The 137,254-nt window shown below is 54.3% G+C and overlaps 7 protein-coding genes across 22 annotated transcripts in view; all 7 read left to right on the top strand.

Moving 5' to 3' along the window:
• Positions 1-16,040: 16,040 nt before the first annotated feature.
• On the top strand, positions 16,041-51,853 carry FAM102A (family with sequence similarity 102 member A). Of its 2 annotated transcripts, none has more exons than XM_040225204.1 (11): positions 16,041-16,680; positions 39,594-39,714; positions 39,907-39,936; positions 42,355-42,471; positions 44,154-44,200; positions 44,361-44,512; positions 46,555-46,659; positions 46,748-46,943; positions 47,385-47,506; positions 47,642-47,711; positions 49,073-51,853. In XM_040225204.1, exons 1-11 carry the CDS (start codon positions 16,535-16,537, stop codon positions 49,116-49,118), a joined length of 1,152 nt encoding a protein of 383 aa, XP_040081138.1. In that variant the 5' UTR covers positions 16,041-16,534; the 3' UTR covers positions 49,119-51,853. The 2 variants fall into 2 exon arrangements, with proteins under 2 accessions (XP_040081138.1, XP_040081137.1); XM_040225203.1 differs by having other exon boundaries at positions 46,745-46,943.
• Positions 51,854-54,758: 2,905 nt separating this feature from the next.
• On the top strand, positions 54,759-59,673 carry DPM2 (dolichyl-phosphate mannosyltransferase subunit 2, regulatory). The gene is made up of 4 exons (XM_040225233.1): positions 54,759-55,053; positions 55,341-55,430; positions 56,218-56,320; positions 57,321-59,673. The coding sequence occupies exons 1-4, from the start codon at positions 55,051-55,053 to the stop codon at positions 57,377-57,379; spliced, it is 255 nt and encodes an 84-aa protein (XP_040081167.1). The 5' UTR covers positions 54,759-55,050; the 3' UTR covers positions 57,380-59,673.
• A 930-nt stretch (positions 59,674-60,603) lies between these two features.
• Positions 60,604-69,230, top strand: PIP5KL1 (phosphatidylinositol-4-phosphate 5-kinase like 1). Its single transcript, XM_040225201.1, has 9 exons — positions 60,604-61,657; positions 62,879-62,929; positions 63,131-63,285; positions 63,501-63,625; positions 64,337-64,371; positions 64,462-64,517; positions 65,438-65,550; positions 65,847-66,000; positions 68,636-69,230. The coding sequence occupies exons 1-9, from the start codon at positions 61,373-61,375 to the stop codon at positions 68,901-68,903; spliced, it is 1,242 nt and encodes a 413-aa protein (XP_040081135.1). The 5' UTR covers positions 60,604-61,372; the 3' UTR covers positions 68,904-69,230.
• A 7,440-nt stretch (positions 69,231-76,670) lies between these two features.
• On the top strand, positions 76,671-85,859 carry ST6GALNAC4 (ST6 N-acetylgalactosaminide alpha-2,6-sialyltransferase 4). Of its 7 annotated transcripts, XM_040225212.1 has the most exons (7): positions 76,700-76,843; positions 77,269-77,354; positions 78,910-79,095; positions 81,420-81,832; positions 83,906-84,013; positions 84,852-84,948; positions 85,157-85,676. In XM_040225212.1, the coding sequence occupies exons 2-6, from the start codon at positions 77,343-77,345 to the stop codon at positions 84,922-84,924; spliced, it is 792 nt and encodes a 263-aa protein (XP_040081146.1). In that variant the 5' UTR covers positions 76,700-76,843; positions 77,269-77,342; the 3' UTR covers positions 84,925-84,948; positions 85,157-85,676. The 7 variants fall into 7 exon arrangements, with proteins under 7 accessions (XP_040081141.1, XP_040081146.1, XP_040081147.1 ...); XM_040225207.1 differs by lacking the exon at positions 84,852-84,948 and having other exon boundaries at positions 76,671-76,843; XM_040225209.1 differs by lacking the exons at positions 76,700-76,843; positions 77,269-77,354; positions 84,852-84,948 and adding exons at positions 78,358-78,482; positions 84,189-84,327 and having other exon boundaries at positions 85,157-85,235.
• A 1,765-nt stretch (positions 85,860-87,624) lies between these two features.
• On the top strand, positions 87,625-103,573 carry ST6GALNAC6 (ST6 N-acetylgalactosaminide alpha-2,6-sialyltransferase 6). Of its 9 annotated transcripts, none has more exons than XM_040225215.1 (7): positions 87,627-87,725; positions 92,520-92,574; positions 94,165-94,252; positions 96,220-96,399; positions 98,872-99,278; positions 102,031-102,138; positions 102,937-103,570. In XM_040225215.1, exons 2-7 carry the CDS (start codon positions 92,549-92,551, stop codon positions 103,124-103,126), a joined length of 999 nt encoding a protein of 332 aa, XP_040081149.1. In that variant the 5' UTR covers positions 87,627-87,725; positions 92,520-92,548; the 3' UTR covers positions 103,127-103,570. The 9 variants fall into 9 exon arrangements, with proteins under 9 accessions (XP_040081154.1, XP_040081149.1, XP_040081148.1 ...); XM_040225214.1 differs by lacking the exon at positions 87,627-87,725 and adding an exon at positions 91,196-91,355; XM_040225216.1 differs by lacking the exon at positions 87,627-87,725 and adding an exon at positions 91,202-91,355 and having other exon boundaries at positions 92,520-92,705.
• Positions 103,574-109,716: 6,143 nt separating this feature from the next.
• On the top strand, positions 109,717-122,772 carry AK1 (adenylate kinase 1). The gene is made up of 7 exons (XM_040225232.1): positions 109,717-109,961; positions 113,163-113,201; positions 114,725-114,760; positions 114,945-115,108; positions 115,901-116,017; positions 122,088-122,279; positions 122,534-122,772. The coding sequence occupies exons 2-7, from the start codon at positions 113,195-113,197 to the stop codon at positions 122,600-122,602; spliced, it is 585 nt and encodes a 194-aa protein (XP_040081166.1). The 5' UTR covers positions 109,717-109,961; positions 113,163-113,194; the 3' UTR covers positions 122,603-122,772.
• Positions 122,773-133,168: 10,396 nt separating this feature from the next.
• Positions 133,169-137,254, top strand: part of ENG (endoglin) — a 30,577-nt gene continuing 26,491 nt past the window's right edge. The window contains exon 1 of the mRNA XM_040225182.1: positions 133,169-133,588. Coding sequence (XP_040081116.1) covers positions 133,522-133,588 — 67 coding nt within the window. The 5' untranslated portion in view covers positions 133,169-133,521. The remainder of the gene's footprint in view (positions 133,589-137,254) is intronic.

The following is a 137,254-nucleotide window of genomic DNA, read 5'->3' as shown; positions in this document are numbered from 1 at the left end:
CCTGGGCCACCAGGGAAGTCCTAGATCTTTCTTTTTTAATGTAAGAATTGACTACTGTAACTTTCTCTCTTAGTACTGCTTTCATTGCATGCCATCCCATAAATTTTGGTATGGTGTTTTTGTTTTCATTTGTTCTCAAGATATTTTCTCGTCTCCCTTGAGGTTTCTTCTTTGACTCATTGAGTGCTTAAGAGTGTGTTGTTTAATTTCCACCTACTTGTGAATTTTCTAGTTTTCCTTCTGCCATTGATTTCTTGTTTCAATCTGTTGCAGAGCATGTGCTACATTTGAAATCAGCAGAACAGTGATTAAAAGAGAAAGAGAAAGTTTGGATAGCACAGTGGTGAAGACCTGAGGCCCAGGGTCCAGACTGCCTGGATTTGAAGTCAGCCCCATCATTGATTATCCATGTGACCCTGGGCATAACGTTACCTATCTGTGCCTCAGTTTCTTCACCTGTGAAATGGGACATACCTCATGGGATTGTGAAGATTGAGAGAGTTCATATGCTGAAGATCTTAGATCAGTGCTTGGGGCACGTACTAAGGTTTGGGGAAGTTTCAGCTGTGATGATGTGGAGGAGGAGGCCAGTGTCAGAGGCACCGTCTAGAGGATGTTCCTGCTGAGCCCTGTATGGTGACCACAAGCACATATGATGGAGTTCCCCGCAAAAGGGCCCCTGAGCCCTGTTGTGATGCTTGCCCCTGAAAGCATTACTGTCAATAGTGGCCTTTTTTTCATATCTATTTTTATTTATTTACTTCTCTGACTGCACCAGGTCTTAGTTGCAGCACACGCGATCTTTAGTTGCAGTGCTCGACTTCTTAGTTGCAGTATGTGGGATCTAGTTCCCTGACCAGGGATGGAACCCAGGGCCCCTGCGTTGGGAGTGCAGAGTCTTAGCCATTGGACCACCTGGGAAGGCCCTTTCTTTCCTTCGACACTGATTCACTTGCCTCCTGTTATGTGCTTGGCCCAGGAGAGAGAATGGACGGAAACTCTTTCCTGAAATGGGAATAATGACTGTTTGTTCTTATTGTTCTAACAAAATATCACAGACTGGGTGTTTTACAAGCAACAGAAATGTATTTCTCACAGTTCTGAAGGCAGGAAAGTCCAAGATCAAGGTACTGGCAGATTCTGTGTCTGTTGAGGGCCTGTCTTCTCGTTGTGTCCTCACATAGTGTGGATGGGGTAGGGGAGCTCTCTAGGGTCTCTTGTATAAGGGCACTAATTCTTTTTATGGGGACTCCACCCTCATGACCCAATTACTTCCAAAAGCCCCACTGTCAAATACCATCATGCTGGGGGTTAGGGTTTCAACACATTAATTTAGGTGTGGGGATAGGAGCTAAATTAGGTGCTCCTAAACTGGCTTAGGAGCACAGGGCTTAGCCCCAGGCATGTTCCCCCAGGGTGAGGTCAATACCTAGAAGCTGTTATTTAGACAAAGAGAAACGACAGCATCAGAGTATCAGGGCCTCCTTGAAAGCCAACCCCCTTGCCAGAGACGGGTCAACACTGCCCTGCCTTGGGGCTGTGTCACTGGGGATACATCACCGCGTTGATTTCAACCCTCCCTGCCAACAAAACCGCGCTGAGATCATGACTCTTGTCTGATTGTTCGCACTTGTGCTTACATCAGTGAATGGCACAGGACACTCGGTTTTTGATCTGGTTGAACAGGCACTATTCTAAGTACTTTACAAAAATCTACTCATTCATTACTAATAACATCCCTGGTAAATAAATAGATAATTTATTTCCATTTTAGAGGTCAGGAAACAGACGCATACAGAGGTTACATAACTTGACTAAGGTTACATAGCCAACTAGTGACAGAGTTGGAATTTGAACCCTGGGAGGTATTTATTGAAGGAAGGAAGGAAGGGAAAGGTGAGGGGTGGGGCCTGGGGGCTGTAGTTCTGAAACGCAGAATTAGAGAACAGGGTCTACCCCACTCCCCTGTTGTTCTACAAGTGGGAAGTGGGGACCAAGGTCTGGGAGGGTGGGGCCCTACATCCAACCAGGAGAAAAAACTCAGGATTCCCAGTTCTCAGTTAGAAGTTTGGGATGCATTAGAAAATTCTAAGCATTGAATTCCTCACTATCCCTGGAAAGACTTTCACAGTAAGTTGAGTAGAAGGGACAGGTTACAAAATGGTGTGATGTTCATATTTGGTGATATTTCATAACATCTTACAAAAACTCAAGAACTTTTTGGCCAGTCTAATAGCTAATATTTGACTAGAGTGTCCCTTCTGCCAGGTAATTTGTGTACATTACTATCTTGTAGAATCCTTAAAAAAATTTCCTGAGGTTTAAGTATGGTTGCTGAACCCATTTCACAGCTGTAAAAGCTGAGGTTCAGAATTTTCAAGCAACTGGCTCCAGGTCACCGAGCTATTGACTGAAGGAGTCTGGAACTCACACCATGGTCCCTACTGCAGCCCCTGTCCCTCTCTGATCCCCCTAGTGCCTCATCCTTAAATGACGTGACTGATGACCTTCCCATTTAAAAGGAATAGATAGTAGTGGGAACCTGCTGTATAGCACAGGGAGCTCAGTTCGGTGCTCTGTCCTGACCTAGATGGGTGGGACAGAGGTGGGGTGGAAGGGAGGTCCAAGAGGGAGGCTGCTGCTGCTAAGTCGCTTCAGTCGTGTCCGACTCTGTGCGACCCCATAGACGGCAGCCCACCAGGCTCCCCCATCCCTGGGATTCTCCAGGCAAGAACACTGGAGTGGGTTGCCATTTCCTTCTCCAATGCATGAAAGTGAAAAGTGAAAGTGAAGTTGCTCAGCCGTGTCCGACTCTTAGCGACCCCATGGACTGCAACCTACCAGGCTCCTCCGTCCATGGGATTTTCCAGGCAAGAGTACTGGAGTGGGGTGCCATTGCCTTCTCCTTTATATATATACATATAGCTAATTTACTTTGCTGTACAGCAGAAACTAACAAGACATTGTAAAGAAATTATACTCCAATAAAAAAAAATAATAGCTATCATTATGTATTGAATGGATAAATAACAAAGTCCCACTGTATAGCACAGGGAACTATAGTCAGTTTCCTATGATAAACCATAATGGAGAAGAATATATAGAAAATAATCAGTTCAGTTCAATCGCTCAGTCGTGTCCGATTCTTTGCGACCCCATGGACTGCAGCATGGCAGGCTTCCCTGTCCATCAACAACTCCCAGAGCTTGCTCAAACTCATGTTCATCGAGTCGGTGATGCCATCCAACCATCTCATCCTCTGTCATCCCCTTCTCCCCCTGCCTTCAGTCTTTCCCAGCATCAGGGTCTTTTCCAAGGAGTCAATTCTTTGCATCTGGTGGCCAAAGTTTTGGAGTTTCAGCTTCAACATCAGTCCTTCCAATGAATATTCAGGACTGATTTCCTTGAGGGTTGACTGGCTGGATCGCCTTGCAGTCCAAGGGACTCTCAAGAGTTTTCTCCAACACCACAGTTCAAAAGCATCAATTCTTTGGCACTCAGCTTTCTTTATAGTCCAACTCTCACATCCATACCATAGCGTTGACTAGATGGACCTTTGTTGGCAAAGTAATATCTCTGCTTTTTAATATGTTGTCTAGGTTTGTCATAGCTTTTCTTCCAAGGAGCAAACATCTTTTAATTTCATGGCCACAGTCACCATCTGCAGTGATATTGGAGCCCAAAGAAATAAAGTCTGTCACTCTTTCCATTGTTTCCCCATCTATTTGCCATGAAGTGATGGGATTGGATACCGTGATCATAGTTTTTTGAATGTTGAGCTTTAAGCCAGCGCTTTCACTCTCCTCTTTCACTTTCACCAAGAGGCTCTTTAGTTCTTCATTTTCTTGCCATAAGGGTGGTGTCACCTGAGTATCTGAGTTTACTGATATTTCCCCTGGCAATCTGGATTCCAGCTTGTGCTTCATCCAGCCTGGCATTTCACATGATGTCCTCTGCATAGAAGTTAAATAAGCAGTGACAATATACAGGCTTGATGTACTCCTTTCCCAATTTGGAACCAATCTGTTGTTCCATGTCCACTTCTAACTCCTGCTTCTTGACCTGCATACAGATTTCTCAGGAGGTAGGTAAGGTGGTCTGGTATTCCCATCTCTTGAAGAATTTTCCACGGTTTGTTCTGATCTGCACAGTCAAAGGCTTCAATGTAATCAATGAAACAGAAGTAGATGTTTTTCTGTTATTCTCCTGCTTTTTCTATGATCCAGCAGATGTTGGCAATTTGATCTCTGGTTCCTCTGCCTTTTCTAAATCCAGCTTGAACATCAGGAAGTTCACAGTTCACTTGCTGTTGAAACCTGGCTTGAAGAATTTTGAGCATTACTTTGCTAGCATGTGAGATGAGTGCAATTGTGTGGTAGTTTGAACATTCTTTGGCATTGCCTTTCTTTGGGTTTGGAATGAAAACTGACCTTTTCCAGTCCTGTGGCCACTGCTGAGTTTTCCAAATTTACTGGCATATTGAGTGCAGCACTTTGACAGCATCATCTTTTAGGATTTGAAACAGCTCAACTGGAATTCCATCACCTCCACCAGCTTTGTTTGTAGTGATGCTCCCTAAGGTCCACTTGACTTCACGTTCCAGGATGTCTGGCTCTAGGTGAGTGATCACACCATTGTGGTTATCTGGGTCGTGAAGATCTTTTTTGTAGAGTTCTTCTGTATAGTCTTGCCAATTCTTCTTAATATCTTCTGCTTCTGTTAAGTCCATATCATTTCTGTCCTTTATTGGGCCCATCTTTGCATGAAATGTTTCCTTGGTATCTCTAATTTTCTTGAAGAGATCTCTAGATATTATTATATAGAAAAGAATATATGTATATATATATATGTATATATATATAACTGAATCAGTTTGCTGTACAGCAGAAATTAACACAACATTGTAAATCAACTATATTTTCATTTTTAAAAATAGTTGTTGGGCTTCTCTGGTGGCTCAGTGGTAAAGAATCTACCTGCCAATGTAGGAGACATGGGTTTCAGGGAAGATCCCGCATGCCCTGGAGCCAGTAAGCCCGAGAACTGCAACTAGTGAAGGCTGCGTGCCCTAGAGCCCGTGCTCCCCCAAAAGAGAAGCCACCACAAGGAGAAGCCCAGAGCACCCGAGCACTGCAACCAGAGAGTAGATTCTACTTGCCACAACTAGAGAAAACCCCACACGGCAATGAAGACCCAGCCCAGCCAAAAACAAATAATAAATAAAATTACATGAAAGTAAAAAATAGTTGTTGCTGACAGTAGCACCAAGCACTGTGACTAAGAAATCAGAAAAGAAGCAGAGCTCAGCAAGGGCTAAAGGGCTGTGCACATACCTAAGAGGCACCTAGGAGGACAGGGAAGTGACCTGGGAACACCTCTTCTCAGTAAACACGGCCCTGATCACCGGGTGAGAGGTGTTGTACTCTTGACCGGTTATGTAAGTCAGGATCCACCTGCTGATGCCTGGCCTGCTGGGTGTGGGTCTGAAAAGGCTCAGAAGACAATATCTAGCTCCAGAGTTCCCCTTTGAGGTCACCTCCACATGGTCAGGCTTCCTGAGAAAGGCCTCAGCAACACATCCCAGAAATGGGACTTCTGCCTGCCCTTCAGGAAACCCCCAGAGGCCCTGTCTGTGGCTTCGACTTGACTTTGCACAGAAGGAATTCAACTGGACTCCATTTCCAGGGTGGCTCTGTGCCATACACTTTCCCCTCATGGTTTGTGTAACTGTGCAAAGATGTCATTATCTTTGTTTTATGGGTGAGGACATTGAAAGAGGTTAATAACTTACTGGAAGCAATAGGGCTGGGATTTGAACCCAGGTCACTTAAAACAAAAGGAAGGCCCCAGGAACTGTGTGTTCATGACACATCTTGAGATACATGTGGCAGGCAGAGAAGGAAAAGTTAAAGAGGCTAAATTCCTTTCTTTCTTTCTTTTTTTTTTCCAGCTGTGCCCCTTGCAGGATCTTAGTTCCCCAACCAGGGACTGAATTCAGGCCTTTGGCAGTGAAAGCATGGAGTCCTAACACTGGACCACCAAGAAATTCCCCAAATTCCTGAATCTTACTGTCCACGTGGGGAACTGGCCTGGAATAATCACATCATCCTTTCTCTAAAACCTTCTAGGCTCCCCATTACCTTTAGCATAAAGCACAATACAACATCATCAACATGGCCTGCAAGGTCATCCTGCATACCTTTCTAGCCCTCCCCTGGCCTCTCATAGATCCTGGGTGCCTATCTCAGTTTACAATTTCCTCTCCACCAACTCTCCTCTGCTCTGGCTGACTTCTATCCATTGCTTGGACTCAGGCTTACATGCCACTTCCTTACGAAAGTCTGCCATGACCACACGCACCAGGTTGGGCCCCTCTGGGTTCTCACCACTCCCTCGACTCCTCCTGACCCCAGGTGTACCACAGCTCTCATCGCTTGGGCCACAGTCACAGAGCAGATGGCGTGATAAATATCTGTGAATGAAAAATGAGTCAATGAAGTGCTTGGCAGATCTTGGAAGACTGGGGCCAGGGGCAGACAGAGGGCAAAGGTGGCAAGGCTGCTAGCTTCACCTGCAGGTTGCATCAATGACATTACTGCAAGGGCAGGGCCAGTGCCCAGAGCTGGGAACATAGGCTGAAGTTTGGACTTTGTCCCATCAGCGATCTAGAATCCTGGGCTGAGGGCTGATGGGAGCCGAAGTCGTGGTTTAAGAATATAAGCCTGGTCTTGAAGCTGTAGGGGAAGATGGGCAGCTCTGGGGAAGACCACTCATGGGTCTCTGAACACAGTGGAAATGAGGCCCAGCTGCTGGGAAGGCTCTCATGTTTCAACCTGGGAATGTGGCCTGACTTTCCAGTGTCAGGTCAGTCATTGGGCCTTGGCCTTCACATACTCACTAATCAAATCTGCCCAAAAACCCCAGGAGGCAGGGACATCTCTGGCCCCACTGAACAGATGGGAAAACCGAGACTTAGAGATGTTGCGTGACCTGCCCCAAGTCACACAAGGACTCATCACTACTGCCTTAATTAAGCTGCTATATTACAGCTTCAGTTCAGTTCAGTCGCTCAGTCATGTCCAACTCTTTGTGACCCCATGGACTGCAGCATTCCAGGTGTTCCTGTTCATCACCAACTCCCAAAGCTTGCTAAAACTCATGTCCATCGAGTCGGTGATGCCATCCAGCCATATCATCCTCTGTCGTCCCCTTCTCCTCCTGCCTTCAGTCTTTCCCAGCATCAGAGTCTTTTCCAAGGAGTCAGTTCTTCGCATCAGGTGCCAAAGTATTGAAGTTTCAGCTTCAGCATTAGTCCTTCCAATGAATATTCAGGACTGATTTCCTTTAGGTTGGACTGGTTGGATCTCCTTGCAGTCCAAGGGTCTCTCAAGAGTCTTCTCCAACACCACAGTATTAGAGCTTACTCAGGGGCTTCCCCCATGGCTCAGATGGTAAAGAATCTGCCTGCAATGCAGGAGACCCAGGTTCAGTCCCTGGGTCGGGACGATCCCCTGGAGAAGGGAATGGCAGCCCGCTCCAAAATTCTTGCCTGGAGAATTCAATGGACAGAGGAGCCTGGCGGTCTGCAGTCCATGAGGTCACAAAGAGTTGGACACCACTAAGTGACTAACACACACACACAGCTTACTCAGAAGTGGGGGACCTAAACCATCCAGAATTGTACCGGGTAATACGGTAGTCACCAGCCACCTGTGGCTATTTAAATGTTTAACTTAAATAGAGTTTAAAACTCAATTTCTCAGTCACATTAGCCACATTTTTAAGTGCTCAGTAGCCACATGTGCCCAGTGGTTAGCATACTGAATAGAGACAGAACATTTTCATCACTGCAGAAAGTTCTATTAATAGTGCTTGTCGAGACCATGGAGGGGCTTCATAGGGGGCACAGTAGTAAAGAATCCATCTGTAATGCAGGAGATGCAAGAGATATGGGTTAGATCTCTGGGTGGGGAAGATCCCCTCGGGTAGGAAATGGCAGTCTGTTCTGGTATGCTTGCCTGGAAAGTTTCACAGACAGAGGAGCCTGGCAGGGTACAGTCCCTGGGGTTAGACATCACTGAGCCACTGAGCACGCACAGCACAGACTGTGGAGGTGGATGGATCTACAGAGACCACTTCAATCAAGGCTCTTATTTAGCAGATAGTGAAAGAGGGGTCAGGGACTCATTCAAAGTCATACAGTGCATCAGTGACAGACAGGGCACTCAAAACCCGGGCTCCTGGCTCCTAACTCAGTGCTCTCTCCACTGAAGTAGGTTGATTCTTATCTCTTAACTGGGATTTGGTAAGAGCTGCTGTGAGACAGATACCACAAAGTTCAATGACCACTGATGAAGTGGAAGTAATACTTTAACATATATAATAGAGGTTGATATCCATAATATGTAATAAGCTACTACAAATAAATAATGAAAAGATGACTCAAAATTTTTAAAATGAACAAAGGACATAGTCAGGCAATTTACAGAAATTCAAAGTGAAAAAAAAAAAAGGAAAAAATGCTAGTGAAAGAAAGGCAAGCACAGTAGTAGAGGGTTTTTTGTTTTGTTTTCCAAACAGATTGGTAAAGATGGAGAAAGTATGGAATGGGCACTGTCTTATACTACTGATGAGGGTATAAATGGGCCCAGCCTTTTTGGCAGTTTGACAGCATCTCTCAACAGCAAATATGCAAATACCATTTGACTCAGTAATCCTTGGGGTGGAACCCAGGGCCGCCTGACTCCAGATCTCATGTTCTGAACCATGACTACTCTCCGTGACTGATGGTCAGGCTTGGTTTGGGAAGGACAGAGTTGGCTGATCAACAGGGGGGACTTGTGGACTTGGACGTGGGAGGTTTAAGTAGGACAGATCACCATGGGTGACTTCTCTGGGGCCTTTATCTTTTTCTCTGACTGGCTCAGATATTATCAAGGAGCGTAACATGAATCGATACACCCCTGGTCAGCTGCTGGGGTGGCTCAGCTGCCATTCCAGTTCTGCAAATAATTGGATCCCAGTCACCGGTGAATCAGCACCGACTGCCCTTGGCAAGCAGCACTGGGAAAATGGCTTGGCGTGGCACTCCACGCCAGCTCTCAGGTGACCGAGAGAGCAAGCCAGCTGGGCAGATGCCCTCAGGGTGATTTGGGCAAGTGACATTTTCCACCCCAACCTCAGTTTCCCCTTTCTTTCTTCCTTTCATCTTCTCTTCTTTTTTTTTTTGCTCCTTACTTTTTTCCTTCTGCCCTCCTACCTCCCTTTCAATGAGTGCCAAGTAGGCACCAGTTGTTGTGATGGAAAACAGAAGACAGAGCCCTCATTTTCTCTGTATACAGGTTGGTAACTTGGGGGCACAGAGCAGGGATAGAGTACTGTGCCTGATGTGGGGGAATGGGGTGGGGGAGGAGGCTTGAGCTGAAACCTGACACTTACTAATAGTAGCTGTCACCAGTTGGGGAAGAGGACAAGGTCAGGAACTTTGGGCAGAGCTACAGGGGCCTGAGAGGGGCAGGCAGGGAAAGGCTGAGCAGTTGATTCCAGAGGGGCCTGAATGCCTGGCTAAGAAACTTTATTTTTTTCTAAGAACCTTTGACTTTATCCAGACCATGATGGAGAAACACGGAAGGCCTTCCGTTAATATCCTTATAAAAACTAATATCCTTTTAATTATACAGTATTAAATTATAAAATAAATCTATCCTATTACAAAAAAAAACAATATCCCAGAGTATTCATTAAAATAAACATTTTCCAAACACTCACCTTAGTTGGAAGCTTCTGATAACAATTCAGTGTATCCTTCGAGATTCTTTTCCATGCTGTGGTCAGTCGCTCAGTTGTGTCCGACTCTATGCGACACCGTGGACTATAGCCCACCAGGCTCCTCTGTCTATGGGATCCTCCAGGCAAGGATACTGGAGTGGGTTGCCATGCCCTCCTCCAGGGCATCTTCCCGACCCAGAGATTGAACCCTTGTCTCCTGGGTCACCTGTGTTGTAGGCAGATCCTTTACCTGCTGACTCATTGGGGAAGCCCCTTTCTCTTCTAGCACACATCAGAAACAAGGTGCGTGCTCAGTCATGTCCAACTCTTTCTGACCCCATGGACTATAGCCCACCAGGCTCCTCTGTCTGTGGAATTTTTCAGGCAAGAGTATTTAAGTTGGTTGTCATTTCCTACCCCAGGGGATCTTCCTGACCCAGGGATCGAACCCATTCTTTTGCATCTCCTGCATTGGCAGGTGGATTCTTTACCACTGCACCACCTGGAAAGCCCCATAAATATGTCCATTTTTCCTGACAAAAGTAAACTGATCCTCTGTGTTTGCTTTGCCACAATAGAGTGGGTATTTCCCCCTCGGCACACACATCTCCTTCTCAACAGCTGAGAGCATTTCATTGATGAGGCTTCCCTTCATTCCACAAATATGTATGTATTTAACCCTACTGGGTACCAGGCATTGTCCCAGAAGCTGAGGATGGAGCAAAGCACAGAATACATTACCTTCCCTCAAGGCCTCCCTCTTCCTACTGCCAGACATCAGGTTGCTTCCAATATTTTTGTGTAACATGTAAGGGTGCAAGCCCATCTTGCACATCTAACTGAAGGCATGTGTGAGTATTGCTTTGGGTAACTTTATTTTTTTAATATTTATTTTTATTTATTTATTTTACTGTGCTGGGTCTTAGTCATGGCACTTGGGATCTTTAGTTGCAGCATGTGGTATCTTATTTCCTGACGAGGGCTAGAACCCAGGCACCCTGCAATAGGAGCTTGGAGTCTTAGCCACTGGACCACCAAGGTAATCCCTGGGCAACTTACTGAAAATGGACTTGCGCACATTGAATTTTGATAGTTATTGACGACACTGAGGAGTTTAAAGTATGAGGTGACAAGGTTAAATCTTCAGTCATCCATCTACTCATCTATCCATGTAGCTATCCATTCATATATGGGGCTTCCTAGGTGGCTGGGTGGTAAAGAATCCACCTGCCAATGTAGGAGACTCAAGAGACATGGGTTTGATCCCTGGGTCGGGAAGATTCCCTGGAATAGGAAATCATTTTTGATTGTACTCACTCCAGTACTCTTGCCTGGAAAATCCCATGGACAGAGGAGCCTGGTGGGCTGCAGTCCATGGGGTCGAAAAAGAGTCAGACACAGCTGAGCAACTGAACACGCACATGCATTCACATATACACACGAACATCATATATACATGCATCTGTCTACGCATCAGTTCCTTGGGGTTTCGTTTGCAGCTCAGTTGGTAAAGAATCTGCCTGCAGTGCAGGAGACCCAGGTTCAATCCCTGGGTTAGGGAGATCCTTGGAGAAGGAAATGGCAACCCATCCTTAGGCAACCATTTACTGAGAGTCTATCACGTGACAGGCCATGAACTGGATGTGGGGACACCATGAGTGAGGTGTCTGACTCTGTGAGGCTCATGCTGTAATGAGAGAGAAGAAAAATACCATCACAAGAGTTTGTCCAGCATCAGATAAAGGTAGGGGTTCTCTAAGGGTACACCTCTTTCTCCAGCTGTGTTTCTGTTCTATAGGCCGATGCCCCAGGCAATTCCTCCCATTCCCCTGTATTCCTTCTTCACTCCTATCCCAGTGCTTATGCTCACCTGCTGTTGTTGTTTAGTCTATCAGTCATGTCTGATTCTTTTGCAACCCCATGCTGTAGCCCACCAGGCTCCTCTGTCTGTGGGATTTTGCAGGCAACAGTACTGGAGTGGGTTGCCATTTCCTATTCCAGGGGATCTTCCTGACCCAGAGATCAAACCTGCATCTCCTGTGTTACCTGTGTTGCCAGCAGATTCTTTACTTGCTGAGCCACTGGGGAAGCCCCGTTCTTTTCTATGCACACATTAAAAAAAAGATGCACGTTCAGTCATGTCTGACTCTTTGTGACCCCCCCGGACAGTAGCCCACCAGGCTGTTGTGTCCATGGAAATTTCCAGGCAAGAGTACTGGAGTGGGTTGTCATTTCCTACCCCCGGGGATCTTTCCGACCCAGGGATCAAACCTGCATCTCTTGCGTCTCCTGCATTGGCAGGCGGATTCTTTACTGCTCAGCCACCAGGGAAACGCATATGCTCACGTAACTCCTGCCTTAAAGAACCTGGTGGCATTCAGTCAAATTCAAAATCCTGGGAATATTAAAAAGTTCTAGTGAGTAACTTTTATCTCTGCTTCACAGGAGTTCCCTCTCTCTTCGCGTCGTTCTGGCTTCACCCTGGTCTGAGCCACCACTTTCCCGTTGGAATGGCTGTAACAGCCTCCTCACCTGCCTGCCTGCCTGCCTCTGTTCTTGCCTGCTGACGTTCAATCTGTTCTCCAAAAAATAGAAAAAACTGGCAAGAACTTTCAAAAAGGTATTTGGATCTTGTCACCCACCTGCTTATATCCTCCAATGGTATCCTTTCGGGCTTAGAATGGAGTCTGAGCTCCTTCCAGGCCCACAGGTCTCAAGTGAGCTGATTCCTGCCTGACTCCATACCTTTCCCTCCTCCCCTCCAGGCTCCTATGTCCATGGGATTCTCCAGGCAAGAATCCTGGAGTGGGTAGCCATTTTCTTCTCCAGGGCATCTTCCTGACCCAAGAATCGAACGTGGGTCTTCCACATTCCAGGCAGATTCTCTACCGTCTGAGCCACCAGGCCGAAGGCCTCCAGGCACAGAGTCCTGGAGGCATGCCAGCTCCGCCTCTGCTCCCAGAACGTCCTGTGCTTGGGGTCTGGGCTGAGATAACGCCTCACGGAGGCTTTCCTTGACCACTGCATCTAAATCAGGACAACTCCCAATCCGTGTATCCTCTCTCACAGTGCCCTGAGAGCCCTTCTCCAAACCACTTTTGTTTGTTTTAATGTTTATTTGTTTGTTTATTTTATTACTTTTGGCTGCTCTGTGTCTTCGTTGCCGTGTGGGCTTTCTCTACTTGCGGCCAGCGGGGACTACTTTTCATTGTGGTGGTTTCTCCTCTTGCAGAGCACAGGCTGTAGGCACGCGGTCTCAGTAGTTGTGGGTTCTCATCCACTGTACCACCAGGGAAGTCCTCCAGACCACTTACGTGTCTGAATTATCTTGTTAGCTACTGGTTTCCTTATATATCCGGTCAGGGCTTCAGGGAGGAAGTACAGGTTCTACCTGGGAATTTATGGGGCTGGAGAAGCGAGGAAGTGCCGGCCTGGAGCTCCCTGCTGACTGCTCACTCAGAGCCCCACATCCTTCCAGGCCTGAGCCTTTTGCAGGCACAGCCTCTTGAAGTCCTCACAACATTCTGGAAAGGTTGGTATTCTTATTCCCAGTTTATAGGTAAAGAAACTGTGGCTCAGAGTTGGGAAAGTTTAAAGTGTCTCCTTCAGGGTTCCTTCCTGTGTGCAGAAAACTACACCCAAAGTGTATGTGACACTGGGGTCAGTGTTGTGCCTGCCAGATTTCAGCCCCTGCTCTGTTGGCACCAGGGCAAGTGGTCCTAGCCAGACCATACTGAATCCCCTCTCTATGCAGAGCCCCTGAGCTCTGATGTCTGAAACCAAAGCCATAGTACTAACATGCATCAGGGCCAGGACCCTAACTCAGGTTTGTCTCACCCCAAATGCGGCATCCTGCCCTGGCGCCTAGCTCTGTCCCAGGACCCATCTGGGAAATGAGGGAAAGGAAACTTCCTGGGTTCCCAGCCTTGACGCAGCAGAGAGATAAATACCTTACCGGAGCTCAGTCTGGTAGCCAGACCCACCCCGCTTCCTGTTGAAGTCTGGGGTTACTCGCGGTCACAGCTGAGAAGTCAGCCAGGGACACCCTTCACTAGCTCTCTCCTCTGAAATCTCCTCCTGGGATCAGGTAGCCACAGGTCCTTCCCCTGTGAAAGGGGCCCAGCCAGGATTAGTGAAGAAACTCCCACCTTATCACAGGCAGCACAGTTTAGCACTCTAGAGCCTGTGCTCTGGGGTCAAGACCCAAGTCAAGTAATTTAAACTCTCCAGATCTCAACTTCCCTGGCTGTAAATGGGAGCACATAATAGTACTGGGAGCTGCTGTTATCATTTTTCTCCTATCTGGCTAGCAGTGTTTTTGAAATTACAGGACAAACTGGAAAAAAGTAGAGGCTGCCCACCATGCAATGCCTGGGAATCAGGAAGAAATCAGAAATCTGAGTCCTGAGATACATTTCCCAACCTAACTCATCCCCAAGTCCACTTGACTCTGTCTCTTGAATGCCTCTCAGACCCCAGTTTTCCCTCAGCGCTGTGGTTCATTGTCATCACCTCTTGCCTTAATCGCCACAACAAGCCCCTCATCCCTGTTTCCCATCATCTCTCTTCCACACTCTCTATAGTCAGAGCAAACTTCTTGCAACAAAAAGCAAATCTGTCTGGGTCACTTAAAACGTGTGTGTGGCTCCCCTCCTTACTCTGGTCTATAAGACTCTGCTAGATCCAGCCTCTACAGGCCTTCCCGCCCCACCTCTTGTCCCCTGCCTCCCTCAAAGAGCCACAGTGGAGCAGCATGCAGGTACCCACAGCTTTCTGCAGGCACTGCACTCTCTGGCTGCCAGGCCTCTTGAAGCTCCATCTGCCTGGACCCTGCCTGACTCAGGGAATGCATCCTGCCAGTGGCTAGGATAACTTTGTGAGACCTTCTCTCTGAGTCCCCTTCCTCTCCACTCCTGCCAGCACTGAGCTTCCCCAGTTCCCTCTATGTCCCCGATCACTGTCCTTATTCACCAGATTTGTCTCTGCCTGGGTCCCTGTCTGCTTCTCCATCTGATCTTGAGCTTGGGAAGGTTGGAGATGGCGGGTCCACCAGGCTCACTCCTAAATGCCAGCCTGGCACACAGCAGATTGCCCCTGAACATTTGGGGACTGAATCAATAAACTGCAGTGTGGAAGGCCTGGAACCTAAAAAGCTACCGAAGTGGTCTCTGCGTCCAGGGCAGTTAATGCAGTCTGGGAGATCAGCCATACTGGGTAAGATGCTAAGCAACAACAAAAGGCTTAGATAGTAGCTTGGGACGGGAGAAGCTGGTTCTATCACCAGTTGCGTGATGAACTGCTTCAATTCACCCCCTTGGCGAAGGCTTTGCAGGCACTTCCCTCCTCGGTGCTGAGAACCAGGGATGTGAAGCCAAAGAGCTGCTCATGGTCTAGTTCCGGCCACCTCTCTGGGTGTGTTTTCTGAAAAATGAGACTCTACCTTCCGGGCCTAATCTAGTGGTCAACGAATTCAAGTCTGGGAGGACACTGGAGGGCCACTTCAGTCCTGGGGCTCATTTTATTTCTCTTCATTGTTTCTCCTTTTCTATTTGCTCACGCCCTCCTCCTAGCTTGCATGCCTGTCCCGGCTTCCCGCCCCGCGACCTCCCACCGCCTTCCCAGGGCCCCTCTCCTAGTCCCTCCGCTCCGCCCTAATCGAGGAGGCGGGCCCAGATGGCCGACGGACCAATCCGAGCGCCACGATGTGCCTCGGCCTCCCGCGAGTCCCGCCCTACGCCGCCATCCGCCATTCACGCCCCGCAGCCGCCCCACCGGGCGGCCCAATCGTGGGCGGTCTGAGCCGCCGGCGCCCCGCCCCTCCCGCGCTCGGCGGAGGCTCCGCGGGCGGCCGCGCGGGGGTCTCGGCATTCTCCCAGCGGCCCCGCGCAGCGTCAGGCTCTGGAGGCGGCGTCGGGAGCGCGGGCGGCAGCGCTCCTGTTCGCGGGGTGCGGGCCAGAGGCGGCGGGTGAGGCGGGCGCCACCGGCCGGCCGGAAGGGCGCCTCAGCTCCGCCAGGGACCGCGGCGCGGGATCCAGGACCAAAGAGGAGGCGGCGCCCCTGCTGCCTGGAGCCCGGCCGGCTGCCCGCCGGGAGGGGACCGTGGCCGGACGTTCCCGGCCCGGAGCTCCCCGAAGCACCTCCCGGAGAGAGGGGGCCCCCCCGCCCCCCGCAGCGCTCTCGACCGCCCCCTGGGGGTGCCCTCGGCCTCCCCGGACTCACCTGCGCCGCTGCCTGGCACCCAGGTGCGGGGGCGTGGGCGCGGCGTGGGCGCCACCCTCGGCCGCTAGCGGGGCGGGGGCGGGGCCGCCCTCGGCCCTCAACCGGGCCGCCGGTCGCCTTCAGTCTCACCGGTCCGCCCGCCGCGCCTGGTCGCGCGGCGTGAGCTCTCCGGGTACCGCGGCTCTCGGGATGCTGTCCGCCAGCACGGCCGCTCGCGCGCCGCCCGCCACCCCTGCCCTTGACTCCTGGACCATGCCCCAATGTTTACATGGCCGGTGAAGCCCCCGGCCACTCGGAACCCGTCCAAGCCCCAGCTCCCTGAGGGTGAAGGCTGCCGGCCTGCGAACTGGACTGGTCGTTCGGACTCGGGGCTTCCGGACTCAGCTCCCCATCCGCTCTGCTGCCTCAGCCACCATCTGGGCGGGATCCGGCTCTGGTGTTTTGAGGAGGGGGTGTGGTGGTAGGAAAAAGAATCCTGGGGATTTCTGGCTCCCCCCGCTTTTTTTTTTTTTTGGCCTTCGGGGCTTCAGACTCAGGGAACTCGCTCATGGCTTTCTTGATGAAGAAGAAGAAATTCAAATTCCAAACCACTTTCACCCTGGAGGAGCTGACTGCAGTCCCTTTCGTGAATGGGGTTCTCTTCTGCAAGGTCCGGCTGCTGGATGGCGGGGACTTTGTCAGCTTGTCGTCCAGGTAGGAGCTCGGGCAGTCTTGCCTGCGTGCGGGGTGGGCGCAAAGAGGGGTGCAAAGCGGGGTTTGAGGAGCGAATTCTAGCCACTTGGCAGGTGTGGAAGTGCCCCTTGGGGCCCAGAGGAGTCCTGGAGATTATGCGTGTCTGGGGCAGGTTTGCACAAGGCAGGACTGAGTGATCTGGGAGGTCTGGGCCTGAGGGAAGCTGGCAGGGTGCGGGGCACCCACCTGCTGGTGACCAGATGGATACCTGGGGCGGGTGTCTGTTCTTTCAGCCCCTTCTCGAGGCCTTGCACACACACAGCCCACAGTAGGCCCATCCTGCAGACTTGCAGGCAGAGCCCAGCGGAGTTTGGCCTTGAAGGGCTGAGAGGAGGAGAGCATTTCAGGGCATCTTGCACCCAGCTGGCTGCTCAGGCTGTCATATGATCTAGAGCCCTTGCCAGCCACAGGTTCCCTGGCACTCCCTGACGCCCGGGAAGGTCCAGCTCCCGGGCACTCCGGGTCTGGCTGGAAGGTGGGGGCTGGATTTTGACCCGCCCAGCCCCCTCCGAGTGACCGTCCTCTTCTGGCCGGAGCTGGGCTGCTTTGCATTGCAAATGCCCTTGTCGCGGAGGCTGTTGCCCTCGGTGAAAGGCTCAGTCAAGCTTAGTTTTGTGTTCTTCCCCATCCTGCAGTCCCAGCCGCCCAGCTCGTTGCTGAGAGCGGCCTGAGTTCCCAAGCTGCGCCCACTGCCCAGCACCGCGCCCCTCCCTGGGTCACATCGTCCTGGAGTGTGACAGATGGGAGTTGGAGTCTCAGCTCGGCCACTTTCTGGGCCCAGTACTGGTCTCTCAGTCCCAGTTGTGGAGAAGTTTCAGCAGAGAGAGAGAACGCGGTCCAGGGCCTGACCTAGGGCCTGTGATTCATTGGCTGGGCTGCCCCCTCGCTGGGGTGCCCCTTGGCTCCTCAGGCCTCCTTGTGAGCCCAGTTAGCTGGGGCTGCCTCAAAGTTGTGAGATGGGGTTGCCTGTTAGAGGTGGAGAAACTGAGGCCCCAGAAAGAGGAAGTAAGTTGTCTGCCAGGGACCCCACAGGAGGCAGTTGTTGACTAAACTCGGCCTGTTTGGAGACCTATTGGATGAATCTGGTGGTCCAATGTTCCACTGGGAGGAGAGAGAGGAGGCCTATAGCCTAACCCAGATTTAGGAATCTCCGGTGTGGAACAGGGTGGAGCGTGCCTTCTCTGTGCACTTGGGCTCGCTCGCTTGGGCTGGGAGCTGCTTATCTGAGGAATTCAGACAAGGGCTGCCCTTTGCTGTGGGGGTGGGAGCCTGTGATCCCGCCGGCCACACACAGAGTAGCCCAACCTTTCTGGTAAAGGGCTATGATCAGAGCTAGGGCCTGGGGTGTCGGCCCCTCACTGGCTGGGTGATCTAGGGCAAGTTACCTAACCTTTCTGATTCCAGGAACCAGCAAGTTAAGTTATTGGTCCTTTGCACCCTGTTTTACTAGTACCTCTCACTTAACCCCTTGATTATGCCATGGAGCGGAGTGGAGGTTGGTGGGCGGGGGTGGGGGGGTGCCCTGTAAGATTATTCCCATTTTATAGAGGTGGAAACCGAGGCTCAGAGAAGGAGTAATTTGCCTGCATTATGGCAGCAGGGGCCAGATTCAAACTCAGGATGTGCTTTTAGCCACTACCGTGTTCTACCTTTGCGCCTTAAGTTTCTTTTTCTGTGAAATGGGAGGCCATACCCACTACTACAGTTGTGATGGGGAAAGGATAATGAATGTACCACGTCTGGCCAGGCAACTCGTTGCAGCCGCTGCGGTTACTATGGTAGAGGGGTCCAGGCCTCAGGCCCCTCCTAGATCTTGGGGGTACCAGCTGGAGTCAGCAGTGGGGGGGCTATCATCTGAGCTGAGGGTTGGGGGCAGGGTCTTGGATTCTACTGAGGAGTCAGTATTCAGCCCCAGGCTAAAGTCTCAGCTGGGCTTCCCAGGCCCTGGGGCCCCTGCCACCCTACCTGTCAGCCTTTCCATTGCCCTAAACCTGCCCCCTCATGCGGGAAAGTCTGAAAAGTTCCAGATCTCAGCCCACAGCATCTGGATTTCTCCTCTCTCTCCTCTTCTTCCCTCTTGGCCACGGGCCATGGGTTCCCTAAACCCGGCTGAGCCTCGACAGCCGTTGCCAACCCTCACCCTGGGTGAAAGCTGAGTGGGATGAGGAGGGAAGAGCTGGCACTGAACCCCACACAGCTAGGCACGAAGTGGGCTCTGGATACCTGTTTGCTGCTGGGCAAGTGTGGCTGGAGGGAACAGACATGTTGGGACCCGAGGCTGCTTAGAGGTGCTTTGGTGTTTTTCCAGGAGATGAGGGTTCCTAGGTTCTTACCCCATCCACTCCCCTTCCACTTGGTCTGCAGCCTGGGAGCCCCTCCTCACAGGGCCCCCCCACCTCACCCAGAGGGCCAAAGCCCCGTTGTTTGGAGTTGGGGTAGGGTCATTGGTATGAGACCTGCTTAGGTGATCGGCATACTGCCCCAGCCTCGGGGATCCCCGATGTGGTCCAGACAGCGGGGGTAGTGGCAGCATGGGAGGTGTCTGAGCGAAGCAGGCCCGAGGCCCCACTCCTGCAGCAACCACCCCCCTAGCTTAGCGTGTTTCCCTGTGTGTTGGGTGCCATGGCAACAGCTGGGTACACAGCTCCAGCCTGACCCAGTTTGAGCAGGTAGAACAGGTGGCTCGTCGCACTGTTTTGCCAGCCTCACCTCTCTGAGGCCTCCTTACGAACCGTGATCCTCACGATTACCAGGTTCTGTGCTGCGTGCCGGGTGCCACGCCGAGTGTTCCTGCACACGGAGTGTCTGTTCATCCTCTCGGCCATCCGGAGGGGTCACCTGGCTAGAAATGCAATTGCAAAAATAACCATTTTATCATTAGGGTTTAAGCTGCCTTCGATTGCGCTCTGTGAGACGTCAGGGACTCGCTAAACACCTAGAATGTGTGATCTGCTGAGTCCTTAAACCCCACCCCTGAGCTCATGAGGAAATTGGGGTCAGGAGACCTAAAGTGGTAGACCCGCATCACCTAGCAGGGGACTGGCAGAGCTGCGACTTAGACTTGGTGACTGAGGGCCAGAAGCAGCTGCAGGCCCGTGGGATGTCCCCAGACCTTGGAAGGAGGTTCTTTCCCGTGGGCTGGGTGCAACAGGGAAATCCAGATTGGGATCGCTTTGAGGCACTGGGCTCGATCCGGTGAGATCTGAGGAAAAGGGGCCTCGGGGCCGCAGGTGGGGCTGGGGCCGACATTGTTGCTGTGAACTCAGTGCCAGGCGCGGGCTGGCACTGGGGCACAGTGGCATTTGCCAAAGTCTCTGCCCAGAGGCCTTCTAAGCAGATGTATCCGAATGGCATCTGGGAGGCTTCCCCAGGGGTCCCAGGAGGGACGTGTCCCAGCCAAGTCTTGTGAGCCGGGAAGCCCTGGGCCAGGTTGTGGTCTTCCCAGGGCAGGCCAGGCACAGGCTTCCAGCCTTGAGCCAATCTGTCTTTCAGGCCAGAGGAATCCCAAACATCCTGAGAGGTCTCTGCGCCCGGCTGGCACTGGGCCTGCGGCCTGCCCTGTGCACGTGGCTGGGGGTGGGAGGGAACGAGAGTGAGGCGCGGATCTACCGGACAGCAAGGCCTCTGCGGAGGGGACAGGCAAAGCGAGCCTCCTGGGCCAGTGGATGGGGAAACTGAGGCTGGGGGCAGAGCAGTCACCCGTTCAGGGTCAACTTGTAGGAGGAGCTCACGGCACAGCTCTGGTTGGCCCTGACCTCTGCCCCGGGTGCCTCAGAGCCCCTCTTGCATGAAGGGGCAGGCTGGGCCAGGGAGAGACCAGGGGCTCTTCCTGCTCTGGACCTCGTGCCAGGCTGTCTAGAAACAGACACGTGACTTGGGCAGGCTCTCACCCTGTGCTTTCTTCTGTGACTGCTTTCAGTTTTCAATGATTTCTTCAGTGGGGTTTTCACTGGGGCAACCTTTTGAAAGGGGGCACGCCTGCTCACAAGATGGACACTGCCTTCCTTCCGTGGGCCTGGCCGTGAGCAGGCCAGGATGGGAGCCCTCTGAGGGTTGCTTGGGATTTGGAAGGGTCTGAAGAAGAGCCTCGGACAGGTCAGCTCTGCAGCTGGAGGCTGTGGGCCTGGGGAAGCCAAGTCTTTTACACACACACCTCGGGCTTGGCGGGGCCTCGCCCTCCCTCCTTGGAAAAGGCCACAGACACCTCTCGAACCTGCTGGCCCACACGGCGGCTCTCCCACACATCTTGGTCTGGAGATGGACTCACGGTTCTGTGTCTTGGGCCTGAGGGGACAGGGATGTGGGGGAGCAATGGGACCCCGAGGTAGGCGGGGCCACCACTTCCTTTCACAGACCGGGTGGGGAGGGCAGAGGAGGAGGCCGGCAGGCCCAGGTCCCTACTCCACGTTTACTGAGCACCCTCTTGGACCCGGGCTTCCAGAGGTGACCAGGAGCAGAGAGCCTGGCTCCCAGGGGGCTCCTCATGGCGGGGAGTCAGGGGCAGTGCGTCTGGGGGCCTCACAGAGACTTTGCAGCCAGGCACACCTGGGAAGGGTCCTCCCAGGACCAGCTCGGGAAGCCTTTCTGTTTGGTCATCTGTCTCCTTGACAGACGTTGACTGGGCACCCACCCCAGGCTGGACATGGTCCTTGCCCTCGTGGAGCTTATGCTAAAGTTTTGTTGCCCTATACAGGGGTCTAACAGATTTTGACAGCATAAAAAGGAAAAAAAAATCTTTAAAATCAGTGCATCTGGTGACAGGGTCACATGGCAGCATCTGGCCCAAGCTGCCTCTTCTGTGGGCTGCCTGCTCTGGGCTCCTCCTGACCCCTCCTCACGCCCTTGGATCCCTGGTGGTGATCTGCCTGGTCCCCAGGGCCTCTGTGGGAGGCCTTCCGTGGGCAAGCTGGGGCCTGAGGAGGTGGGCACTGGTAGCAAGATGTCTTGCTGGCAGCCAGGTCGTGGCATCAGGCCAGTTGTGGGCTCCCTTGGGGTCAGACTGCGGCTGGTGCGCTTGGTGAGGCCTGAAGCCGGCCAGCCTGTTGCCTGGCCTTGGTGTCTGCTCCTGGAGCCTGGCCCCTGCTGCCAGCTGGCCGCACCATTGGCAGGTGCCACCCTGGCAACCCCGGCCACATGCCTTCCTGCCAGCCTGGCAGTGGCAGAGCCCTGGCCTGAGGTGATTGGGCCCCGTGGAGCCAGGGCTGTTCCCCGAGGCCTGTTCCTCACGTTGAGCTCAGTTCTGGGAACCTCTCTGGCTCGGGATTCGCAGCAGCATCCACACCGTGCGTCTGAGGGCCTGGAGAGGCTTTAAACTCTGCTTGCTCAGTGCTTGGAAGTTCTGACTTGCGTTCTGGAAGCCCTGCCTGGGCTGCTGGCGTATCTGCCCATGGATCCTGGGAGCTTGGGGACTCGGTTTGTGCAGGCTGGTGACCCTGCTGCTGAAATGAGCAGTATATAACCCATGGCAACCAATATAGATTTATCCTCATCTCATCCCACAGCGCTGGAAAGTCTGAGCGGGGGAGAGACGTCAGATTCACTTAGAACGAGACCTGGAAGTGATGTGGGCCGCGGACAAGGGCTTTCACTCTTCATTATCCACCTGGCCTCGCAAGTGCTGGGGGTTCTGGGGACACCAGACCTGCCCCCAGGGCCTCAGTGTGCTCTGTGACCCCAGGGCTGTCCCCCCCACCCCCAGGCCTTCCGGCTCTCCATGAGGTCGCACACCGTGCCGTTGGTGGCCTTGGTGAGGCCTAAAGTCACCCAGCCCATGGCCTGGCCTTGGTGTCTGCTTGGGGCGGTCGTTGCAAACCCTCAGCCTCTGCTCTGAGCTGCTTTTGGTGCCCAGGCTTGGAATAGACAGTCAGATGCAGGCCTGGAACCATCTGCCCCCTCATCTGCCCAGATGTCAGTGGGGAGTGGCCAGCCCACAGTTGGGAGGAAGGAGCCCTGCTGGAGGACGCACTGCCTGTTTGGTCAGGCTGGAGGCTTGTCCCCCCCGCACACAGGCCTGGGGAGGACATACCCGTCTTCCTCTGCTTCTTGTCGCCCGTTCGACCTTGGGCACGGGCCTCAGCCCCCAGCCTCAGGAGCTGCTGGGGCCTGCCTGCAGTGTTCTTGGGAGGACGCGGTGAGATAATGCCCATCAGAGGCCCAGCTCGTCCCCAGCTGAGTCAAGGTGGTGGGCTGGATGGAGCCACCTTCAGTTGTCCCCCTGGCGGGGGAACTGCCCTAGGGGCCAGGTCTGACTGGGGTGCTGTCTCTGTCTCAGGATTCTAGGGGTGGTGTGGGGAGAAGTTCCTTCTGGAGGGCTGGGAGCAGGTGAGCTCCCGAGTGTCTAAGAAGCTAGGCCTCACGCTGGAACTCAGGGTCCCCATTGTGGGGTTTCTGCACTTTATTGCCTTTGCTGGCTTGAACCTGCTCTGTCTTGGGGGGCTTGGCTCCAAGCCGGGGAGAGCTGAAGTGCTCCCTTGGGTTGGGCTGGGCTATGGGGGTGTGGGGGCTTCTACACAGGAAGTGCAGAAGGAGGGAGGGGTCCTTCCGCACAGTCAGCTGTGGGACCCTCGCTGGGAGACAGAAGATTGCTCCCCGCCTGAGATAGAGGGCAGACTCTGCCAGGGCCAGGGCAGCGGGGGGCGGTGCCAAGGTCCCTGGGAGGGTGGGAGGCCCCCAGGGGGCCTGGCTTCACCCTGCCTGACTCCTCTAGCTGTTTGCTTCTGCAGCTGCCCTGTCCTCAGACTCTGTTTCCCCGCTTTACGTGGCCGAACTCCTGCTCAGCCCAAGAGCCCCGTCCCCTGCGAGGCCTTCCCTGGCCCCCCTTTTGGCCTTGTGCACCCCGGAGGGCCATGCCTCTTAGCTCCAGCCCCAGACTTGGCGTGGCCTCTGTTGCATCGTAGTCCTGGGGCCTTGTGCCAAGGGCAGGCACTGGTGTGGGCCTGGGACATTTCTCCCTTGGCCCTGAACCAGCGTGGGCGCTGATGGTGATGGACCAAGTGCCAGTCACCGCCAGCTGCCTGAGCCCAGGCCCTCCCCACCCTGGTGCCAGGGGTATCAGCATGTGTCAGGAGCAGCCCTCACTGCCTACTGGGCAGCTGGGCACTGCCTTGGGGCTCAGAGGCTGCGATTGAGAGGCAGCTGGGGGCACCGGTGGGTTGTGTTGGGTGTGGAGACAGGGGCTGCTCCTAGCGGGGTGGGGAGGAGGTGGACGCTCGTCCCTGCCCCGGCATCTGCCCTTGGACCTTGGCAACTACTCCCTGACTCTGTAACCACAGCCGACAGCCTTCTCTGCTCGGTCTGGGCTTCCTCCTCCATCCATCAGGGCAGGGGGTGCTCAGGAAGGGGGGAGGAGGGCTTCCTAGATCAGGGCTTACCTGTCCAGCACAGGGCCAGGCACGGGAGAGCTGAAACCAGACTAAACCTGCCAAGAGGGATGGCGATGCACGCCTGGCGCCTGGAAGGCCGCTGGGGAAGGCAGAAGTCTGGATCCTTCTCGCACGCAAAGCCGCCCTTACCTCCCACCACTTCCTCTGTGAGAGTGCCCCCACCCCCAGTCCCCTAGGACAAGTTCCTGAGCACCTTCTGGGTGTGTGTGGGGGGGCCTGTGCTGCCTCCTGGGGTTACTGCCCTGCCCCCCGCTGTGCCCCGCCCCAGGCAGATGCTGGGCTTGGGAGTTTGGGGAGCCATGGGCAAGGGGCCATGGAAAGACGTGAATCAGAGCTGTATTTTAGAACCCCCAGGGGCAGCCATGGGCTTGACCGCTTGGGACTCCAGGTGGCAGGAGGGGAGGCGCCATCAGCTGATAGGAGCAGTTTCCCACCTCTGTCATCATGGAATGATTAAACACCAAACTCCCAGCCGGCCACGCAGCAGCCGTTGCCACTCACAACAAGGATAGTGCGGCAAACAACACTGAGGGAAGGAAGCCAGACCCAAGAGCGTGCTGTGCCGGGCTGGTTATATAAAGTTCAAAAGCATTCTGATTAAAACCACCCATCCTGATAGGAGTCAGGATGATGCTGGCTTGGGTTGTGTAGGGGCGATCATGTCTGGAGGGGACTTCTGGGACCTGTGAGGTCCTGCCTCTTAGGTGGCTGGTTACGCAGGATTGCTGTGAGAGCCCGCCAGCCGTGCCCTGGCGTGTGCACATGTCTGTGTTGAGAAACGGCCTGGACATGCCCACCCTTTTGATCAGGCCGGGCACCTGTGAGCCTCGCGGGCCGGGGGGAAAGGGGGGAATCCTCTGGTCTTTCCAGGGTCTTTCTGGCTGAGCGGCCTGAACCATCCCTGCCCGAGCCTGATAAGCATCAGTTATGAGCCATAACTCCTCCTGGCAGCTGCCAACAGTCTTCTCTGACTGGGGATTTTTCCTTCCGCCTCTTGCAAACCCTGGCAGGGTCGGCTGGGTGTGGGCCTTGGCGGTTCAGATGGAGGGTGGGCTCCCAAGGCTGCCAGACCACCGGATCTCTCTGAGCCTTGGTTTCCTCTTCTGTGAAGTGGGGGTGATGAGCTCCTTCCTGGCGCTTGGATTAAGTGGGTCACCCACCCTCCCCTGTCCCCATTAGGTACCCGGCAGAAACCCCGGCACCGAGTCAGGGCCCTGGAAAGGCTGGCAGTGGTGGATGTCAGTCCAGGGCCGTTATTGGAGGGGATCCAGGGGTGGGAGCAGGAAGGAAGGGTTCACCTTGCTCCCTCTCTCCCCTTAATTGTTTCTTTCTCTCTTCCTGTGCTTCACCCCCTTCAGCAAACATTTGCGATTAGAGCCAGGCTCCTGCCCTGGGCACTGGGCCCAGCAGTGGCAGAGACAGCCATGGTCCCTGACCTGGTGCCCCTGAGTCAGGGGAGGACCACTGGATACATCAGCTCTCCAGGAAGTGCTGGGCATGGGGTGGGAGGGGCCGCATCAGCCACTCCCACCCGCTCTGGCCCTGACCCCTGTCTTCTCTGGGGGTGGGCCTTTGACTGGGTATTGCCCCTGAACGCAAGAGAAGGCCTGACCCAGGGACCAGGAGCAGTGGGGCCACCTGGGGGCAGATCCAGAGGTGGTGATGACCTCTCACCCCTCGATGACCACCGAAAGCTAGAGCGCATGTCCTGACCACAGCTGGAGGCCGCTTTCCTGGAGGTGGAAATCTCAGCGCAGGAAGGGTCTAGGGCTCCTTATTGGGAGCCGGACTGTGGACGTCACTGATGTAGTCATCAGAGACCTACTGAGTGCCTCCCTGTGCCAGGTCCCGTCCTTAGGACGTGAGAAGCATCAGTGAGTGCCTGCACTCTGGGATGTAGAAGCTTCCTTCCGTTTTTTCCTTTTTCCTTTGGTCACAGTGTGCAGCGTGTGGGATCTTAGCTCCCCGAGCAGGAGTTGGACCTGTGTCCCCTGCGCCGGAAGTGTAGGGTCTTGACCGCTGGGACTACCAGGGAAGTCCTTCCATTTTCACCATATGTAGACCCAGAAGGGGAAGTAATGTGTCTGCAGTAGTTGTGAGGAGGGTGCTTCCAGGAAAGGCTCTGGGGCTGGGTAGAGGCTCAGAGGACAGGGACATCCCTGTGATTCACTCGAGTCTAGCTCTTCACGGAACTGGACTCCAGAGTTGGGGATTCCTCCCTCCTCTTTCTTCCCTTCCGTGGGTGACTCAGTCTCCACCCAGGTATGAGTCAGCCAGGAGCGGCCTGAGCATGCCTGGGCTACCTGCCAGTCCACCTCCCAGGGTGTCTGAGCCAGGTTCAAGGTCTGGGGAAATATCCTGCTCCATACATATCCTGGGGTGGGGAAGCAGGGCCTCCATCAGGGGCCCTGCACGCCTGGTCTTCCTGCTGGACCATCTGTCTCAGTTGCTTCTGACGGTAACAGACATGTCCCCCTTTGTGTGTTTGTGAACTCTGGTATGCGCCAGACCCTGCTCTCTCATTCAGCGTCTTAGCGAACCCATGAGACAGGGCAGTGACTGAGGTCCAGAGAGGTCACGTGTCCAGTGGGGGGCCAGATCCTGGCCTTGGGCCCCAGTCTGTCTGCCTCCTTCAGGCTTGTCTTGTGAATGGTCCTGCTGGGGATCTCAGGGGCTCAGGAAGGGAACCTCCACCCCCCCACCCCCCCGCCCACACATAGCTGACTCTTTCAGTTCAGTTCAGTTCAGTTCAGTCGCTCAGTCATGTCCGACTCTTTTCAACCCCATGAATCACAGCACGCCAGGCCTCCCTGTCCATCACCAACTCCTGGAGTTCAGTCAAACTCATCTCCGAGTCGGTAATGCCATCCAGCCATCTCATCCTCTGTCGTTCCCTTCTCCTCTTGTCCCCAACCCTTCCCAGCATTAGGGTCTTTTCCAATGAGTCAACTCTTCACATGAGGTGGCCAAAGTATTGGAGTTTCATCTTCAGCATTAGTCCTTCCAATGAACACCCAGGACTGATCTCCTTTAGGATGGACTGGTTGGATCTCCTTGCAGTCCAAGGGACTCTCAAGAGTCTTCTCCAACACCACACTTCAAAAGCATCAGTTCTTCAGTGCTCAGCTTTCTTCACAGTCCAACTCTCACATCCATACATGACCACTGGAAAAACCATAGCCTTGACTAGACGGACCTTTGTTGGCAAAATAATGTCTCTACTTTTGAATATGCTATCTAGGTTGGTCATAACTTTCCTTCCAAGGAGTAAGCATCTTTTAATTTCATGGCTGCAATCACCATTTGCAGTGATTTTGGAGCCTCCCAAAATAAAGTCTGACACTGTTTCCACTGTTCCCCATCTATTTGCCATGAAGTGATGGGACTGGATGCCATGATCTTCATTTTCTGAATGTTGAGCTTTAAGCCAACTTTTTCACTCTCCTCTTTCACTTTCATCAAGAGGCTTTTTAGTTCCTCTTCACTTTCTGCCATAAGGGTAGTGTCATCTGCATATCTGAGGTTATTGACATTTCTCTCAGCAATCTTGATTCCAGCTTGTGCTTCTTCCAGCCCAGCGTTTCTCATGATGTACTCTCCATATAAGTTAAATAAGCTGACCCTTTAGCTCTGTTTTTTTATAGTTGAGGGTTCTGAGGGGAGGGAAAGTTGCTACTCTAGCCCAGCTGTGGATTCTTGCTTTGAATTTCTAGGGCCGGGGCCTGTTTTGAGATTCTGAGATCAGACAGCTGTGGGTTCAGACCAGATCTCCCAACCACACCTGGGGTAGGTGGCTTCTGTGCCTTGAATCTCAGTTTCTCTGCATGTGATGTGGGGACAATGGTTCCTACCTCCCGGGCTTGGGGTGTGAACTCCAGGAGGTCAGGCAGGGAGAGCTGTCAGTTCCGCGCCCGATAAGTAGGCAGGAAGCTGACATGAACTCCTCCAGGAACACTTCCCCACTCTCCCTTCCACCCTGGGTTGATGAGCTTTGGTCACCAACACCAGCAGGTCTTGCTTGATAGGTTTGGCCCAGGGTCATGCCCCACCGACCATGCACTCTGACCTCGTGTGACCACGCCTCTTTTAGGGTAAGACTGGTCTCAAGACTGCCTCTTCTCTAGTATTGAGACTTGTGAAGGGTCAGCCCGCAAAGCACAGGAACATTGACGATGCTCCCGAGAGCAGCTCTTCTGTCTGGGAGCATTTTCCCAGCCATCCTGCATGGCAGGGGATAGGGGTAGGCTCCTGAGGTAGCGCTTGGGGGTGCAGTTCATCCCTCACCTCTTGAGTGATCTGTGGACTCCCTGAGTGTACGTTTGCTCATCTGTGAAGTGGGTGGTGGTTGTGCCTGCAGAGGGTTCATGCTTGAGCAGCCCCTGGCACAAGGCAGAGTACCCTGGAAACGAGCTGAGCTGGGCCACACTTAGTGGGGGGGCACCTTCACCCAGGTGCCTGGGTTTGGACCATTCCTGGGTCAAAGCCAGCAAGTTTACTTTGGATCCCTTCCAACAGCCTGCTGTCCTCTTGGGCTCTAAGAGCAAGAGGGAGTGGCCTGTTGCGTCTGCTGAGAATCGAATCCCCGCACGTTCACCTGGGAGCTGCTGAGCTGCCTGCAGAGCCTGCCTCTGGGTATGGGCAAGTCTGGAGGGCAAAGCTGGGAGGCAGCGCGCCTGTGTCTGTAAATGGAGAAGCCAGCACCCGCCCACTTTGTCCTATGAACTGATTTAATTATTTGGTTGTGTCAGGTCACGTAGGCTTCCCAGGTGGCTCGATGGTGTAGACCGTCCTGCCAGCGCAGAAGACGCAGGGGACGTGGGTGTGCTCCCTGGGCAGGAAGATCCTCCTGGAGTGGGAAATGGCAACCCAACAGCAGTGTTCTTGCCTGGAAAATCCCATGAACTGAGGAGCCTGGTGAACTCCAGTCCAGGGGTGGCAAAGAATCAGACATGACTGAGCACGCACACACGCGTGCACGCTGGGTCATGTGGGATCTTTTGTTTCGGTGTTTGGGTTTAGTTGCTCCACTGCATGTGAGATCTTAGTTCCCAGATCAGGGATCGAACCCACATCCCCTGCTTTGCAAGGCGGATTCTTGACCACGGGACCACCAGGGAAGTCTCCACCTAGGGTTTTTTTGATCCAGCTCAAGGTTTCCAGGCTGGTGAGCGGCAGGATTCGAGGCCAGGGGCGTCCGCCTGCAGAATCCTTCCTCCTGACCCTAATGCTTTCTCACCGCGCCAGAGTGGCCCGACTTCTAGGAACTTCTTGCTGCCTCGTTGCATCCCAGGAGGAGGGGCTGGCCGTGTCAGAACCACAACCAGCTGCTTCCCCCCGCACGAGGCCCTGAATTCCTGGCAGGAGCCAGATGCTGCCTGGCCGCCGCGTGGGCCACGTCACTGGAATGGAGGCTCCACCGCCCTGCAGCCCCTGGACGGCCGCCTCGTTTGCTCCCTGGGGTGGGCCCCTCCCCAGGCGGCTGGACTCTATGCTCTTCAGGGAAGCACAGGCAGATGTTGTCGATTTAAATCGTTTCCTTATGAGACTCTCGCCTCTCCTGGCCCCGGGCTGGGCTTCATCAGCCGGGAACCTTGATTGCATCACTACGACCACTCGAAACCACCCAAGGATGGGAGATCACAGAGCCTGAGTGGCTGGGAGGTGCAGGCGGGATGCGGTGACTGCCTGGGGTGGAGGTGGGGGGGAGGGATTCACGTAATGGAGCCTTGCTCTGCTTATCTCTCGTCCTAGGGGCAGAAAGGGAGGGGCCGAAAGTCCCTGGGGTCCCACTCTGTGCTCACTCTTAGCCGCGTGCCCAACTCCTGCCTCAGAATTAACCTGGGAGCTTTTCAAAAAGTCCAGTCCAGGGTCTGCAGCAGTGGTTCTCAACCAGGGATGTCTTTGCCCCCAAACAGTTGACAGTATCTGGGGACATATTTGGTTGTCACAGCTGGACTTGTGCTCGTGGTAGGATGCCACTAAGTGTCCTGTGATGCACAGGACACCCCCCCAAAAAAAAGCCCAGAATGGCTTCAAATGTCTGGAGTGCTGAAGTGGAGAAACCCTGCCGTGACAGAGTCTAGTTCCGGCAGGGCCCGGGAATCTTGGTTTGTGACAAACCAAAGGTTTTTCAATGTTGTTTGGAGTCTAAGAAGCTCTGTCCTCCCAGGCCCCGGCACCCCCACTCCTAGACTGTGACCATGGTTGAGCTGCTTGGCTCTCTGCTGGGCACAAGACAGACAAATGCTTGCAACCAGCCTGGGAAGGTGAGGGACTGAGGTTGGGTCAGGCTGGAGCCCTTTTATGGCCCCCCGCCCCCCGACTGAGACCCTCTCAACTTTCCTGCTCTGAGACTGTTGCGGTCTGTGCTGCGCCTTCAGCCCAGATGGCCCCGCTTTGGTCCCTATCTGCAAGGACCCTGTAGGTGCGACAGCCTGTGGGCTGTAGCCAGCCTGAGGCCAGGAGGTAGCCCCCATGGTACTCACCCCTTGTCAGCTGCTTGATGGAGTCTGGGGGCGGTGCTAAAGCTCTGAGATCTTAACATTTTCTGGGCAGTGAGGCTGGTCTGGGCCAGGAGCTAGGGATGTGCCAGTGAACCGCCCTTGGGGAGCCACGGAACCCCGACTCTGGGGGGAGAGGGCTCTTGCTGGGAGCCCCAGATTTCTCCATATGAAAGGCTAAGGATGGTGGCTCGCTTCCCGGCCTTTCAGTTGCTGGGAGCCTGGGAAGAAGCATTTGCTCCACCCAGGTGTCCACTTTCCTTCCTGCTTTTGAGGGGCAACAACACGGGGAAGAAGTGAAGGGGTGGCCATGGGTCAGCCTCTGACCCTATTCTGTCCCACCTTGGTTGGGCTTGTTCTGCCCCTCCCTGGACCTCAGTTTCTTCATCTGTAAAATGGGACCAGTGCTGGTACATACCTCCTAGGACTGTGGTAGAAGATGATGCCTGTGTATACAAAACATGTGTCCTGTAGAACAGCCTCAATAAGAGGGCTGGGTTTTACTGCTGATTAAAGATGAGCCTGGAGGCAGGAAGACGTTCTCAACAAGAGTCCTGCTCTGTACAGCTCTTGTCCTGAGTTCCGGGGAGGCAGTGCTGGCCGAGAGATGCCCTGTGCCCCCATCTGTGTGGGGCCGCAAAGGTGGTCGGCTGCCTTTCTCTCGGTCCCTGATACACGGTGGGACAGATGCTAGGATGACATAGTCACCACACCCGTGCATCCCAGATTGGCAGAACTCTTTGTATTCCTCCTTGGGCTGAGCAGAGGAGAAAGGAGCTGGACATGGCCCAGTGGGTCGCCATACAGCCCCACGTGGTGGGCGGGATCACCCTTTCATAGATGCGGTCCTGGCTCCTGGTGACAGGCCTCTGGGTCACTCATGTACCTCGCCCTCACCTGCCTGTTCCTGCCACCCCCCCAACCCCGGCCTCCTTCCTTCCAGGTGGTCCTGGGCTCTTCCCACCACCTGGCCTGTCTCCTTGCGTCTTTGTCCAGCCAGCCACAGCATTGAAGTCCCAGGTGTGGGGTCACTGCCCCCGACCCAGTCAGGCCCCCAGTCTCTTCAGCTCACTTGCAGCCCCTTCCCTTCCTAGGATGCTGGCAACAGTTGTCAAGTCACTTTTTGTGTAATTGGGCTTTCCTTGTCGCTCAACTAGTAAAGAATCTGCAGTGCAGGAGACCTGGGTTGGTTGGGAAGATCCCCTGGAGAAGGGAAAGTCTACCCACTCCAGTATTCTGGCCTGGAGAATTCCATGGACTCTGTAGTCCATGGAGTCACAAAGAGTCGGACATGACTGAGTGACTTTCACTTGACTTTTGTGTAAGTGTGTCTCCCCACTGAGCCAGGGGCTCCTGAGGACGTCTGCTCTGGTTGTGTGTACCCCCTGCCCATGCAGGCCTGGCACCGAGCCGGCGCTCACAAGGGAGGCTTTGTGGGTACATAAGAGAGGCCCTGGTCAGGATCTGGGGCCAGGGGAGCTCCGAGGGAGACACCAGCCTGGTAGGGTGCTCTGCTCTATTTCAGGACAGCCCAGAAATAGCTGAATTCTGTCACTGCGAGGGCCACTGGCAGGCTGTGGTGGGTGGAGAGGCCTCGCCCTGCCTCTCTGGGGTTTGGACATCTAATTGTATATCTTAAAGCTAAAAACGAAACACCCCTGTAAACCCAGTGTCTGTAATTACCTGTCCCTGGCAGCGTGGACTCAAACCCTAAAACCCCAGGCGAGGGAGGTTCGGGGCCATCTTTGTCCCTTACAAGGGGCTGCCCAGTCCTGCCAGGAGGACGAATGTTGGCCCAGGCCTTGAATCGGGTAGGTGGGCATTCAAATCCTTCAGGCTTTTGACCAGCCCTTCTAACTTCACCGGGCTTCCCTGGTGGCTCAGACACGGTAAGGTATCTGCCTGCAATGTAGGAGACCCACGTTCGATCCCTGGGTTGGGAAGATCCCCTGGAGAAGGGAATGGCTACCCACTCCAGTATTCTTGCCTGGGAAATCCCATGGACAGAGGAACCTGGTGGGCCGTAGTCCATGGGGTCACAGAGGTGGACACAACTGAACGACTGACACTTTCACTGTTTTTCTAACCTCAGACGCTTTTCTCAAGTTCAAGTTCAATTACAGAAACAGTTCTCGGAGAGGCAGGAAGACAGTGGCCCTGCAGTCCCTCACCCCACACTAGCCAGACCCGCCCGAGCTCCCTCCTTCCCTCAGGCTCCGTCCCTTTCTGCCCCTTTGCAGGTGGAGCGGGCCGCTCAGTTTGGGAACCCGCAGCCTGGGGCTCTCAATGGTGTCCTCTTTGGGTTTGGCGCCGTCATCTTTACATTCCAGTTCAGCCCATTCTAAGCCACATTAGCAGGGGAAGCGGGGTGGGCGAGTGGATACACAGTCCTGTGTGTGTGTTATTTTTTTCCTTTTTAAAATTTATTTGACTCCACTGGATCTTAGTCGCGGCCCTCGAACTCTTAGTTGCGGCATGTGGGATCTAGTTCTCTGACCAGGGATTGAACCCAGGCCCCTGCACTGAGAGTGTGGAATCTTAGCCGCTGGGCCACCAGGGAAGCCTCCCAGCCCTGTGTGTTCTCAATGAGCATCTTCTGGATGACTTTTCGTCATAGAGGCTCACTTGTAATTTTTTCTGCTCTCCCTGTTCCCCCAGTCCTATTTACCGCACCTGGGGAGTTGGGAATGTGTGCAGAGATCCACATTGCCCACACAGACCCCATCCCTGCCCCTGCCCCTTGGGCCACAGTCCATCGACTCATGGCTGGTGTCGGGCGGGGCTCAGCTTTCAGCATCCTGGTCACCTTCCGGGCCCTTGGCAGCCCCGAAGTGGGGGCCCTTGCTATTCCTGGGGGCCGTTCCCCATGGTGCCTTCTTGGCCTCCCTAAACATGCCAGGCAGATTCCCACCTCAGGGCCTCTGCCCGGACTGTTCCTCACTCCTGGCTTGTTCTTCCCCCAGGTGTCTGCATCGTCGTCACTCTCTCACCTCCTCCAGCTTTTTGCTCAGGGGTCCCCTCCCCATCAACACCTTTCCTGGCCATCTTGCCCTCAGGCTCCTTCCTCCACAGCACTTCCCACCGTCTGTGTTTTTGCCTCATTCTGTCGGCCTCCTGCCTACTGCCAGACTGTAAGCCCCTTGAAGGCAGGATTGTTTTGTTTTGGTCACTGTTTATGTTCTTGGGTCCTTCAGGAGTACCTGACACCTAGTAAGTGCTTCATGAGAGTTTCTTCTTCAGTGAATCAAGCCCTGAGATTTCCTTAAACCTGGCTAAACTCAGCTCCCACCTAGGGCTCCTGGTCCTCTGCTTGGCATCTTAATTCCTTTTTTTTTTTTTTAATGAATGGCCCCGTCCCCACCCTGAGTCTATATTCATCTCCCCCGTTATCCCTGCCTGTGCCTGGGAGCCCAGACCACCGGGCTGGGGTCCTGGCTCCCTCTCTCCAGAGGGCCCTGGAAGCGTCTGCAGGGCTGGGTCCTGGCTGTGCTGTCCCTGGCTCTGGACACAGATGGGCCCCGAGTCAGGACCGAGTTCTGCTCCTCACTGCTCTGTGACTGGGTTTCTCAGCCTTTCAGAGCCTCATTTTCCTCATCTGTGAAGTGGGCCACCCTCAGAGCCAGTGCTGAAGAGCTCTGGGCAGCGCCCAGTAGGCCCTCAGGGAATGGCCGCTGTTGGGCGCTTGTTTTATCCTTGCCGTGACCTCCCGGGCTGCGCCAGGGCGAGGCTCCGTGCTTCTTCCCGTGGGAGTGGCGGGACTTAATAGTGTGTTTAGAGCCCTGTGGAAACACGAGGGCGGCGCGAGACTGATCCCTGAGTCCTGCCCCGCCCACCTTCCCACAGTGGGAGAGGAAGCCGCCTGTCACCCGGGCCTGGGAGGGGTCCCCGAGGCTTTCTCTGGCCAGGCCTGCAGGAACCACGGTCAGGGAGGCTTCCTGGCCCGGCGTTCCCATGGCAGACTCACAAAGGGGAAGGGAGAAAACGCGCAATGCGATACCGGCTTTCGTTCCCAGACACTAGTCCTGACTACTCTGGGTTCCAGCGTGCCCAGTGCTGTGAGCTTCCTCTTCAGACTGCGGCAGCTGCTGCCACCCCTGGGCTGGCTCAGGCCAGTGGAGGGGCGGGCGGAGGTTGAGGGTCTGCTCTGGTGCCCCAGCTGCCCCCTAGCTTTCCCTGCTTTCAGGCTTGGGACCTCTGCCGGATGGGAAGCGGTCTAGTCTTTGTGCCCCTCCGCCCACCTCCTCTGGGCTGCCCCCAGCCCGGAATCCATTGTGGCAAGACTGAGGGACTGTTGGGGGAAGGCTCAAGGGTTCTCAGCATGGCCCAGCATGACCTGACCCGGCTGCCTCCACGGCCTCATCCCCTCTGCTCCCCTCCCCAGCCCCATTCAGCCCCTGAATCCCCACGCTGCTTCTCCAAGTTTGTTTCTACCTCATGGCCTTTGCACTTGCTGTTCATGCATCAAGACGGCTCTTCCCCCCGAGTCTTTGCTCAGCCCACACCCTCACTTCACTGCAGACCTTGATCAGACATCACTGCCACAGGGCTTTCCCTACCCACCTGCCCAGAGGAGCAGCTCCCCGCTTCTCATCTCCATCGGGTACTCCCCACCCACCTTCCCTGTTCCCTGTGCTCCATTTTCCTCTCTATTTGAACTACCATGCTTTTGTTTTGGTTTCAGTAACTTGTTCTTTGAGCTGCAATTCACAAACCACACAGTTCACCCATTTAAAGTTTTCTGTATATTCACAGAGTTGTGACTGTCACCACAGTCAAGTTTAGAATGTTTTCATCACCCTAAAAAGAAACTCCGTACCCATTAGCAGTTATTCCCGTTCCCCCCCAGCTCCCCCATCTCCCAGCAGGCGTCAGTCTTTCAGCCTCTTACGGGTCTGCCTCTTCTGGACATTTCTTAGAAGCTGAACCACGCAGTGTATGCCCTTTGTGACTGGCTTCTCTCATAAGCAGAATGCTTTCAGGGTTAGTTCACACTGCAGCATGTCTAGGTGCTCTTCGGACTGCTGAATAGCGATCTGCTGTTCGGATGTATCACACTTGATGTATCCACTCACCAGCTGGTGGACATCAGGTTTGCTCTCACTTTTTTGGCTGTTACGAATAATGCTGCTGTGTACATCTGTGTACAACGTTTCGTATGGACATATGTTTCATTTCTCTTGGCTTTATACCTAGGAGTAGATTTGCTGAGTCATATGGTAACTGTAGTTTAACCACTTGAGGAACTGCCAGACTGTTTTCCAAAGCAGCTGCACCATTTTACATTCCTGCCAGCAGTGCACGAGTGTTCCAGTTTCTCCACATCCTCATCAACACTGGTTATTATCCACCTTGATTATAGCCGTTCTACTGGGTGTGAAGTGGTCGCTTGTTACAGTTTTGATTTGTTTTTCTCTGATAGTTACTGATGTTGAGCATCTTCTCGTGTGTTTATTGGCCATTTGTATATCTTCTTTGGAGAAATGTCTGTCTGCCTATTTTTAAATTGGGTTATCTGTCTTTATTTTTGAGTGGTAAGAGCTCTTTATATACTCTAGCTACAAGTCCTTTATATATATGATTTGCAAATATTTTCTCTTGTTCTGTGGGTGTCTTTCCACTTTTTTGATGGTGTTCTGTGAATCACAGAGTTTTAAAATTTTTATGAAGTTCAGTATATCTCTATTTTTATCTTACTGCTTGCACTTTTGGTGTCATAGCTAAGAAACTTGCCTCACAGATCATGAAGCATTACCCCTATGTTTTCTTCTAAGTTTTATAGTTTTTTGCTCTTCAGCTTAGGCCTTTGATTCATTTTGAGTTAATTATCATACATGGGGTGAAAAATGGGTCCTACTTCATTCTTTTGAATGGGAATATCAGTTGTCCCAGCAACTTTTGTTAAAAAGGCTATTCTTTCCCCCATTTGTACCTTTGTTAAAATTAATTTACCATAAATGTGAAGATTTATTTCTGGACTCGCAATTCTATTCCTTGAATCTGTATCTATCCTTACGCCAGAACCACACTTTCTTAATTATTGTAGCTTTGTAGAATTTTTGCAGTCAAGACATGTGAATCCTTTACTTATGTTCTAGTTTGTTTTGATTATTCTGGTCCCTTGCATTTCTAAGGTTTAGGATCAACTTTTCAATTTTCGGTGGCGAAGTCAGCTGAGATTTTGGTAGGGACTGTATTCAATTTTTAGACCAATTTGGGAGTACTGTCATTTTAACAAGATTAAATCTTTCTGTCCACGACTATGGGATGTCTTTCCACTTACTTACATATTCTTGAATTTCTTTCAGTAAGGTATTGATAGTTTGTAGTTTTGCAGAGCATATGTTTTATACTTCTTTTGTTAAATTTATTCTTTTTGATACTATTGTAAGTGAAACTTTCATTTCATTGTGGATGTCCACTAGTATACAGGAGGTCCTTGATTTTTGTATATTGACCTTGTATTCTGCAACCTGGCTGAACTCACGTATTCTAATAGGTGGTGGCTTCCTTCGGATTTTCTGCATAGCAGATCAAGTCACCTGCCAGTAGAGGTAGTTTTAGTTCTTCCTTCCAGCAAAATGTAAGCTAGTCACTGCTGCAGTTCCAGTGCACAGAACAGGGACTGGCACACAGTTGGTGCTCAATTATTTGATGAATGAAGGAGGAGGGCCGCCACGGCTGGGTCAGATGATGCTCTGGCCTGGGGCCCCCACTTCTCCTGGGGCACCTGCTTCCTGCCTGTTGTCCACCAGGGGGTTGGGAACTCTCCCTTCCACTCCTCCTCCTCTCGAGCCCTGACCTTTTGTTTGTCCCCAGTCTGCTGGGGTTGCTGGAGCTCACCTTCCTAACAAGGTCAGAGCATCTTGGTGATTGAGTGCCCCCAGACTCCAGCATCTCCATCAGATAAGACATGTCTCAGGGGGCCTCCCTAGGCCTGGCCCTTGCTGGGCACACCTCCCTGAATGCTCTCAGGTGCCCACGATGAGTGGCTCCTGTGCCTGTTTCACCGATGCTGATGCAGAGGTTGGGCCCCAGCCTGAGCTGCACAGTGTGAGGTTGTGAGCCCGGGTCTGCCTGGGCAACTCATGTTGCTTCCATCACAGCCCTGGCAGGACGTGGGGAAGCCTTGGTCCCATCCTCAAAGCCTCGTGGGGCCAGAAGGGAGCTCCTCATAGAGGCTTGGCTCGGGGGCCTTCATCAGCCGAGAACCCAAGAGTATGTTCGTTTCCCACTCATGCAGTTCCCTCTGCTGGGAACTGTCTCCCCGACTGGCTACTCCCCTTCCCTGCATTCGGATCTGTGCCTGAATGCCATCTCTGCAGCTAGTAACCTTCCTAGCTGACTCATCCCTTCCCTGACCCTGTCCTGGTGACACTGAGTCATCACTGGGGTGACTGTCAAATGTCAAGTCCGTGAATCCAGTCCACTGCAGTGTCCAGCACCTGGCACGTACTTGGGACTCAGAGACCCAGACAGATGCCTTAGGGGCCAAGCATGTTGCAGCTGGCCCCACGACCTTCGTGGGTTCCACATGCCAGCCTCTCCCGAGCCGCTGACCAGTGAACCAAGACGATGGCTGGGCATTCTGACCCTGTAATTGGCCAGCCCTAATCTCGGATCCTGCTTTGCCCATCTCTGGGGGGTGTGACCTGGGGTGGTCTCTGGGAGCCTCAGTGTCCTCAACTGTATAGAAGGGGCGGCAGAGTCTGTCCCCTTCCGGAGTTGCCGGGGGAAGCAAGCGTTCAGGAGATGCTCAACCTGTGCTGACCCTCTGCCCTCAGGCCCCAATCTGGCCACTAACCCGAGCCCCTCCAGTCTCCAGGGGGTGGAGCGGTCACTTCCTCAACTGTCCGCTCGGGCGTTCCTGTTAGGTGGGATGAGGCTGGAGATAATGTCTCTCACGTGGGCCCCTCCCTTCCTGAACACATCCTGCTCTGCGGGGGTGGGGGGTGGTACGTCATCTCCTTCACGTGAGAAGTCACAACTACTTGCACCCCCCGACTTGAACCTCCAGGGCCCCCGCAGCTGGAGAGGCTGGGGGAACCGCTCCTGCCGGCCCCCACTCACCCCCCGGGCACAAGGCACCTCCCCAGTGGCGGGGGGTGCTTGGTCATGCTCCCCAGGCCCAGGAGGAGCTCCAGGAGCTGGAAAGCCAGCTTGTCCCCCGCTACCCCCGACCCAGTGGGGAGGACACGCCTGTGGCACAGAGCCAGGCGGCTTAGGTTCAAGTCTCTGTTCTGCTCTGCTCGTGGTGGGCCTTGGGCTGAAGTCTTAGCCCCAGAGGTCCCGTTTTCTTTGAATGTGGGCTTGGGCTACTGATGGTAGCTGCTGCAGACAGTTGCTGGGAGAGTTAGCATGACCGTGGCTCGCCAGTGCTTGGAGCAGGCTCCAGCGGCTTTGGATGGTGCCTGGCACATAGGAAGCGTGCTGTGAGTGTTTGCTGCTGTTGCTGTTATTACTCTTATCATCGCTGTTACTGCTGGTGAAGAAGGGGGCTCTGGAGCCAGGCAGCACTGGACTGAGGGCACACCTGTTTCCTGGCTGGGTGATATGGGCAGTTTATCTAGCCTGTTTCTTCGTCTGTGAAAAGGGCTGCCAGTCCATCCCAGGGACACCTTTGTGAGGCTCACTCGATATAGCCAGTGGCAGTCCAGCGGGAGGGGGCCCGTGGCAGCTGAAGGAGCTGTCTGAGGCCCCAGAACAAGGTGGGGGCTGGGGGCTAGGCAGTGCTGGAAACACACAGCTGCCCCCTCCCCCCCCCCCCCCCCCACCGCCCAGCCTGCTCTCACCCTCGGCTTGCCTTGTGGTTTTTTTCCCCCTTTTTTATCTTGTTTTTGTTGTTGTTTTCATCACACTTCCACAAGCAGATTCTTGTTACGAAAATGCAGTCACTTTGTGATACAAAGTGAAAAGTGAGAGCTCCTCACCCATCCCCGCAGGGGGCAGGGCCCTCACCTCCTTGAACGTGGACCCCCACCCCTTGTGCCCGCAGGGAGGAGGTGCAGGAGAACTGCGTGCGGTGGCGGAAGAGGTTCACCTTCGAGTGTAAGATGAGCGCCAACCCGGCCACCGGCCTGCTCGACCCCTGCATCTTCCGTGTGTCTGTGCGCAAGGTGAGGCCGGTGGAGGGCTGCCAGGACCACCGGGCTGGTGCCTCCAGGCCCATCCCCTGAGTCAGGCTACCTCATTTCCTGTCCTCCTTCCTTGAGGGTCAGGTGGGGAGGAGGGCAGAGAAGATTGCGAAGACCCGTGAGGTCACTGGGATTCCCTAGCCATCCTGATCTCCATGTCTGTTTCCCTTGCAGGAACTGAAAGGTGGGAAGGCTTATTCTAAGGTAAGCCGGGCCAGGTGAAGGGGCAGTGGGGTGGGACGGGATGGGACAGGCATGAGAGAAGCTCTAAGAAGAACCTCCAGCCACCTCTCTTGCCCCAAACAGAAGACGCCCTGCCCTCTATGAGATGTATTAGTTTTTGGAGCTATCTTTATTGACAGCCTCTGTGTTTTAACTTAAAGGCAGTGGATGCTCATTGCAGCACAGATGGTAGAGGGCTTCCCACCACGTGCCTCCCTCAGCCTCCTCCTCACACCCTTCCAGACCTCTTAAGAAAACAAAAATGCCTGAAGCGGGGGACTTCCCTGGTGGTCCAGTGGCTAAGATTCCACACTCCCAGTGCAAGGGGCCCAGGTTCAATCCCTGGTCAGGGAACTAGATCCCACATGCCTCAACTAAGACCCAGTAAAGCCAAATCAATCAATAAATACTTTAAAAAACAAGCAGCAGAAGAAAAATGCATGAACTATCTCATACAGAGCAGTGAATAAAACACGTGCATGTGGTTTAGAGGATCATACAAGGAGCCCCCATGGGTGTACCTAAGCACACGCAGGTGATAGGATTTTTAAATTCACAAGAGGGACTCGTCCTACAGATTCTGAAGCCTTTTTTTTAGCTACCCAGTACAGCACGGGCATGTTTTTGTGTCATCACAAGTTTCCTTTTGCTTTCTAACAGCAGAGGGTCCCTTGTCTGGCTGGGTGAGGGGGGCTCATTCACCCCCGCGGCTGCACGTCTGTGTGGTGGGCAGGGTTCCCCTCGCCCACAGATACTTCAGGCCTTCCCGTTTAAAGCCTTTTCCACTGGGGAAAGTGGGGGAAGATGGGTCTGAAAGGGTTACCTCTGGCTTTGAGTCAGCCTGCTCTGCCCTGAGCCCCCCTTCTTGTGGGGCCTCCTGCCCACCCTCTGGGGCCCGGGGAGGCACCCAGTAGCAGGGAGGTGGGCTCAGTCAGTCCAGAGGGGACATGCCTTTGTCTCGCCTCACCCTGCGTGGAGAGCCTGAGGCAGGCAATAAGCGGAGTGAGTCCCTTCCCACTGACCAGAGCTCAGGAAGTTCAGTGGACACGGCCGTGCCCTGCACCCTGTCCCAGGTGCCAACACCCTGCCCAGTAGCAGAGGGCAGGGTGGCTAGAACCGGGCTGCGGAAGGTGCTCTTAGAGTGGAGATTTCTCCTGGTGACGCACATGGGTGAAGGACAGCCAGGGAAGAAAAGGCCAGCTAACAGCGGGAGCACCCACCTTCCCCCCGCCCCCCCAACAAACCTGCTGTGTCACCTGTCAGGCCTCCCAGGCCCTTCCCTTCTGTCACAGGCTCGTGTGTGCGTGCTAAGTCATTTCAGTCGTGTCCGACTCTTTGCAGCCCCACGGACTGTAGCCCATCAGGGTCCTCTGGCCATGGGTTTCTCCAGGCAAGAATACTGGAGTGGATTGCCATGCCTTCCTCCAGGGGATCCTCCCCACCCAGGGACTGAACTTGTGTCTCTTAGGTCTCCTGCATTGAAAGGCAGGTTCTTTACCACTGGACCACCTGGGAAGTCCCACCACAGGCTCAGGTCCCGTTAATCAGAAGAAGAAACTGAGGCCCAGAAAGGTGGTGAGATCTGACACTGATCAGGCCTCGTTTCAGTCCTGGCTCTGCCGGATAAGGTGTGTGAGCCCCTGAGCAGGTCACTTGCCTGCTCTGAGCCTTAGTTTCTGGGTCTGAAGCATGCGCTCTACACTCTGCAGTAGAGACTTGTGTGCAGCAGGTGCTCAAATGAATGTCCCCGCTTAGCTTGATTTGTCCTCCAGGTCTCTAAGCCCAGCACCCACCCGCCGGGGCGGGACCTCCAGATCTGGCAGATGTGGCTTCCTCCCAGAAGGCCTTCTCAGCTCATCCACCCTGTTCTTCCACTTTCTCACTTCCCTCCCCACCCCGGGCTCCCCTCTGCATCCCGTGACAGCTCGGGGTTCCCACCAGCCCCTGGCTCCCACCCCCACCAGGGTCTCCTGCCCGCCCAGCAGAATGCCCCCCACCCATCCATCCACCCACCCCAGCGCCAAGTTCCCACGGGCCTGGCCTCCCCTCCTGCCCGCTGGCTCGGCGGCTCCCACAGCATGGCCTTGTTTCCCTGGGAACAGTGCGTCTGTGTCGCAGACAACAATGTCCTTTCATCTTGGGCGCTGCCCTGGTGCACGCCGGGATGCGGCACAAAGGGTGCTTTGTGCAGCCCGGGGATGTGAGCTCCTGGCTTTGCCACACGGAGCCACCAGCCGGGGCCCGTGTCCTTGGGTGCCAGTTATGCAACAGTCTGTTGGGGCTGCGGGGCGGGCCCAGGGCTCCGGCCGCCCCTGCCCCTGGCCCAGCTCACCCTTGGGCCACCAGCGCTGCGCCCACACTCCCCTCAGCCTCCCACCCTCTCCTCTGTCCCCCGCTCAGCTGGGCTTCGCTGACTTGAACCTGGCAGAGTTTGCAGGCTCGGGCTCCACAGTGCGCTGCTGCCTGCTGGAGGGCTACGACACAAAGAACACTCGACAGGACAACTCCATCCTCAAGGTACGGGGGCTCTGGGCCTCGCCTGCCCTCCCACCCAGGGGCAGGGGCAAGGGCTGACCACCTCCCTGTCAGAGTCCCCTGGGGAGTTGCAAAGAACACAGGTTCTCACCTCAGATGGACAGTGAGAGATGCTGGGAAGACGTGGGCCCTGGGGTCAGGAAACCCCCCTTGGAGGCCTGACTTAGCCACTGGCCTCAGTTTTGCCCTCCATAATCGGGGCTCAGGGAATGGACCCCAACAGTCTCTTGTGGTGAGACCAGCACCCCTTATCTCGTGGTGCCCAACCACAGTCTGGCAGGGAGTGATGTCTCTTCCTGGCCCCAGTTTTGCTCAGGAGGGGCTCCACCTTTGGGTGGTCATCCACCCAAAGGCACAGCAAAGCTGGCACTTCACCCTGCAGCCCAGCTCCTAACCACAGCCACACATGACACGAGGCCACCTGAGGTCCAGGGCACTGGGGGTGTGGACAGACCTGCCGTCCCTGCACCCAGCAGACCTGGGCAGCCGCCCCGAGGGCCCAGCCACGTGAAGGTTTCCGGGACCTGGGCAGCACCCTCCCCCTGGGCAGCTGCCTCCTGAACCCCTGCGGACAGAGATATCAGGGCATCCGCTGTCAGCTCACCTTTCTTCCTCATCTCCACACCCTTCCACCTGGCTGAGAAAACAGTCTTGTCTTAACCACAGCCCTGTGAGCTGATCCAGTGGGAGAGTGCTGCTTCTGGCAGAGCTGAGTAGGCGGTGGTAGGCCAGGGCACTAGGGCCTCCTGCACCTTTTGCAGAAGAAGCCAAAGGCCCCTGGAAAGGTCCAGGCTAGCTCTTGTGAGAGCCAGGGCCTCAGTGCATCCTCAGACCAGATCAAGGGGGCCTCGGGTCCAAGGCCAGCTCCCCCACGTCCTGTCTGTAGGACCTTGGATAGTCATTTATTTCCCCCGAGTCTGAGTCTCAGTTCCTGTGTCTACAGCCTGAGGCCACCACGTACGTGGCAGGTTGCTATCACAGCCAAATGAAATAACCCATTAAAAATCTCAGCCTCACCCCAGCGGGCACCATTTTTGTCGGAGGTGTCCCTGGGATTCTTTCTCAACCCACTACCTGTCACTTCATCCTAGCCCCGATTCGGGGACCCAAATCTTGCCTTGTTTGAACCATTGCCGAACTCTTTGCCCAAGTGGATGTTAAACGTTTCTAATGACTTCTTGCTTTGCTTTATTCAACAAACTTTCACACACCCCTGCCATCTGTGTTGGACTCTGTGAACTCCTACACTGTGTCGGGCTGGGTGGGCCCCTCCCCACCCGGTAGGCTTTAAGAGCCCCCCTCCCACCTGCCTCGCCCACTCTGGGGGCTGTGAAGATGGAGAGTGTCTGCGGCCTCACCCTTGAGGGTCCCACAGTCTAGTCGCCGTTCTGAAATGACAGTAGCCAACTCACTGCTCACTCATTCCATGCCAGGCGCCCCAGGCATCCTCTGCCATCCCACGAGGCAGCTGTTAGGATCAGTTTTGTCCTCTGCACGAGAAAACTGGGCTTCAGTGAAGTTTGGTGGTATCACCAGGGCCAGCAAGGGACAGAGATGGGATCAGAGTCCAAGCTCATCCGAAGCCAGAACAGAGGGTCCAGGCACCTGTGGGGGATCTGGGAGGGTTGAATGGGCCATGGCTGATCTCCTCGGCTTTTGCACAGGTCACCATTGGAATGTTCCTGCTTTCGGGAGACCCCTGCTTCAAGACGTGAGTGCTGGTGCAGGCCACCTGAGGGGTGGGGGCTCTGTCCTGAACATTGTTGGGGGAGGGGCAGGGACTCTTCCCTCCTCCAGGCTCGTGGGGTCCCCTGTCTTCTTCTGACCCCGAGCTGGGGCACCCCAGTCACACCCCTCTCTGTTTTCCCAAGGCCGCCGTCCACTGCCAAGTCCATCTCCATTCCAGGCCAGGACTCCTCCCTGCAGCTGACGTGCAAGGGTGGTGGAACCAGCCGTGGTGGCAGCAGCAACTCCCTGACGGGGTCCCGGCCCCCCAAGGCCCGGCCCACCATCCTTGGCTCAGGTACCGCTCCCCACCTGCCCTCTGCACTCCTCCTGAGACGAAGGCTTTCACCTCCCCCAGTCCCTAGGTCCCAAGGGGGGGACACTTGCTGAGGAGAGAAGGCCAGTGGGGTGGTATTCACCCACCCTTGCTTCCGTCGGGTAGGCATCTGCGCCCCTCCCATGATCCAGGCTCTGCCTGGCCCCAGAATCACAGCAGCACCCTGGACCAAGACGGATGAGGTCGCTGGCCTCCTGGCTCTCCGGGTCGAGCAGGAGAGACAGGGGTCAATGAACAATAAATACATCAAACGCTTGTCTGCCTAGAACTTGACGCGAGCTGGGAGAGAGATATAGAAGGTGTCTGCCTGGGGACAACCAGGGAGAGCTCCCCGAAGGGATGTCATTTGAGCTGAATCTGGGGTGTATTGTGCTGTGTTCCTGGCAGAGGGACCTGCTAGGAGCTCTTGTTCTGCTCCTTGCTGTGTGACCCTGACTGGCTGTTTTAAATCTCAGGCCTTAGCATCGTCCTCTGCAAAGTGGGATCAGCAGTAGTAACCACATCCTGGTTGCTCTGGGGATGAACTGAGAAAATGTGTGTGCCTTTCCTGGCACCTGGGTCGTCCTCTCTATTTCCCAGCATGTTTCCATTAAATTATCATTATTACCAATGTTATGAAAAATGCAAATGAGCTTGAATCCCCAGAGGAGTAGGTGTGGCAATTAAGAGGGAAAGGAGCCCAGTGCTGTAAGGGTGAAGTAGGCCCTCCCCCCACAAAGCATGAGCCTTGGCCCCTGCACGCCGTCCCTGGGGGTGAGCTCAGAGCTGGGAGGTGGACAACCCCCAAGCTGATCAGTAGGCAGGGTGGCACATGGTGGCCCTAACCTGTGCCACAAGAGCAGTGAGGGCACGGGGCCTCAGACCCTGTTTTTCTGGGTGATTCTGCCCCTGGGGCTGGGAGCCGAGAGGGACCCTCTGACCCTGAGGGCCAGCTTTCCTGCCCTCCCGTTTTTCGGGCACACCAGCCAGGTGGGACCCAGAGCAGAAAGCTGGGCTTCTCCCCTGCCTCAGCCTGGGGGCTGCATGCAGGCATGGGGGCTCCCCAGCTCCCCTGCTCTCCAGCTTCAGGGTAGGGATCCCCAGAGGAGCGATCTGGGAACCAGGACACCCCAGCACGTGTGGTGCCTTTTGTGTAAGAAAAGAGATGCTTCTCCTGCATGGGGTGGGAATTTGAGCCCCACAAGCCTCTCTCTTCCTGCAGCCCCTAGAGGCAAAGAACCTGTCAGGACTTGAAAAGCCTTGTGGCTTTAGGTCGGGACACAGACAGGCCTAGGGTCCCGGCTGTGACCTGGGTGGGTGTGCTCACATCTGAAGAGGATGGAAGAGTCATTGCTTCCTACATGGACCAGAAGGACTGGTGGGTGGGTGGGTGCTCTCTGAGTCCTAGGCAGACCCTGCTTGGTTCCCTGTATTTCCTGCTGCCAGTCCTTAAAAGTGTGTTCCCCACTCTTATTTACTCCACTCCAACTACACAGACCCCAGCTCACTGAAGCCTCAGGGCCTTTGCTGATGCTGGTGCCTGGGTCTAGAAGGCCTTTTCTCTGATGCCTTACCTACCCTGCTCCCTGCCAAACATCCTGACGGTCTCTCATTAAGGCCACCTCCTCAGAGAAGCCTTCCCTGATTTCAGGTTGGATTTCAGACCCAACCTCCCCCCATACGCTCCCTGCTGTGGGCCGTTTGCCAGTTACTGTTAATTGTGGGTCCTTTTTGTCCTGTGTTCTTCCTTCCCACCACTGGGTGTCTGTGACACCCTGTCTCTTAGCAGCCCAGTAGAGCGCCCCCCAGATATTTGTGGAATGAAGGAATGACCCTGGGCTCGAGTGCTGGCCTGTAGCTCAGGGCAGGTTGCTGCCCCCTGAATCATCTCTTAAGAGTTTTTCCATCTCTTAAGTGGAAATACATAGCGTGCCCCCCCACCCCCAATCCCACCCCACCACATTCAGTGAGAGGACTAGTGAGAAGCGAGCATACTGGTCACCCCTGCCCCTCCTGGCTTCCAGGGGTGCCGGAGGAGCCAGATCAGAACCTGTCCAGCCCCGAGGAGGTGTTCCACTCCGGCCACTCCCGCAACTCCAGCTACGCCAGCCAGCAGTCCAAGATCTCGGGTGAGTGCCCACCCATCCTCCCCATTCCCTTGGCCTCCCAGCCTCCCCGGCTGCCCCCATCATGACCTGCACCCCCACCACCCAGCAGGCTACAGCACAGAGCAGTCGCGCTCCTCGAGCTTCTCAGACCTGACACACCGCCGGAACACGTCCACCAGCAGCAGCGCCTCGGGCGGCCTCAGCATGGCCGTGGAGGGGCCTGAAGGCAGCGAGCGCGAGCACCGGCCCCCCGAGAAACCACCGCGGCCACCCCGGCCTCCGCATCTGTCAGACCGCTCGTTCCGGTAGGTCTCACCACAAGTGCTGCTAGAGAGCAGAGCCCTCCGGTGGCTCCCGGAACCTCTGCTCCTCCATCTGTAACACGGAAAACGGCCCTGTCATCGTGGGGTGCGTGGCTGTCAAACCAGCTGATGCTCCACACTGGCTGCACCCGGCCTAGCGTGCGTGCTCAGTGGGCAGATGCTGCGGGTGGTCTAGCATACCCTGGGGCCGGCCTGCTTCCATGCTCTGTGGCCTCTTGGAGGCTGGCACTTAACTTCCCAGGGCCTCCGCGGCCTCCTCTCTAAAATCAGGTTGCAGCAGCATCCGCACTGTAGGGCTGATGTGACGGTTCAGTGAACACACTCTGGACCAGCTTCCACGTGCACTCGGAGGGTCCTGAGTGCAGTGGACGGGGACTGGGGTCCTATGGTCGTGTGACTGTTCTGACTCCCGCACCACCCCAGGAGGAAGAAGGACTCGGTGGAAAGCCACCCGACCTGGGTGGATGACACGCGCATTGATGCTGATGACATCGTAGAGAAGATCATGCAGAGCCAGGACTTCACGGAAGGGAGCAATACCGAGGGTGAGCCGCCAGCACAGGCGGGGTGCGGGGGTTGGTGCCCGGGGTGAGCAGCCAGCACTGACAGGGGGACAGTGCCTGGGGGCTCCCTGGCTTTGCTGCCCCATTCAGCTTCTATCTTCCCCTGTGTCCCCACAGACAGCAACCTCCGGCTGTTCGTGAGCCGCGATGGCACCACCACCCTGAGTGGTATCCAGCTGGCCAACAGGTAGGCGGGGGAAGGTTCTGGGCGGGTGACGAGTGTGGCTCTGGGCCCCTGTGGTGAGAGCATATGGCTTCTGCAGCCCACTGACCTAGCTTTGAATGCCAGCTCTTGTCCATGTGACTTCAGGCCAGTCATGTTTGTCTGAGCCTCGGTTTCTCCGTCTGTCAGATGATGTGGATCACACCACCTCACCCGGAAACCTGGGACGAATGCCCCAGGTTTGGTTTGGGAGGGTTCCGAGGAACCTTGGAAAATGCCTGACACAGGGCTTGCCACACAGCAGGGGCTTCATACATCTTTATTTTGGATTCCACTTTTCTTTCCCTTCCCCCTAGGCCTGGGAGCTCCTAAAAAATGATGATGACTCATGTATCTATTAAATGAATAGTTACTGTGCACCAGCCACGTTCCATGGTTCTGAGCTAGGTGCTGGGGATACGGCAGTGAGAAACATAGATTTCTGCTTCATGATGTTCAGAGGCAAGCAGATGTGAGGATCAAACTTGTGGCTTGAACTCTGCCAGTATATAGAGTATCCTCTAAATCATTCATTTACAGCATGCTGGTCTGTGTGTGCCTGGCTCATTGAATGAATGAGTGGAGGAGCTTACCACCTGCAGGGCTGTGCTGAAGCCTTTACTCCTGGTTCTTGTGGGCCAGATGGGAAAGTGCCCTTTTAACATCTAGGGCCAGAGCAGTAGGAGGCTTGGCTGGGCCACAATGGGGCCTCAGACCTGCCCTCTGGTTTTGCTCTGCTGACCTCTGCTGGCTGAGGCTCAAAATTGCAACTGCCATCTTTGCGTGGCCTACGCTGCCCTTAGTCGGGTGGGCAAAAAGAAAACAGAGGGCACTTCTTGGGGCTTTGTGACATCCCTCTCCAGCCCCCTCTGAGGATGAGGAAACTGAGATTGAGCAAGGTTACTGCAGAGCTGTATACTGCGCCCCGAATGACTACGGCCCTGCCAGTGGGCCTGGCCTTGGCTGGGAGAAGAGCTGATCAAGCTTCCCGACCTTCTGCTGCACTTTCGGCAAGCCCCGTAATCTCTCTGAACTTCAGTTTCTTTATCTGTCAAGTGGGGCTGGCTGCAGATCCTCTCTGCCTGAATTCCTGTGAGGATGGGCACAGCACACCCCAGCATGTGAGCTGCTGGTACCCAGGGGGGCTTGGGCATGGTCTGTGCAAGCTCTGTGATCCCACAGGCTCAGGTACGTAACATCTGTGTTACCCTGGGCAGGTGACTCAACTTCTCTGAGACTCAGTTTCTCTCTGCAAATGGGGCCAGTTAACAGTGCTTGCAAAGTACCTCCCAGGGCTGGCCCAGAGGATCATCAGGGAGGACAAACTGACCTGTTTCTCCCCACAGGGTCTCCTCTGGGGTCTACGAGCCAGTCGTGATTGAAAGCCATTGAGGAGCAGGTGCCCCGGCTGGAGAAGGGCCCTGCCTTCACGGGCGTCCAGACGCGCGTCATTCCACAAGGGACCTTCCCCTTCGGATCACCATCCGTGCTGCCTCTCATCTGTGCCTCCTCAATGCACTCCAGCCCCAAAGCATCATTCCATTGACCTCCCATCTATGCTGGGACGCTCATGGCCCGCAAGGGCCCCGGGCACCACTGTGAATATTCTCCTCTGAACCACTAGAGAGCAGGACACATGGGCCCGTGAAGCAGGTGGGCAGAGACGCATGGCGGGCACTGCCCATCTGAGACCCGCCTGGGTCCTCGGCGAGGACATTCAGTAGTTCCTGCACATGCAGGGAGGCTGGTGGCCGAGGGGCCTCTTGTCCTGTGTCCCCGTTCACTCCAGGAGCGCTGGCTCAGCCCTGGCTGGGCCTCGCTCCATTGCCCCCTTGTCCTTGCGGGGGCAGTTCACCCCCCTGGAATCCTGCCACCACGGCCCTCTGACTGCTTAGTGCTTCAGCTGTCCCTCCCCTGCGTCCCGGGGGACCTGCTGGCGGCCTCCTCCGGGAAACCAAGACCTCAAACCCCACCCGCGCTCTGGATTGAGACCCTCCCTCCCCCGCAGCGAATGTCCTGCTGCCCCGGCAGCCTGCACTTTGCACACGCTTGTCTCCAGCACAGCACCCTGGCCCTCGCCTGCCTGTCCACTGAGCCCTTCCCAAGGATCCCTGGGCCCTGCCTGCCGTGCGGTCAGCAGCCCAGCCCTCACAGCCCGGCTGGAACGTGGCACTGCCCCCGCCCCTCCCTGCCCTCTGGTTGGCTCCAGCTCAGGCCTGAGCCCCCTGCTGAGAAAGGTCTGAGCCTGAGGGGAGCCTGCAGTTCCTCTCTGCCCCGGGGCTGGGTCCTGGGCAGCTGGCTTCTGTTAATGAAGCCAGGAAAGGTGCCTCCCAAGGCCCTGGAGGTCAGCAGCCCGGCTGGGCTGGGTTTGCCAAACCAAGCCCTTTCTCTCCCCTCAGGCTCAGCTGGCCCAGGCCGGGGCTGATGCTGGAGAGGCAGATGGGCTGTAGCTGGACTGGTCTGGAGCTGGCTTTCTGGCCAGAAAAGCCTCAGCCTACCTCTGAAAACATGCCCTCTCTGGGCAAAGGAGAGGGCAGTGGGGGGACGTCCATTAAGGGGGTTTCCCAGTGGGGAGCAGTCTGGCCCTGCCCCCGCCCCTACCCTCGCTATACCCTCAGCTCTCAGCACTTTCCCCTGGCCTTGTCCTCGTTACTTGCTTGAAGGTGGGTTCTGGCTGCCCGCCGGTCCCTGGACAGACTCCCCGACACTCTAACTTCCACTCATTTTTTATAAACCCAGCAGGCTGGTGTTTATGTAGCCCCATACCTTTTTCCTTTTCTTTCCTGATTGTTTTTTTTTCTTTTTTCTTTCCTTCTTCCCTTTCATTTTCTTTTTTTAGAGTTCAAAGTTTGGTATTTTCTCCTCCCCCAGGCGAGGGGAGGTGCTTCTGTTCTCCCCGTACCTGTTGGCTGGTCCCAGCAGGGCTGGGGATCTGGGGTGGGGGGTGAGGGGTGCCCTCCCCAGGCTGGGAGGGGTCCTTGCCTTCTGCCCCATTGACAAGAATTGGACTTGGTCTTGGAAACTCCTGGCATTGGGACCAGAGCATTTCTAGGATTTCTGTTGTTGTTTTTAATGCCCTAACCCTTTTAGAAAATGAATGTGAGAAGGTGCCTGCCGAGGCAGGATGGAGCGTTTGCTCTGGCTGGGGAAGGCTCTGGTCAGCTCGGCAGGTCCCTTCCTGCCCCACAGACACCTGGCACTTTAAAAGGGAGCTGGCCGCACTGTCTACCGTTGAAGTGACCCCTAGAAGATGGGGGAACGCTGTCCTTCCCTTCTGTATGTGCACGACCTCAGCCCAGTGAGGCGATGTATTCAGGGTGTTTTTAGGTCTGAGTCAACATTCTGGGGGCTTCAGGCATAAGATAGCTGGTTTTGGTGCTGTTGGGGAGAATTCCCCATACCTGGAACCCCAGCCCCACCCTAGGTGAGGTCTGAATTTGACAGTCACCCCAGAAGGAGACAGAGCCTGCCATACCTTCCCATGCCAGGCCTTGGGCTAGGGTAACTGGACTAACAGAATTCGGCCACAACCAAATCAATGCTGGCTGGAGCTGGAGGCCTGGAGCCCCGGAGCCCCAGCCTCATTCCCATGTGGGAGCCCTTTCTTTGACCCTCTGGTCCCCTCAAGCTCAGTGAATTCCCATTAGGTGCCCACAGCTCTGGACTAAAAATCCTATATTTAGAAAGAGACAGAATATATTAGAGATATTTTTGGAAAGGAATTGGTCTATGCAATGCCAGTATGGAATCTTCTTGAAAGACAGTTTAACGTTTTTACTAGGAGATTTAAAGAAAGGTCTACAATATTTTTAGGTTTTTTTTTTTTTCCTGGTCACCCCACAAACTGACCACATGGCATGATCTGCCAAGATGGAGAATGCCATGGTCTCCTCTCTTTCGGGAGGTGAGCAGGGAGATGGGGGGAGGGGAGGTCTTTTTTTTTTTAACACCCCTCCTTTTGAACAGAATGTTACCACCACCACCCCCTGATTCAGTGGGCTGTGTTTATATCTCCGTCCCAGCTTCTATTGTAGAAAATAACATTGTAAGGGGAAATCAGCCTAGTGTCAGTGTCTTGGTTGGGGGGTGGGGGGTGGGGATTAAATGTTGCAGATTTTGTTATGGCATGTTGGTTCTTGCTTGTTTTACTGAGTTGAATCCCAGGTCACAGATGGCACCAGAAGGGAGAGGGATGAAACTCTGGGGGTGGGAGAGACATCGGTGGCCATGGTTCTTGGTTGTCCTGGCTGCAGTCATATTATCACTTGTTACTACTACACATTTATTGGGAGGAAACGTAGGCCCAGAAAGGGCAGTTTCTTGCCAGCCTCACACAAGGTGGCAGCTCTGACCTCAGAGCCCAAGTTCTAACCTCCCCAGAGTCAGCTGGCCTCTAACAAGCACGCCTGAGGATCGATGACTGCCTGTGCCTCAGCTTTCACAACTGCAAATGGGGTTGTGGATCAAATTAGGAGGTGGGTATACAGCCCTCCCTAGGGAGCCTGACCCCCACCCTGAGAGATGCTAAGAGTTTTCCCAGCCTCCCCAAAGCCACAGGCCAGCACTGTCTCCAGGCTTGGACCACCTCACTCCCTGCCCTTGACTCAAGTTCCTGAAGAGTTGTCATGGCCACCAAGCTCTTGGGAAAGGCAAGTCACCCTGGGCCTTTCATGAGCTCAGAAATGGCAGGAATCCTCAGGGCTCTGGACAAGCCGGAAGGGACCAGACTACCAGGCCTCGTCCTGGCCCCAGCACTGCATTATCCTTGCCCATTTTCAGCGCTGATGCCTGCTCACACCCCAGAAAACCCCGGAGGCTGATTCTCAGCCCCTTCCTTGGTTCTGTGCACAGCTGGGGAGGGATGAGTTGGCTCCTGGCTGAGCCCCAATTCTGAGACAGGGAAGGAACTGTGCTGTAAGGTCCAAAAAAGTTTGCTCCTTTGGAACACAGTAATGCTCAGTGGGCTTTCCTGGTGGCTCAGAATAAGAATCTGTTCAATCTCTGGGTCAGGAAGATCCTCTGAAGAAGCGAATGGCTAGCCACTCCAGTATTCTTGCCTGGAGAATTCCATTGACAGAGGAGCCTGGTGGGCTACAGTCCAGTTCAGTCGCTCAGTCATGTCCGACTGCGACCCCATGGACTGTAGCCCACCAGACATCTCCCTGTCCATTGCCAACTCCCAGAGTTCACTCAAACTCCTGTCCATCAAGTCGGTGATGCCATCCAACCATCTCATCCTCTGTCGTCCCCTTCTGCCTTCAATCATTCCCAGCATCAGGGTCTTTTATAATGAGTCAGTTCTTCGCATCAGGTGGCCAAAGTATTGGAGTTTCAGCTTCAGCATCAGTCCTTTCACTGAATATTCAGGACTGAATTCCTTTAGGATGGACTGGTTGGATCTCCTTGCAGTCCAAGGGACTCTCAAGAATCATCTCCAACACCACACTTCAAAAGCATCAATTCTTCGGCGCTCAGCTTTCTTCCCAATCCAACTCTCACATCCATACATGACCACTGGAAAAACTAGCTTTGACTAGACGGACCTTTGTTGGCAAAGTAATGTCTCTGCTTTTTAATATGCTGTCTAGTTGGTCATAACTTTCCTTCCAAGGAGTAAGCGTCTTTTAATTTCATGCCTGCAATCACCATCTGCAGTGATTCTGGAGCCCCAAAAAAGTCTGTCACTGTTTCCACTGTTTCCCCATCTATTTGCCATGAAGTGATGGGACCAGATGCCATGATCTTCATTTTCTGAATGTTGAGTTTTAAGCCAACTTTTTTACTCTCCTCTTTCACTTTCATCAAGAGGCTCTTTAGTTCTTTGCTTTCTGCCATAAGGGTGGTGTCATCTGCATATCTGAGGTTATTGATATTTCTCCCGGCAATCTTGATTCCAGCTTGTGCTTCTTCCAGCCCAGCCTTTCTCATGATGTACTCTGCATATAAGTTAAATAAGCAGCATGACAATATACAGCCTTGACCTACTCCTTTCACTATCTGGAACCAGTCCATGAGGTTGCAGAGTCAGACACGACTAAGCATAACTTTTACTTTTTTTTTTTTCCATGCTAAGTGAAAAATCAGTATATAAAATAAATGATGGGAGGAAAATGTTCCTCTCAGCTTTGCGATGGGCTCAGACAACCCAAGGAAACAGATGCTGCCAGGAGGAGCAAGCCATGCTTGGTTCAGACCCCATCTTTGCATGCCCCTGCCCCCCTCCACTCCAAGTGAAGACAGCACAGGGAGAGCCTGGCATCGCCAGATGCTATTCTCTGTAGCACTGCAGAAGTCACCAAAATCTTAAAGCTGGTTGACTGATTCAAAGCTCCCAGTTGTGTCGAGCTTCATTCTGGGCACTGGGGATACAGACCCTTTCCTCAGGGGGCTCACAGTCAAGTGGGCCATGTCAACAAGTAAATAAGATAATTAAAACGCAGTGATGGGGCTTCCCTGGTGGCTCACTGGTAAAGAAACCACCTGCCAGTGCAGGAGACGGTTGGATCCCCGATCCAGGAGGCCCCCACATGCTGCGGAGCAGCTAAGCCCTGTGCACCACAAGTAGTCTGTGCTCAGAACCTGCGAGCGGGAGATACCGAAGCCCGCGTGCCCCAGAGCCCGTGCCCTGCAACGAAGAAGCCACGGCAGTACGGCAACTAGAAAAGCCCTCGCAGTGACGAAGACCCAGCGCAGCCAGAAATAAATAAAATTTAAAAAACAGAAACGCAGTGACAAGAGTCTTCTTGGTGATGCACTTGGGGAAGGACTCCGGCTTCTCCTTCTCCCACCCCAGGCCGGTCCTTGAACTTTTTCTTTACCTTACGCTCAACAGATACGTTCGGGCCTCGGGACCAGGAAGTAGCGCCCTCGGGTGCTGGAGTCAGCTATACACCACTGACTCAGACTGTGATCTGAAAAGTTCTCGCCCCTCTCTTGAGCCTCCTTTTCCCCGCCTGAAACACGGGACTTCTGACCACTCACCCCCATCCTGTTCTGGCTTTAGGACTCTGGGATATTGAGAGATGGGTTTTTTCTTTTTCCCTTGGGCGAGTTCGACAGGACCGAGCCCACAAGCGCCAAGCCAGTCTCGGTTCCTCAATTCGGTCTCACTGCCGAGAGATTCGGGAACGCGTCACAGAATGTCCTCGAGAAACTACATTTCCCGACATGCAAAGAGGAGGCGGTGCCCGCCCGTCTCCGGCGACGTGATCCCGGGCCAGCTTAAGGACTACGACTCCCGGCGTGCCCCGCGGCCCAAGGCCGGAAGGGCCGGGATCCGGAACCGGATGGGGCTTGCGTCTCCGGTGCCTGAAGCGCTGGGGAAATGGTGAGCTTGAGGTCCAAAGTCGGCAATGGGGGCGTCTGGAGGGTGGGGTCCTGGGTCTGCTCAGGAGCTGGGGCTTGAGCACTCGGAGCCGGTATCGTTCTCCCGCCGTCTCATCGTACGAGTGATAGACTTTGGCCCGGTATTCTCTCTCCCGACCTAGAAAAGATACCTAGTCAGCCACGTCACATGTGTCAGCTGAGTAAATGGACGTGATCGGGCCGCAGCGACAACCCCCTCCTTCCTAAATGGAGGATCTTTTCCTCAGTTGAATCCTCCCTTTTCTGCAGGCCACGGGAACAGACCAGGTGGTGGGACTCGGCCTCGTCGCCCTTAGCCTGATCATCTTCACTTATTACACCGCCTGGGTAATTCTCTTGGTATGTGTGCTTCCCCGCCCTCTCTTACCTCCCATCCCTGGATCTTGAAGCCAACTCCTCACATCATTTTAGCAGGCACTGTGCTACGTATTGTCACTGCATATCTCATGAAAGCTCCAGGACAGCACTATGAGAAAGATGGTAACAGGTGTCCCTATTTTATAGACGAGGAAGCAGAAGCTCAAGGGGAAGGCTCAGGGTGGAATCCTTAACCACTCCACTGCGAAGTCCTGTCCTTGATTTGCTTCGCTTTTGATGGGAGTTCTAGTCCTTCTGGTTATCCTGCGGGCGCTTGGGCATGACAGTCCCAGTGGATTTTGTAAGAGTGTTTAGCTTTTATTTTCCCCCCGTGGGAAATTTTTTTTGGTTACTGCTTTAAAAGAGCAGTGTTTGTTTGGAGGGCAAAATTTTGCAGAAGTCGGTATCCTTTGGAGAAAAATGTTAGTAAAGAAAACCTTGGAGTCCTGGTTGGGAATCACTCACGGATTCCTCATGTCCCCTTTGTCCCTGCTAAGCTGTGAGGGCCTTAGGGCAAGTCCTTTGTCTTCTGTTCCCTGCCAGGTCCCTAGCCCCAACTTTGGGCGAGCACCAGTCAGGTGCCCAGTACACAACCATTAGATAACTGAAGGAAGGGAACAAACCAAGGCACCCAGAGTGCTATCCTCTTAGAGAAAAGCGAATGCAATGCTTTGATGGAGTCAACCCCTGAGGGAGGAGGAGGGCTGTTTGGACCTGCGGAGCTGAGCAGAGCGAGGAACACTCACTAGAGCTCTGCCTTTGATGCCAGCCATTCATCGACAGTCAGCATGTCATCCACAAGTATTTCCTGCCCCGAGCCTATGCCATTGCTATCCCACTGGCTGCCGGCCTCTTGCTGCTCCTGTTTGTGGGTAAGTTCTCCCAACCATGGACAGGGTGTCTTGGGGACCCCATGACCCCCTCCCAACCCCAGACATGCTGCTATACTTCATCACTCACTGTACATCTGCTTGAGGCTCCTTACCCTCAACTCACGTCCTGGGGTTTCCCTGTTCATCCTTCAGGGCTGTAAGTCAGTCTTCCCAATGCCTCAGGCTCACTGGAATCTAATGGGATGTCTCCCTCTTTCTTGCTCCCTCCACCACCACCACCACCACCACCACTCTGCTCACACCTCCATCACCTCTCACCCCCTTGTCACCCTGGTTCATGATTCCTGCATCTCTCTGTCTTCCAGGGTCTAGTGTGTGGGCCTTATAGGGGCAGGGACTGTGGCTTTATCATTACTATGCCCTCACCCCAAGCACAAGCTGTGGCACTGAGTTGGTGCTCAAGAAAGTGGTTTGGATAAATCAACAATTAGCTGTCTGGATGATGGGGTGGGTGGATGATGGATGCTGAGTGGGTGGGTGGTTAGGTAGATGGACAGGTGGTTGGGTGAGTAGATAGATAGTTGGGTGGATCTTATTCCCTGTAGAATCAGAAACACTAAACTCAGCAAATTGCCTTTGGTAGTCACTCAGCTGATGTTTGTTGAATGAGTGCAGGCAGAACTGTAGCTTGATGAATGATTAGGGAAATGGCCTCCAGGGCATGGCCTGGAGGGTGGTTAGGTAGCTGCTTGTGTGGGTCACTGCCATGCTTGGGTCCTGCTCTGGCCTCCCCGGGCTTCCCTTGTGACTCAGCTGGTAAAGAATCCACCTGCAGTGTGGGAGACCTGGGTTCGATCCCTGGGTTCGGAAGATCCCCTGGAGAAGCACTCCACTTTCTGGCCTGGAGAATTCCATGGACTGTGTAGCCCATGGGGTCATAAAGAGTCAGACACAACTGAGCGACTTTCACTTCACTTTCTGACCCCCCAGCAGTCCTGAGCCAGGATCTTAGCTGCCTTTTTTGGTCTGTGTATTCCAGGTATATTCATCACCTACGTGATGCTGAAGAACCAGAAGGATACCAAAAAGGCTCAGTGAAGGCCCAGCAGGAATGAGGCTGCTGGCTCCGTCTCTGCTTCTTCTCCAGGGCAGACCCAGCAGGGGTGTCCACAGGACCCATCCAGGCACTGAGGCCCCCTCAAGCTTGATTGCCCTGCAGACACCCCTGTGGGATAGAAGCTGTTCAGGACTCAGCCCTGGCTGACCAGGGCCCCTGCTCCTCCTTCCAGAAGCCAGGGAGGAGAAGTACCTGGAAGTTTCCATCTCATCCCCCTTCTGGCTCAGGGCCTGCAAGGTGCTGGTCCCTCTCCACATACACACACACCTCACCTGGAGACTCCCTATCATTTTTCCCTCTGGGTTCTACACTTGCCTCAGTTTCCTTCTTGTCACATGATGGTGTTGGACTTGGCAGGTTCTGGGGCATCATGTGACCTCTTCCCACATGTCCTGTTCCTCCACAAAGGCAACCTTCCCAGGTCTGACATAGCCCCAGACCCCACAAGGATTTCTGGACCTGGAGAGCCTAGAGGGAGGCCCAGCCCCCCAGCCTCAGGGCTGGCCTGATGGGAGAGCTGAACAATAAACATCCTTGTCTTCGTCTCAGTGCCGTCCCTGACCGGAGGAGCTCAGGGGCTGGGAGCTGGCCTTTGCATTGGTCTCAGATCAGGAGACACTGGTTTGTGCAGCGAGGGTGCCTTGGGTACCTCCTGGATTATCCCTGTGCTGGACACAGAATAATGCAGGGGCCAGGACCGATACGGATCTGGCCTGGTGCAGCTCACGGCAGGGGAGTCTGGAGGCATGGCCGTCTGCCAGACGTCACATCAGCCTCTACCTCACCTCCCCTGTGCCAGCCCAGCCAGTGGGTGCTGGTATATTAAGGACCCTCAGACCCCTAAAAGTCTGAGCCCATCATCTGCCTGGTACCCAGCAGCCCAACTGAGTGTGGCTCTGAGCAGAGGGCCGCTGTGAGCCAGAGCAGGGCTGTTTCCGCTGTGTTCTGGTTGACTGGTCCAGGCCTCAGCTCGAGCTCCTGGCAATCCCACCATGCCCCTCTGGGCAGCCAGCTCTCCCACTCACAGTGTGAGCCTCCACCCCTCACTTCCTTGGGCACTCATTCTCCCTCCAGTTAGCAGAGATGTCCCGCCCGCCTCATCAGAGGAAAGAGCCCAACTGCAGGCACACCTGCCCTGTCCTTACCTGTTCCCCTCTCCATCCTCCAGTCCAGGCGGAGCTGCTCTCCTGGGCTCTGAGTCCTGTTCTCTCCCACCGCTGTGGCAAGAGCCTACTATCTGATGGTCCCTCTCAGGGGAACAGCCTCTTGCCTCTCAACGTGGTCCTCCAGTGTTAACGTGTTGTAGGCTCTATATAAGGGACCCTCCATCAACCCGTTAACTCCCTCTAGGTCTCTCCCTGTCTCTTCACAACCAAACTTCCCCAAAGGGTGTCCACCTCTGCCCCCGGCTTTTCCTCTCCTCCCACTGTGCTTGGCAGCTTTTCAGGAGGGCTGCACTCAGACCACCAGTGATGTCCAGTCTTTACATCAGAGGCATGTTCCTTGACCTCCTGCCACATTTGGCCAGTGACATTCTGCACCCCCCCACCCCCGGATGCATTCTCATCTCTCACATTCATGCTCCTCTCTCATATTCACGCTCCTCCTGCTGTGAGAGGGTAGGTTTCTCAGGACTCAGTCACAGGCCTCTTCACCCCACAGTCTTAGGGGTGACCTTATCCTCACCCAGGTTTGCTTCCAGCCCAGCTTTCTCCTGAGCCCAAAGGTGCTGGATGTGTGCCAGCTGACCACCTGACATCCCCATCAGATGTCACAGACCGTGGCTTTCCTCTTCACCCCACATCCACCCGACCCAAATCCTACCAATTCTTGCCATTTCTTCCCCAACCCCAGTCACCTTCCTGATGCAAAGCCACCATCCTCTGCCCTAAATCACCAAAAGTGTCCTCACTTCTCTCCCCACTCCCCCACAATCCAGCTGCATGACAACCAGTGACCTTCGGAAAACATTTGAGTTTCATTTTTACTTTTCCTGAGCATCTTTCTCACACACTTCTTCTCTGGGTTCCCATCCCTCTCCTCCCATGGCTGATAAGAGCCTCCATGCTCCCTTCTGAACTCTCCTCCAGCCATACTGGCCATTCATTTCCTGGGAGTCACTGAGGTTCTGTGTACATCCTACTTGCACTGGTTCAGCATATACCAGTTTCTCAAACACCAGTTTGTGCCAGGTTACTGAGCCAGGAAAGGAGCTTGCCCTCCTTGCACTCTGGGTGGGGGAGAGGGGGATGTAATAAATAAATGAACAAGACAGCCTCTGACAGTGTTAAGCATGATGAAGAAAATAAAAGTGATGTGATCATGACTGAGGGGAGGGGACACTCAGAGTAGGGCAAGGTGATAAGGAATAAAGCAAATCAGGTGTGTGTGTGTGGGGGGGGCTACTTCAGGCAGAAGGAGCAGCACCTGCAAAAGCCTGGAGGTTTGAAAGAGGGTCCAGAGTCCCTGTGCAGGGTGCAGGGAGAGTGAGTTGAGAGGAGTCATAACAGTAGGCAGACGGGCCTGGGGCCGTACTGGGAGGTTTGGACTGTTTCAGTGCCTTGGGAAGCCACTGGAGGCTTTGAGCCCGACAGTGACATCATCCGATTTATGCTTTTAAAAGCTCACGCAGGCAGCTGTGTTTCTCTCACCCTAAAATCTGCCCTCCCCAGCGCCCCCGCCCCACGACCACCACACACCCCGGCCTACACTGCTCCTGGCCCATAGTGAGTGTTCAAAATAAGTGTTGAACGAATACATGCCCCTGACTTCCTGTGTGACCTGGACGTAGTCACTTCTCTCACTGGACCTCAGTTTCCTTACCCGAAATACGGTCTGTGGGATTTTCATGCCGGAGTGGGTGGGCGGGACTGGATTTAGGTTACCGGCCTCCCGAACTCCCGGAGATCTGAGTCTCTCACACTCGGAAGGGAATGGGGGGGATGCGGGGGTCTTCACGCCGCAGAGACCCTAACCAACGCGCGGCGGCCCCGCCCCGCCTGGACCGCTGTCCGAAGGGTGCTGCAGCCCCGGAGGCGGGACCCGCAGGCGAGCCCCGGGGGCCCCCTTTCGGATTGGGTGCAGCCGTGACCGGCACCGCTCGATTGGTCGATCCAGAAGCAGGGGCGGGGCCCGGCTCCTGCTGCGGGGCTACCCGGCAGCGGGGGACGCGGCCGGAGCCCGGGAAGCTGCTGCGGGGGCGATGGCCGCGCCGAGCCCGGGGCCCCGCGAGGTAGGTGCAGACCCGAGAGAGGACAGGAGAGGAAAGGGTTGGAGAGAGGGGCCGGGTCTCCCCGCCCTGTAAGGGGCGGACACATCCCCATCCAAACCCAGAAGGGGTCCTGCACTTGGGCAGGACTGGGACACGCCCCACATGGGGCTGCAGGTCTGAAGTGGGGAGTCCAGCGGGTTTTCCACGAGAACTTGCTTGGTTTCTTCATTGTAAAATGGAGACAATAATAAGAGCGTCTCCTTCATAGGGCGGTTAGGAGGTCAAGCTCTCAGCTAGGGCTGGGCTCATGGTGGGTGCGGACTGAGGATGGGTCAGAAGCTGTGACCTCAGCTTCGTGGAGACCTGCCGCGCCGGACTGGAGGAATTCGGCGTAGACGAGCAGAGTAGATGACTCAATCACTGACCTCACAGCTCCTACTATAAGGAGATCCTGTACACGGTGCTCAGACTCAACAGTAACCACAGTTAATACCAGCCACGAAGGAGCTATTGTAGTTCTCAGTTTGCAGACTAGAAAGCGAGATGCAAAAAGGTTAGGTGATTCACCTAAGGTCACACAGCTAGTAAGAGGCTGCTGGACGAATGCTCTCCCCGCTGATAGTAAGAACCAGCACTGAGTGCTGACTCAATGCCAGGCACGGTCCTCTCACAACACGCCGTGAGGTGGGTACCAGCCTTTCCTGCATTTTACAACTAAGGGAACTGAGGCAGAGAGAGATGAGGAGAGAGCTGACAAACAGTGATGTGGGACTCAGACCAGGGTCTTTCTCCGGTGGGGTGCTGGCTGCCCCGTGCTGACTGCTTCTGGTGCTTCCCACCGCAGATCCTGGCCCCCTCCCCAGAGGCTGGACGCAGAGCAGCTGCTTCAAGCTCTGGCCACCGTGGGCTCCTCTGGCGTCTCCGAGACAAGCAGTGTCGTCTGGGGCTGTTTGAGATTGGCCCGGGGCACGAGCTGCACCAGCTGATGTGCCTGATGCAGGCGGGACTGTGGGCTGCCACTCAAGTGTCCAGGGACCACCCGCCCGCGGTGAGTGGCTGGTTCTGTGCACCTCCACTAACAGCGAGACCAGGCTGACGCCCCGTCCTGCTAATAATGTAGGGCTGGAGATCCGAGCAGGCCAGATAGAAGGGGAGGAAGGCCGGGACTCGGTGCAGGGAAGGAGGGACATTTCTGGGCTGAGGTCAGGAAGCCAGAAAGCCCAAGGTGTGTTGAGGGTGTGAGGAAGCCCTTGAACCCATGTGGTGGATGTGTGATCTAGGTGGGTGTCTGCCTCTCTTTAGGCCTCAGTGTCTCCATCTGTATAATGGGTGGGAGGGATTGTACTCCTTGGTCTCTGAGGTCCTCCCTTTCCGCCAGGGTGTGCAGTTGAGAAAGGACCCCACCCCCACCCTACCAGCTCTGCCCATCCTCCCCAGAGCTCTGGCTAGGGCCAGGCTGGCTCAGCAGAAAGGGTCGCCCACTGCAAGCTCAGCAGCTGGACGGCCCCGGGTGAGCATGTGTGTCGTTTGTGTGTGTGCACACATGTGCAGTGTGACCCCGTCCTAGCACAGGGACCTGGAGGTCCAGGGAGATGCAGGAATCCTCTAAATCTCATCACCTGCTGAAAATCTTGCAGGGTTCCCCAATTCTCAGTATGGTCTCAGCGTCCTGCTGGCTCAAGCTCAAGGGCCATCTGTCCAGCCTCATTCTCAGTCCACCCCTCCCTTATTCTCTTCAGTCTTGGCCTCTCCTCTTCCCAGTGGCCATCACTGCTGTTCCCCTTGCTGTGAGCACCTTGCTCCCCGTCTTCACTACCCTCACATTTCATCTTAGGGGCACCTCCTCCAGGGAGTTTTCTCTGATCCTGCTCCTCCCAGGCTCAGTCAGGCAGGTCCCTAGACTTCAAGGCCACCTCCTTTTACTGGGAGGGCATCCGGCGACACTTTGGCCAGTGTGTGTCTGGGCACATGTGCCAGGCTCTAGCTCAGAGACTGCTGTGGGGGGCTCAGCAGGAATAAGACACACCTGGGACCTGCCCTCGCTCACTCTTCCCTCCAGCTCTGGGAGGGCTGGCCGTCTCCCTGCTCAACTCAGGCACACCCGGATTAGTCCCCAGCAGCTGGAGGAACCACATGGGGGGAGAGGGGTGGGGGGGCGGGGGGATGAGGGGGACGGGGGGTGGGGAGGTGGTGGTGAGGCCGGGTGCCAGACCCTGGGCTGGCAGCGCCGGCTGAGACTTGCCCTGGGCCGCTCTGCTCCTTGCTGTAGGGGCTGCCCACAGAGGAGGATTTTTCCGAAGTCCTGACCCAGGTTCACGAGGTAGGAAGCCCGACTGCTGCATAGAAGGGAAAGGGTTCAGCTCTCCTCCTCTGTTTCCCCATCAGTTGCAGTGGGAGTGATGGCTTGACCCCGGGGTCTTGCAGAAAGGGTGTGCTTAACCCTGACCCTCCCGCGGGAGGGCCAACTGCACACCCCTGGGCACCAGGGGACACTCTTGGGGGCTCTTCTTTCTCCTCGAAGGGCTTCGAGCTGGGCACCTTGGCTGGCCCCGCCTTCGCCCGACTGCGGCGTTCCCTGGGGCTGGCCGAGGAGGACTACCAGGCCGCGCTGGGTCCCGGCCGCCCCTACCTGCAGTTCCTCAGCACCTCCAAGAGCAAGGCCAGCTTCTTTCTGTCGTGAGCTGGTGGCAGGGGTGGGGAATGGCGGGGGGAGTGGTGTTGGGGGAGGGGGTTCGGGGGAGGGGTGCGCTTGAGGAGAGAATGGCCAGGTTAGGTTGGGTCAGGTCCAGATAGCGGTCCGATGGAGAGGGGCGGGGACAGGAGGCCAGACGGGAGGTGGGGAGGCGGCTTCTGACCGACCTCGACAGTGACCTCTCCCTCCCGCCCCTCAGCCACGACCAACGCTTCTTCCTGAAGACCCTGCGGAGCCGGGAGGTGCAGGCGCTGCTCGCCCATCTGCCCCGCTATGTGCGTCACCTGCAGCGACACCCACACTCACTGCTCGCACGGTTGCTGGGTACGGCCTGTCCGACCCGTCCGGGACTGCAGGGAGCGGGGAGGTGGGAGGAGAGAGGGCGAGAAGGGGAGGGGTCGGAGAGTGGGAAGGTTCTAGGATGGGGGGTGGTGGTGGTGGGAGCGTAGGGGACCTGAGTCCGAGCAGGGTGGAGGGCACTAGGCAACAGAGAGGCGGGGGCCAAGTCCAGTGGGGAGGAGGGTCCTAGACAGCCATGTACAGCGGGGCGGGGTCGATGGGCGGTGCCAAGACCTGGGTGGGGCCCAAAGGGGGCGGGATTGGGATTGGACAGTGACCGGAGGAAGATTTGCGGGCCTGTTAGTCGCTCAGTAGTGTCTCTCTGCGACCCCATGGACGGTAGCCCGTCAGTCTCCTCTGTCCATGGGATGGATTCTCCAGGCAAGAATACTGGAGTGTGTAGCCATTCCCTTCTCCAGGGGATCTTCCTAACCCAAGGCTCGAACCCAAGTCTCCTGCATTGCAGGCAGATTCTTAACCGTCTGAGCCGTCCATTTGGGGCTAAATCTAGAAACAGGTCAAGTCGGGACACCACCCTCAGGTTGTGGAAGGGAGGGGTCCGGGGGCGCGGCCTGGAGGCTTGGGATGCGGCAGACCTCGAAGAGGAGGCGTGGCCTGAAACTGGCACCGGACAGGACGGACTTGGAGGCCGTATCCGAGTTTGCGCCCCTCACCCGACGCCCTCTCTCCTTCCAGGAGTGCACAGTCTGCGGGTGGCTCGGGGAAAGAAGGTGGGTGAGGCCGAGCCGAGTGGACCGGGCCGGAGGGGGCGGTGGGAGGGTGAGACCCTGTCTCCTCTCACTCCCTACTCCCGTCCCTAGAAATACTTCATCGTCATGCAGAGTGTCTTCTATCCCGCCGGCCGCATCTCTGAGAGGTGAGTCGGCCTCCCAGCCCCGCCCAGAATATACAGCCTGAAGCGCCCACAGTCATGGGATAGACAGCCAAAGATCGATCCCAAGATTTCTTGACGGGTGCAAGCCCGTGATCTCCACGATCGCTGTCTCTTGAGCGCTCAGGAGGCAGTGGGTGCTGTGTTGAGTCATTTGCATTCATCATCTTTCCCAGAATATCTCTGAGGGGTAGGTGTCCTTATCATCCCCATTTTGTGGATGAGAAATTGAGGAAGGGAAATTGGCATAGCTACTGTGCTAGAAGCAGGGATTCAAACACAGCCTCTGATTGGGCGCGGCCCTCTGAGCCTGCTAGTCCCCCGTCCTCTGCCACCAGAGCTCCACATTGGTGCTCCCCAGGGGCTGAAGACCTCCCACAGGCCCTTGTGGTTCTGGGAGTAGTGTGGGCCCACTCTGTCAGATACCCCAAGGATGACAATGTGCCAAGGGGCAGGCACAGGTAGGGGGAAAGGCTGGACTGGTGTTCAGCCTGAGCTGGAATCCCTGCTCTACCCTTTAGTCACTGGGTGGTCTTGGGCAAATTGAAAAACCTCTCCGAGGTTTTTTTCTTCATCTCTAACAAGGGAATGATAATGGACTGGGGCTGTGCTGAGAGTCTGAACAGTCACCCAGTGGCTGATCTTGTATCACCTTGTGAGCTTTCCCGTGTGTCTCAAGTCTGTATAAAGTGGAATTCTGTCTTGTGGCCCAGCTGGTAAAGAATCCGCCCGCAATGCGGGAGACCTGGGTTCAATCCCTGGGTTGGGAAGATCCCCTGGAGAAGGGAAAGGCTACCCACTCCAGTATTCTGGCCTGGAGAATTCTATGGACAGTCCATGTGGTCGCAGAGTCCCACATGACTGAGCAACTTTCACTTTCTGCCTCCCCCACCCCTCACCTCCAGGTATGACATCAAGGGCTGCGAGGTGAGCCGTTGGGTGGAGCCCGCCCCTGAGGGCAGCCTCCTTGTTCTGGTGCTGAAAGACCTCAACTTTCAGGGCAAGACCATCAATCTGGGTGAGCCATAGGGTGGTCACTGCCTGCTCTTCCTCCATTTAGGGTGAAGTTAGAAGGGTGTCCTTGGCACTATCCTCTGCCCGAGTCATTAACAGCCTAGATTCTGGAGTCAAGTGGAGAATCCTAGCTCCATGACTCTCTAGCTAGGTGACCAAGGCAAATTACAGATGAGCTTGCCCATCTGTGAATTGGGACAGTAATGTCTCCTGCCCTCCCGGGGCAGGTGTGTGTGGAGCCCGCAGCACCTTGCCTGGCACCCGACGAGCACTCAGGTGGGGGCACTGATGCTCCGGCAGGGCCCCAGCGGAGCTGGTTCCTCCGCCAGATGGAATTGGACACCGCCTTCCTCCGGGAGCTCAACGTACTGGATTACAGCCTCCTGATGGCCTTCCAGCTTCTTCATGAGGATGAGAGGGGCCCAGGCAGCAGCCTTATCTTCCGCACAGCCAGGTGGGCCCCCCAGAGGCAACAGCAAGAATGAGGTGATGATAGCATGGAAAAGATGGATGGTGTGGTGGGAGAGACAACACAGGCAAAGGTTCAAAGACGGGAAAGTGCAGTCTGTGTGTGTATGTGTGTACATGTGTGTGTGCAGGGGGGTGGCGCGGAGGAGGGGAGTGGAGAGCTGGAGAAGCCTCGCCAGCATGGGTAGTGGGCACAGGTGGATCACAGCAGGGGAAAGACCAGGTGAGATCCAGATGGATGAGGGCTTCGGTGTTGAAGAATCTGCCCATTTTCCAGAAGGGAATGTGGAGTCATTGAAGATTTCAGACCTACTTCATTTTTGCCTTACAAAGAGCCCTTGCCCTTGACCTGGTCCCTCCAAGTTGAGGACCCTGAAGTCATCGCCACTGGCACCATCATTATGTTGCCTTCCTCTTGTGTGCAGTCAATCTTGCATGCTGACAACGAGGTTTTGGTTTTGAGAGAATGGGTTCATTCCCATTTTAGAGATGTGAAAACTGAGTCTCAGAGGGAGGAAATGAAGTTGTAGAATGATTTTTGAGGATTCATGTTAGTACTTGGTTAGTTACTTGGATTTCAGTCCTCCAAGGCCCACTTTTGTAGTTGAACAGAATTACTCAGGGCTGCCCTGGCAGTTTGGTGGTAAAGAATCTGCTTGCAGTGCAGGAGACCTGGATTCAATCCCTGAACTGGGAAGATCCCCTGGAAAAGGGCATGGAACCCCACTCCAGTATTCTTGCCTGGAGAGTCCCATGGACAAAGAAACCTAGTAGCCTGCAGTCCATGGGGTCAAAACCAGTCGGACATGAGCTACTAACACTTTCACTTTCGCTTTTCAGAAATATTTAGGCATTAAGATAGGCCCTTTTTGGAAAATAAGAAAAGAAATAAGTTCATTGATTTGGTGGGTGGACAAATGTAAAGTGATGTCCACTCACCCAGCCCCCAGCCCCACCCTTTGGAGGAAGACCTTCCAATGGTGAGTCTTGGGCACAACCCAAGGTAATGGCTCCCCATGAAACCTGTGACTTGGTGGACACATCTTGACCAGGTAGTGGAATGTCCACCATGGGATACAGATTCCCCCAAGTCTGCCCATTCAAGCTAGAGTAAACCCACATTTGCATACAGTGGTTGTTATTCTATTGAAGTTTTCCAAGCTGGCTGGTAAATGGCCGCAGCCCCGCTTCCACCCAGTTCCCAGCCCCTCATTCAGAACCTACCATCCCCAGGTTAACCTTGCCACTGCAGAAAGTTCCAGTATTCTGTCTGGGCTCCCAGACCACTCTGTTCGGATTGGTTGGTGCTTGGGGTGGAAGGGAGCTTTCTTTGATTGGCTTATTTCCCCCAAGACCTGGGCAGGGCAGGAATAAAGCCCCCAGCGACCCCTTGACCCCCTATTCTCCAAGTTACACCATCACAAGAGGACAAAGTTAGGGAATTGAGCCTTCTCTGGCTTGGACTGGGGGCCCCTGCCAAAGGCATCTTCTGATTTGGAATACAATTTGAGGCAAAAAGACACACATCTGCAAACTTGGGTTGGACCTTTTTCTGCAAGGTTTCAACTCTGCCACTCTGAAACTTTCAGGGTCGGATGACCCCAAACAGCAGTTTGGGAAATACCTAAATACAGTGTGGTGTGTGCATGCTCAGTCGTGTCTGACTCTTTGCAACCCCATGGACTGTAGCCTGCCTGGCTCCTCTGTCCATAAAATTTTCCAGGCAAGGATACTGGAGTGGGTCACCATTTCCTTCTCCAGGGGATCTTCCCGACCCAGAAATCGAACCCGTATCTCCTGCATTGCAGGCAGATTCTTTACTGTTTGGGCCATCAGGGAAGCCCGCCCAGATATGGGACTTACCCAAAGTGATGCGGTACTTAATGCAGAGCCAGAGTCTGTGTGACCCAAGTGCTAGATATCGGCACCATCCAGTAGAAAGTTGATACTAGCTACACAGGTAGTTTTAAATTTTCTAGTAGCCTCATTTTAAAGAGTAAAAAGAGGGACTTCCCTGGCAGTCCAGTGGTTAAGACTTTGCCTTCTAATGCAGGGAGTGCGGGTTTGATACCTGATGGGGGAACTAAGATTCCACATGCCTTGGGGCCAAAAAACCAAAACAAAAAGCAGTAAGTGTAACAAATTCAATAAAGACTTTAAAAACTTTTAATAAATAAAAAGTAAAAAGAAATAGGTAAAAATAATTTTAATAGCATATTTCCCTTACTTCATACATCCAAACTTTGATCCTTTCATCATCTAATCAATGTAAACATTTATATCTTACATTCTTTTTCTCATACTGTCTTGGAAATTCAGTGTTTCCCCCCCCCCTTTTTTTTTCAGTATGTATTTTACACCAACCATGCATCTCAGTTGGGACTTGCCACATTGAAGCGCTCAGGGGCCATACGTGGCTAACTGGTGGCTGCATAGCGCACAGCTCAGCTTTTAGCCTGTCAATTGCAATTCACTCAGCCGCCCAGTTTATCTGACATCACAGGCCAGGGCACACAGGAGGGGTGGGGATGACCCAGGGGCAGCCTGGCCCGGGCTGACAGGGTCCATTGACTGGGGTTCCTCGGAGGAGACAGTTACCTTACCCCTCTGTCGGCCCCCAGGTCTATACGAGGGGCGCAGAGCGCCGAGGAGTCGGGAGCCCAGAACCGCCGGCTGCTGCCCGACGCCCCCAACGCCCTACACATCGTGGACGGGCCGGAGCATCGCTATTTCCTAGGCCTGGTGGACCTCACCACGGTCTATGGGCTCCGCAAGCGGCTGGAGCAACTGTGGAAGACGCTGCGCTACCCAGGCCGGACCTTCTCAACCGTCAGCCCGGCTTGCTACGCCCGTCGCCTCTGCCAGTGGGTGGAGGCGCACACCGAGTGACCGGCGCCCAGCCGCTCTCTCCCCGTCTGGACAAATGGGACCACGCCGGGAACGCGGGTTCCAGCCTGGCCCCGGGCAGCGGGTCGGGCTCCCCTCGCCTGCCATTCCTTCGGTTGAGCTCCAGAGGGCGGCATCCCCTAAATAATATTATGAACTCGTGCTGGGGAATGCTGTGCCTGATTGTACAAGGGACTCCCCTAACGTGAGTTTATTTAATCCTCAAAAAAAGAAAAAAAATGCTTATTCTTTTTTACAGACCATGAAATGAAGGCTCAGGAGGTGAAGGGACTGAGCAAAATCATTCAGCAATAAATGCGAGAACCAGGACTCAACTATGCCTTTTGAACTCAGGAACTGTATTCTTATTGATCAGCTCCCACAGTCCTGTCCTCACTGGGGAAGGGGGTAGCTGAAACCTCCAAGTCTAGCCTCTTCGTCATCCAGATGGGGAAACTGAGGCCGAAAGACTTTAAGGGACTCATGCACGGGTAAGTGGCAAGGCCAGCCCAAGAACCCAGGCCTGCCAATACCCGTCTCGCCCCCAACCCAGGCTCAAGCAGGACCCACTGGCCTCTCTCTGGGGTGGCCCCTGCACAGGTGGGAGGAAGCAGGCCACTGGTGGGGGCTTCAGCTCTAGGAAACATTAGACGGGGCCCACTACTGATCTTGAGTAAGCTCTGCCCTCCTCTGGGAGTCACTTTAATCACCTGTGAAATGGGAGCAGGGGTTGGTGGTCAGTCTGAGGGATCTGGACACACAGACATGACCGGAGCAGAGAAGGAAATTGCCTGCATAGCCCCTGATCATTCCTTCTCCCTCCTCCAGGAAACTTCAGCCCTACCTCTGACCCCAGTCCAATTCGACCATGCCCAAGGGATCCCTTCCTCTAGAGCTTCTCTGTGGCCTGGCTGTGTGACCAGGAAAAGGTGCTAAACCTCTCTGTGTCTCAGTGGTCTAATTTTGCAAATGGAAATATTTAACTCATTAAATATTTATTGAGCACCTGCTATGTGACAGGCCCTCTGCCGGGGGAATGGGGATCTGGGGTGGAGCGAAATGCAGAGATTCTTCCTCCGAAGAACTCACAGTGTGTGTGTGGGGGGGGGGGGGAACAGTGACAAAAGCCACGTGTGTGACAAAGCCTCGTGAAGCAACATGGGGCCATGGTGCTTAGGGAAGGAGCCCCTATCTAGTTATTTGATGGGAAGTGGGGCTCTAACCTCTAAACAGAGACCAGAAGAATCAGATGCAGGGATGGGGGTGTGTCCCAGTCCAAGGACACAGCAAAGATCTGGGGTAAGAGAGAGCTTGGCATTTGAGAGAAAGAACTATTTCACTGCGGTCGGAGTTTGAGGGTGGGGTGACAGTGTGGTGGTGGGGGGAGCTTTGTGGGCCAATTGCTGGTCCCTGAGGCCGGATGATTCCAGACCTTGGGAAAGTCACTCAGTGACTCAACGCTGCCATTGCATTGGCCATAAGAGAAAACAAGGAAAGACGGCTGGTGGGGGAAGGGAGAGGAAAAGGAAATCTCAGGCTGCAGGGCTGGAGCATGGGCTCCTGGAATATATACATAATTGACGTCATCCCTTGCTGTTTGGGTGACCCTAGGTGATTACTCAACTTTTCTGAGCTGGCACAAACCACGGAGCACTTATTCTGGCTCAGCAGGAAGTTGAGACACAGACTGCGTTAAGGTCATCACTAAGAAGGTGGGTGGGTCGTGGAAACTCTGGTGGAAGGGCAGCACGGCAGGAAACCGGGGTTTGGCCCTACCTTCCCCTGGGGTCTGGATCTGACTGGGCTGAGTCAGGGCCCAAGACCTATGTTCACGGAGAGGGATGGTTCAGTCTCTACCCACTTTGGGTCTCTGACAAGGGGCTGAGGCAGGGCCTGAAAGGAAGTGGCCCGTCTAAGGTCTCACAAGGCACAGGACTCCTGGCTCTTCTAACTGGCTTAAGCAACACATTATCTAGCACTGTGTGTGTGCTGGAAACGTGCCAGTGTTAGAAATGCTCTAAGAACATGACTGGCCTGACTGCCCACACGGAGATTAGAGGCTAGTGGGCAGGTGGGCCAGAAACAAGACAATGAATTAATACACAGTGTGATTTCAGAGTGTGACAAGTCCTCTGAAAAAAAGAAGTCAACTTGGGACAAGAGGGATGGGGTGTGGTATCAGATAGAGGGGTTGACAAGGGCCTTCTAAGGAGGCGATATTTGAGCTGAATGACTAGAAAGAACTGGCCATGTGAATACAGAAGTCCAGGTTGAGGATACAGCAAGTGCAAAGGTCCTGAGGTAGGAACAAGTTCAATGCAATTGGAGATTGAAACGGCAGTCGGGGTGGGTGGACAGTGATTAGGAAGGAGGCAGGAGTTCAGAGTATGCAGGGCCTCACATATCAGGGTGAGGAGAGAGGACTTTGGCAGGGTCGAATTGAAGAGCTTCATCTGAGGCTGCAGGACTTGCCAGTGTCAGTTCCCCTGTGGATGTACGATCCTCCTCTGCTCTGGGAGCCCAGGACCGTTGTGTGTGTCCCTGTCCCCATGCAGTCTTAGCAAGGCAGGATATGCCTCTCTGCAGAAGGAATCGTCACTTAACCAGCCATTGTGGGTGATCAGTGAATCCATAGGGAACATCTCACCATTTTCTTCCCCTTGGAGTTGAGGCCATGGAGAGAGACTGAACTTAGGTGTGCCCAGGTTAGGGTGAGGCAACACAAGGAAGGCTTGTGCTCAAAGGATGCCCTGGGAGCAGGGTCACTTCAACATCAGCCCTTCCAATAGGATGAGGAGCAGCACGGAGGTCTAATCACTGGCTTCAGGGAATTTGGCTTTGCATGTAGGCTTCCCAGGGAGTGCTAATGGTAAAGAACCCACCTGCCAATGCAGAAGATGTGGGTTCAATCCCTGGGTTGGGAAGATTCCCTGGAGGAGAGTGTGGCAACCCACTCCATATCCTTGCCTGGAGAATCTCTCATGGACAGAGGAGCCTGGTGGGCTACAGTTACTGGGGTCGCAAAGAATCAGACATGACTGAAGTGACTTAGCATGCACGCACATGGAGTGGATAGCCCTGGAAAGTTGCTGAACTGGGTGCAGGTACCCAACACAGATACCTTGCTATTGCATCCACATCAGAACTGCTGGGAGCCAGCACGGGAGATCCCACCCACGACAAGGTCATGCGGAGAGACCTGATGGGCAAGGCGGACCAGGACTCGAGGGATCCCCTGGAACTGCTAGAGCATCTACCCCCAAAATCCGAGTCTGTCTGTCTTACTATTTTATGACTTTCACCACCTCCTCTGACATAAACAGGGGGCTGTCCCCGACCACCTTTTTCTGAAGAAAATTAACTTAGAGCTCTAGTTATTAAGTCTCCTGGGTGTAATTGGAGTGTTTCAATTCAAACCCCTCTGATAGCTTTATAACTTGCTGACAGGTTTATCTGGACTTTTTCAACTACAAATGTGATTGTTTACACCCTCCCAACCGTGAGAGGCACAGGAAGCTTAAAACATTCTAGGAATGTAGAGCCTTTCAAGGAGTTAAAAGTCATTAGAATAGAACTGGTTAAGGGTTTCATTGTTGAGCCAATACTTGCTGCCAAGTTTTCATATCTTTTATTTGTTGATATAGTTGGTATATAGAAAAAACAGCTAGTAGCCCTGGCATTAGCAACATTAGATCTTTGAGTTAAGTACTTTCTTTGTTATAACCCACTGCACCTTTGTTCTACAGGAATGTAACTTTATTTAGTACTTTGAGGGTGATGCAGATTAAACAAAAAACACTTCAAGGGAAAATGAGTTTTCTGGTTGATTAACATTTATCAAGGAAAAGAGCCATAAAATGTTAACAGGCCTCTTGGCCAGAAGATAATGTAAATCACCTGAGACCTTTTGCATATGGAAAGGTATGCAGAAAGAAAGCCTGGTATCGATAAGGGTCAGGACTGCTGCCCCTGCATGACTCTGCATCTTCCATTATGTAAAACTTAGGGTATATAAGCTCCTTTTGAAAATAAAGTTACGGGTCTTGCACAAGCTTGGCCTCCCCAAGTCGTACTTTCTTTGTCTCTTTCTCTCTTTTTCAGGCTAATTCCCTGGAATGCAGGGGCCCTCTGAGTTCACTTTCCTACCTGGGCTTCTAAGACCCACTCGAGAAGGTGCCCAAGGTGGGGCACCTTCCGCTATTTGAGAGGGCACCTGCGGCCTGCGTGAACAGAGCAAGTCTCTTGTCTGAGGCTTTACTGGCTTTCTGCGTAAACCAAGGAATATCAGCCTCTTTTCTCTCCTCTATTCTCTTAACTACAAATTCTTTCCTTATCTCTCACTATATCTATATATCTCTCTCGCCTGCGCCGTCCACGCTTCGGATACCCTGGATCCAACCGGGGCTGGTCCCCGGTACAGAACCTCTTAGAAAAAAGGAAAATAGAGTTTGAAATAGGACCAGAGCAGGAGCCCAGGCTTTTACAGTGTGACTTCTTTTGTTACTATGTTTCCTCCTCATCTTGCCTGATGCTCATAGGATTTAAACTTAGTAATTCAAGATGGAATCACAGTGGCCAATGTGAACTTCCATATTAGTTGTTGTGAACTGTCCATTACAGGACTGTGAGTGTCTGAGTGTGATAAATTAACATTGTTGCTTTAGGGACTTCCTTGGAGGTCCAGCAGTTAAGATGCTATGCTTTCCCTGCAGAGGATGCAGGTTTGATCCCTGGTGGGGGAACTAAGATCCTGCATACCATATAGTGTGGCCAAAAAAAAAAAAAGTACTGCTTTAGATAAGGGATTTGTTTGGTTCCTCAGAAAGACTCTACTGGCACCGAGACTGATAGAGACTAAGACTCCTTGGGGGCATAACTGTTACCCCCTATAGGCAGATCCCTTAAAATGAGACCACAGTACTAAGCGACTTGAAGGCTCTTTGCTGGAGGACTCCCCGCTGCTGTTCCAGATGGATGCTCTGTTGGAGCAGAAGGTGACTTCCTATCATGTCTGTCATGAGACTGGTTCAGCTGGGCCAAAACCTGCTGCTCACTGGTGCTGAGATAGGATCTTCCCAGTCTTCTCCTTGGACTAGTCTGTTACCCCCCTTTCTATGTTCCCTATGTTAACTAACCTGTGTTACCTGCTTTTGTCGTTGTTCAGTCAGTAAGTTGTTTCCTACTCTTTGTGACCCCATGGACTGCAGCACACCAGGCTTCCCTGCCCTTCACCATCTCCTGGAGTTTGCTCAAACTCATTTCCATTGAGCTGGTGATGCCATCCAACCATCTCCTCTGTCATTCCCCTTCTCCTCCTGCCTTCAATCTTTCATCATTCAGTTCAGTTCAGTTCAGTCGCTCAGTCATGTCCGACTCTTTGCGACCCCATGAATCACAGCACGCCAGGCCTCCCTGTCCATCACCAACTCCCGGAGTTCACTCAAATTCACATCCATCAAGTCGGTGATGCCATCCAGCCATCTCATCCTCTGTTGTCCCCTTCTCCTCCTGCCCCCAATCCCTCCCAGCATCAAGGTCTTTTCCAATGAGTCAACTCTTCGTATGAGGTGGCCAAAGTACTGGAGTTTCAGCTTTAGCATCATTCCTTCCAAAGAACATTCAGGACTGATCTCCTTTAGAATGGACTGGTTGGATCTCCTTGCAGTCCAAGGGACTCTCAAGAGTCTTCTCCAACACCACAGTTCAAAAGCATCAATTCTTAGGCACTCAGCTTTCTTCACAGTCCAACTCTCACATCCATACATGACTACAGGAAAAACCATAGCCTTGACTAGACGGACCTTAGTCAGCAAAGTAATGTCTCTGCTTTTGAATATGCTATCTAGGTTGGTCATAACTCTCCTTCCAAGGAGTAAGCATCTTTTAATTTCATGCCTGCAATCCCCATCTGCAGTGATTTTGGAGCCCCCCAAAATAAAGTCTGACACTGTTTCCCCATCTATTTCCCATGAAGTGATGGGACCAGATGCCATGATCTTCATTTTCTGAATGTTGAGCTTCAAGCCAACTTTTTCACTCTCCTCTTTCACTTTCATCAAGAGGCTTTTTAGTTCCTCTTCACTTTCTGCCATAAGGGTGGTGTCATCTGCATATGTGAGGTTAATGATATTTCTCCCGGCAATCTTGATTCCAGCTTGTGATTCTTCCAGCCCAGCGTTTCTCATGATGTTCTCTGCATAGAAGTTAAATAACCAGGGTGACAATATACAGCCTTGATGTACTCCTTTTCCTATTTGGAACCAATCTGTTGTTCCATGTCCAGTTCTAACTGTTGCTTCCTGACCTGCATATAGATTTATCAAGAGGCAGGTTAGGTGGTCTGGTATTCCCATCTCTTGAAGAATTTTCCACAGTTTATTGTGATCCACACAGTCAAAGGCTTTGGCATAGTCAATAAAGCAGAGATAGATGTTTTTCTGGAACTCTCTTGCTTTTTTGATGATCCAGCGGATGTTGGCAATTTGATCCCAGCATCATGGTCTTTTCCAGTGAGTCAGCTCTTCACATCAGGTGGCCAAAGTACTGGAGCTTTAGCTTCTGCATCAGTCCTTCCAATGAATATTCAGGGTTGATTTCCTTTAAGATTGACTGGTTTGATCTTTTTGCAGTCCAAGGGACTCTTAAGAGCCTTCTCTAGTACCACAGTTGGAAAGCATCAATTCTTCAGTGGTCAGCCCTCTTTATAGTCCAACTCTTTGCCTGCTAATTGTGTACAATAAACCAAGTGACTCATGAATTGAATACTGGTTATGTTTTGTATATCCCCAGTCCTGTGATTCTAGCCTGGTCTTACCGCTGGACCCTGCAACAAAACAGGGGCATTTGGGAGTTGAAAGTAGGTGGTCAGAGCCCTGGCTTTGCAGTGACTGCCCAGTTCAAATCCTGCTTCTGCCACAAGATGCCCCCACTTTGAGGTAGGTTCTATCATCAACCCCCCTCCACAGAGGAGAAAAACTGAGGCTCATCTGAGGTAGTCCAGGTAAGGATGCCAGAAAGAGTCGGACATGACTGAGCGACTAACACACACAGTTACACTGGACTTTCAGATTTCTAACATAATTAGTGGCTGCTTTCCTGCGTAGTTCAACCGGTGAAGAATCTGGGTGCACTGCTGGAGACCTGGGTTCGATACCTGGGTCGGAAAGATCCTCTGGAGAAAGAAATGGCAACCCACTCCAGTATTCTTGCCTGGAGAATCCCATGAACAGAGGAGCCTGGCGGGCTACAGTCCACACGGTTGCAAGAGTCGGACGCGACTTAGCGCTATCTTTCTTTCTTTTCTGAAATTCCAATATAAGTGGGCATCCGGTATTTTACTTGGCGACATCCGGCAACCCTACCAAGCTTGAAATCTGGAGCTGCCTGAGCCTAAAACCCCACTTGATTATCCCTGAAGCTCCCCACCCCCAAACTTCGGAAATGGAGAAATTCCAGTCCGGACCACAAGAGAGCGACAAGGCACACAAGGCACCCTCTAGGTCTTTCCTCTGGGGGGCCGTCCACCCCCGCACCCCACCACCCGCAGGAGCTTCGGAGATGCGTTGAAAGGCGGAAGAGAAGAGATGCCGGAGCTGAGACTCCGCCCTTAGCTGCTGAGGCCCGGCCCAGACCCTGCGGCCCCGCCGCCCCCGCCCACTCCCCCGCCCACCGTGCACGCCCCACCCGAGGCGCGCTCGTAGGTCCCGCCCCGCCCCGCCCCCAGCCCCGCCCCCGGAGCCTTCTCCTCCTCCCCGTCCTAGCAAACCCCGCCCCCGCCGGCGGCGGCGCACAATGAGTTTCCAGCCTCCAGAAGCTGAGGCGACGGGGACGGCGACGCCTCAGCCCCGGGGCTCAGGCTTCCTGCCCCGTCCGTCCCGCCCGCGGGCCATGGAGCTCCGAGCAACGGAGGGGGAGCAGCCGGCGCATCCCCGCCTGCCCTCCAGGTTAGCGCCCGAGCGGGTGAGGGGTCGGTGGGATCTGGCAGTGGGGTGGAGAGCCCTTGTCCCGTCCAGCCCCAGGCCTCTCTGTTAGTGAGTTAGGCGGAGATGGGAGTCTAGGCTCCAGGCTCCTGCTGCTTATCTGACCCAGAATGGATGGGGTGGCCTTGAGCCCTGGGCTTCTCTTGTCTACCTCTCCTTCCCCATCTGTGCAATGGGGACTGGGTTGGCGGGAGGTTTCAGTTCCTTTAGGAAGAGATTACAGCTCCTTTAGGATGGAGACGGTGCTTGCCTCGTGTTTGGGGACTTGAGGGAGTGTGATTCCCAGAAGCCGTCTGCCCTGACCCAGGCCTGTACCCTCCCCTGCCTCAGTATCCCTGGGCAGTTTCCTCGGAGGCGTGGGACCCAGCTCTGAGTGTGGGTCTTGGCAGGTCCTTGGCTCCCGTCCCTTCCCAGCCTGATCCCGGGAGGCAGCAGCCACTGGCTACTGAGCGGCAGTGACAGCATGAAGGCTCCGGTAAGTGGCAGAAGGAGGAAGGCTCACAGGGGAGGTGGCTTCCGGCCCAGTAGCTTCTCCCCCCCACCCCCCAACTCCCTACCCCAGGGCTGACTGTCACTTCTGATTCCACTGCCTCTGAGCTGAAGCAGAACAGCCTCAAAGTCCAGCCCTGATCTGGCAGGCTATGTGGACCCAGGCAAGTGGCATTCCCTCTCTGGTTTTAGTATTTTGCTCCTCTTCTATGTATAATGGAGATAATAGTACTGCCTCCTGTGAGCATCCAGGGGTCACCCAGGTGAGGCATCTCCCTGGGAGCAGGGTATGTTGTGAAAGTTCAGTTTAGCAGAGTCTTGAGTTTATTCAGGAGCCACTGGCAAGAGCCTTGAATGTTGTTAAGTCAGCCGTGGCTGCCTGAATCAAGGTCTCTGGGTCCCTGCAGGCAGGGAACCAGGTGCCAAGCACAGCTTGAGGCCTCAGGGGCTGAACCCCCTCCTCCGCACAGCTGGTCTCACAGAGATTTATTTTTAGGAGCTGAAGTGGCTTGTGGGCAGAAAAGGGAGGGCCTCTGACAGGATATGCCCAAGGAGGGGACTGGTGGGGGCTACTTTTTCACCTCTGATTTTCAGAAAGCCCCAGCCAGCTGCCAGCTGGTTCCTGAGGCCGAGGGACCTTCGTGCTTAGGCAGGCTGGGAAACTGGTTAGAGCCCAGAGAGACACAGATGGTGACCAGGGTGGCCCAGCACACAATGGCAGGCCAGGGTTGCGTCCCCCCACCAGGCAGCCCCTCCTTGAAGGCTCGGTGGAGGTATTCACTACATCCGCCAGCCGGGCAGGGGTCCAGGAGGGCTTCCTGGTTCACGTGGCCTCTGGGGACGTGGTTTCTGGAGGAGGGAGCCTCAAGGCTCCAGCTCTCAGTTCTTGAAACCGATTGCTGAGTGACGCTTCCCTATATCCCCTTCTACTGTCTCTTTACTCATAGGGTCTGCTGACCCAGGTCATGGTCATCAGCTGGGGGAGGGGACGGCTCTGGGTGTGTGGGACAGCCTGAAGCCGGGGTCTGAAGGGAACTGGTGGCCCTCCTGCTGGGCCATGCCTGTCCTCATGTGCATAGCACTTTATGGTAGCCCTTTGGTCGCTGTCCTCAGAGTGAGTTCCCACTGTGGGTAGTATCAGTTTCATAGAGGAAGCAGGCCCAGAGACATAGACAGTTATACCCAGGGCTGCACAGGGCATCTCAGCTTTCTGGTTAAGAGGACGGTTTTTGATTTGGAGACCCCACCCTGCTGCTTTCTTATTGTGTGGCCTTGAGTTACCTACCCATTTTCATCCCAAATTGGTTTCCTTATCTAGAATATTGGGATAATAGGGCTTATCTCAGTCATGCATGGGCTCTGAACCTGACAGCCCAGAGGCAGGCCTGGCTAACAGAGACTGTGGCCTCTGCTGATGTTCTGGGAACTACTGAGCTGGGATTTGGACCCATGAGGCTGGGGATCCCAGCGGCAGCTTCTAGGAGCTCCAGCAACACCGCCCCCCACCCAACTCACACCCCGTGACCGCTGTCTTCCCCCAGCGTCGGCTCCTGCTCATCGTCCTCTGCTCTGTCGGCTTCTCAGCTGTCTACATCCTGCTGTGCTACTGGGCCTGCCTGCCCTTCTGCTCGGCCTCCTGCCTGGACCCCCACCTCTCTATCAAGTCCAGGCCCACCGTGCCGGGGCCTCTGCACTTCAGTGGCTACAGTAGCGTGCCAGATGGGAAGGTGAGTTTGCTGGGCAGCATGTTGGGGGGTGGGGGGGTAGGCCCAGCCAAGGTTGCCAGGGTTCTCCCTGGCTCTCCGGGGACTGTGAGAACTGGGCTCATGTCAGGCCAGCCTGGATCCTGGACTTGGCTCCTCTGCTCAAGCTGACCAGTCCCTTTACCTCTCTGAGCTTCAAATTCTAGGAGGAAATTTTTTTTTTTTTTTCCAACTGTGGCTGCACTGCATGGCTTGCCGGATCTTAATTCCCCGATTAGGGCTTGAATCCAGGCCACAGCAGTGAAAGTGCTGAGTCCTAACTACTGGACCACCAGGGTATTCCTAAATGTCTTTTTTTTTTTTAATTCAGTGAACATTGCCTGACTGCTCTCAGCTGGGTACTGGGGATAAAAAAGATTAGTTAGGCAGGGTGGCCACCTGGAACTCCTGGTCCAGCCTGGGAACCAGACAGCATCACATCATGGTGGTACATGCAGCTTTAGAGTTATTAATAACTGTCCACGCACAACCCATCTGTTTAGCAAGTGTGTATTTGGTACCTTAGATGTGCTCTGCCTTGTGCTGATACCTGCTGGGGATACAGGTCTGCCCCAGAGCTGTCCCTCTATAGGAGACAGGGACAGTGGAGCCCAGGGGTGACAAGACAGCTGAGGCCCCTGCCCCATGGCATGCACCTCCCCATGCTTGCTTTGCCAGGCGAGGTTCAGAACACTTTACACCGCTCACCCTGATTTCAGCAGCCCCAGCTGGTAGGTTTCTCAAAGGCATCTCCCAACGACACCCGGTGCAGGAAGGTCCGAGCTCGGAGTCTGCCAGCTCTCCGAGTGTTGGTCAGAGGGAGGAGGGCTCAGGGACCTTGCGTTGGAGATCTATTTCAGGTCTTCATCCCTCTGAGTCACAGTTGCCTCATCTGTAAAAGGCAATCATTGTGGTTCCTACCTCAGTAGGGTTGCTCTGCGGGTCCAACTGCGTGATTCATGGACAGTGTTTAGAATGAGTGCTGTATAAATCTTTGATCAAGATGCAAAAACAGCTGAGTTGAGAGGGACGAACTCAAGTGCCACCAGGTTTGACCAAGAGGGACAAGTGGCGAGGTGGGCTGGGTAGATGCTGTCCCAGCTTCCGTGGTCTCAGCTAGTGTTCATTTCAGATGCTCAGAGCTCATGAGGACGTGGCCCCAGGATGGCCAGATCCCCTGAGTTTGTTAACAGAGCAGAAAATCTTAGAGTGTCAAAAGGGCTGATTTCTGTAAAGGATTCATTGTCTTAAAGATCCTGCAGAACAGGACAAGCAGAACGCCTTCTGGGGCTGATGGTGACCTTGGATCTGAACAGACCACAGTTGTCAGCTCAGGCTCAAACTGAGGGCAGAGTAAGGAAGTTTTGTTCTTTATTGCCAGGGCATGGAAAATGGGGCTACGAGTCCTTAAATCAACACTGTGTCAGACGTAAACTATCCCTGAGTGGGCTACAACTGTGTGTCTTTTATCGACTAGATTGAATGTTCCCATATCCTTTACAGGCCTCCATAAACCTGTGTTACCAAAGAGGGCATGGAGGTCTGGGGTAGGCAGCAAGTCTCTCTGGGAGCCCTGACCTCCAGTGACAGTTTGCAGAGGCTCCTGCCTCTTACGAGATGATGAGGTGGGGTAGTGCCCTCAGTCTGTGCTGATCACTCTCTAGGCATTTTTAATTGAATCCTTAAAACCTGATCAAGTAGATGCTATTTTCATCCCCTTTTTATAGATGAGGAAGTTGAGGCTCAGAGAGACAAAGTAACTTTCGTTAAGCACACATAACTAGGATGGGGCAGAGCCAGGGTTCAGGCTCAGAACCAGAGGCTCCCAATGTTGTCATGGGCTTTTATTTATAAACTGGGACAAGGAAAATGGGACTTGGGCAAAGGAGGAAGTGACTTAAAAGTAATTCTGAAGAGCTGAGGTTCATATTTACCTAACAAACATATAACTGACTCCTAGTCTGTGCCAGGAACTGCTCTAAATGCTTTATAAATATTGACTTATATTACCCTAACAAGAAAGTGCAATGTAGGGCCTCTTAGGGCCTTAGCAACAGAAACCAGGGCCAGAAATGTGGCTGATGAGGCAGCAGGGCCCTTGAGCATAGAATCTCAGCTCTGCCACTTGTCACTGGTATGACCTTTAGAAAGTCATTCCAACTGCCTAGCCTCTGTTTCCTCATCTGCAGAAGGGGTTGATGAAGTCCTTGGAGCTGATACAGGTGGTCAGGGGTATTCCTGGGTGGAGAAGGCAGGGTGGAAGCTACGTGCCCAGGACTTCCTTTCTTTCTCTCTACCTCCCCCTGCAGCCTCTGGTCCGAGAGCCGTGCCGCAGCTGCGCCGTGGTGTCCAGCTCAGGCCAGATGCTGGGCTCGGGCCTGGGTGCCGAGATTGACGGCGCCGAGTGTGTACTGCGCATGAACCAGGCGCCCACCATGGGCTTCGAGGCAGACGTGGGCCAGCGGAGCACCCTGCGGGTCATCTCTCACACAAGCGTGCCTCTGCTGCTGCGAAACTACTCCCACTATTTCCAGCAGGCCCGGGACACACTCTATGTGGTGTGGGGCCAGGGGAAGCACATGGACCGGGCGCTGGGTGGCCGCACCTATCGTGCACTGCTGCAGCTCACCAGGATGTACCCCGGCCTGCAGGTGTACACATTCACTGAGCGCATGATGGCCTACTGCGACCAGGTCTTTCAGGATGAGACTGGCAAGAACCGGTGAGCGTGAGCCGGGGGGCTAGCCTGCTGGGTATCTCCCTGGCAGCTGGGGGCCTGCCTTCTCCAGGAGCCTCTGGTCCATTGAGGGTCTGCTCTGTCTGGCACTGGGGCTCAGCTGTGATAGAGGCAGGTGTCATCCTGCCCTCTGATGGGGACAGGAATCAGAGAGACTGTCATCATTGAATGACCGTATAGATGTTCCACATGGCGGTGAAGGGCGTTTGGCCTCACCAGTATACACTGTGGTGGGGCGGGGTGGGGGTTGGTGGTGGTGGTGGTGAGCAGTGTGGGGCCATGGCAGGGAGCTCTTCTCTTTGGAGGGGATGCTCTGAGACCTGAATTGGCTTCTGATGTCCCTTCCAGAAAATGAAAGTAACAGTGCCAGTTCTAACAGCCCTTTTTGTGCACCAGGTACTGAGCTAAGTACTCTTGCCTTCAAGATCTCATTTTATCCAACGCCCCAAAGAGCACTTGAACTCTTATGGCTTCCTCCTCTGCACACTGGCTTCTCCCCCACCTCCCCAGCTCAGAAAATACACCCACCAGCCTCCAGTTTTTTAGTCAAACACTTCACTTTGCCCTCGACTCCCCTTGTTTCATCACCTGCCACATAGGATGGGCTCTTGAATCTCCTTCCTTGCCCACAGGTACCTCCTTGACCTAAGCCACCATCCTTCTCTGTTTTTTTTTTTTTTGGTAATATTTTAATCTTTTTATTTATTTGACTGTGCCTGGTCTTAGTTGCAGCACACGGGATCTTTGTTGTGGCATGCCAGATCTATAGTTGTGACATGCAAACTCTTAGCTGCAGAATGTGGGATCTAGTTTCCTGACCAGGGATCGAACCCGGGCCCTCTGCACTGAGAGCGCAGTCTTAGCCACTGGACCACAGGGAAGTCCCCACACTCCCCTGCACTTGCAGCAGCCCCTGCAGTCTGATCTCTAAGTGCCCCAGTGAGTTCATCCCACTAGTCACCTGGCCTCACCCTACAGCAGCTTCACATCACATGGAAAATAAAGTCCAGACTCCCACCTCCTCCCCTCCCCGGGCCTTTGTGCCCTTGCATGGTCTGCCCCTGCCTGCTCCTGTGACCTCATCGTCCGTCGCTTACCCTGCTCCAGCCGCACTGGCCGTGGACATCCACACTGCTCTCACCTGCAGGCCTTTGCACGTGCCATTCCTCCCCCCAGATCCTCCCTTGTGTTCAATACGGATGGAGTTTCTCCTTGGCCCCGTCTGAAGAAACACCTCCTACCTGGCATCCTTCATCCCATTCTTTTGTTTCCTTGTCTTCCCAGCAGGTCTCTTCCAGCTGCCCCCTTCCTTGAGAATGTTAGCGCTGGGTGGGGCTGCTTCATGGCCAGCTCAGGGCTTGGGAGGTGTTAGGTTTGAATGGCTGAACCACCCCACAGTCCTTCAGTAGAGCCCGAGATGAATGGCCATCGGCTGGGAAAGTAACCAGTACTGGTGCTTTTGAGAGAGGCAAGGCCAGGTCCAGCTCCACGGTCCCATGCTCTGAGTTGGGGGTTGGGCCTTGAGGGAGGAGCTGGGCTGACAGTGTTCCCTTTCCATCACCACCTAGAGTTATCCCCATGTCACCCATGGGTCAATGAGGCTCAGAGAGGTTCATAAGCAAATCGGATGCCCCGGAGCAGATTCAGTGTTCAGGTTGAAAACTGCTTGACTCTAGACAACCCTCTTTCCCACTTGGCTGTGTTTGCTGCTTTCTGCTGTCTCTGCAAGCTTGGTCCTGAGATGCGGAGAGGGTGTGACCAGGGCTGATGGATCATCATTGTTGGGGGCGTGGTTTGCTCAAGTCCTGTGTGGACGGGCAGAACATGAACAGACCTGGGCTGGCACTCACACCTACCTCTTGCCCACTGCTGGCCTTGGGCCGGACCTTCCGGCTCCCCAGTGTCCCCCAGAGCCTCTCTGTGGGGGTCGAAGTGAGAAGCCCTTGACTGGGAGGGGAACCAGTGCTGTGTGGTGAGCCAGCTGAGGCTGGGGCCACCTTCCTTCCAAGTTGAGGTAGTGGACATGGCCAGCTGACTGTGCGTCCCTCCCCCGGCCAGGAGGCAGTCCGGGTCCTTCCTCAGCACCGGCTGGTTCACTATGATTCTCGCCCTGGAGCTGTGTGAGGAGATCGTGGTCTACGGGATGGTCAGCGACAGCTACTGCAGGTCAGGCCAGCCAGGAGCCAGGCGGCGGGGAGGGACACCATGTTTGGGCCTTACGCTGAGGGTGTGTGGGCTTCCGCGTGAGTAGCCAAGGCACAGACAGCCCTTGGTCGTGGTATCCGGTGGGAAGGAGCCCAACCTGTAAAACAGGCTGGATCTCAACCTCCGCTCTGCCCAAGTGGCCTTGGGCCTGGCTGCCACCTCCCAGGGCAACCATTTTGTCAGGTCAAAGAGAGCAAATGACCACACTGTCCTCAGATGCTTGTGGAAAGGTTTAGCGAGAGAATGATCTACTGAAGTCCTCACCCCAGCCTCAGGGCTGCTGTGCGTGTCTGTGATCAGCTGTTATGCCTAAGCTTTAACCTGTGATGTTGTTCTAGTTCAACACTGTCATAGCTCCCATCACTGAACTGAAGGGCCCCCATGTTTTCACCCTCTGTTTTTTGGGGGAACTTCTTTGCTGAGCACGTGGGCAAGATGAAAGTAGCTGCTCTCTACCAGGATGCCTGGTTAGACTGCCTGTGAGTAGGTGGGTGTGCAGGCCTGGCAGTTACATGCTGCGGGGAACCAGGGGTCTCTCAACCATGAGCCTGGCACCAGGCACTTTGCATTTTTTGACCTGTGGTTTTAGCTTCCCTGGTGGCTCAGACGGTAAAGCATCTGCCTGCAATGTGGGATGACCCAGGTTTGATCACTGGGTCAGGAAGATCCCCTGGAGAAGGAAATGGCAACCCACTCCAGTACTCTTGCCTGGAAAATTCCATGGATGGAGGAGCCTGGTAGGCTACAGTCCATGGGGTCACAAAGAGACACGACTGAGCCACTTCACTTTCACGTTCAGCCAAGAAGGTAAATGTCACCATCCCCGTTTTACAGATGGGTTATTGAGGCTCAGGGTGTTTGTCTTGGCCTAGAGTCACCCAGCTCGCTCGGAAGAGGTACAGCCAGAGCTTGAACCCTCTGCCTTTAGAATCCTCGGGGGCTGCCCTGTTCCTCCTTTATCTGTCTTGGCCTCCCTTGGGACCAGGCCTGTGGGACTCTGTGGTCCGTAGGACTGGGTGAGGGTTGGTCCTGGCAGGTGGCAGGGTCTGGCGGGAGGCGGGCCAGTTGGGGTGCCTCACATCTGTCCCTCTTCCCCACCTGCAGGGAGGAGCATCACCCCTCGGTGCCTTACCACTACTTCGAGAAGGGCCGGCTGGACGAGTGTCAAATGTACCTGGCGCATGAGCGGGCGCCCCGCAGCGCCCACCGCTTCATCACCGAGAAGGCCGTGTTCTCTCGCTGGGCCAAGAAGAGGCCCATCGTCTTTGCCCACCCATCCTGGAGGACGCAGTGGCCCCATCGCCACAGCGCCATCACCAGGCCTCTGTTGCAGCCACACTCCGCCAAAAACACTTAATTTATGGATCCTGCCTTCTGCCACGTGCCGAGCGGACCTGAGTTCCCTTCCAGCCATACCCCTGGGGACACTTGGAGCCATCTCGGGCTTCTAGACTTGGGGAGAGAGGAGGAGGCCTCTGGTGACCTTTGCAGCCTCCTCCCCACCCCTGCTCCCTGAGTAATCTGAGTCTTCGTTTTTAAGCTCTTCCCACCTCTGAGTCTGTCCAGTGGCCTTTGCCCTGGGGGCTGGTGGCCCCCAGTCACCAACACTATGAATTTCAACCGAGCACCAGCCCTGGTCCTTCCTCTCTACACTCCCTCTCCACCTGCCTTTGGTGCCACACTTCCCAGGCTGGTTGCCCTCAGCGGGGCAGCCTAGAGCTTGGGGTTCGTTGGGTGACGGGGGGGCCTTTGAACTGTGACTGCCAGGGCCACCTCTGGAGTTTACGGGTAAATGTATTTTCTGGAAGCTTGTCCTGGCTATTGTCATGTGTCTGAGGGTGGGGACTGGAGCTTCTCTGCTCACCGTAATCCCATGACCTATTGCCTTGAGGGGAGACCTCCAGCCAGCTGGCCTTCTGGCCGTCCAGTCTGCCTGCCTGTTTCTTCCTCGAGAGCCTATCTTCTTCCCCGCCAACTCAGAGTGTGTGGCCCCATGGCAGCACATAGCCCAGGAAATGCCCCAGATCAGAGGCTTCCATGGGATTCCCACCCTGCACTGGGAGAGGAGTCAGGGTGGGAGGGAATTCCCCCACGTCACGTTCCCTTCCTGGTTCAGGGTCAGATTCCAAGGGCCTGGCCAGTTCAATTCCCAGTTAACTCTGGAGTTCGTTACACTGCCAGAAAGGAAAGTGGGGGGCAGGCCAGGGGCTTTCCTTCTCTGAGTAGCAGTTCAGTCACCGGTAAAGTGGAAAAGCAGACCCACCATGGAACAGGGGATGGATGGTGTGCAGCCACCCTGGGGTGGGGTTAGAGTTAACCCAGTGCACAGATGACACGAAGCCACCGGGTTGAGCCAGGATGCAATCCCAGGTCTGAGAGCTGCAGCTGAGTGTCTGGGGCCCCTGCACCTGGTGGTTGGAAAGCGGGCTTCACTCCCCCTCCCTTCTTCCTAACTTCTTCCCTTTTCCCCATTTCTGGAGACCAGGAGACTAATGGTGGGCCAGGACCCCAAGGTCTCAGCTGGGTTGGAGCCCTTGGGTTCTAGCTTGCAGCTCCAGGGCTCAGCCAGTTGATTGATGGGTGACCTGTGCAGTTACCTCGGGCACCAGCCTTAGCTTAATGTTCTGCAGTTTCCACTTGACACTTTTTTTTTTTTTTAAATTAACAAGGGGCTACACCTTTTCATTTGGCACTGGACCTACCAATCACGTGTAGCTGGAATGTTCCCCTCCCACGCCCATCCTTGTCAGGAGAGTCTAGAGACCTGGCATTTGGCCCACAGCCCTCTTGTGCCCTGCCTCCCCTTACCCAGTTTCCGGCGGCCCCAGAAGTCTCTGCAGGCGTGGGAGGAGAGCCCTGAGATGGGGAGGCAGGGAGCCACACTGGGAGGCAGCAGGCTGGCGGCCAAGCCACAACCGCTGGCCTGGCAGTGGCGAGTGTTTCTAAGCTGGTGTTGGGCAGAGGTAAGGGGCAATGTGACCTCGCAGCTGGTGGCAGGGCTAGGGGGAGGTTTGGGGGAGGTTGGTGGGGGAGCTTCCAGGCTCAGAGAGAGGACTCTGGAGTCAGACTTGGCTTCATTCTGGCTCTACTTCCTGCTGCAGGACCCTGGTAAGTTAGTGCCTCCCTCCTGGCCTCAGTTTCCTCACCTGTAAAAGGCACAGGGGTAGGCGCAGGGAGTAGTCATACAACTCACGGGAGAGAGATGGCACCCATGAAGTGGGGTGCCATCACTTTCAGTGGGGTCTCTGTTCACCCAGCCCTGCCTGCCCTGGTGGTAAGGGATGGGCAGGAAGACCTCCCACCGCCATCAGCTGTGTCTGCTCATAGCATCACCCTCCGTCTCCCAGGCCCAGGGTCTGCTGGGTTTGATCGGATTACAATTCCAGCCCGTCCCAGGAGGTTGCCTCCCCATCCTGTTCCATTACTTGGGAAACGCAGGCCCAACCCTTGGTGTCCAGTGTACAGAGGCACCTCTGTCTTGGCCCTGCCCTTGGGTGGGTTGGAGCTTTATTGCTTTGTTGACCCAAATGTCTTTCTGGAGTGGTAACCTGGCAGCCGCGATCCACCAGCCACTTCCTCCAGGCAGACGAAGATGACTGGAGATTGGATCCGGGCCTGCTGACGTTCTCTGGACCCCCTTCTCTGCCACTGCAGTTCCTGCAGCTTCCCAGAGGTGAGTCGGGGGGAGTGGGAGCCTGAGGGATGTGGTGGGGTCACCTTGGTGGGCAGCCATTCTGGGCCCCTGTTTTCATGTCACACCTATGCTCTTTGGTCTCTTCTGTGGGCCTGTTGGCGACCCACCGCTTCCTCCTAGACACCAAGGGAAACTGGGTGAGTCTCGTAACCTGAAGGTATCTCACGTAGCCTCTTCTCGGAAGGAACTTGGGGCCAGGCAGGAACGCACACGCACACATTTAGCCCAGGTGAGGAAAGGAGCCTGGGTTCTTCTAGGTGCTGGTGGGCACCCGGGTCCAGTGTCACCTGGGCCCGTCTGATGGCTCCAGCCTCTGTCTGCAAATAACCAGGGACTTCTTAGTTCCAGACCCACTGCCCAGAGGCCTGTGAAGCCTTTTTCCAGTATCCCATGGTGGGGGAAAAAATCCTAACAGTGCAAAGATTGCTAAGGGGTGAGAAGGGCCTGATGGTGACGCTCAACCAGGATCCCCACTCTGGGGCAGGAAGGGCTGAAGCAGAGGCTACTGCCATCAGGCTGTGGTAGGAGTTGGGGGACGATTCCAGAGGGCACAGGCTGCCCAGCTGTGGGCAGGGTCGGGGAGTAGCACCAAGACTGGCCACAGCTTCTCAGACATGAAGATCCTGGGACGTGTGTGGAGCAGGCTTGGGGCTTTGGCGGCAGAAATGCTTACTCAGTCGTGTTCAACTCTTTGCAACCCATGGACTGCAGCCCGCCAATCTCCTCTGTCCATGGGATTTCCCAGGCAAGAATACTGCAGTGGGTTGCTATTTCCTTCTCCAAGGGATCTTCCTGACCCAGGGATCAAACCTGCATCTCCTGCGTTGCCAGCGAATTCTTTACAGCTGAGCCACTGGGGAAACCCTTGTGGGCAGAAAGGCTTGTGACTGTTTAGCGTACAGGTCTGGGGCAATCCCAGCTGGAACACCTGTGTACTCTTGGAGCCTCACTTTCTCCCTCTGGGAAGTGGGAGTAACAGCAGTGTCCACGTTATAGACTGTGCTAAGGATTCAGCGAGGTTTGTTCTCATAGTCCTTGTTATTAATAGCACAGGAGAAACCCCTGACCCACAGGGAAATGTGTAGGCTTCCGTGTCCTTCTTGTTATTATTGAAGTGGTTGTTACTCTTCTTGGGGGCTCTGGAAAGGGAAGCTAGCCCTAGAGCAGAGCCTCCTGGAGTAAGCCTGGCCCCAGGGACACAGCAAGCCTGATGGGGGAGCTCCAGCCCCGGATTTGGTCCTGGAGCTGGGCTGCAGCACCCTTTTATTTCCAGAGTCCAGGTCATTGGCCTGGGCTGGGAGAAGGGCTGGGGACCGGATGTCTCCACCCCAGCCTGTAACCTGCCCGTGACCTCAAGCAAGAGATTCCCTTCTGTGAGCTCCCAGCAGTCCTGGTCATCAGGCGCCCTGCCCCCTTCTCCATGGTTTTCTGGCCAGCAGGGCAGGTCAGGCACCGAGGAGGGCTGGGGTGAGGGTGGGGCCGAGGCTCAGGAAGCGGATGGAGCAGGACACCAGAGGGGCAGGAAGCCTTGCCTGCGCCCACAGCCATTTGTACTGCCCCCAGTGCCTGGAGGGCAGTGTCTCTACAGCCTGGAGGCTGGACTTTGGGGGCCCACTAACTTGTTTTAATTAAAAACAAGTTAAAAGTGGTATTAATGTCCTAACTTAGTGCAATGCATACCACTTGGAAGTTTATAAAGCAAAAGGTGAAAATAGCACCCAGTCCACTCTCCCCACATCCACTCTCCCCACATCCACTCTCCAGGGGAAACTACTGCCTGTAGTCCCTTCATGGATTCATCCCGAAGCAGTTTGTGTGTGCTTACAAACCCACGTGCATAGATAGTTGGATAAAAAAAGGAATTATACTATATATGCAGTTCATTTTTTATATTAAAAATAAATTTTAAAATATAAAACACTATGTGACCGTTATCTGAAAAAAATTTTGAAAATACAGTGAAGCCAAAAGAAGACAGCAGCCCATAATCTTATCATTCCAGAAATAACCACTATCAACCCTTCAATCACTGTGATAGACAAAAACATTTCTTTATTTTCATTTATATTCTTTTTTTTCACCTTTTAAAATATACCTGAATGATGGCATGAGTTATACTTGTGAATAATAAAACAATACAGTGAACTTCTTGAATTCATATGCCACTTAAAGACCAGAACTTTGATACTATAACTTGCACACCCCTGCCTTTTTTCCCTTCTCCCACACCCATCTCCCAACACACAAGACTGCTGTGTTCTTGATTTTTGCTTTTAAAACTTTAATCACTCTGACAGGCAAAGCTACCGCCTGTTCTATGAGAGGCGGCCTACTGCCTGCTGTGCGCTTAAACGGTATATTGTGCAGTTCCATTTGTCTTCCAGAACTTGGCTTTTTCACTCCTCCTGTCTGTAAGATCCATCCATGTCATTTCCCCCTGCTATACAGTATTTCACCATGTGAATGTATCATAATGTAAAAAGATTCCATTCTCCTTGATAGCTATATGAATTATTTCCAGTTTGGTTTCAAGCATTGCTGCTCTGAACTTCATTACCTGCATTTGCAAGACTTTCTCCAGGATATATATCTAGGTGGTGGTGGTTTAGCCGCTCAGTCATGTCCAACTCTTGCGACCCCATGGACTGTAGCCCATCAGGTTCCTCTGTCCATGGGATTCTCCAGGCAAGAAGACTGGAGTGGGTTGCCCTTTCCTTCTCCAATATATCTAGGAGCAGGATGCAAAATTTTCCAACTTCGTTTTCCAAAGTAGTATAGAGATGCATTTTTAACACTTGCTTTCTTCACTTATGACATATGCCCGTGAACATCCTGGACATCTCTTCCTGTTGGTGTATATTGATCTGAATCATTCATTTAGCAGGGCTGTGCCTTTGTTCATTTAACCAGGGGTCCAGCCTTCTTATTTTTCATTATCACAGAAAATGATGTAATGAATACCATGATAATTATAAGAAGTAATGTAACGTTTTTTAATCCTTACAACACCGCCGGAGGTTGTTCGCCCCATTTTTCGAAAGCAGGGGAAGCAGCAAGTCGAGTGCCAAGGCCACACAGCTAGTAGCTGGCAGAGCTGAACTTGCACAGTGGACCCCTGCGTTCACCCAGGGTGATTACTGGGTGCAGGGTTCTGGAGGCCCGAGGTAGGGATGCCCAGGGAGAAACTCAATTGATTCCAAGGGCAGAGTGCTCTGTGACTCAGTTGCCCCATCCCGGCCGTGGGGACAGTAAAGTGAAATGGGTGTGGGTCTGACCCACAAAAGACGTTTCGGAAGGCTGTTACTGTCCTTGTCACTACAGGCTGCCTAGAGGCGTGAGCAAGGCGCCTGGGTGCCCCGTGCGGGGGGTCGCCTGCCCCTCACCCATCCCCATCTGCACCGCCCCGGGGCGGAGCCACCCGCTGCCCCTCGAGGCTCCGCCCGCCTCCCAGGCCTGGGCCGGAGATCAGGGAGCGGCGGCGCTAGGACCCGGCGGGCCGGGGCTGCGGCGGGGCCTGGGCGGCCAGAGCATCGCGGACCCCGGCTCTCGGCTCCCGGCGCCATGTGAGGGGGCTCGGGGGCCGCGGGGAGCCAGCGCTCCCCGGGGGAGGTGAGCAGACCCCGTGCGGGGGCGGGCTGCGGGAGGGGGCGCCGCCTGCACCCCTGGTGGGGGTGGGGGTGGGGTTGGGAGCCGCTGGTGATGGAGATTGATGCGGGGGCCACCGGGGGCTCCCCTAGACCCACTCTCTCTTGGCAATCGCGCCTGAAGATCCCGGTCCTCGCGCGCAAGGGCTGTCGCAGGGTTCGCGGGGCCTCCCGCCGCTGACACCCCATTCGAGCTCGGGGACCCTGCCGCCGTCCTACCTGCCTCCCTTCTTCCCAGCTGAGGCTAGAGCTCCTTACCCGCCGGAGTGCTGGAGTTCGTGGGGTGGGGGAGGTCAGCGCAAGCGGGATGCAGAGAACTCGTCGCCCCCTATCAGATGCACCCACCGTTTCGGCGTCCCCTATTTGGAATTAGGAGCCCCCTCCCCCTTCTCCCCGGAGCTCTCCTCCCACGCTACTCGTGGGGGCGTCCCGACCGTGCAGGAGGAATCCTCGAGCTGGGCAAGGCGAAACCCCCAAACAGAGGGCAGGGTGTGGCCCCCAGCCTTAGCCCACGGTTTCCGCCTTCTGACCGGGCCTCCTCAGGGCTGAGTCCACGCTCCTGGCTTAGGGCTGTGGACAGCCACCTCCCTGGCTGAGGAAGTGGCTCCCCGGCAGGCCTGCTATCCCTGCTGAATCAGGTGCTGGGAACGCGCCCGGTGGCCTCTGGTCAGTACCAGCCCTGGGGGATCCTTGAGAGAGATTCTGTCAGGCTCAGCCCCAGGTTGCTGCCTGGAAACAAGCCTGGAAATAAGACTTCCCAGCAAATTCTGAACAGCTCTGCAAGGCACTTTGCCTCTGTGAACCTCAGTCTCCTCATCCGTGAAATAGGGATGAGAGCCCCTACTGTGTACAATTGCCAGGAAGATTCAGTGAGTGGGTGGTGCTTAGCAAGGACTCAGCATTTATTGATATTAGAGGGAAGTTGCTGGGCCAGGCATCAGAGGCGGCCTGGGGGAGAATTGTTTGGCAAGCTCCTGAAGAGGCAGGCCTTGAACAATGAATAACCACAAAACTAACAGCTGCTGGCCCCGACCAAGCACTTTCAAATCCCTGTGCTTCCCTTGCCACATCTGCTTGAATCCTTCTAACAATCTTGTGAGTTACCTACTCTTATCATTCCATTTCACAGATGAGGAAACTGAGGCTCAGAGAGGTCACATGGCTTGCCCGAGGCCCCTCAGCCAGTAAGTGGAGGAACCCGGATTTGCAGTTGAACCTGAGATGCTGTACTGACCATGGCCTTCTCAGAGCAGGACTGTGACGGGGGCTGACCAAGGGGACAGTGGTCCTGGCTGAGGGCACTGCTCAGGCAAAGGTGGGAAAGTCGGGGGGCGGGTCTGGGAACAGGAGTGTGCTAGGGTGTCTGGAGCTTGGGGCATCCGAAGGAAAGCGTAGTGAGAGGGGAGGCTCAGCTCAAAGAAGCAGCTGGAATCCTAGAGGCCTCCTGGATAACTTTTGTATTAGTGGGCTGCGAGTCTAACAACAAGCCGCTCTTCCCTTCCGTTGAATCTCAGTCTCCTGATCTGTGCATCAGGCGGGACTGGACCCGGTGAGAGTCCCCATGAGAGTCCCGACTGGTAGCTTTGAAGGCCGGCTGCGGCGAAACCTGAAACACGACTTGGGAGGAGGGGGCGCCTGCGGAGAGAAGGCGGGGTTGGGTGGTGGGCGGAGTTAGGACCCAACCAGTCAAGAGCTGAGTGGGGACACCTCCTTTGGCCTGGCTGTGCCTGGTGGCGGTGTAGGAGTAAACAGCTGCTAGGTCAGGGGGCGGAGATAGTGGCGGGAGCTGGGAGGCCCCTGGAGGGAAGCTTCGACGGAGCTGGGGAGCCCCTAGGCCCCAGTTTCTTTCTTTGCGCACTCACTTTCCGTGTCTTCTGGCCTAATCTGCTGGAGGTGGCTGGACACAAGTACTGACTCCCTTTTGAAAGGTGGGGAAATTGAAAACTGCAGAGAAGCTGCGTCCTGCGAAGATGGGGGCGGGGTGGGGAGCGTCTGTTGGAGAGTGAGGAGCAGAGTGTGTATGGTTCCCTGAGACCCTCTCCCCCCTCACCAGGGTGGAGCTATGATTATGGCCATTGGATAGATGAGTCTGAACCCTTAACCCCCAAGATCTTCTGTAATAATGAACAAAGTCAAAACCAAGGGAAAACAAGTTAAGAATGGAATCACTTAGTGGACCTCCTGCACATCTGCAGGGCCCTGGAGGCACAGCAGAGAATGGGAGTGAGGTCCCGGGCCAGCTGTGCCATCAAAGCTCTCAGCTGGAAGGTGGCCTGCAGGGGGACATTCCTGGCCCACCCCAGGTTGGAGGATGAGTGGGCAGAACAGGGTTGTGAAGAGTGTTCCAGTTGGAGGGGCCAGTTTATGCAAGACCTGGAAGGGTGTGAGTGTTGAGGAGTTTGGGGACCTACGAGGAATGTTGCTTTATTCCCAGCTTCAGGACCATAAAGCAAGGTTTAGAGTAGAGGTATGAATGGGCTCCTGCTAGGTGAGGAGCAGCAACCCCCCACCCCAGCAGGGAAGCCAGCCTTTGGCCTGCAAGCTGCCTTTGGCCCAGAGTGGGAGAGAGAACGGCAGGAAGAGAGGCAGGGCTCTGCCACCACCTGGCTGTATGACTTCTGACCAGTTCCTGCCCTTTCTTGGCCTCAGTGTCTCCATCTGGAAAATGGGTACAGCCCTGAGCCTTGGCGTCATGGGTGGGTACGAGAGCTGGTGGGAGTGGGGAGGGTGTCGCTTAGGACCAGCTGGACCATAATCCTTTCTGTGGTTTGCAGGTGTGACCACACACCCCTACCTGGGCCACCTGCAGGACACTGGCCCCTGCCCCTCAGCAGATGCCGGAGAGAGATGAAGAGCAACAAAGTAAGTTATCTTTTGTTACTTATCCCCATCTCTTTATTTCTTGTCCCCATCTCAGCTTCTTATTTCCCTTCATGAAATGGTCGCCTTCGGACCTGCCTCACACCCAGTCTCTCTTCCCTGCTGAAAAGCTCCTGATGCGTGGGAGACCCTGGTGCAAGCCTTGCTGTAGCCACTGACCTGTGTGGGCTGGGCAAGTTCCTGCCTCTCTCTGGGCCCAGGTCCACTTCTGTCCTCCTAGGCCTGACTGGTCCATCTGTGGTCAAGGATTAGCTGAGAAGGTGACTGTGGAGTTCTGTTCAGGGGGTGGGGGTGGGGAGAGAAGGTGAATGGGAGTCTGGGAGAGGGGACAGCAGTCAGAGTCACAAATGACATAATGTTGTGAGTGTCACTCCAAGGGTGCCAGGGTTCCCCATCATCCATTCATTTATGGTTTCCCGAGCACCTATTGTGTGCCTGGCCCTGTACACCCATTTCTTAGGATCCACTGAGCTGCAGCTTTAGCAGAGCCTGAGGGTTGGGATTGGGGTGATGTGGGTGTGTCTGTGTCCAATCTGTAAAGAGAAACCACACTAATTTGAACAGAGCAAATTTAATGTAAAGAATTGTTAACTATAATTGGGCATTGGAGTAACAAAGGATTCAAACTCTACAAAATACAGGAATAGCAGGTGTAAGGAGCAGTCACCGGGAATTTTCTAATGGTCCAGTGGTTAGGAATTGGTACTTTTACTGTTGGGGACAGGGTTTGATCCCTGATCAGGGAACTAAGAGCCTGCAAGCCTTGTGATGTGGCCAAAAAAAAAAAAAAAGAGGAGCTGCCCCCACAGTCAGAGCTGAGACTCAGGCCTTACTGGCCTGGAGAGGGCAAGAGCTATGGCCCAGTGGATGGCAGAGAGCTCACGGTGACGCTGTGCCATGGAAGTTGTCACCTGCTAGGCTGCAGGGAAGGCTGGTCACAGGAGGTAACTCCCAAGAGGCACTTCAAGCATCAGGCAAAACTGTTCCAGGAAGAGAAGCTTCATTTTTGTGGGTGCTGCCGGTGATTGAGTGTGCCACATGAGCTCAGCTCCGGAGAAGCTGTGGTCACAGTAGGAGTCGGGCACGCTGCTCCAAAACTGCCAGAGGGTGGATGCTGGAGGAAGCTGCTGACCCCTGGGAGAAGCCATATGCCCTGGAGGAGCAAGTGCCCAGAACCAGGCTTAAAGCCCCCAGAACCTGGCAGCAAACTTCCTTCCTCCCTCCTGAAATCTATCTCTAGTGCCCTCTACTAACAAAGTTTGCTAGCAAGGAAAAGCTTGTAAGGGGCCCAGATCCATTTTTACAGAGCAGGCAAAAAAGAGTAAAAGCTGGTGTTGAGAAGCGATACTTCAATAACCGCCTAGGGGGCTTAGCACAAAGAATCAGGACTCCAGGGCCTCACCTAGCCTTGCAGACTCTGGGCCAATAAGTCCCAGTGGACGCTTCAGAGATCACTTTCCTGCCTTCTGCCACAAGTTGGTGTACTGACTACCCACGCATCCTGATTCCCGACCACAACCTTTCCCTTCAGGTTTAAATGAATAATGAACATTTATGGAGACTGTTTGGGGAGAACCTGGACCCTCTCATTTGAAAGTCCCACCTGTCTCCAAGCATCCTTCCCGCTGCAGCTGGAGGGATCCTTGCGACCCCCATATCCAATCTGATCCAGCCACCCTTCTGTGCTCTGGCCTCCACCCTGGGAACTGAGATATGGTGGGGATCAAGGCTGACTCAGTCCCAGCCTTCAGAATTTACAGTTTCATCGAGGGGGATCTGAATGCAGTGGGATTGGTCCTGTGATAGTTGGTGCTCAGGGAGCTGGAGGAGGCCTTCCTGGGGGAGGTGGTACCTGAACTGGTGGAATAAAGAACGGGAATCAGCAGGCGTGGTAGGTGGTGAGGACTGTGCCGGACGGCTGGGCCCTCACTGGCCTCTCCCCTCTCCAGGAGCAGCGGTCAGCAGTGTTCGTGATCCTCTTTGCCCTCATCACCATCCTCATCCTCTACAGCTCCAACAGTGCCAATGAGGTCTTTCATTATGGCTCCCTGCGGGGCCGGACACGCCGGCCTGTCAACCTCAGGAAGTGGCGCATCACTGACGGATACATCCCCATTCTTGGCAACAAGGTAGGGCAGCCGCTCTGGGGAACTCCCTGGGAGCTGCCTGGAGACTGCCCTTCCCCATTGCCCACCATCACTGCTCCTACCTTCTCCTCCTCCTCCTCCTCTCCTCTCTACTTTCTCCATCCCTCCTAAAGAAAAGGCTGGACCCCAGGAGTCCAGTGCCTTCAGCCCCTTGTTTGCGATGTGACCTCTGACAAGCAGCCTGTCCTCTGGACCTCAGTTTTCTCCAAGGTTCCACCCTCAGTGCTACTAGCCCTCTACTAGCTACTCTCCTGAATCAGAATCCCTTTGGAAAGGTCTGTCTGGTTTTCAGATCTTGGTCCCTGCAGGGGAGTCTACATAGGATTTGGGAGTAGGACTCTAGGGTACTTGACAACACAAAAGCAATAATAAGAGTGGCTGCCAGTGGTCAGTTGCCCACTGTGTGCTGGGCACTGTGATCAGCAGTAATCCTCATACCAGTGCTGTGAGTTTAGCATTATCTCCCTTGATGAGATGGGAAAATTGAGGCTCAGAGAGGCAAAGTTACTTGCCCAAGGCAACACAGCAAGGGAGAGGAGGAGCCCAGGTATTGCCCCAACATCTGATGAGATACAGCTGTTTGGAGAGGCCCAGAGTCTTTCCTGGGGCTTCTGTTTGTCTTGGATAGCCATGAAACTCAGGTTGTATTTCTGGAGCTCACCTTGTAGTCGAGCCCCAGTATTTTCTTTGGGGTCAGGGAGAAAATTATTGGCTTCCAGCATGGATGCCACCTTCCAGAAGGAGGTCCCCCAGCCCCTGCCTACCTCTCTCTCTTCCCTCACTAACCCTCCTAAGTCTCTAGAGGTCTTTGCATATAGAGCCTGGGGCCATGAGCTCATCCTCACTGGAAGAAGACCTATTAGCATGTGTTTAGAGACAGAGGCTTCCCTGGTACCTCAGCTGATAAGAATCCACCTGCAATGCAGGAGACCCCAGTTCCATTCTTGGATCAGGAAGATCCCCTGGAGAAGGGATAGGTTACCCACTCCAGTATTCTTGGGCTTCCCTGGTGTCTCAGACAGTAAAGAATCTGCCTGCAATGTGGGAGGCCTGGGTTCGATCCCTGGGTTGGGAAGATTCCCTGGAGGAGGGCGTGGCAACTCACGCCAGTATTCTTGCCTGGAGAACCCGCATGGACAGAGGAGCCTGGTGGGCTACAGTTCATGGGGTTGAAAAGAGTCAGACACGGCTGAGTGACTGAGCACAAGAGACAGATTAAGGGCTTCCCCAGTTGCTCAGTGGTAAAAAAAATCTGCAGTGCAGGAGACCGGGTTCAATCCTTGGGTTCGGAAGAATCCCCTGGGGGAGGGCATGGCAACCTGCTCTAGTATTCTTGCCTGGAGAATTCCGTGAACAGAGGAGCCTAGCGGGCTGCAGTCCACAGGGTAGCAAAGAGTTAGACACAGCTGAGCGACTGAGCACACACACACAACACAAGAGACAGATGAACACCTAACTGAGACTTTCTCTGCCCTAAGGATCCTTGAAAGAGAAACTAAAATGGTAGAATCCCTGGGAGAAAGTGGACCTGCTTGAGGGTGGGTGATGTGGAAGAGAATGAGACAGGGCTTGGCCAGCAGCTGTTTCCAGCCTGATGGTGGAGGCCAGGATGGTAGAGCTCAGGAAAGCTGGCAAAGCCATCAGTTGAGGTATTAAACACTAGACATGTTGCTGGATCTTGGAGTAAGGCCTCAAGGAAGGCTGCCTGGAGGAGGTGGTACCTGAACTTAGCCTTGAAGGGTGCACAGGAAATCCATGGGCAGAAAATAGGCTTCAGATAGCTTGTGGTCCCAATCTGTTTGTTTCACCAATGGGAAAACAGAGGCTCAAAGCAGCTTCCACACCATTTCCTACTGACAAGTTGATGGCCTGTTTGTGGGTGATGTGGAAATGTCATGGATACGCTGGGGAGGATGTCTTCTTTGAAGAGCTGGCCTGAGGGTGAAGCTGGGGCTCTATGGCCAGGTAGACCTAGGTTCGGATCCTGGCCCTGCACTCCTCTGCCCTGTGCCCTTGGGGACATCCCAGCATGGCTGTCCTTCATGGTTTCTTTTCATCCTTCAGGTCTTAGCTGAGAGAGGCCCCCTCAGATGACTTTTCAGGCATAGCCCTCACTCCTGCCAGTCTTGATCCTCTGCCCCTGTTTTATTTCCTTCCCAACATGTATACCTTACCACCTGGCATTCTTTTATCATTTACTTGTTCACCATCTGTCTCCCCAACTGTGAATTTCTTAAAGGCAGGAGTGGGGTCTCTTGTTTATTGCTCTGTCTCTTGTACTTGGCCATTAGCAAGCTTGCTGTAAATACCTGTTGAATGTTGAATGAATACGGCTCAATTTCCCTGCCTTTAAAATGGGCATCATAATGCCTGCCTCCTGGAGGCCTGGGTGTATGGAGCACAGCATCTGGCACCGAGTGGTCATAACAGTGTTGGCTTTCCTTAACCCTCCAGACGCTGCCCTCCAGGTGCGGCCAGTGTGTGATTGTCACCAGCTCCAGCCACCTGCTGGGCACCAAGCTGGGTCCTGAGATCGAGCGGGCCGAGTGCACAATCCGCATGAACGACGCACCCACTACGGGCTACTCGGCCGATGTGGGCAACAAGACCACCTTCCGCGTGGTGGCCCATTCCAGTGTATTCCATGTGCTGCGGAGGCCTCAGGAGTTTGTCAACCGGACCCCTGAAACTGTGTTCATCTTCTGGGGCCCCCCAAACAAGATGCAGAAGCCCCAGGGCAGCCTGGTGCGCGTCATCCAGCGGGCAGGCCTGGTGTTCCCCAATATGGAGGCCTATGCCATCTCCCTCAGCCGCATGCGCCAGTTTGACGACCTCTTCCGGAGTGAGACAGGCAAGGACAGGTACCAACCTCCTGCCCGCTCCCTCTGGCCAGCCCTGTGCTCCCTCTCAGCGTGCTCCACCTGGAGGGCCTGTTGCTCCCAGCATGCACTGCTCTGAGGGTGTGGTCACTTCTTGCCACCTTTTCTTAGTCAGGTTTCCTAGGGGAGTTCGCTTCATGTCCAGCTCTTAGCTTGTGTCATTTCCAACATGCTCTGCCTGGCCTCGTCTCCCAGAGGACAAGGCTCCCAGCGTGCTCTGCTCTAAGGTAGTGTCGTCACTCCTAGCGTCTTTCTAGGACAGCCCTCCCGTAGCGTGACTCATGGAGCGTGTTGACCATTCCCAGCATGTCTCTTCTGAGGATACATCGCCCTCAGTATGTGCTGCTCTGACTGATCTCTCTAGAAAAGCTAGGCCAGTGCCGTCCAATAAAAATATCATGTGAGCCACATAGGTCATTTCAAATTTTAGAGTAGCCACGTTTAAAAAGTAAAAAGAAACAGGCGAAATTAAATTCACTTTTGTTCAACTTGATGTGTCCAACATATAGGTCCTAGACATATCTTGTTTGATTTATACCTAAATATTTAAAATTTTTAGAACTATTGTACATAGTATTAGAATTTTGATGGGGTTCCCATTATTCATTGCTAGCTTATAGAAATATGATTGATTTTTGTGTGTTGACCTTATATCCAGTAATCTTCCTAAACTTACTTATTGGTTCAAGGAGACTTTTGTAGATTCTTTAGGTTTTCTGTGCAGATGATCATGATGTAACAACATGCATATAAGGACAGTTTTATTTTTTGTTTCCAATCTGTATGCCTCTTATTTCTTTTTTGTGCATTATTGCACTGCCTAGTGCTTTCAATATAACACTGAATTGTTTTAGAAGTGGTGAGAGTGGACGTTCTTGCCTTGGTCTCAGTCTTAGGGGAAAACTGCTCAGTCTTTCATCATTGAATATGGTGTTGGTTGTAGGTTTTTGAAGCTATGGGTTGAAGAAGTTAACAGGTTGAGGAAGTTTCCTTCTCTTACTGGTTTGCTGAGACTTTTTTGTTTGTTTTGGTTCTTGGTGATTTTTTTTTTAAGCCATGCTGTGCTCATTGGAAAAGACTCTGATGCTGGGAGGCATTGGGGGCAGGAGGAGAAGGGGACGACAGAGGATGAGATGGCTGGATGGCATCACTGAGTCGATGGACGTGAGTCTGAGTGAACTCCGGGAGTTGGTGATGGACAGGGTGGCCTGGCGTGCTGCGATTCATGGGGTCGCAAAGAGTCGGACACGACTGAGCAACTGAACTGAACTGAACTGATGGGGCATGCGAGATCTTAGTTCCCCAACAAGGGATGAAATCTGTGCCCCCTGTTTTGGGAGAATGGAGTCCTAACAACTAGACCGCCAGGGAAGTCCTGCTGAAAGCATTTTTTTTAGTCATTACTGGTATTGGATTTATCAAATATTTTTATGCATCAACTGATATCACATGGTTTTTCTTAAGACTATTAATATGATGGATTATATTGATTGATTTTTATGTATTGAATCAGTCTTGCATTTCTGGAATAAACTCTGCTTGGTTATGGATGTCATTCTTTTTATATATTGCTGGATATGATTTGTAATATTTTGTTGAGATTTTTGTATCTGTGTTCATGAGAGATATTGGTCTGTAGTTTATTTTGTACTGTCTTTGCCTCATTTTGGTATCAGAGTAATGCTGGTCTCAGAAGGTGAATTGGGAAACATTTTCATTCTATTTTCTGGAAGAGATTATATAGAATTGGTTTTATTTCTTCTTTAAATGTTTGGTAGAATTAGCCAATGTTTGGTAGAAACTCTTGGCCTGGGGTGTTCTTTTTCAGAAGATTTTTAATTTCTTTAAGAGTTATAGGATATTTAGATTATCTATTTCATCTTGAGTTTTGGCAGTTTGTGGTTTCAAGGAATTGGCCCATTTCATCTAAATTATCAAATTCATGTACATTGCTTTTTACAGTTTTCGTATTATTCTTTTAATGTCTACAAGGCCTATGACGAATCCTCCTTTTTTATTCTTGATATTGGTTAATTTGTGTCTTTTCTCTCTGTCAATCTTGTAGAAGTTTATTTTTTCTTCAACTTTTCAAAGAACCCCCCCTCAATCAAATATACCCTAAATATTTTCAGTTCAACAAGTAAACAGTGTCAGAAATTATCAGTGACATATTCTACACTCTTTTTTTCATGCTAAGGAATAAAGTGTGTATTTTACGCCGACAGCACATCTTGACCACGTCAAGTGCTCTCGTGTGCGTGCGTGTGGCTGGTGGCTGTTCTGGCGGACAGCACAGCCTGAGGTTCTTGGTTGCTCGCCCCATGCCTTGCTCTGAACTTGTCACTTGTCACTCCTGGCAGGACCTCCGCTGATCAGTCTCCCCTTTGGAGTTTGCTCCTAGCATGTGTGCAACTGCTTCCGCCTACCATGCTTTGTGGTCAGGGTCACTCCCAGCCTGCCCGAAGGTGGCCAGGCTCCCCAGGAGTTAATTCCCAGCGTGTCGTGTTCCTGTTCTTCCCCTCAAAGGAGCCCTCCCTCCACCCCTCATCTCCGTTCAGACTTGTCCGCGCTCCCGCAGCAGGGCTGGACAGGGGGTGACTGACACGGAAGGAGAGCCCCGGGAGGGGGCAGAGTGGGAGGAGTTCTGGGAAACTCTGGGTGGGTGGACCCTTCCTCCCTGCCCACCCCACCCCCACCCGCACGCCCCCTCATCATGACACCTCTCTGCCCCCAGGGAAAAGTCCCACTCGTGGTTGAGCACAGGCTGGTTCACCATGGTGATTGCGGTGGAGTTGTGTGACCACGTGCACGTCTATGGCATGGTGCCCCCCGACTACTGCAGGTGAGCACTCCCAGGGCGATGTCCAGCTGTTGGCCTCAGCGTGGAGCGGCAGTCCTGGAGACCTTGGCTGGGGTGCCTTTGAGGGCCTCGATTTTACAGTATTCAAATTGCTCTGCAGAGATCTAGGCTCTTCAGAGCTACCTCAGGGGCTTCCATCCCAGGCTCAGCCGGAGTCCAGAGTTTATATATTAATAACTATTTTTATTATTACTATATGAAAAGCCCAGTAGGTGATGGCTGTTTTTTTTACTAAGTGCTGACCGTGTACCAAACATGGCTTTTTATTATCTCATTTACTCCTTATAGTGACTGTAAGGGATAAGAGGAGGATGTTTTGTGAATGGCCTCAGTTTCCAGGAACAGTAAGGGGTGGGGGCCAGGCTTCAGAGCCCATGGTCCTTACCACTATCCCACATTGCCACCCTCTGGGGAAAAGGAAAAGTTTCCACTGCATTAAGAAAAATAAAAATTTGAGGACTTCCCTGGTAGCTCAGTAGTAAAGAATCAGCCTTGCAATGCAAGGCACATGGGGTTCACTCCCTGGTCCGGGAAGAGTCCACATATACTCTTTTGCCACACTAAGACCTGATGCAGCCAAATAGGTTAAAAAAGGAAAAAAAAATGTTTGAGAGTCACACACCTAGTCTACACTATACCCATTTCACAGATGGGAAACTGAGGCCCAGGGAGGGGGCGGGGATTTCCCCCACTGAGGCCCTACAGCAGGTCAGAGGCTGGGAAGGGCAGGATCTCACCAGAGCCCACCTTGCCCTTACGGCCCCCTCTGCTCTGCCGCAGCCTGCGGCCCCACCTGCAGCGTATGCCCTACCACTACTATGAGCCCAAGGGGCCAGACGAGTGTGTCACCTACATCCAGAACGAGAACAGCCGCAAGGGCAACCACCACCGCTTCATCACGGAGAAGAAGGTCTTCTCGTCCTGGGCCCAGCTGTATGGAATCACCTTCTCCCACCCCTCCTGGACCTAGGCCACCGCGCCTGTGGGGCTCTCACGAGGGACACGGGAGAAGTGGCTCTCCGCCCAGCTGCTCGACCCGGGGCCGTCCCTGGCCAATCAAGGCTGGTCAGGGTGTCTTCTGGCCGGTCAGGCCTTGAAGCGGGTGCAGCCTCCAGCCATCCAGGGCCTGGAGGAATCTCTTGGCCAATCAAGGATTTGGGCTTCTATGTGGCTAATCGGGTGTTGAGGGTATTTTTTATCCAGTCAGGGTCTGAGCATAGTCAATCAGGGTATTTCTGAGTAATCTGAGGCTAAGGTCATGTCCTTTCCCATGAGGCCTTGGTTCAGAACCCCAGGATGGACCACAAATCACTTCCTATTGATGGGGATGGTGGGGTCCTGTCCCAGGAAGCTGCCTCCTCCCTTTCCAGAGCTAGAGAGAGGTGGAGTGGGGGTAGGGGGCCAGGCTGGGGCATTTGTGGGGTTGGGGGGCTCTCCAGGGTGGGAGACTGGTGTCTGGGTCTTGCCTCTGCCCTGAGTGGCCTTGAACAAACCCCTAGCCCCATCTCTGGGCCCTGTGTCAGGTTCTAATTGTAGAGTCTGAGAACCCTCCCACCTCCCCCCACCGACCACCTTGGGTCTGTCCTCCGTTAAGACTGGGCACCTCCAGCCACTGCCCCTTGCTGGGGGGCTCAGCTTCCTGAGGGTCTGGGGTTCCCTTCCTCACCTCCTCCTGGAAACTTGAGGGTATTTTTGTGCAACTTCCTCAGGCTTTAGGGAACTCTGAAAAGAATGGACAAACCTTCAGCTGTTTTCTTAGCCCCTCTGCCCAGCTGCCATTAGCCTGGCTCTTAAAGAGCCAGGCCCCTGTTTCTGCCATTCAGCCATGAGGTTTTCCACCTGTTGGAGGAGCCTTTGGGGCTGAGAGGAGGGAGGATCCCAGCCCACCCGAGGTTTCCTGAAGCCTCTTTGTTGGCAGCTGCTGGAGTAGTCCAAAGGCCTTCCCCCATCTGGGCCTGGGAAGGCTCTAGAGGCCTGGGAGCTGTCGCCTAAGTTCTGTCATCTCCCTCTACATCAGGCACTTTATTGCTGGGCCTTGGTGGGCTGGATTTACCCCCCAGCTCTTCTGGAGTCTTGAAGGGAAGAGACTGGAGGGCTTCCTGGAGGAGGCTGTGGATTGAGCAGGGTCAGGTGGGGAAGGAGGCCAGCAGTGAGTCATTGCACTTTGGGGCAAGGGGTGGGGGCCGGCGACTACCCTAGACTTGATTTTGTAATGATTTGTACAGAAATAAATGCACCTAAGCTCCAGCCCTGTTTCCTGTGTCTGAGTTCTAGCTCTCCCTCTGGCCCAGTACTTGGGGCCCTCATCTTCCAGGCTGGGAGCTCACGCTGCAGCAGAATGGCCAGCTTCTTTGTGAGTCATGCATTTTACAGCCTGGGTGGAGACCTGGTGGCCCTGGGGGCTGGGGGTACGTGGCTCCAGAGCCAAGCTCACCTGGCTCTTCCAGTCTGACCTCCCCTGCCTGTGTGACTTTGAGCAAGTCACTCCCCCTCTCAGAACCCCAGCTCCCTCTGGGCTGAAACCAGACACTGCTCTCAAGGAGGTCAGGATCAAGGGAGGCGAGGGGGCCATGGCAGGTTCAGGGCAGTGAGGGCTGCACGGCGCTGCAGCTGTGGAGGTGACGCTCTTCCTGAGGACGGTTCCTGCCGAGGTTTGGAGGGGAAGAGCGTCCCACAGGAAGAGAAGGGGGTGGGAGAGGATGACATTTCTGTCCCAGAAGCCGGGGGGGATGGGATGGAGGAGGTTGAAAGGGAGAGGCAGGCAGTGGGGTCAGAGGTTGGCTGTAAGCAGGGTGGGGAGGCTGTTGGGGGTTGCCCAGGGTAGGGAGCAGGAGTATCCTGCAAGCCTGAACAGGAGGGAGTCAGGCAGGGCTGTAGCCCTGGCCAGGTGTGTGAGCTGTGGATCCCTCCAACCTCAGCAAAAGGGCTTGTTTACTCCAGGTTGGCAGGAGGTAGGGGGTCCGTGACTCTGGGAGATTACAACCTGTTTAGTCAGATAAGATGCCCTTGGGAGCGGAGGCCTAACAAAGGGTGACTGTGAGACAAGGACAGGCGGCCTGCCGGGGGTGTAAGAGAGTTCTCCTGGGCACCACGCCAGCGGGATGGGGACCACAGAGCTGGCGGGCGGTGAGAACGGCCCCCGCTCAGTCTGTAGCCACGGGCCATGTGCTGTGTTAGGTGTAATTGATGAGGGAGGGGATGTCAGGAGGGAAGAAGGGCTGGAATGGAAGCCTAGCGGGGGAACCCACAGCCCGGCTTGGTAGGCAGTGAGGCGGCCAAAGAAGGGAGCAGTGGAAGATGAGACCACTATGGACAGGGTGGCAGAAGGCCGAGTGCCAATCCGATGGGCAAAGCCTCCATCCTTCCTGCTTGGAGAGGCCGTCCTTGCTTAGACAGCAGCAGGATGAGAAGGCGGCTGGGAGGCCTGGAGTCCGGGCCCGGGATGACCAGACATTAATGATGGTGGTGGCGGGTGTATCCGAGGGACGGGACTCCCAGCAAAGTCATTACATGGGGGGAGCCTAGGGATCTGCCTGGGAAGGGGATACGGGGACGTGACACACTTCCAGCCCCAGGTAAAGGCTGCTGGGAATCAGGGTCCAGGCAGAGGTTTCGGGGGTGCGGGGGACGGGATTTCTTCCAGAATGCTGTGGGTCTCCTGTCTCCCTACCAGTGGCACAAAGGGGATGCCAGCAGGAGGGAGTCAAGAGGGGTTGGTTGCTAGCGGGGGACCCTGGGATAGCCCAGTTCAGAATCAGCAAGTAGGACTTTGATGGAAGATGTTGAGAGCAAGAGGCCTGGGGTCTAGTCCTCAACCGCCCAGTGCTCTTACCTCCTCAGAACAGACCCAACCGAGACAGGGCCACTCTTGGCCAAACTTGGCTTCCTGAAGCCACCTCATTATGGCCGGCTTTGCTCTGAAACCTTCACTGGCTTCCCACTGTGGTCAGGAGCAAGTCCACCCCCAAGTTGGGGATTCAGGGCCCTCCTGTGGACCCTTCTACCCAGGTACCCCTCTGAGGTGCCCATACCCCTCACCCCTCTTTAGGGGAGGGGGCATCTCCCACCCGCTGCCAACCTCATATGCGCTGCTTGAAGCAGCCACTCCAGCTGCTTCCTGCGGATGCTCTGCTGTCTGGCCAGGCCCGTTCAGGGCAGCTCCACACCCCAGCCCCATGTGCTGGACGTGTGGATCCAGCTGTGCCCCTCAAAGAGTGGCTGCCTCAGATGTGTCCCCTGATGCTGGCTCATTGGAATTCTTTTTTAGCTAGAGTATTTTCAAAAAAATTTTTTTAATTGGTTTCATTCTGTATGGTTATATTTTAGGTATTTTTTTATGTTTTAAAATAACTTGAACTATACAAACATGATGAGCTTCCCTGGTGTCTCAGATGGTAAAGAATCTGCCTGCAATGCAGGAGGCCCAGGTTTGATCTCTGGGTCAGGAAGATCCTCTGGAGAAGGGATGGCAACCCACTTCAGTATTGTTGCCTGGAGAAACCCACAGACACAGGAGCCTGGCAGACTATGGTCCGTGATGTTGCCGAGTTGGGCACAACTGAGCGACTAACTTAACATACAAACACCGTAAGATAGAAAGCAAGGGGGTCACCCAGTTCTACTCCCTGGTGACAGTTCAAACGTCCAGATTTGTCTTCCATGTACCTTTCTCATTTCCCTCCCTCCTTCCCTTCCTTTTTCTCCTTCCCTACTTCCCCCTTGCTTCCCTCCCTTCCTCCTGTCTTCTCTCTCTCTTTTTTCTTTCTTTAGATTGTAGCTGGGAAAAAAAAAATCCTGAAACTTTTAATATCTCAGCACTGGTGGAAAACCCGTAGATCATATGCAAAGGAAATAATGAAAACAGGTGCCTAATATATTTTTTGTTCAGTCTGTAAGATTTCAAAACTTTTTTTTATTGTGGTAAAAAAAAAAAAACATAAGATTTACCACTTACCCTTTTTTAAGTGCACGGTTTAGTAGTATTAAGTATATTTACATTGCTTTTTTTTTTCCGTTGTGAAACAGACCCCAGAACTTTTTCATCTTGCATATCTGAAACTCTAAGCCTATTAAACAACTGCTCTGAATTTCCCTGTCCCCTCCGCCCCTGGTAACCATCACTCTTACTTTCTGTTTCTACAAATTTGACTGCTTGAGATCCTTTGTATAAATAGAATCATACAATATTTGTCTTTTTGTGACTGGCTTATTTCACTTAGGCTAATGTCCTCAAGGTACATCTATAGATACTTGTCGTATTTAAGAAATGGGTTTCGAAGCCTTTAAGGCAGAAGTGAAAGTCCCGCCTTCACTCAGAGGATCCTGTGCCCACACTTGCTCTCTTTGTTTTGCTTTAGTTCATCAGCTTTAAGATACCACTGATTTGATTATAAGAGCTATTTCAGGGACTTCCCTGGTGGTTATGTGTCTGAGACTCTGCGCTCCCAGTGCAGGGGGCCCAGGTTCAATCCCTGGTTGGGGAACTAGATCCCACCTGTTGCAACTAAGAGTTTGCATGCCACAGCTAAAGAGCAAAGATCCCATGGGCTGAAAATAAGACCCAGAAAAGCCAAATAAATAAAGAAAAAAGCTGAAAAAAAAAACAGATACTATTGATTCAATTATACGACAAAACTATTTCAATGACTTCCCTGGTGGCCCAGTGGCTAAGACTCCACACTTCCAATGCAGGGCATCTAGGGTCGATCCCTGGTCAGGGAACTAGATCTCTCTTGCCACAATTCAGAGTTCACATGCAGCAGTTAAAGACCCTGTGTGTAGCAGCACAGATCGAAGACCCCAGGTGCCACAACTAAGACCAGGCACAGCCTAATAAATAAATATTAAACAAGCAAAACCAGTTTCAGAGATATTAAAATGGAGAAAAAAAATTATAGGGCTAGATTTTATGCCACACACACACGTTCAGAATTATTTTCACTCAGGTGGGATAAGATCAGTGCAGCTGGGCCCTTAGCCTCTTCCTCTTGCCCACTAGCTACATAGACCTCCAGCTTCCCTTCTTTCGCTGACTCTAGGGCGGCTGCCAGCTCCCCACCCCGACTGTCTGTACCATTGCCCCTCCTATCAGTTGGTCTGCACATGTTCTGTGCCCACTTGTGGGATTCCCAAGAGCAGAGAGTCACATGGATGGTTGACATCATCAATTTGCTTTCCCCAAAGGTTGCGCCCATGCACACCACCACCTACAGCTTTCGAGAGGGCCTTTCAAACAATTTCTAGGGTAGATTGTCTGACCCATGACTCACCCCTCCCACAGACGGGGAAACTAAAATCCCAATGAGTAAGAGCCTTGTCTGATGTCACAGGTGGCAGTGTTGGGATTAGATCCAAGCCTCCTTGTATCCAGGCTGCTGCTGTTGCTAAAAAGAAGCCACCATCTAAGGTGACCTCACTCTCCTGAGAGTCTTACCCTCTCGCTTAAACACCTTCCGTGGCTCCCTAGTGCCTGCAAGACAAGTTCCAGATTCAACTCACTGTACCATCTGGGGCTGCTGCCTTCAAGGTCGTGATATGGTCTAGCAGTCAAGTGCATGAGGTTTGAAGCTACGTGGTCCTAGGCTCTCTGCTCTGCTACTTCATTGAGCAACTATTGCTGTGTCCCTGTCTCGTGAAAAATGCTGGGTAAATACTTTGCTCTCTACCTGGGAACCCCAGGCAAGCTTTTTTACAGCTGTGACCCTCATTTTCCTTCTTTGTGTTTAAGGATTGCAGATGTGGTCTGAGTCCAGTGCTCTGCCCAGCACCAGGTGCCCAGTGAGCCTCATTAATGGGAGCTGTTCTTTGCATCAGGACTATCAGTCCCCATTTGTGCCCACAGCATTCTTAATGTCCCACATCCTCAAGTTGGCCTCACTGGGAACTGCCTGGCAGCTGCATGGGGGCAGGGCTGTTTTTGTGTTTTAAATAATCTCTACACTACCACTTGCTCAGATGGTAAAGAATCTGCCTGCCAAGCAGGAGACGCAGGTTCGATCCCTGGGTCAGGAAGAGCCCCTGGCGAGGGGAATGGCAGCCCACTCCAGTGTTCTTACCTGGAAAATCCCATGGACAGAGGAGGCTGGTGGCCTACAGTCCCTGGGGTTAGAAAGAGTTGGACACCACTGAGCATGCACATGCGCCCAGCCACTGGTTGGGAGTTGGGTATATGGGTGATCTTTGGAGTTCTGGGGAGTTACAGTCCCAGAGAAGCGCTTGAGGCCCCTTCCAACAGAGGAGGAGGAATTCTTGGTGGCTGTTGGCCCAGAGACTTAGGGGCAGGATCTGAGGAGGGGCTGGGGGCTTGTCTGGACAGCAAAGCCCCCAGAACACATGCCTTGGTCCCCTCCACCCCAGTTCTGGCCTCTCTCTCTGCCATCGATTCGCTGTGGGATTTTGTGCAAGGAGCCTCTCCTCTCTGGGCATCAGCTTCCCCAGCGGTCATAGAAGAAGCCCGGTCCGGTCCCCCTGGAGCGGTGCAAGTACAGTGGAAGTAAGAGAGGAAAGAAACACCCTCGGGAAGCTGTACAGTGCAGTAAGTGTGTGCAGGCACGGCCACCTAGGTGTGCATGGCCTGGCTTCCCATCAGGGCTCCGCTCCAGTCCAGTGCCCCCTCCCTTCCCGGTCCGCTCTCCCTCCCTGCCTGCCTCCCTCCCTCCCTCCCTCCCTGCCATCACGGAGTGCTGGCTCCCAGCATGCTGCGCGCTGCTGACAGCCTTATAAATAGTCGCCTTTGCGGGCGGGCGGCTGGCGAGGACAGGCAGGGCACGCACTGGCCCCTGTGCCCACCCTCACCCTTCCCCCAGGTCAGTGTGTGCCCGTGTGTGTGCTTGTGCACGTGTGTTGGTGGGGGGGGGCACCCCTGCCGGGAGCGGGGAAGCTGCACCTGGGGGGATTGTGTGTGTGTGTGTCGGGGTCTCCTCAGGCTTCGTGTGGTTGTGTTCGGATCCCGGCTTGTGATCTGTAAGTATCTGCCTGGCGGTATTCCCCAGGTTCTGCACTGGGTGTCTGTGCCACACTGTGTGTGTCCTGTGGATGGGTGTGTGTGTGTGTGTGTGTTGCTGTCCCTCCTGGCCTCCGTGACAGTCACCCCTTTGTCCCGCTGGCACTCCTGGGGCTCCAGGTCCCTGCCCTTGGCCCGTCTCAGCTGGGGGCCTGGGAGGAGAGCTGTGGCTGGGCTCCCTGCCCCAGGACCTGGGAAGGGTCAGCCTAGGTGTCGGGAAGACCTATCCTGGCATGTCATTTTGAGTGCTGGGGGGACGGGAAGCCCCCTGGATGTTTGGCCCCCTGCCCCAGCCTCCTGAAAGGGCAGAGGCTCAGAGGGAGCCCTGAGCCAGCCCGTGGGGCCTTTCCTGAGTGCCATTCAGCTACCTACCTGGGACCCTCCAGCAGCAGCTGGACTGGGCTTGGGGGCTCGTACCCAGAGAGGGGACCCCAGTTGCCCAAGGTCACACAGCTGAGTGATAAGAGTTGGGACTTGAACCCTAACCAGTTGCCAACCACTGAGAAGGCTGCTTCAGGTCAGGAGCTGGGAGGCCTGGCTCTTGCCCTGGTCTTGCCTTGTGATTGAGGTGAAGTCGCGGTCCCTTTGGGCCTCGGCCTTCCGGGCCCCTCAGCAGGCCACCCAGTCATGTGAGGAGTTGCCGTGGTCCTGACCTGGGGCCCTTATAAGGCCTGGGTGCTGAGGCCGTAACCCAACTCTGCCCTGGACCCTTGGCCTCTGTGAGGACTCCTCACAACACAAGTTATTTTGGACCAAGAAGCGGCAGGTGCCAGCAGGGCAGAGGGGCTTAGGTTACCAGGAGGGGGCGGGGCGGGGTGGGGTCGGGGTCCAGGCCACTCCTCAGGGCGTCACCGCAGGCTGTCCCTGGCCAGGGGGACCCTCTCCCTCCCCACCAGCAGGGATGGGCCACTGGCAGCTCTTAGCGTTCCTTCAGCACACTCAGCAGGAAAGAGGCGATAGCTCACACCCCACGGGAGGCAGGATGGTCAGCAAGCTGCTGAAGGACCTAGCAGATGCCAGGCCCAGGGCAGCAGCGAACGCCGCCCCCAGTGTGACCCCAGCCAGGCCCTGGAGCAGGTCTCTCCTCCTCCCCAAGCCTCACTCCCCTCCCAAGATGGCTGTGAGGATGGAGTGAGGCCCCAGCCCTATGCTCAGCCAGGGCCCGGCCCGGAGGGGTGGGACACAGGCCTGCAGTACAGCAGAGAGGCTCAGTACAGTGTGGTGTGTGCAATGCTGGAGGCCGGTCACCTGCCAGCGTGGGAGTGGAGGGCAGAGTCCAGGAAGGCTTCCTGAAGGAGGTGGGACCTGAACTGAGTCCTCAACAATAGCTCCTTGGGGAAGGGCATTCAGGTGTTGGGTGCAACATTAGCTGGGACCTGCAGGTGGGACACGATTGTGGTGAGTGAGGGAGCTTCAGGCAGTTCGAGCAGCGGCCCCCAGGGGAGGGTTCCCAAGGGGCCAGATTGCTGGGCTCGGTCAGCTACGTTATGGTTTATTTGGGGGATGGAGGGGGCCTCAGGTGGAAGTGTTTCAAGCAGGCAAGGATGTGGTTTGATGCTTGTCAGAGAAAATCCTGCAGGTTGCCTGGTGGGGTGTGGAGGTGGGGAGGCCCATGGGAGGCCAGGAAGTGGCCAGTTTCCCTGCTTGGAACAAGGAAGTGGCGGTGAGGATACAGACTGGAGGGAAGTTCTGGAGCGAGAGGGCTGGGACGTGCTTGTGTGGGGTGGAGGTGGGTGGGGAGAAGGGCGTTCATGCTGACCGGAGCCTCTGGCTGGGCGATAGAGCATGTGGCTTGGATGATGTAAGGGCTGTTTAGAGGCTGGGGCTCTCTGGGGTCTTTGGGCCTGTCCAGGGGCTGTGTTTGTGGGAGGCTGGGGAGAGAGGCCTGGGCTGGCTGGGCAGAGGTGAGGGTCCAGGGCACCTGAGGCCAACAGTGAGAGGGCAGAGTAGGGGCACTGGGCAGGGGTCCCAGGCAGAAGGAATGCTGGCCCAGGCTTCAGGGTCAAACGTTAAGGCAAAAAGGTCTGTGGTGGTTGCTGGGAGCCTTGGGGAGGGCTGGGGGCGAGGAGTGAAGAAGTGGGAGCCAAAGATGTGTCGTGGCAACTCCAGAGAGACTGATGGGAAGGGGAGAGGGAGGGAGACCTCTGAGCTGTGGATGCAGAGGGGTGGGGTCCCAAGAGGCACTGGGCTTGATTGACAAGCTGAGGGGAAAGTGGGGTGCAAGGTCCTCAGGCAGAGAGGGAGCAGGGGCCATGTCGGGGTGGAAGTTGGGCCTTCCACCCAACTCTGCTGCAGTACAGCAGAGAGACCCAGTACAGCGTGGTATGTGCGATGCTGGAGGCTGGTCACCTGCCAGTGTGGGAGTGGAGGGCAGAGTCCAGGAAGGCTTCCTGAAGGAGGTGGGACCTGAACTGAGTGCTCAACAATAGCTCCTTGGGGAAGGGCATTCAGGTGTTGGGTGCAACATTACAGGGGCGGGAGCCGGGGGACCCGCTCAGTTGAGAATCGTGCAGGCTGTGGACCAAGTACAGACTCACAGCTCTCTGCCCTCGGGCCTCTGTGTCCCTTTGAGCATCCTGGTCCAAACCCCTCCTAGATGAGGACACCTTCCTGCCTCCCGGGCTTTCCTCCTGCTCTGGGGAGCGTTGTCAAGGTGTCAGGCAGACGCAAGCCCCAGGGCCTGTTTTCCGGGACTTGGGAGGGAAACAGTTCAGCCCTTGCAGGAGCCGCTGCTTATGCCTCTGGCTGTCGCCCTCGCTGTTGGGTGGGCAGGAGGGGCTGCTGCCTGCCCTGCGTGAGCCAGGTGAGGCAGTGGAGGCACCTCAACGAAAGGTGACTTTGCTAAGATCTCCCAGCCTCCTGGGCCTCCCTTGCCCTCAGCGGCCCCTCCATCCTCAGAAGACCAGGCCAGGGCTTGGCCCTCACCTTGGGGGGCTGGCTGGGGTCAGAGGCTGGGTGTCTGAGAAATCCCCCTCACTTGTCTGCCTGTGCCCTTGTCTTACAGAGCGCTGACTCGGCTGCCCAGATCACAGCAGGATGGAAGGTATGGAAACGCCTCTCCTTGCCTGCTCACAGCCTGGGCCTCAGTGTGACCATCTGTTAAAAGGGTGTGCTTTTGGGAGACATGTGGGGACGGTTTGGAGGTAGCTCTGGAGCTGCCAGAGGGACCTGTCTGGGGGCCTCCAGCATCTTTCTCGGGCCTCTCGGGCCTCTCGCACGATGTACCAGCTCCAAGATTAATTTTAGAAGGAATGAGGCTTCCTTGAGGCTTCTCAGGGCCCCATAGCTCACCTCCTACACTGGTATTTATAGAGCTGAATCTCTGGCTCTTTCTGGAGGGGGGCGCAGCGCTGGTAAGGGAAGGCCTGCCCTGCGGAGAGGCCCCAGGCGTGCAAATGCCAAGGCAAACAAGGACACGCTCCTGCCCCTCTCCCGGAGCAGTGGGGTTGAGTCTTCAGGGTGTCTTGGGCCCTCCTGGCTCCTGCGGGCTGGGTCCTGCAGGGAGACGTGGGCAGAGCGCCCGGCTGGCCCGCCTCTTGGCGACACCACCCATCCCATCCCTGGCGCTGGGTCCTGGCCCAAGGCGGCTCTTAAAGGAGCCCAGTGGGCCCGGCTGCTGCTGCCGCCTGAGGCTAATAGTCATCCTTCCACCCCCAGGTCTCTGAACATAGGTGTCGCTGGGCTGTGTGGGCGCCCCCACCCCACTCCCAGGCTTGTACCCTTTCACATGGCCGCAGACGATGAAAGCCCACGGAAGTCATTCTAGCAGCTCCTCAAGACCCCCAGGAGCTTGCCAAGCTCACCTCCCCATTGGCACACAGCGAGCTCCTGCTTCCCTGAGAGGCAGGGAAACCCGGGCAGCTTGGAAAGAGGCCCCAGCCCCAGTCCCCGCAGGCGCCTGCCTCCAGGCCTCAGTCCCTTCTGTATGGTGGGGCTGCGGTCCAGCAGAGTTCTGAGGTGGAGGTTGAAACGCAAGCTCCCTCCTGCCCTCTCTTAGCAAGGGTTCCATGTGCCCACCACAGCCCTCTTCCCCAGCAACTGTCTCCAGGGCAACGCATGTTGTGGTTGCCAACTCCACACTGGTACCGCCTAGGGGAGGCAGGCGATGGGCAGGCCCAGAGCCTGAGTGGGGAAGGCTGGGGGACACAGCAGACCAGGACCATGGGGGCCTGCTGCTCGGTGACAGACCCCCGCATCATGGAAGACTCTAGAGCCAGAGGTGACCTGGCGCCTTGGTCCAGCCGCCCACAGGGAGGGGCCGTGAGGGTGGGCGTCCAAGGCCCTGAGCATCACCCTCACGGCCTGTGCAGAGCCCGTGACTTCCAGGCCTTGGTCCCTGCGGGTCTCTCCACCTGGATCAGCCTCACCCCCCTGGCCTGTCTTGGTCTCTGCATTTCCCTCGGCCTGTATCCTTCGCTCCAGGCTGACTCATTTGCCTCTCTGACGCGAACATGAGCAGTGTCCGTCCCTCTGCCTGGGGCTCAGCACAGGCCTGGGACCTCAGAGGTGCCTCTGGCTCCTTGTCCAGTGACTCACTGAGCTCCGCTCCCCTCTTCTCTCCCACAGAGAAGCTGAAGAAAACCAAGATCATCTTTGTGGTGGGTGAGTCCAAGGCAGGCGGGTGAGGCAGGAAGAAGGGCGCAGCTTCAAAGGCCTCCCGGTGGGAGCCTGGGCCTGGGGGGCACCCTGGGCTCTGCCCCCCTCCTTGCTGGGTGGCCCGGGCAAACACCCCCGTCCCTGCAGGGGTCCTGTTTCTCGGGGCTTCTGAATGGGTGGGCGCTTGCAGGCGGGCCCGGCTCGGGGAAGGGCACCCAGTGTGAGAAGATTGTGCAGAAGTACGGCTACACCCATCTCTCCACCGGAGACCTCCTGCGGGCTGAGGTCAGCTCGGGCTCGGCTAGGGGCAAGATGCTGTCAGAAATCATGGAGAAGGGGCAGCTGGTGCCACTGGTGAGTGGGCCCTGGCGGGGTGAGGGTTGGGGAGCAGTGGTGGCCCTGCGTGGACACCAGCCAGCAAAGCCCATGGCACACCAGCAGGGATGGCCATGACCTTCCCTGGCTCTGAACCCCCCTGAGAGTCCTCATTGCTGTTGGCAGAAAATTCCTTCCAGAAGCTCCCAAGAGCCTCCAGGACCTGCCTGCCGACCCCCTCAGCGCCCCTCCCCACACCCCCCCGTCTTCACCCCCAGCCCCAACTCTCCACCCTCCCTGCACCCTGGCCTTTCTATCCCCTCACATTCATCACACTCCTTCCTGCCTGGAATGTTCCTTCTTCCTCAGCTTTCAGACCTTGCTGACTCCCTCAGATTTGGGCCAAGACCCGCCCCCCACTTTAGACTCCAGTCGCCCCCACTGCTCTGCCAGTATATAGCCCATGTCATTCTTGGAAACTATAAACGAACTGTGTGATGGTCTGTCCCCTTAGCAGACTGTGAGTGTGCTGAGGACAGGGAAGGTCTGCTTTGTTCAGACCTGTGTCCTCAGGGCTCAGACAGGAGGCTGGAAGGAGGGACCCGGTCATATTATTGAGTGAATGAAGAAATGAATGGATGAATAAATGAATGGCCCGATCAATCAATTACATCTTCGCAGTTCAGAGAAGGCTTCCTGGAGAAGGTGGCTTGTTTGGGGAATCTGTTAGGGCAGAGAGCGTTTCTGACTGTGGGGCAGCATGTGCAGGGGCTCGAATGGGGCCTGGAGAAGAGGGGCTCATGACCCTCCCTTCTTTTGCTGCGCCCCCAGGAGACAGTGCTGGACATGCTCCGAGATGCCATGGTAGCCAAGGTAGATACTTCCAAAGGCTTCCTGATCGACGGCTACCCCCGGGAAGTGCAGCAGGGGGAGGAGTTTGAGCGGAGGGTAAGTGCAACCCGGGGGAGCTGTGACACCAAGCGGACAGGCAGGAGCTGCCGTGATGGGCAGTTCTGAGACGACAGAGAGATAGACTGACCGTCGGATGGTGCCAGGGTGGGCAAGGAGGAAGCCCAGGATGACTCTCTGGAGGCCTTTCTGAAGTCTAGAGGAAATGAGGAGGCAGCAGGCTGAGGAGTTCACAAACCTGGCCACGGGTTCCCGTTCAGCTGTTTGAGGACTTGGGCCAATCATGCTGCCTCTCTGAACCTCCGTGTCTCCAACTGCAAAATGGGGACAGATGTTATCCTTGAAAGGTAGCATGAGGGTTAGAGAGAATGCACCCTTCAAAAGTGGGGCTTGGCACCCTGTGAACACACAGTCAGAGGGGTAGGAAGCAGCATGGAAGGTCAGGGGATGTGGGGAGAACAGAATCTGTGGGGCAGGGCAACTCGGAGTACCGTGGGGAGGGAGGTTCAGGCCTGGCTGAGGTCTTGAATGCCATGGCGGGAGTCTAGTCCCCTTCTAGGCACCACAGGAAGTCTGGCTGGACAGAGACAGCCTCGAGGAGGAGGGCTCTGGGCTGCCTGGCACAAGTGCCCTCCAGGAGTATCTTCTCCAGGGTGGGAACACCTCACCCAAACACACACATGTACAGGCAGGTGACCACAGGTACAGACAAGCACAGGTTCATGTACACGCATGTACCGACAGACACATGTGCACAAGGCCAGAGGCATACATACACACGTACACATACACAGAGATGTACTCAGGTATACACAGAGATTGTACACATGTACACACACACAGATGTACACACACACACAAGTGTGCACACATAGACACACCTCTGATATATGCCAGTATCTCTGACGTCACAGGCCATATGGGGAAACAGGAAACTGCGAGTTCCTAGGAGGAGGGAGAGGTCAGCAAGGAAGGATGGGGACTCAGGGGCAATTCTCAGCAGCAGGGCCATATATGGGGAGGACCTGACATCTTAGGGGGCTGGGGTAGGACAGACTTCCATCTCCACTGCCCATGTCTGTGAGACTGAGCCATCTTTGGGCTTCCACAGCTTTGAGCCTCACCCAGTAGGAATATACCATATTTCTTTTTTTTTTTTTAAGTAATTTTATCTTTATTATTTATTTATTTTAATTTATTTTATTTGGCTGCATCGAGTCTTAGTTGCAGCATGTGGGATCCAGTTCCCTGACCAGGGATTGAACCCAGGCTCCCTGCATTGGGAGCGGCGAGTTTTAGCCACTGGACCACCAGGGAAGTCCCACCATATTTCTTTAAAAAAATTTTTTTGGCTGCTCTAGGTCTTAGTTGGAGAAGGCAGTGGCACCCCACTCCAGTACTCTTGCCTGGAAAATCCCATGGATGGAGGAACCTGGTAGGTTGCAGTCCATGGGGTCGCGAAGAGTCGGACATGACTGAGCATCTTCACTTTGACTTTTCACTTTCATGCATTGGAGAAGGAAATGGCAACCCACTCCAGTATTCTTGCCTAGAGAATCCCAGGGATGGGGGAGCCTGGTGGGCTGCCGTCTATGGGCTTGCACAGAGTCGGAGACGACTGAAGCAACTTAGCAGCAGCAGCAGATCTTAGTTGCAACACACAGGATCTTTCAGTTCAGTTCAGTCGCTCAGTCGTGTCCGACTCTTTGCAACCCCATGAATCACAGCATGCCAGGCCTCCCTGTCCATCACCAACTCACGGAGTTCACTCAGACTCAAGTCCATCGTGTCGGTGATGCCATCCAGCCATCTCATCCTGGGTCGTCCCCTTCTCCTCCTGCCCCCAATCCCTCTCAGCATCAGAATCTTTTCCAATGAGTCAACTCTTCACGTGAGGTGGCCAAAGTACCGGAGTTTCAGCTTTAGCATCATTCCTTCCAAAGAAATCCCAGGGCTGATCTCCTTCAGAATGGATTGGTTGGATCTCCTTGCAGTCCAAGGGACTCTCAAGAGTCTTCTCCAACACCACAATTCAAAAGCATCAATTCTTTGGGGCTCAGCCTTCTTCACAGTCCAACTCTCACATCCATACATGACCACAGGAAAAACCATAGCCTTGACTAGACGGACCTTAGTCAGCAAAGTAATGTCTCTGCTTTTGAATATACTATCTAGGTTGGTCATAACTTTTCTTCCAAGGAGTAAGCGTCCTTTAATTTCATGGCTGCGATCACCATCTGCAGTGATTTTGGAGCCCCCCAAAATAAAGTCTGACACTGTTTCCACTGTTTCCCCATCTATTTTCCATGAAGTGATGGGACCGGATGCCATGATCTTCGTTTTCTGAATGTTGAGCTTTAAGCCAGCTTTTTCACTCTCCACTTTCACTTTCATCAGGAGGCTTTTTAGTTCCTCTTCACTTTCTGCCATAAGGGTGGTGTCATCTGCATATCTGAGGTTATTGATATTTCTCCCGGCAATCTTGATTCCAGCTTGTGTTTCTTCCAGCCCAGCATTTCTCATGATGTACTCTGCATAGAAGTTAAATAAGCAAGGTACAGCCTTGACGTACTCCTTTTCCTATTTGAAACCAATCTGTTGTTCCATGTCCAGTTCTAATTGTTGCTTCCTGACCTGCATGTAGATTTCTCAAGAGGCAGGTCAGGTGGTCTGGTATTCCCATCTCTTGAAGAATTTCCACAGTTTATTGTGATCCACACAGTCAAAGGCTTTGGCATAGTCTATAACGCAGAAGAAGATGTTTTTCTGGAACTCTCTTGTTTTTTCCATGATCCAGCAGATGTTGGCAATTTGATCTCTGGTTCCTCTGCCTTTTCTAAAACCAGCTTGAACATCAGGAAGTTCACAGTTCACGTATTGCTGACGCCTGGCTTGGAGAATTTTGAGCATTACTTTACTAGCATGTGAGATGAGTGCAATTGTGTGGTAGTTTGAGCATTCTTTGGCATTGCCTTTCTTTGAGATTGGAATGAAAACTGACCTTTTCCAGTCCTGTGGCCACTGCTGAGTTTTCCAAATTTGCTGGCATATTGAGTGCAGCACTTTCACAGCATCATCTTTCAGGATTTGAAATATCTCCACTGGAATTCCATCACCTCCACTAGCTTTGTTCGTAGTGATGCTTTCCAAGGCCCACTTGACTTCACATTCCAGGATGTCTGGCTCTAGATGAGTGATCACACCATCGTGATTATCTGGGTCGTGAAAATCTTTTTTGTACAGTTCTTCTGTGTATTCTTGCCACCTCTTCTTAATATCTTCTGCTTCTGTTGGGTCCCTACCACTTCTGTCCTTTACTGAGCCCATCTTTGCATGAGATGTTCCCTTGGTATCTCTAATTTTCTTGAAGAGATCTCTAGTCTTTCCCATTCTGTTGTTTTCCTCTATTTCTTTGCATTGATCGCTGAAGAAGGCTTTCTTATCTCTTCTTGCTATTCTTTGGAACTCTGCATTCAGATGCTTATATCTTTCCTTTTCTCCTTTGCTTTTTGCTTCTCTTCTTTTCACAGCTATTTGTAAGGCCTCCCCAGACAGCCATTTTGCTTTTTTGCATTTCTTTTCCATGGGGATGGTCTTGATCCCTGTCTCCTGTACAATGTCATGAACCTCATTCCATAGTTCATCAGGCACTCTATCTATCAGATCTAGGCCCTTAAATCTATTTCTTACTTCCACTGTATAATCATAAGGGATTTGATTTAGGTCATATCTGAATGGTCTAGTGGTTTTCCCTACTTTCTTCAATTTAAGTCTGAATTTGGTAATAAGGAGTTCATGATCTGAGCCACAGTCAGCTCCCGGTCTTGTTTTTGTTGACTGTAGAGAGCTTCTCCATCTTTGGCTGCAAAGAATGTAATCAATCTGATTTTGGTGTTGACCATCTGGTGATGTCCATGTGTAGAGTCTTCCCTTGTGTTGTTGGAAGAGGGTGTTTGCTATGACCAGTGACTCTATTAGTCTTTGCCCTGCTTCATTCCACATTCCAAGGCCAAATTTGCCTGTTACTCCAGGTGTTTCTTGACTTGCTACTTTTGCATTCCAGTCCCCTATGATGAAAAGGACATCTTTTTTGGGTGTTAGTTCTAAAAGATCTTGCAGGTCTTCATAGAACCTTTCAACTTCAGCTTCTTCAGCATTACTGGCTGGGGCATAGACTTGGATTACTGTGATATTGAATGGTTTGCCTTGGAAACGAACAGAGATCATTCTGTCGTTTTTGAGATTGCATCCAAGTACTGCATTTCGGACTCTTTTGTTGACCATGATGGCTACTCCATTTCTTCTGAGGAATTCCTGCCTGCAGTAGTAGATATGATGGTCATCTGAGTTAAATTCACCCATTCCAGTCCATTTTAGTTTGCTGATTCCTAGAATGTCGACGTTCATTTAGGTCTTAGTTGCAACACACGGGATCTTTAATTGCAGCATTTGGGCTTTTATTTGCAGCTTATGGGTTCTAGTTCCCTGATCAGGGATCAAACCTGAGCCCCCTTCATCAGGAGTAAGGAGTCTTAGCCATTGGACCACCAGGAGAGTCCCAACACTGTATTTCTCGACCTCTAAGAGGCTGCAGGACCTCAAGAAAGTGTCTATCCTGGCCTGGGACTCAGTTTCCCTATCTGTGAGATGGAGACTGGCTGGGCTTCCTTCGAGCTAGGAGGTCATGTGTCCTGAAGTCCAATGCCAGGCACCCCTGAGCATGTCCCGATGTACCAGCTTTGTGACGTCACTTCAGGCCGTGAAAATCACGTCTAGAAAATGTGGTCAATGAAAGACCCCATCCTTCCTGGGGCTGTTTTGGGTGATATCGTGGGTGCTGGACTTGGCCCAGGGCCCGGCTCCACCGTGTCGGCCAGCCTCTGAACACCTGGTCTGCTTGGCTCTGGCCACCAGGGGGCGCCTGGGCTTCACTGAAGGAGGACTGGTCGACCTGGTCCTTCCAAACCTTCTCCGCAGATGAAATGTTTGTTCCAATGACAGTGACATTGTTGAAAACCCCCAGAGCTCAGCAGCCCCTCACCCCTTCACTCAGCCCTCGTTCCTTTGTCAGGTTCCCGTCAGCCCTGCAGGTATAAGATGCATCTACCAGCCCTCAGGGGCTCCAGGCCTGCCTGGGAGAGGGATGTTAAGTAAATAACCAGAGGCCCTCTTGAGGCAAGGCTTCCCAGGTGGCTCCATGGCTCTGCCCTACCAATGTAGGAGCTGCAAGAGAGAGGGTTCAATCCCTGGGTTGGGAAGATCCCTTGAAGGAGGCAATGGCAACCCAACCCACTCCAGTATTCTTGCTAGGATTATCCCATGGACAGAGGAGCCTGGTAGGCTACGGTCCATGTGGTTGCACAGTCTGAAGCAACTGAGCACACACACACACACACACTCCTGAGACAAGCTCAAGGCAGAAGTAACTGATTGCAAGAAAGTGAAAGAGCGTGTTAGTCGCTCAGTCTTGTCTGACTCTTTGAGACCCCATGGACTATATAGCCTGGATTCTCCAGGCAAGAATACTGGAGTGGGTTGCCATTTCCTTCTCCAGGGGATCTTCCCTACCCAGGGATCGAACCCAAGTCTCCTGCATTGCAGGCAGATTCTTTACTGTCTGAGCCACCAGGGAGAGCATCCCAGAGAGCTAGGGCTGTGGTTGGGGCAGGGGAGGAGGCATCTGAGAAGACTGCCCTAGAGGAACGAGATTTTAGCTCAGATCAGAAGGTGAGCCCTTGGTGTTGAGGGAAAGGGTTTCTGACTGAGGTTCCCAGAATGAGCAGAGGCCTGGCAAGAAGGGGATGAGAGCCCAACCACAGCCGGTCATGTGGCCGAAGCCAGGAGAGCAAAGTCTTGAGGAGCACGAGATGAGGAGGGCAGGTCAAGTGAGGAGTTAGGACTTTCTCCCGAGGGCACTGGGGAGCTGTGGAAGAGGCGTGAGCAGGGGAGGGGCAGGGCAGATGGGTTTGAGCAAGCTTCCTCAGGCTGCCTTGGGGAAGGGCTGGAAGGTATGGATGGGTTTCAGGTGGGCCTCAGAAGTGGAAAGTGGAGGAGAAGGTGGCCCCAGGGGGCAGGAATGGACCCTCTGTAAACAGCACCCTGCCCACAGATCGGACAGCCCACGCTACTGCTGTATGTGGACGCTGGCCCTGAGACCATGACCAAGCGGCTGCTGAAGCGCGGAGAGACCAGCGGACGTGTGGACGACAACGAAGAGACCATCAAGAAGCGTCTGGAAACCTACTACAAGGCCACAGAGCCCGTCATCGCCTTCTACGAGAAACGCGGCATTGTTCGCAAGGTGCGGGCTCAAGAGAAAACCTGGGTCTTTGACTGGCGTGGCCTCCAATTGCTGTCACCTTGGGACAGCCCTCCTGATTGGGCCTTGGTTTCCCTCACTGGTTGGACAAGAGGCTGCTGCCCACTGTGGCTGAGCTTGGGGAGCCTGGCTTGGCCTCTGTGGGGGGTTGTCAGCGCCCTGCCTTGGTGGGGTCCACCCAACCCCCTCATCAAGCCTCGTAGGCATCCTGCCCTCAATGGCCCGTCTCCCTACAGGTCAACGCCGAAGGCTCTGTGGACAATGTCTTCTCCCAGGTCTGCACCCACCTGGACGCCCTCAAGTAGCCAAGCTGGAGCCCCCTCCCCAGCGAGAGCCCCGCCCCAGCCTCGTCCTGACTCGAGGCCTTCCTGGCCTGAGCTCAGCGCCTCCACCCTGCCCGGCTGAGCACAGGCAGAGGAAGCCACTTTATCCTGTTTTCATGGACAGCCGAGCACTAAAGGAGTTTCCAAGGACATTCAGTTTTATTCTTTTTTCTTTGCTTCCATCAGGGTTGATTCACAGGGCGTGGACACCCCAGCCTTGAGCCCCCAGCCCCTCCCACTCCGGTTCCTCGTCAGGGGCCCCTCTAAACCCACTTCAGCTGGCGCCCCTCTCCTTGCTCCAGTGGAAAATCCCCCTCACACAGGGGTATGCTGGGCCCAGGCTGTGCCAGGCCGGGGGACGCTGGGTGATGGAGGTGAGGTCCTGGTTCTCAGGGGCTCATGGTCAGGCAGAGCTGTGCCCTGGCCTGGCTTCCCCTCTATCCTTGCTGCGTGACCTTGGCCCTGAGCCCCTTAGCTCTCTGAGCGTGTTTTCTGTCCCAAACCATTGCTGGGGACAGGGCTGGAGCAGGCAGCATGGTCATGGGCTGGGGGTGGGGGTAGGGGCCCCCCGGGCAGAGAGGACAGCACACATTAGCTGGCTGGGTGGGCAGTGAACTGCCCTCCTTGGTGCAAGACGCTCTGAGGGTCTGGACAGGGCACTGGGAATGAAGGGGGGTCATGGTCAAGGGTGCCTCCCTGGAGGTGAGACCTGCAGGGTGTCCCACCATGCAGCCCTGGCCAGGTCACAACCTGCCCTCCCTGAGCCCATTTCCAAGTCTGAATTAGGCTCAGTGCTCCTCCCTCTGCTCCCCACCAAGGTTAGGATGAGAACACACTGAGCCAGGGGTATGAGTAGTCAGTACCACGGCCTGTGGAATCACAGACCAGAGCAGCCTTGGCAGGATGCTTTGGGAATGCCTCGGAATACCCCAGAGTCCCCCGGAGAACTATCTTCCCTCTTCTGTTCTCTTTCATGCCTTGACCTCATCACGGAGGGCGTCTCCCTTGGTGCTCACGTGCCCCTAACACCTGTCCCAAGCCCAGCTGGCTCCCTTTAAAGCCAAGAGAGCCTCCAGCAGGGCACCCTCAGCTGGGACGGAATCCTGGGTGGGGTGAAGGCGACCCGTGTGTTTGTTCCCTTCTATTTATGGCACATGAGGCTGGTTTTCCATTTACAGTCATTATTTAAACTTTCCTTTAAAATAAACATATTTAACTTATAAAAAGTGAGTCTGTTGAAAGAAGAACATGAAATTGGTAGATAATAGTATAGGGGAGATAGGTTCTAGAAGGCCCGCACCATGAGGCCCTGTGTGGGGTACAGATTGGTCTTCTGCGGCTGGTTAGTCTGTGAGCCACACCAACTGGGGCACGCAAGGGAGTCCCTACTCGTTCTGTGACCTCTCACCTCGGGGTCTCCTTGTTGCATCTGTCAAAAGGAAAGTGAAAGTGTAGTCATTCAGTCAGGTCCGACTCTCTGAGACACCATGGACTGTAGCCTGCCAGACTTCTCTGTCCATGGAATTCTCCAGGCAAGAGTACTGGAGTGGGTTGCCATTCCCTTCTCCAGGGGATCTTCCTGACCCAGGGATCGAACCCAGGTCTCCCTCATTGCAGGCAGATTCTTTGCTGTCTGAGCATCTATCAAACTGGGCCAAAACACACACAGGCGTGCATGCACCTCCTCTGTCGAGGTTGTTATGATCAGTGTGAGGGTAAGTGGAAAAACACGCCCCAAATGATACAAAGCTAAGAGAAATCTACCTGACAAAATCATCTTCATTACCTTTATTATTCAAGTACAGCTTCATTAATTCAAGTATGTCTTTAGTTTATGAAAACCTAAGCTGAACTCAACTATTCACCATGGAATCACTTTATTAATAAAAAAAAAAAAACCCTTGAGAATTTGAAAAAAAAAACACAAACTTTTTAACAGCTCCACCCTATCCTTGCCACCACAAACCTCCCTGTGAGGGTTTCCTTCGTTCACGTTTGCTCATTCTACTTTCCAGAGCAACTGCTATGCTCGCAAGACGAGGTCACAAGCCCCCTGATCCGTGTGCAGTGGCTCTCGGAACAAGGTGGCCATATTCACGAAATTCCACCCGAGCTACTCCACCCAGACCAGCTCTGAACACAGAACTCAGAGGGGGCCCGGGTGGCGGGAGTTTCCTTGAGCTGGAACTCTGAAGTGGGGCCTTGAAGGAAACTAGGAGTATGTTTCATTAGGAACGAGAGGGCCTGGAAGGGCAGAGGGGACAGCTCTGCAGAGCCTCAGAGGTGGAGACAACCCATTGAGTGTGGGGAGGGCTGAAGCCTTAGAGGGACAGAAGTAGATAATTTGATTCATATATATTCTATTTAATTAATATATTTTAATATTTATGTATTTGCTGCATTGGGTCTTAGATGTGGCACGCAGGATCTCCGTTGCAGCATACGGAACCTTAGTTCTCCAACCAGGGATTGAACTTGGGTCCCCTGCATTACAAGGCAGATTCTTAACCACTGGACCACCAGGGAAGTCCCAGAGCTTTATTTTTCAATGAACATTTTCAAGCAAACTGAAAACTGAAGGAAATAATATAATGAACCTCCGTACACCAATCACCAACATTTAGTAATTGGCACTATTTTTCCATACCTCATTGTTTTACTTTTGCCAAAGCACTTTTAAGTAAATTACAGATATGAAAACATTTCACCCCTAAAGTCTGACTTCAGTATGACTTTACAATAAGTAAGGACCCTTTCCTATGTAACCACAATTCAGAGGTCCAAGAACATTAGGTTAATAGTAGCATTGTGATAGATAATAATCATACCACACGCAGTTTTCCCCAGTGGTCCCCAAAATATGTCTGTGGTCAAACCAGAATGCGACCCAGGACCGCACACTGCATTTGGTTGTGATTCCATGAAACCTCTTTTAACCTCGAAGGTGACGCTGACTGTGAAGGGACCAGTTGTCCTACAGAAAATTCCTTTTTCCAGATTCTTCTGTTACTTCCTTGTGGTGGCATTTAACCAGCTACCCCACCCCTTGAATTTCTTGTAAACTGGAAGTTAGCTGTAGAGGCTTCGTAGATTCAAGAGAAGTCTCTGGGGGCAGAAATACTGAACAGACTAAGCTCACGAAGGTTTGTTTGTTTTTTGGCCACACTGTGAAGCATGTAGGATGTTAGTTCCTCAACCAGGAATTGAACCCGTGCCCCCTGCTTTGAGAGCGTGGAGTCTTAACCACTGGTTCGCTGGGGGAAGTCCCAGGAAGAGTTTTTAAACCAGGCAGGACAGTGAGGCCTGCAGCGCTTCCAGCGGTAACCTGCACACACATCTCCCTGGGGTCTTAGAAAAGCTGACTCTGATTCAGCAGGTCCGCTTTGGGCAGGAGGCCCCAGCTGCAGGTACACAGCCCCCTACTTTGGGGAGCTCAGAGAGGAGCTGCCCTGTGGAGGCGGGAGCCCAGGGAAGGCGTGGGAGGAGGGGGCATCTCTAGGGTCCGTGTGTGCTCGGCGCCTAGTGGTGGGCTGAGAGGGCGGCGTGATGGCCAATCCGAGACTGTAGAAATGGGCACTCTTCAGGTCTCTGGGGACCCTCCCAAGATGCAGGAACATTTTAACCATCTGGAGGACGAATGCAGCCCCTCTGTAACCTCAGGGTCTCAGAGAAGAGGCGCTCTCAGGTAGGGAGGTATCCTCAGATGCCCCCACCCCCGTGGACGGCACCCCTAAGTCTTGGCCTCGGGGGCCCTGAGGCCTGGCCGGAGGCACTGAAGTGGGAGAGGAAGGAAGCGGGGAGCGGAGGAGGCCAAGGCTGTCGCCTCCCAGCCGCGAGAGGGGCCTCGAGTAAACAGGAAGGCCTGGCGGCTCCACGGTGGGGGGGCTTCGGAGGAGGGGTGCAGAGACCCACTGGACATGCGCAGCTGGCCAACACAGGGCTTCCTCTTTGGCAAGCCGACCCAGAGAGGTTGTGTGACTTGCCCCAGATCACACAGCAAGGCAGGGGCACCCTCACCTGCCTCTCCAGCTTCTGCCCCTTCTGGGGGTTGTGGTACAGGGTCTCCCGCCTCTGTTGCCCACCGTGTTTCATGGGGTGTTGGAGTCTCATCTCTTCTTGGACCTCAGTTTCCCTTTCTATGAACTCAGAGTCCCTACAACACAGAGGTGCTAGAATCCCAGCCCAGCAGAATCCTTCTGCCTCTTAGATGGTCGTCACGGGTGTGGTCATCTAGACCTTGGGCAAGGTCAGGTTTTATCAAGAAGGTCAGCATCACCCAAGAGGCAGCATGTACCAGGACCATTTCCCGGGGAAAGAGAGGGAGATAGAGATCCCACTCTTCTAGAATAGAGTCCGGCACGACCTCTGAACCTGGTCACCTCCCTCTACCCTTGGGAGTCATTTGCCCTCTTCAGAGACACCCCCCCAATCCCCGGGTTCAGAATGCCCCCAACACACACACCCTGGAAACCCGGAATGACAGCCCATGAGACCCCAGGTTGTGTAGCCCAGGGGTTAAGTTCGTTCATTTATTACACAAACACTTAATGAACACCTGTCATGGGCCAGGCACTATTCTAAGTGATGGGGATTCAGCAGCAAAGCTTAGGCCCTTACCCTTATGAAACTCTTGTTCTAAAGAGGGAAACAGACCAAATAAACAATATATGATAATGTCAGAGGGTTTCCCAGGTGGCAGTAGTGGTAAAGAACCCGCTGGCCTATGCGGGAGACATAAGAGATGTGGGTTTGATCCCTTGGAGGAGGGCATGGAAACCCACTCCAGTATTCTTGTCTGGAGAATCCTATGGACAGAGGAGCCTGTCAGGCTACAGTCCATAGGGCTGCAAAGAGTCGGACACGACTGAAGCAACTTAGCACACACACAGTATTGTCAGAGGTTGATATGTGCCCAGGGGGCCAATTGCTGGTGTGGAGAGAGAGAGGGCTGCTTAAAATGTAATGGGACAAGCCCCAGAGCCCATGTTCCACAATAAGAGAAACCACTGCAATGAGAAGCCCGCACACTGCAACTAGAGTGTAGCCCTCTCTCTCTGCAGCTAGATGCAGCAACGAGGACCCAGCACAACCAAAAGCAAACAAATAAATAAAACGATTTTAAAAAATGTGATGGAAAGCCTTCATTGACCATGTGACATTTGATCAGCAACTTAAAGCGTAAGGAGCAAGCCCAGTGGTTATCTCGGGGGACAGAGTTTCAGGGAGAGAGCGTGGTAGGTACAAAGGCCCTGAGGTGGGCACATGCTTGGTGCATTCCAGGAACAGCAAGGAGGCCAGCTGGGTGAGTGAGTGAGTGGCGGAAGAGCAGAGGCCAGAGAGGGGACAGGGGAGCCTCAGGGGCCATTTGAGGGGCGCTGCCTTTCACACTGAGTGAGATGGTTATCTGCAGAGGGCGCTGAGCAGAGGAGGGCTGGAACCTGACTTGGTTTTAATAGATTCTCTTCATAGTGCGCAGAGTGGGCTGGGAGCAAGGGTGGGAGTCAGGAGGGCCAGTGACTGTTATACTCCATGAGGGGCTTGTGGTGGCCAGGGCGGCAGCTGTGGGGTGGTGGGAGCCCCACAGACAACAGGAATTTGTCTGGGGAGGAGGAGCCGAAGGATATGCTTATGGATTGGACGGGTGATATAGCAGTCAAGGTCATCCTTAAGTCTTGAGCAACGAGAGGAGGGAGCTGTCATGGTCTGAGACGGGGAGACGAAGGCAGGAACAGTTGGCAGAGGATGAATAGAGCCCAGTTTTGGACTCGTGAAGTCTGAGGTGCTTATCGGGGGCCTGGAGCCTGAGGTAAGAGTTCCGGCTGGAGACACTCCCGGCTGGAAGCTGGGAGCTGCCAATGTATGGATGGTCTTTAAAGCTATCTGGATGAGGGCACCCAGAACAGTCCTTCCCAAACTGCAATGTGCATGTGAATGTCCTGAGGATATTGATTAAACGCAGCTTCTGATTCAGCAGGTCTGGGGTAGGGCCTGGGAGAAGCTCCCAGGAGACGCTAAGACAACACTTTGAGTAGCGAGCATCTAGGGCGTTATAGTCTATGCCCCAGACCCACAGTGGGCAATGAAATCAATAGGGTGTCTAGTGATCAGTATTTGAAGGAAAATGGAACAGGATGAATGCCCATCCTAAGGGTATATATATATATTCACAAAATGTTTGTTTTAATTATTACAGTCTGAGTCCCTCGGTTTGTGCTGGGACGTGACATCATGGTCACAAAGATTTGAGAAAATCGGACTTGAGAGTGAGAATAAACAGAGAAGGGAAGAGACCCAGGGTCCAAGTAAGGAAGGATGGGGAGGTACCAGAGAAGAGGCAGATAAGGCAACCAGGGAGGTGGGAGGAAAACCAGGATGGAATGTTCTGGAAGTCAAAGGAGGAAGGACAGGCCCGGATTAGAATTAGCCTCTGCCCCTCCTCCTCAGCCCTGTTGTCCTGTGCACTGGAGCCTCAGTTTCCTCCACTGTAAAATGGGGATGCGACAGTCTCAGCCCATTAAAGTGGCCAGGAGGTGGCACTTGGCACAGGGCAAGCGTGTGAATGGGGTGGGGAGATTCCGAGTGTTCTCCTGGGCTTTAGGTTCCTCCTAGCCAGCAGAGTGCCCTCCCACTGCACAGAGGTAAAAACTGAGACACAGAACAGTTTTTAAAATTAATTCTCATTGGAGAACAGTCGCTTTACAGTGTTGTGTTAGTTTCCACTGTACAGCAGAGTGAATCAGCTATGCATCTACATATAGCCCCTCTTTTTTGAATTTCCTCCCCATTTAGGTCAACAGGAGCACCAAGCAGAGTCCCCAGAGTTATACGTAGATTCTCCTCAGTTATCACAAGACGTGGAGGTCTTGCCTGAAGCCTGGACACCCTGACCCCCAGGCCAGAGCCGTCTTTCCCCACACTCACGCTCTCCCTTGCCTGTGTGGGTCTGGCCCTACTGTTTTCAACAGTTCCTGGCTCCAGGCCGGTGCTGCAGACAGCCCGCCGCCTGGTGGGGGGTCCCTGGGGGCCGCCTGAAATTCCTCTGGTGGCCCGCGGCCAGGGTAGACGTGCTCCATCCGCTCCTGCAGCCCCGGCCTTCCCAGCCAGCGGGGGAGAGGAAGGGGCACCTGCCCGTGGTGGGGGCCTGGCCCAGACGCCTGGCCATTGGCCGCCTGTCTCTTTGGCGTGTGGCTAGGCGGCACCTGAAAACGTCTGTATCAGTCAGGGCCCCAGCAGGAAGCAGACGGCACGCTCCAGTGGGACAATTGGAGGAGAGCGGAGCGAAGGGTCTGTTGACACAGGTGTGGGCAGGGTGTAGGAGAGTCACGAGGGACAGTGCCGAAGCCTGGGGCTGGCAGTAGTCATGACCCGTGACTACCCGCAGCCTGAAGGGCTGGGTGGAGAGGGCCAGGTCAGGGCTGTGGCCTCCGGAGCAGACAGGCCACCAATCTGCAGTGACCCTGTGGGGAAGGAGCCAGAAGAATGAATCCTCTGGCTCCTTCCTCTCTGAGCTGTGCAGGGCTGGCCTGGGGCTGGGCGGTGGGGGGGGGGGGGGGGCTGGAGGAGGTACATGTGTCCCCTGGAATGGGGCGTGCATCTGGGGGGCAAACAGGAGACCACTAACCCCAGGCTGCTCCCCGCCTGCGGGACAGTGTCACAGTGACTGTGAGACTCCTTGGGGACAGGCAGCCCGGCCCGGGGGCTGGCCTCTGCCCCTGGGGACAGGAGCAAAGCCCTACCTCTCTGTGTCTCAGTTGCCCTATGCATCCCCGGCTCCACTCCTGCCTTACCTTCTGCGGAACTTCATGCTTTTCATCAGTGAGTCTTAAGGACCAGAAGGTCCTCCTGGGCTCTGTGCTGGGGAAACAGTGGAGCAGAGACACCTAAGTCCCTGCCCTCGAGGGGCTGCTAGTCCAGCGGACTCACACAGCATGAGGCTGGCTGAGGGGTGGGGGTGTCAGGGTGCCATGGGAGCTTTGGGGTGAGTCCCTTCTCCAGCCCTGGGTGCCCAATCTTCCTCCCTCCACCGGGCCCCTGGGCTCAGGACTCTAGGCCCTCCTTAGGTTTTTCTCTCTCTGGAAGTCACCCTCAAGCATGTCCTGGGTCCACCTAGGCCTCTCCCACTTCCTAGAGAAACCCAGTGGGTCTTGCTTACCGTGTGAGAGGGGGTGGATTAGCAGCATGAGGGTGGATGGGAGGGCAGTGTTTTCTATTTTTATTTTTTTAATATTTATTTAGTTCACTGCATGGGGGCTTAGTTGCAGCACGTAGGATCCTGACCATGGATAGAACCCAGGCCCTCTGCGTCGGGAACTTGGAGTCTTAGCCGCTGGGCCACCAGGAAAGTTCCCGGGAGGGAGGTTTGAGAGGAGCCTCCTGTGGGGTCCCCGTTACGGCCTCAGATGCCCCAACACCCATTCTGGATAACAATCCCCCTCACCTAGGACCATCTGTCCTCTCCAAGCTCAGATGGGAGCAGATGGGAAGGAGCGAAGCTTGGAGCCAGGCAGCCCTGGGGTCTCCAGCTGGGGTCACTCAAACCTCAGGGAGCCTCAGGTTCCTCCTGTGTCTCTGGTGTGACTGAGGGGATCCAGAGCTGACAGAGGAAGGCCTAGGGTGGGGCCTGAGAGAGGGAGAGTTCAGCTCCGGGGGAACTGGAGTAACTAACTGTCCCTGGGGCATAGACTCTGATTGGGAGAAGTGCCTGGGGAACCTCACAGGCACCCAGCCTTCCCCCACGGGAGCCACCCTGTGCCTGGTGACGCCCACCTCCCCATCCCCGAGGCTGCAGGAAAAGGCCAAGGAACAGTCACTCTCGGGGGTCTCCCTCCGTTCTGTCACAGCCTTCCTGGCCTTGCTGGACTGGGATGGGTCTCCAGTGACCCAAGACCCGAGCCTGGCCGGCACAGAACGTGCAGCCGCAGGGCTGGGCGAGCAAACCTTCCCCCACCTCCACCCAAGGAGCCACACCCGCCCTTCCTGCCCCGGGGGTCAGCTCCTACAGACACAAACACGCTCCACTCGGCCCCCAGTTTGTCCGGAGGCAGTCAGGGCTCCCACCTTCTCCTTCTTCCCTGGGCCTCGGTTTCTCCATCTGTGACCAAGACAAGTGTAAAGAGGAAAGCCCCTGGCTCTGTCCCCACTGTGGGATGGAAATTCGTCCTCTCCAAGCCCACTCTGCCAGCAGCCCGTCTCCAGAACCCTCTGTGACTCCCCAGGCCTTCAAGATAAAGTCCTGAAGGCCCCCTACTCCCTGGGACTTCCCTAGTGGTCCGGTGGTTAAGACTGTGCTCTCAATGCAGGAGTCCTGGGTTCGATCCCTGGCCAGAGACCTAGATTCCCACATGCTGCAACTAAGTCTCTCAAGCTGCAACTTGAAGATCCTTGCTGTAACAAAGACTGGAGTTTGGCATACTGCAACTGAGACCCGGGGCAGCTAAATTAAAGTAAAAACTGCCCCCTCTCCCAGAGCAAGGCCAGAGTCCGCCTCTCTAGGTCTCTCGTCCCTGCCACACCCCTGCCTGACCTGCGGCTGTCAGGCCACTTCTTGCCTCTGTGTCTTTGCTTGGGCTGGTGCCCAGCCTGACACGCCCTCCTCACCCCTTTTTCCACCCCCTCACCGCAATTCGCCCAGATTCCACAGGCCAGACCTAAATGCTCCCTCCTCCAGGCAGCAGCTTCCTCCTCTGAGCCTCCTGGGGCTGATCCTAAAGTGCGACCCGTGACTAGCACCAAGGCGGACATGTAGTTGGTGCTAACTGTTTGCAAATGAGCAAGGGACAGTTCTGGGACTGTCTCCCAGGCTCAGGGAGCATGATGGGCAAGTCTTTCTGAGGGCCAGGCCCAGAGCTCTGTGCTATGGCACCTGGACCTACGGAAAATCTTGCAACTGCCTGGCGAGGAAGGCATTGTTGTACCTGCTTTATTTCCAGGGCGACTGTGTGGCAGTGGGCTTGTCCCCTGTCCTCTCTGGGCCCTGAGATCTCAACCCCAGCTGCCGCGCTGTGCCAATTTTGGAGCGTTGCTCCCCTATCCTGGGCCTCAGGCTCCCTGCTTACAAAACAAGGGAACGCCAGCCCAGTGTCACACTTAGGGAAACCAGTGTTGGTGCCCGAGGAGACCTGTTCAAACTCCAGCTCCACCATCTTCTTGGGTCAGTGATGGCACCTCATCAAGCCTCTGTCCCCTCATCTACAAAACAGGGACAGCGAGTTTACAGAGCTGAGTTCCCCATGAAGTTCCAGGCCTTGGCCAGGCCTGGCCCCTGATGGTGCCCCTTGGTGGGCTTTTAGGATGGTTCTTTTCATCTGCCCCCCTGGGGCTGCCAGATGCACCCCACCAGCCAGCTGTTGGAGAGGGTGGGATGGGAGGGTGAGGTATGTGGGGAGACGAACCTGGAGCCTGGGTCCTCCCACCCCACTGTCTCCCCCCTCAACAAACACCCCCGCCCCAGGGCCCCCCACCCAGCGACAAAGCCTGTGGCACTTCCTCTCCCTGCCTGGCAGGCCGCCTGGCCCGGCCCCTTCTCTAAGGAAGCGCATTTCCTGCCTCCCCGGGCCAGGCTGGATGAGCCGGAGCTCCCCATAGCTGACGGTCAGACCCCAGCCTCCATCTGTATCCACAGGCCGGGACCGCTGCCGCCGCCACCACCATCCACAAAAGCCCTGCAGCCTCTCCCCGCTTAAGGCTGGGCCAGCAACCCCCTGGCCTGGCCCCACGCTCCCGTGCCCGCTTCTCCTGACCCCTCAGCCGCCACCTCAGAAGGCTGGAGCAGGGACGCCGTCGCTCCAGCTGCCTGCTGCCCTTGGGTCCCCGCGAGAGCCCACGCCGGCCCCCGCACCCGTCCGCAGCCCTGCCCCTGGACACCGGATAAGGCCCCACACGCAGACCCCCGGAAGGACAGCATGGACCGCGGCGCGCTCTGCCAGGCCGTTGCCCTGCTGCTGGTCGTGTGCAGCCTCGGCCCCACAAGTAGGTGTCCAGGGACCCGGGGAGGGGGTGACTGGGCCCCCAGGGCACAGACCAGGCCCCGAGTGTTCCCGGCCTCCTCCCTCTGTCCCGACTCCTGCCCAGTGGAGCTGTACTGGGATCGGAGGGGTTCTGGACCGCCCGAGACAGATGTCACAGGGTGACCAAACATCCCGGTTTGGCAGGATGAACTTTCCATCCTAAACGACTCGGGCAAACAGGGATGAGTTATTTACCTTAACTCTGGCCTCCAGCTACATCCAGTTTCTCCCCAGGAAGCCCAGGTCCTAGAGTGCTGTTCAGCCCCTGGCGAGTCCCCTGCCCTCTCTGGGCCTTAAGTTCCTCATCTGAGGCATGGGTGGGATGGGAGGGTGCGCGGTCTCAGAATCAGAACCTGGGCTCTGGGTTCAGATCTCACGTTGTGTTTCCTCGTGGTGTGATCTTGGGGGACTGCCTTCGGGCCGCTGAGCCGAGTAAAGGATGATAAGAGAAGCCCCCTCGGGGAAAGTCAGTGGCAAGCTGGTTTCTGTTTGTTGCGGTTTTATTACTACATTCCCCCTCCTTCACCTTCCCCGGGGCCTGTGAGCGGCTCCCGGAACCCTTCCGACTGGGTGCTCCCTCCGCTTACACCCAAGAAGTGTGCGGAATGGGGGCACAGCCCAGACTAGGGGTTCAGCCTGGGGGCTTCTCCAGGTGGCCATGGCCTCTGCGACCTTCTGAAATGACTAGATGAGAGTTAGCGAGGAGTCGGGGACCCCGGCCCCTCATGCCACTCTCCTTGGGCCTCTCTGTGCCCTGCCCCTCATTTATTTGAAGCCCCCAGATAGCCCTGTGGACACCCCCTCACCTCAGGCACATCCAGGACCTCCTTAAGGGATAGGGGTGGGGGGGTGAGAATGGGAAGAGAAGCAATGGTGATCACCCCCTCCCTACCCTGTCGTTATTGGTATTTAGTCGCTCAGTCGTATCTGACTCTTTGTGACCACATGGACTATAGCCCGCCAGGCTCCTCTGTCCACGGTATTTCTCCAGGCAAGAGTACTGGAGTGGGTTGCCACTTCCTTCTCCAGGGGATCTTCCCCAGTCAGGGATCGAACCCGTGTCTCTTTCTGTCTCTTGCTTTGCAAGCAGGTTCTTTATCACTGAGCCATCAGGGAAGTCCCTAACTCCAGCCAAGGCATTTTAAGGTCCCTAATCCTGGGTCTCTAAGCTCTTCCCACTGCCTCACTGACAATACAGGAAACCGAGTCTCAGACATTAAGTGATCCAGCAGGGTTTCGCCCCAGGCCTGTGGCTCCTTTGAGCACTTGCTCCTGATCAGGCAGTGATATGGCAGCCACTCTCCATAAGCTCCCAGTTATCTTCCAAGACGTCTGCCTCTATCACCCCATTTTACAGGAGGGGAAGTGGAGGCTCTAACCTGCTGAGTTCACACAGTTCTGACAGAAGCTGTACCTGAGCTCCACCATAGGCTCCCAGCCATCTTGCCTTTCTCCAGCCTCCCCCGCTTTCTAGTTTGATAACACTCTCTTCCTCTAGGTCATCAGAGAAAGACCCTCACAGCTCTTCAGGGTCAGGTTTTATAGGATGGAAGGCAGTGGTGTGCTGGCAAATAGTCAACAGTGGGTTGGGAGAGGTGGATGGGGGCGGGGGTGGTGGTTAATGTTTGTTAATATCCATGGTGTCAATGTTCTCACCCAACTGATTTCAAGCTATCAACTCAGCAGACTTGGAGTTGGGGCGGCTGCGCCATAATAAAGCTTTATCTACTGTTTCCACCACCCAGATACGACAGACGTAGATAACCTTAAGAACACAGATAATATAAGGGGAATAAAATAATTAGGGGTTTATGACTTTCGATACAATAGTATACATTTGATATATATTACACATAAAAATGTGATTTATTTAATGATAAGCTTATAAAATTTAATTTTTAATTATGGCTGTGTTTAAGAGCCAGTTGGAAAAACTCCTGATAACATATTAATCTGCTCCTGCTGGCAGGTGCTGGCACCCCAGTGGTCAAAATAGGACCAAAACAGGCCCCCAGATGAATCCAGGCTTCTGGGAACACAACTTGGCAGAATCTTTCAAAACCCGAACTTGTGTAACATCCTTGCCTTCAGAAGTCAGCCCCAAGGGCTTACTTGCCCGACTCAGTAAGGATGTATGGTCCATAGGTGCCTGTAACAAAAGCCAGGCAGTGTCCACCAGCCTGGGCTCCATGACATGGCTGACTACGCACTGGAATCTCACATAGCAGTTACCAAGAAAAAGCTATTCCCAGATCTACACTGTTGTGGACATCTGCCTGGGACACACAGTCAGATGCTCCTGCAGGACTGACTCCAGTTCTATAAGACAGCGGTAACACACACTGTGAGCTTCCCAAGTGGCTCAGCCAGTAAAAAAACTGCCGGCCAGTGCAGGAGACACAGGAGGCTCGGGTTTGTTTCCTGGGTCAGAAGATCCCCTGGGGAAGGAAATGGCAGCCCACTCCAGTATTCTTGCCTGGGAAATCCCATGGACAGAGGAGCCTGGCGGGCTGCAGTCTGTGGGGTCCCAGAGTCAGACATGACCAAACATGTATGTGACGTACCATATGCACGAAGAAAACCCCAACGTCACTGCTCTTTAGCACCAGGTTCTTCTAGACGATCTTCACTTTCTAAAACACACTTTCCTGTCATGTTGGAATTTCTTTTAAGAGCAAACATGTATAGATTTTTAAAAAGCAATTTAACCATATATTCACTCGAGTCCGCTCCTCAAAGAAAATAGATAAGAGTGGGGGAAATGACCTCCCAGCTCCTTCTGTTAATTTGGGCCTTGTTAGCATGCTGGTGTCTTTCTTACTGGCTATTGTCTAGCTTTTTACGGTAATTTCAATGCAAGTGGATCAAATCTGGAAATCTTATGTACCCTTTTTATGTCCCAGAAGTTTTCTATGTTGTCATGTGGACTCCATGATCATTCCACTGTGGTTCTAGAATATTCTCTCCCTTAAACGTGCCATCTCATCATTTCCCTAATGAATCCTTTGTTGTTGAATACTTAGGTGGTTTCCCCTTGGGGACCAGTTATAAATACCACTTCCAAGCACGTTTTTGGTACATGCATCTTTTCCTGTATTTTGGAGTATTTCACTTGGATAGAGTCCCAGAAGTGGAGGTGCTGGGGTTCGTGGCCCATGCTGGGTGGCTGGAATCAAAGAGTGTTTCCTAAGTGTGGGTAAGTGCTTACTGAAAGACAGGGTAGAGGTGTGACTTGGAGTCCCCTGTGCTGCTGGCCACCTGTGTGAGAGTCTCCCCAGGCCTGACCCCTGAGAAGGGGCTAGGGATGCAGACACAGTCTACAGATATCCATCCCTAGAGTGCATTTGGGGCAGCCTCTCGTTTGCCGGGAGGAAAGGTAGGTTGGAGCAGGAGCTGTGTGAACCAGGAGACAGGGGTTCCCTGGGACAGTGAGGGCAGGACCATTAATTGAGGTTCTCACTTCGGCCAGATAGTTGGTAACACTAAGCCCCAGAGGGAGAGAAAGAATCGATCTCAATTTCTCATGGGCACCACTAGGTCAGTGCTGGGCCCTCGGAGGACAAGCCTGGTCTATTTATTTGCTCAAGGGCTTAGTGAGGAATCAGGGCGAGCAGGAGGGACCACCTCT

This window comes from Oryx dammah, unplaced genomic scaffold, assembly GCF_014754425.2.
Source record: "Oryx dammah isolate SB20612 unplaced genomic scaffold, SCBI_Odam_1.1 HiC_scaffold_25, whole genome shotgun sequence".
Taxonomy (NCBI): domain Eukaryota; kingdom Metazoa; phylum Chordata; class Mammalia; order Artiodactyla; family Bovidae; genus Oryx; species Oryx dammah.
Note: the sequence above shows the minus strand (reverse complement) of the source record. Positions and strands in the feature narration are given on the sequence as shown.

Coding starts and splice junctions, on each gene's coding strand:
- FAM102A (XM_040225203.1), top strand. CDS start 16,535: ATGGCTTTCTTGATGAAGAAGAAGAAATTCAAATTCCAAACCACTTTC. Junction 46,660..46,744: donor CCAGCAGTCCAAGATCTCGG/GTGAGTGCCCAC, acceptor CCCACCACCCAG/CAGGCTACAGCACAGAGCAG. Junction 47,712..49,072: donor GGTATCCAGCTGGCCAACAG/GTAGGCGGGGGA, acceptor TTCTCCCCACAG/GGTCTCCTCTGGGGTCTACG.
- AK1 (XM_040225232.1), top strand. Junction 114,761..114,944: donor CAAGATCATCTTTGTGGTGG/GTGAGTCCAAGG, acceptor GGGCGCTTGCAG/GCGGGCCCGGCTCGGGGAAG. Junction 122,280..122,533: donor AACGCGGCATTGTTCGCAAG/GTGCGGGCTCAA, acceptor GTCTCCCTACAG/GTCAACGCCGAAGGCTCTGT.
- PIP5KL1 (XM_040225201.1), top strand. CDS start 61,373: ATGTGGGACTCAGACCAGGGTCTTTCTCCGGTGGGGTGCTGGCTGCCC. Junction 61,658..62,878: donor CCAGGGACCACCCGCCCGCG/GTGAGTGGCTGG, acceptor TCCTTGCTGTAG/GGGCTGCCCACAGAGGAGGA. Junction 63,286..63,500: donor AAGGCCAGCTTCTTTCTGTC/GTGAGCTGGTGG, acceptor CCCGCCCCTCAG/CCACGACCAACGCTTCTTCC.
- DPM2 (XM_040225233.1), top strand. Junction 55,431..56,217: donor CCGCCTGGGTAATTCTCTTG/GTATGTGTGCTT, acceptor CTTTGATGCCAG/CCATTCATCGACAGTCAGCA. Junction 56,321..57,320: donor CTTGCTGCTCCTGTTTGTGG/GTAAGTTCTCCC, acceptor TGTGTATTCCAG/GTATATTCATCACCTACGTG.
- ST6GALNAC4 (XM_040225206.1), top strand. CDS start 78,426: ATGCCTGTCCTCATGTGCATAGCACTTTATGGTAGCCCTTTGGTCGCT. Junction 79,096..81,419: donor GTAGCGTGCCAGATGGGAAG/GTGAGTTTGCTG, acceptor CTCCCCCTGCAG/CCTCTGGTCCGAGAGCCGTG. Junction 84,014..85,156: donor GTCAGCGACAGCTACTGCAG/GTCAGGCCAGCC, acceptor CCCCACCTGCAG/GGAGGAGCATCACCCCTCGG.
- ST6GALNAC6 (XM_040225215.1), top strand. CDS start 92,549: ATGGCTTGCCCGAGGCCCCTCAGCCA. Junction 94,253..96,219: donor GAGAGATGAAGAGCAACAAA/GTAAGTTATCTT, acceptor TCCCCTCTCCAG/GAGCAGCGGTCAGCAGTGTT. Junction 102,139..102,936: donor GTGCCCCCCGACTACTGCAG/GTGAGCACTCCC, acceptor GCTCTGCCGCAG/CCTGCGGCCCCACCTGCAGC.